Source organism: Staurois parvus, unplaced genomic scaffold (assembly GCF_062004578.1).
Source record: "Staurois parvus isolate SC_StPar_1 unplaced genomic scaffold, SC_StPar_1.0 ptg000748l, whole genome shotgun sequence".
Classification (NCBI taxonomy): Eukaryota; Metazoa; Chordata; class Amphibia; order Anura; family Ranidae; genus Staurois; species Staurois parvus.
Window position 1 is genome coordinate 873,869 of NW_028318544.1, and position 128,293 is coordinate 1,002,161.

General features: G+C 41.5%; 1 protein-coding gene across 2 annotated transcripts; it reads left to right on the top strand.

Moving 5' to 3' along the window:
* The first annotated feature begins 4,825 nt into the window (after positions 1-4,825).
* Positions 4,826-110,122, top strand: SGK3 (serum/glucocorticoid regulated kinase family member 3). Of its 2 annotated transcripts, XM_089654268.1 has the most exons (18): positions 4,829-4,971; positions 44,681-44,838; positions 53,118-53,323; positions 60,286-60,369; positions 60,979-61,051; positions 62,949-63,024; positions 77,296-77,383; positions 79,380-79,429; positions 80,681-80,738; positions 80,911-80,994; positions 82,275-82,406; positions 86,947-87,059; positions 87,158-87,194; positions 88,566-88,652; positions 91,779-91,874; positions 93,843-93,998; positions 101,190-101,279; positions 103,714-110,122. In XM_089654268.1, exons 3-18 carry the CDS (start codon positions 53,246-53,248, stop codon positions 103,882-103,884), a joined length of 1,473 nt encoding a protein of 490 aa, XP_089510394.1. In that variant the 5' UTR covers positions 4,829-4,971; positions 44,681-44,838; positions 53,118-53,245; the 3' UTR covers positions 103,885-110,122. The 2 variants fall into 2 exon arrangements, with proteins under 2 accessions (XP_089510395.1, XP_089510394.1); XM_089654269.1 differs by lacking the exon at positions 44,681-44,838 and having other exon boundaries at positions 4,826-4,971.
* Positions 110,123-128,293: the final 18,171 nt, after the last annotated feature.

Here is a 128,293-nt window from a genome sequence, read left to right on the forward strand (position 1 = left end):
AAACTGACAGGGGTTCTGATCTCTCTCCCCTCCATGGAAAACTAAAGCTGGCCATAGATGGATCAACATTTGATTGGTTCAGCAGGTGACTGGCCAATTTTCAATCCATGTGTGGCCACTTCCATTCGAAAGAAGTCGATCTACTGACTGACTTTTGTCAAAGAGGTGTGTTGGGAAATTTTTTCTGATCAGCTGCTGATCAGTGTATTCTGAGAGTCTCCACTGTCTGAATGCAATATCTCAGAGGGGAGGAACTATCCTATCGACCTTCCTTGTGTGGATGGAGGAGTTTGATAGTTTTTTGGTCTGATCAAAAACTGAGTAGTCTACAACCAGCTTAAAAGAAAAGTGTTACCTTTACTTATACTTTAATAAATTCATAACTGCATTGACTTGTTAGGCCTCGTACACACTGGAAATTTTATGACGTTGCTGTTATGTGTGTCTGGCTTTTTTTCTGCCTATAATCACCCCTTCAAATTAAGCTTAGTATACATGATCAGAAAATTGGAAGAAAAATGCCGCATTCTGATAAATCGTCTGATAATCTAACGGTTAGTACACAGCTTTTGAGAGCTAATCACAACAGTTCATGGGAAATTATCCAAAGGGTCAAATATGAAAATTTTTCTCATACGATACAAGAACAAAAGTTTTTAATTTAATCAATATTATATTTGTCCGTAAAAAATTGAATGACCAAGACCGCGTATGCTCGGAAATGATAGAATACATTTTAATACAATACATGACATCATCGCAGGAAGTTGTATTCTGTCTTACGAGAATTTTCGTAGCTCTAGTAACCTATTCATTTTTGATAATTCATCCAATATTTTTATCGTGTGTACCAGGCTTTAGCCTATGTCGCCATGCTCACATGTACTTTAGAGGAGTTTAGAGGCAAGAAAAAAAAACACTACCAGCGCAGAAGTAGTGGCATTTTGGCAGAAAAAAATGCTTGATGCATGTAAATGTGTCCAAACATGTGTTAAAGATAGACGCATTTAGTTTGAGTGTTAAAGTAGAACTATAAGCAAAACTTTTTTTCGGGATAGAACAAGCGAGGGTTATAACCCCTGCAAATAAACTAAAAAATCTGTGCTCTGCCAAATGTGTAAATAGCTAAGTTGGAAATACAGTTGTGTTCAAAATAATAGCAGTGTGTTGAAAAAAGTGAATAAAGCTCAAAATCCTTCTAATAGCTTTTATTTCCATACACACAAATGCATTGGGAACATTACACATTCTATTCCAAATCAAAACATGAAGAAAAATATATCAAATTTGTGTTGTTCCTCTAAAAAAATTGAAGAAAAGTGAGTATTAGACGGTTCAAAAAAATAAGTGTTTGTATTCTTCTTTACAAACTCAAACATTCACTATATAAACTGAAAAATGTTTGAAGATTTTGCTTTCCTTTGAATCCCTTAATTAATATTTAGTTGTATAAGCACTGTTTCTGAGAACTGCTGTACATCTGTGTTGCATGGAGTCAACCAACTTCTGGCACCTGTGAACAGGTATTCCAGCCCAGGATGATTGGACTACATTCCACAGTTCTTCTCTATTTCTTGGTTTTGCCTCAGAAACTGCATTTTTGATGTCACCCCACAAGTTTTCTATTGGATTAAGATCCGGGGATTTGGCTGGCCACTCCATAACGTCAATCTTGTTGGTCTGGAACCAAGATGTTGCACGTTTACTGGTGTGTTTGGGGTCGTTGTCTTGTTGGAACACCCATTTCAAGGGCATTTCCTCTTCAGCATAAGGCAGCATGACCTCTTCAAGTATTCTGATGTATTCAAACTGATCCATGATCCCCGGTATGCGATAAATAGGCCCAACACCGTAGTATGAGAAACATCCCCATATCATGATGCTTGCACAACCATGCTTCACTGTCTTCACAGTGTACTGTGGCTTGAATTCAGTGTTTGGGGGTCATCTGACAAACTGTCTCCAGCCACTAGACCCAAAAAGAACAATCTTACTTTCATCAGTCCACAAAATGTTGCGCCATTTCTCTTTAGGCCAGTCAATGTGCTCTTTGGCAAATTGTAACCTCTTCAGCACATGTCTTTTTTTCAACAGTGGGACTTTGCGGGGGCTTCTTGCAGATAGCTTGGCTTCACATAGGCATCTTCTAATTGTAACAGTACTCACAGGGAACTTTAGACCTTCTTTGATCTTCCTGGAGCTGATTGTTGGCTGAGTCCTTGCCATTTTGGCTATTCTTCTATCCATTCGAATGGTAGTTTTTCGCTTTCTTCCACATCTTTCAGGTTTTGGTTGCCATTTTAAAGCATTTGCGATCATTTTACCTGAGCAGCCTATCATTTTCTGCACTTCTTTATATGTTTTCCCCTCTCCAATCAACTTTTTAATTAAGGTACGCTGTTCTTCTGAACAATGTCTGGAACGACCCATTTTCCTCAGAATTTCAGAGAGAAATGCACTGTAACCAGCATGTACAACATTTGCTGCCTTCCTTCCTTAAATAAGGGCAATCATTGCCACCTGTTTGTCAAAGAATGAATGACCTCACTAATAGAACTCCACACTGTTATTATTTTGAACATGTCCCTTTCAATTAGTGATTCAATTACACAGAATCAGCAGCATGTCATGACTGTTGGGTCTGTTGGATTTCTATTACTCTACTACACCTGCTAGTAAATTATTTGCCATGAAGAAATATAATTTCTACCAAAAACAGTGATTGATCAGGTTAGTGATGTCTGACTGCTATTATTTTGAACACAACTGTATATATATATCCAGCTGCTGCAATTCCCTTTACTGGAACTAAGGGGCCAAGCCTAACACCTGAAAAACAACCCCACACCATAATCCCCCCACCACCAAATTTTACACTTGGTACAATGCAGTCAGGCAAGTACCGTACTCAGACAGGATTGCCAGACACAGAAGCGTGATTTCTCTCTCCAAACAACACGTATCCACTACTCTAGAGTCCAGTGGCAGCGTGCTTTACACCACTGTATCCGACGCTTTGCATTGCACTTGGTGATTTAAGGCTTTTATGCAGCTGCTCGGCCATGGAAATCCATTCCATGAAGCTCTCTTTGCACTGTTGTGGTACTAATCTGAAGGCCACACCAAGTTTGGAGGTCTTTAGCTATTAACGCTGCACACAGTTGGTGACTTCTGCGCACTGTGCGCTTCAGCATTCGCTGACCCCGCTCTGTCATTTTACGTGGCCTACCACTTCGTGGCTGAGTTGCTGCTGTTCCCAGTTGCATCCACTTTGTTATAATACCATTAAATGTTGATCGTGGAATATTTAGTAGAATGGAGCAGCTGCATCCAAGCCTTACATCACCAAGTGCAATGCAAACCGTTGGATGCAGTGGTGTAAAGCACGCCGCCACTGAACTCTAGAGCAGTGGAGACGTGTTCTCTGGAGTGACGAATCACGCTTTTCTGTCTGGCAATCCGATGGACATGTCTGGGTTTGGCGGTTGCCAGAAGAACGGTTCTTACCTGACTGCACTGTGCCAAGTATACGGTTTGATGGAGGGGGGATTATAGTGTGGAGTTTTTTTCAGGGGTTGGGCTTGGCCCCTTAGTTCCAGTGCTTGACTGCATTGTGCCAAGTGTATTGTTTGGTGGAGAGGAGATTATGGTGTGGGGTTGTTTTTCAGGGGTTGGTCTTGGTCCCTTAGTTACAGTGAAGGGAACTCCTAAGGCGTCAGCATACCAAGACATTTTGGACAATTTCATGCTCCCAACTTTGTGTGGACAGTTTGGGGATGGCCTCTTCCTGTTCCAGCATGACTGCGCATCAGTGCACAAAGCAAGGTCCATAAAAGACACGGATGAGTGAGTTTGGAGTGGAGGAACTTGAGAGTCCTGACTTCAACCCGATAGAACACCTTTGGAATGCATTAGAGCAGAGACTGGGAGCCAGGCCTTCTAGTCCGACATCCATGCTTGACCTCACAAATACGCTTCTGGAAGAATGGTCAAACATTCCCATAGACACCCTTCTAAACCTTGTGGACAGCCTTCCCAGAAGAGTTGAAGCTGTTATAGCTGCAAAGGGTGAGCCAACTCAATATTGAACCCTACGGACTAAGACTGGGATGCCATTAAAGTTCATGTGTGTGTAAAGGCAGGCCGACCAATACTTTTGGCAATATAGTGTATATGTGATTCTGTGCAGCTGGCCTGCACTGTAGCAGTAAAGCAACACTGTGTGGTCAGTAAGTGGTTAAGTGAATTTCTTGGGGTCCCCAGGTCACTAGAACTAGTGTCCCCATTGGAAGATTTCCCCTTTATTACTTTTCTGGGGACAACCCAAAATGTGTGATTTTCTTTTACTTTCACTTTCAATGATAATGGTAAACAGGACAAATAGAGAGAGTGAATCTCTGCTCAGACAGCAATAAAACCTGACAGGGGTTCTAATCCACCTCCACTCTATCCAAAACTATAAAAAAAAATTCCCTATAGTTATACTTTACACTTTAAATTATTATTCTCGCCAAGGAAATGAATGAACGCCCAAGCGCTAAAGGGACCTAAACGTGCAAGTGTTAAGTATTTTTTCTACCAAAGCGCTGCTGCCAGGAGGCGTCTAGGAGAGACAGGCCAGGCGTCCAGCGTCCATGAGGTCTGTAGTCCAGCTTTCCCCCCAATAGATGATTTTATTGGGATATGAACCCTTTCTATGCCTGGTTTTCTGTGGTGGGGTTTGCAGTATGGTGCATGTCAGCAGTGTGTGAGGAGAGGGGAATTCGGAGGGGTTTGTAGCTGTGAACTTCCTGGACAGAGCTGACAGGAAACGTGTAGTGAGCGGAGTGCAGAGTGTTCTCTCATGGCCGGGGCCGCACACAGGAGGAGCTGTGCTGACACGTCAGAATAGAGGAGACACTTGTAAACACAGAGAGGAGGAAGAGGAGCCCTCCAAGTTCACACAGGGCGGCTGCTGGAGCCCGGCTTCTGGTATGTATCCTGCCTTCTGCTATGTAGCCCCGGACATAGCCTGGGACAGGGCGCTCCAGAGAGAAGGGCAGGGAGAGGGTGGTCTGGGCTGGAGGGATTGGGAAAACTCTCAGGAAAGTGTTGGAGTGACTGACAGATGGATGTGAATGGAGGAGCCTGTCATATAGAGAGGACTCCCTGTTCTATAGAGAGGACTCCCTGTTCTATAGAGAGGACTCCCTGTTCTATAGAGAGGACTCCCTGTTCTATGACTTGTCTGCACCCTCTGATTCATGTCTTGTCTATTCTATTGTGTTCTACCATGACTTGATGGTGAAGTTTCTCTGGATTGGTTGAGCGGTAATCTTGGGGACACATTGGGGGAGATTTACTAAACCCAGAGAGTGCAAAATCTGGTGCTGCTCTGCATAGGAACCAATCAGCTTCTGGCTTTTATTTTCAAAGCCTAAGTCCCCGGTCACATGCGATTTGCAAATGCCAAGTCGCACCCTATTGTCCGCAATTAGAGCTGTCATATCATCGCGGATCCGACTCGCACTACTTTTGGTGTAATTTTCATAGATGTCTGTGTCAGATGTCTTGCAAATTACACCTGAAATCGGTAGGTCACCTGACTTCCAAATCGTGCGACTTCACTTTAAGTCGCACAATTTCAAAGTTGGGTTTGATGTGACCGGGGGTAGTCAAACAAGCTGAAGTTACAAGATGATTGGCTACCATGTACAGCTGCTCCGGGTTCTGAGCGCTCCAGTTTTGGTAACTCTCCCTGTAAAGCCTAGCACACACCATCAGATAATCGTACAACAAATACCGCTTTGGAAGCGATCGCACTATAATCTGATCGTTAGTACACAGCTTTCGTCTGAAATTATTTGAAGGGACAAGCATGAAAGATTTTCTTGTACTTTTTTTTATTAATTAAGTACACATTTCACCCGAAAATACAATATAAATACAATACAACACTTCCGAATCTTCTTCTTGTCATATGAGAATTTTTGTATCTTTAGTAACCTCTTCATTTTCATTCTGAGACTACAGGCAAAAGAAAAAACGGACGATCGTTCGTCCCGATATTCTCATCATGTGTACGGGGCATACGTTCCGTATGGGTCTGTATTAAGGACCTTCCCACTATCTCTGTGGATAAACGCAGGCTCATAGCAAGAAAGCAATTCATTTCTATGTGCCCCGTTCTCACCACAATGCTGTGTCATGCAAAGGCTCATTCACATATGCAGTGCTCCTTGAAGAACAATCCACATTCAGATCGCTCTTCAGAGAGCATTTGACAGGCGGCGACCTCTGGATCACCACACTAGTGCACCACAACCCTATTCACAGTGCAGCTCACCACACTGCCCACAGCGCAGCTCACCACGCTGCCCACAGCGCAGCTCACCACGCTGCCCACAGCGCAGCTCACCACGCTGCCCACAGCGCAGCTCACCACGCTGCCCACAGCGCAGCTCACCACGCTGCCCACAGTGCAGCTCACCACACTGCACACAGTGCAGCACATAGACAGGTATGAAGTGTCACTTTCAAAAAGGATTAAAAAACAGTAAACTGTGTAATGTGAAAACACTAGGGATGAGCTCAGGCATGTTCAGATCCTAGTCTGAACCAGGGGCGGACTGACCATTCGAGCACTCAAGCAGTGCCCGAGGGCCCGAGGTCAGTAGGGGGCCCCATGAAATGCCCCTGGTACCTTTTTTATAGGCTTTTTTTGGGTGTACTTTGAGTGTGGGCAAGGACACAGGGGCCCCATGATCCCCTATTGCCTGGGGGCCCCATGAGTTGTCAGTCCGCCCCTGGTCCGAAGTCATCACTGTACTGGGCCAATCAGAAGTGGCCAAGGCATTCTCACCCCGTATACATGTGGCTGCAGGGAGGGGAGTGCCTTGGTGACGTACAGTGTGCCTAGTACAGATGACAGATTCTTAAGCTGCCCATACATTAGACAATTTGCTTTTTCAGTTTCCTTTAGATTCACCTTTTAACTTTGTAGTGCCTGACTGCATACAAATCAAAGTGTTTAGGTGTGACCTCATATTGTATGGTATTGGTAAATCTAAAGGAAAATTGTATAATATATGGCCAGCCTTATGCAAATTCCAAATTAATTTTCTTTAGAAAATCGGAAATTTTATGCGTTTTGTAATCGGATAGTGCCACCGTTGATTTCAAAATTCAACCAACCAAGCCTTCAGTTTCACCTCATGTTGGTACAGAAAAAAATTTTTCATGGCCAAGAATTTTCTTTTCTTTCCAAGTCACAGCTCATGCTTGTTTCTTTTTCGTTTTTATTTCTTGAACGATTTTCCCATCATTGTTTAGAAATTTGTTTGTTTTTCAAAAAATTTCCAACATGCCTGATTGCTCAAATTCGATGGTCACACGAAAATCAGCCTTTCTGTGACCTACTAATGGTGTGAAATTCAAACAAAAAAATCTTAGAAAAGATTTTCGAAAGAAAATTCTTTTGGAGTTCGACGCATATATGGCTGGCTTTAGCTGGATCGTTCAGGAGGATTTGGATTAGGACCTGGACACACCTGAGCTCAGCACTAGTACTAACACATCACAGCACCCTACCCAACACACACGTTTCAGGGCCGGTTCACACCAGGAATTCACTGTGCGTTGCTGTGAGATTCATATGCATTGGAGTGCAGTGGGATCTGCCCATTCATTTTGATTGGGCTGAATCACAACGGATTGCACCAAAGGTAGTGCATGCACTACTTTAAAAAAACGCACTGTAACTGGATCACATGGTACTTCTGTACCATGCGATCCGGGGCAGGCAAATGCACTGCATTTCCAACCTGCATTTGGAATGTACTTAACATTGACACCCACTGCAGATCACGATTACAGTGCGTTTTGACCACGGTGTGGGAAAGGCGCACGGAATGCAGACTTCATGCACTTCGTTCTGGTGTGAATGGGCACTCACTTCACAGGTGGGTTCACACCAGCATCGGGCTTTATTGCACAGCCGCTGTTGTGCTGTGAGCAGGACGATGTGATGCGTTGTGTTCAGCACATTGCACTGTAAACCTTTTTATGTTTCAACTTTATTGAAATGACAGTCGATTCATCTTTATGCACAGCAGTATTTTGCAATGTAGTGTAATCGGGCAGACTGACAACTCATGGGGTCCCCGGGCAATAGGGGATCATGGGGCCCCTGTGTCCTTGCCTAAATTCAAAAAAACCTATGAAAAAGGTACCAGGGGCATCTCATGGGGCCCCCAACTGACCCCGGGCAGTGCCCAAGTTTCCAAATGGTCAGTCCGCCCCTGAGTATAATGCATCACAGCACACCACAGTGAAACAAAATAGTGCCTATCCTACTTCTTTTAGCATAGATCACTGCATCATGGTGTAAACTGCACCAATGCCACATAAGTGCCCGGTCACACCAGTGCAATCTGCGAATTGAAATTGCACCTGAAATTGCATCTGATGAATGTGAAAGTCAGTGCCTAACACCCCAGTCACATCAAGCCCGACTTTGAAATCGTGTGACTTACAGTGAAGTCGTATGGTTTCGAAGTCAGTGTGGCTCCGACCAAGTCGCACCAATATGGTCACTGTAATTGTGCACAGTAGGGTGTGACTTGGCATGCGATTTGCAAGTCGCATTGCATGCAAATTGCATGCCAAGTCGCACCTGATGTGACCGGGGACTCAACATGTGCGATTTGCTGCAGTGCGATTTCTAAAGTAGTTCTTGCATTACATTTTATGCAGTTTTTTTTTGCGATTTCTCATACATAATAATATAATGGAAATCGCACTGCAAATTTCAAGAAATCATTGAAAATCTTCACAAGTAGCAATAAAGTTTTCAGAAATCACACCTGAAATTATGCTGAAATTGCACACAAATTGCACGCTAAACTATAGAGTTTTTTGGGGGGGTTTTGTGGAAGAGTGCATGAGATCTACACAGGGTCAATCCGCACTGTCTAGACAGAGGGTCGGGTCCTGCAGCCTCATAGGACAATTAGGGGAGAATGAAAACTCCTCCTACAAGATTTAACCAGTGCTCTGCTGGACACTGATAGAAGTCACAAGACTGCTCTAACTGCTGATGAGAAAAGGTATTTAGCGGTTTATGTTTACTAAAATAATTGCTTTTCCGTGTTGTGTGTACTGTGGAATACCAGATATAGTGAATGCAGGGTCCTGGATTTAGTAACACTTTAAGATGTCATACACACTACATTCTGTTTGTACAATCTCCTGTAAGATGTCATACACACTACATTCTGTTTGTACAATCTCCTGTAAGATGTCATACACACTACATTCTGTTTGTACAATCTCCTGTAAGATGTCATACACACAACATTCTGTTTGTACAATCTCCTTTAGCGTTACCAAATAATATTTCTGTCCAGGGGCGGACTGACAACTCATGGGGCCCCCGGGCAATAGGGGATCATGAGACCCCTTTGTCCTTGCCTAAACTCAAAAAAGCCTATGAAAAAGGTACCAGGGGCATTTCATGGGGCCCCCTACTGACCCCGGGCCCTTGGGCAGTACCCGAGTTTCCAAATGGTCAGTCCGCCCCTGTGCCTGTCTGATTGAATGCAAATGGAATGGATATGCTTAGGAAGGTCCAGGTCTCATATAGTTTTAAAGGATAAGTTCACCTTTTGTAAAAAAAAATAAAACCATAAAAAAATAAATGCACATTATTTTGACGGTAAAGATTGTTCATTTATTTGTTATTTTTTTACACTGCAGCCTGTAAAGCTTTGCACTTACGATCAGCAGAAAGCGGGTGCAATTTCATACTCCTGCAGCTTCTCGGTATAGCAGTCTGCCCATACCTCTCATACAATTACTGAACTTCAGGAAGAATCCATAGATTACAAGAGCCAGCACCCTCACAGTTCACTGAGAACTACAAACTGTCTGCAGTGGTGGCAGATGGGACTTGTAGTTTGTTCATTCACAGATCTGTGTGAATGAATAATAGTGCTGCGTGGGCAGAGCCCCACACAGCTGTGCTGTTTTCACATTGTGTCAGTGGGTGCAGGGAGAGGATCCTCTGCCCACTTGAACAATAATGGATCGGGAGGGTGCAGGGCTGCTGCTTTAGTGACATTTTACCTGGTATACTCTGAATACGAGTACAATATATAACCTGTCACTAAAGGTTAACTTAAATCCTTTAAGTAAATGTAAACTTTGCTGTACAATCAGATTCGAATGTTTGTGACAAGTTATCAAACTGGACTTTGGAGATGTGGGCTATTCCTTGTCTTTTTGCACTATCTTCTGTGTTTTTCCTGTCGGTATGTCGCCATGAGCAGAATGTTGATGTAGTGAAGTCACCTGCCTCTGACCTGTTTACATAGCAATTTCGTCCTTTCCGCATTATCCTCCAACATGACACTAAAGGGTCTATTTATATATCACCAATTCTAAAAGGAAACCTATTTCAACCTTGGGTGAGTTGTGTGAATCCTGCGTGAAAACATTTAGGAATTAACCACTAGTGCCCCACAACGCACAGGTATGAACCGCTGTGCAAAGCATTGTGGTGCGCAGTTTTGATAAAAATGCTGCTAAAAGCTGCGTTGTGGTACCTTGGAAATAACTGCTTTAGGCTGCATTCACACTTTTGTGTAACGGGAACACGCATTCCGGATGGTGATTTGTTGAGCAATTTGCACACGATTTCACGTGTCGCACTTAGGGCAGCCCATTCACTGCATGGGCTGTACTATGCGTGTCTGTCACCCAAAAAGAAGCCCATGCACCCTTTTGGTTGGCAAGTTTAAAACTTGCATTTTGCCATAATCACCATGCAATCCAGGCATTGCGTTTGGGGTGCCATTAAAAAATAATGGCACGCAAAAGTACATTGCACGTTTTGCCGCAATTTGTGATTGCAGGCAGAATCGCAGCGATTCTGCCTGTGATCCCTAATCGCGATATATGAACAGGGCCTTATTGCAACAAAAGGTAATGCACCACAGAACAGTGAATTGACCCTAACTGCAAGAGAGCTAAGGAGGGCGCAGGGCCCAGGGATTGTATGCAGGACAGACCAGTGGCCTCCCAGAACTAAGGGAATACATGTCGCCTTATGAAGTCTGGCTTTAAAACCAATTTTCCTGTTTTGGGGCTTTGTATACACTGACATTCTGATGTTTACAAATATACCTAGTGTAAAATCTCAGCAGTTTTCCCTGCCTGGGGAGCCACAGGCAGTGTAAACAGCCAGCCATTACAGGATTTATATAGCGCCAACAGTTTACGCAGCGCTTTACAATATAAAGGGGGACAGTACAATTACAATACAGTTCAATACAGAAGTAGGAGTAGAAGTAAATGACTGTATGCAGCCGTACTTGGGTAAACTCTGATACTTTTATACATTGGCATAATCATGCATATATAATATGTTCTCCGCACACAAAAATTCTGCATTTGGGGGAACACAACAGTGCATGTGTTTATGCGGATGCATGAAAGTGTCAGAATTTAGCCACGTATGCTCACCTACATTCTCTCACTTCTGTGGCTGGCTGCGCACATTGCCTGCAGGTCGCTGGGTGGGTAAAAACACAGGGATTTTACACTAGGTATATTACTAAGCCTGAAAACATCACATAATAAAGGCTTACAACACAGAAAAGAAAGTGAAAGAGAAAGCAAGTCATATAGTTATTATATAATCATTCTGTGTTGCTTAATTGAAATACACAAACACATTGTATACCTGGTATCAAGAGTTACTGCCAACCTTTATCACTCAAGTTGGCTCCAGTTCAAGAGCCTGTTGTTGTCATGTTATTGGTATTATTAGGTGTTGTTATACCTTGACAATCAGTAGAGGCAGCAATACTTGCAGTGTAGGGGCCTCGGGCTTGGGTGGATTCACTCTTTATTTTTTTTTAAATCAGCACAGGGAATTGTACTTACATTTTAAAGCGATATTAAACCCAGAACCAAAAAAGTAATATATTGCAGCTTACCTCATTAGATGTTGTGCCTGCATCAGTTTTCATATTTTAGGCTTTTTCTTTCTGTTTTCATCTATCTGGCCAGTAACACATCTCCTGTATTAGCATGCCCCCACTCTGGATGAAGGAGCACAGAGACACTTTTGGACAGCAGCATTGTCAGTCTGGGGGGAGGGGAGTGTTATATTAGCTAGCAGATTTAAACTAGAACTAAATCAAAACTTTATATTTTAGCTTTTGAAAGAGTGGAGAGGGATTAGAACACCTGTCTAAGAATAAAAATTAAGAATAATCACCCTCTCTATTTGTCCTGTTTACCATTATCATTAAAAGTGAAGGTAAAATAAAATCCCAAATTTTGGGTTGTCCCCAGAAAAGTGGTAGAGGGGAAATCTTCCACTGGGGACACTAGTTCTGGTGACCTGGGGGTCCCTAGGGGATTCCCTTATATTGTAGGGATACAGATGGCGAAAAAAAAAAATCTGACGGGTTATAATCCTTCCTTGCTCTATCCATACGTGGATCAGAATTTGCTCAGCTGTCCAAATTTTGATCCATGTATGGACAGGCTGGTGGTATGCACGTCGATCTACTGGTCAACTTGCATACAACCAGCCCATCGAGTGTTTGCCGAACGATCAGTGCTGCTGGCTGTTGCTGTCAATATTGATCATTCTATTCTGACAGCAGGGAAGCTTCCTCACTGCCAGAAATACTGTAGCTCAGCAGGAAGGATTCCCCCCGTCGGCATCAAATGTGTGGATGGGGTAATCAGCTTTTTTTTTTTTTTTTTTCGTTCAACCTGTTGTTTGGTTGAATGAAAAAAATGAATCATGTATGGCCAGCTTTAGGTACACTGGCAAATTGAAGCCAAACGCCAGCTCACCCTACAGTTACACAAGCAATTACAGCATTTTTTTTGTCTCAACACTCTAACTGCTACATTTGTAGGAGAGCTTGTTCTGTTGAAAAAACAGAATTACTGGCAGGATCACCAGGTACAACTAAAAAAGAGAAAACCTCAAAAAAAAAAAAAATGAAGGCACCATTTTGGCAAAGCACAGTAGTGCACTACCCTGCATTGTGCTTTGCATTACACAAGGCAGCATGTACACCTTTTTCTGACCATTTTGGCTCATTATGTATCCCAATCACAGGAATGGGTTGCCTTAAAGTGGTTGTAAACCCTTACATACACCCATTGAATTGGTGAAACAAAGCATCCTACATAATTTGAAGCCTGACGTGCATGCTCAGTGCCACAATTTGAAATGGGAGCTTAATGCTTCTGATATCCAGACTATTTTTTTAATGGCAAGAAATGACCAAGGATTCAAGGGGTTCCACGGGGATGCATTTGAATACTAAAATGGTATTTGCCTGAACACCCGCGCTATTGTTGCCTTATTAACTTTTTTCTGATCATGTCAGGCTCACTTGAAAGCCCAACAACAGTTGATTTGTTGTCTAGGCAATCTGCTGACAGGTATACAGTGGGGGCAATTAGTGATGTCTGCTCATACCTGCAATGCGTGACCCAAACACTATTGTTGATGCCAGACATGTATACCATAGCCCGCTGGTGTTCTTGGATTTCAAGCACTACATACTCTAAAATTTACAAAAATGGTGCGGAAATATAAAAAGCATCCATTCAGTTCCAGTTCTTTCAGCAAAGATGTGTTCAAGCTGACAAGATGTCAACAACTGATGACAGATCCAAACATTACAGCAGTGGTGTGCACAAGGTCATCTCTGAATGGAGAACACATTGAACCATTGGACCTTGTTAAACCCCTGCTATTGGTGTGGAAATGTTTCCTTGGCACAGATTAAGTCCATAATAACAAATGAGCATCATTTAAATGCCACAATGCACCTAATGTTGTTTGTGAGCATGTACAGATCTTTATGCGTACAAACTGGTGCAGCTAATAAAACGGTGACTTAGTAGACACTGATCAGCTATGACATTATGATCAGCCACCATAATCCATCAAGGCATGGACTTCACTAGCTCTCTGAAGGTATGTTGTGATATCTGGCACCAAGTCCTCAGTAGCAGATCTTTTAAGCCCTGTAAATTGTAAGGTGGGGCCTCCATGGATCAGACTTGTTTTTCCAGCACATCCAACAGATGGCCAGCTTGATTAAGATCTGAAGAGTTTGGAGGGGAAGTCAACACCTCAAACTTATTGTGTTTCTCAATCTATTCTTGAATTATATCAGACCAGACCACCTTGGTCTCTGTGGTCCAATTCTGATGCTTACATGCTCATTCTAGGCACCTTTGACTGTGAACACAGGTCAGCATGGGCATCCTGACCGGTCTGTGGCTATACAGCTCCATACACAACAAAGTGCGACTTACTGTTTGTTCTGACACCTTTATATCAGAACCGACGTTAACTTTTTCATCAAATTGAGCTACAGTAGCTCTTCTATTGGATGAGGCTACACAGGCCAGCCTTCGCTCCCCATGTGCACCAGTGAGCCTTGGCTGCCTATGACCCTGTCATCGGTTCTCGTCCCTTGGACCACTTTTGGTCAATCCTGACCACTTCAGACTGGGAACATCCCACAAGATCTGCAGTTTTGGAGATGTTCTGACCTAGCCATTACAGTTTGGTCCTTGTCAAAGTTACTCAAATCTTTATGCTTCCCCTTTTTTTTTCTGCTTTCAACAAATCAGCTTCAGGGACAACATGTTCACTTGCTGCCTAATATATCCCACCCACTTTCAGATGCCATTGTAATGAGATAATCCGTGTTCTGCACTTTACCTGTCAGTGGTCATAATGTTATGGCTGAGTATACGCAATATTTTCCTACAGTATTTGCAAAATATACTGTATGTGAAGGCAGAACTGGTTCATGCATGATTGCCTTTAAGCTGAACGCAAGAAAGCAAAACTCTTCTGTGCACTGCAAGGGTAAATGCATAGGTCCAGCAGAACAAGGAAGACAGTTTTACTTAGCGCTCTTGTAGGCTCCCTCCAGGCTATAAGACCAGTCTCCACAGCCTCTTCTTCCTATACCGCCACGTTGCAGGTCTTCTGACAACATCAAGACCAATGCAGAGTTCATAGCTGAGGTATGTAAAACTGCTTTTCCTTTCTCCTAGACCTAAATGAGCATTTCAACCTTGCAGCATGGGGGCATCACCACCGCAGGGAGGATTTTTAGGCTGAGGAGAGATGCATTTGCTTTTGATGTCATTATTATACACTATATTGCCGAAAGTATTGGGACACCCCTCCAAATCATTGGATTCAGGTGTTCCAATCACCTCCATGGCCACAGGTGTATAAAATCAAGCATCTAAGCATGCAGACTGCTTCTACAAAGATTTATGAAAGAATGGGTCACTCTCAGGAGCTCAGTGAATTCAAGCATGGTACCATGATATGTTACCACCTGTGCAATAAGTCCATCTGTGAAATTTCTTTGCTACTAAATATTCCATATTCAACTGTTACTGGTATTATAACAAAGTGGAAGCAACTGGTAACAACAGCAACTCAGCCACAAAGTGATAGGCCCCGTACAATGACAGAGTGGGGTCAGCGCATGCTGAAGTGCACAGAAGTCGCCGACTGTCTGCAGAGTCAGTAGGTAAAGATCTCCAAAGTTTGTGTGGCCTTCTGATTAGCACAACAGTGTGTAGAGAGCTTGATGGAATGGGTTTCTATGGCCGAGCAGCTGCATCTAAGCCTTACATCACCAAGCGTCGGATGTAGTGGTGTAAAGCACACCACCACTAGACTCTAAAGTAGTGGAGACGTGTTCTCTGGAATCACGCTTCTTTGTCTATCAATCCGATGGACGTGTCTGGGTTTGGTGGTTGTCAGGAGAACTTGCCTGACTGCATTGTGCCAAGTGTAAAGTGTGATGAGGGGGAATTATGGTGTGGGGTTGTATTTCAGGGGTTGGGCTTCGCCCCTTGGTTCCCGTGAAGTCTTAAGACTTCAGCATACCAAGACATTTTGGGCAATTTCATGGACAATTTTCATGCTCCTAACTTTGTGGGAACAGTTTGGGGATGGCCCCTTTCTGTTCCAACATGACTGCACACCAGTGCACAAAGCAAGGTTCATAAAGACATGGATGAGCGAGTTTGAGGTAGAGGAACTTGACCCGATAGAACACCTTTGGGATGAATTAGAGCGGAGACTGCGAGCCAGGCCTTCTCGTCCGACATCAGTGCCTGACCTCACAAATGTGCTTCTGGCAGAATGGTCAAACATTCCCATAGACACACTCCTAAACCTTGTGGGAATCCTTCCCAGAAGAGTTGAAGCTGTTATAGCTGCAAAGGGTGGGCCAACTCAATATTGAATCCTACGGACAAGACTGAGATGCCATTAAAGTTCATGTGTCAAGTTCAGGCGTCCCAATACTTTTGGCAATATAGTGTATGGATAGCATGGAGAAGGTTCTAACCCCTCTCAGGTCTGTGTCCTGTTAGGCTTTTTATGTTGGGTTTTAAATGCTGTTTGTATCCCTGTGAATTCATCACTTGTCCTATTCTGATACCTGTAGTAGGAGGTAATTTTTGTTCCTAAAGAGGTTGCAACAATAAAATTTTCAAAACGTTTCTACACATTCTCTATTCTATTAGTTTATGCTTTATTGATGTCTGTGTCCCCATTTGGGAGATTGAGTTCTTTTGTACTTCCATATGGGTTTATGCCCCTCTTGATCTTTGTATGCAGTTCTCTCCTGTGAAGCATTGTAGTCTATACCTCTGTGTTCTTTTCAATTTAGGGTCCCCTACAGCCTGGGTTGTCATTTTAGCCCGTAGAAACAGAAACAACACCTCCTATGCCAGTGTTTCTCAACTCCAGTCCTCATGGACCCCCAACAGGTCATGTTTTCAGGATTTCCCTCAGATGAAACAGCTGTGCTAATTACTAAGGCAGTGAAACTGATCAAATCACCTGTGCAAAATAATGGAAATCCTGAAAACATGACCTGTTGGGGGTCCATGAGGACTGGAGTTGAGAAACACTGTCCTATGCTCAGGGACCCAGATCAAGGGTGGGTAGATGGATAGATCACTCAGGAAGCTCGTCCACCAATGGATAAAAGGTTGTGCAGCTCTTGGCATTTTAGCCCTCCAGGGGTATTTGTATTTAGGACCTCTTTCTTTGGTGGTACTCGGGTAGACGTTTCTTGAGCATCCCCTCTCTTTTCCATGGGGCGTTGTGAGCACTCTTTCCAGCTTTTCTTTTTACAATTGATGGTCAAAACCTTCTGAAGCTGCACAGTGGACATTAAGATGGAATGATCCATTATATATTGAACGGATTTTGAGCGATGTTATATTACAAATCTGCCTAGTCCTGAAAAAGTGGCTATGTTGCAAAATACTTTGACTTTTAAAGTGTTTTTTTTTTTTTTTCTTAAAGTATTGCCAGGTGACCATAACAATAGACTTCTTTGTTGGTTAAAAAAAAAAAGTACATACATTTATTTTTTTTTTCTAAGCAGCCTGCAGAGCATTGCACCTGCGATCAGCAAATCGATGGTGCAATGTCAGGCTGCTGCAGACTCAGGATAACTGCCTGCCTGTACCTCCACTTTTCTGGTGCCCATGTTTCTGAATACCGTTTCATTCACGCGTTCTCCCAGATATTACTGGTCAACACTTTGACCGCAAATCACTGTAACGTAGAGTAGTGGTCTCCAAACTGTGGCTCAGGGGACAGATGTGGCCCTTTGCTTTCCCTTATCTGACCCTTAAGGCACTATTCCTCCAGCTGACAAAAATGATGGGGCACTATTCCTTCCACTGACACCAGTGATGGGGCACTATTCCTTCCACTGACGCCAGTGATGGGGCACTATTCCTCCCACTGACACCAATGATGGGGCACTGTTCCTCCCACTGACACCAATGATGGGGCACTGTTCCTCCCACTGACACCAATGATGGGGCACTGTTCCTCCCACTGACACCAATGATGGGGCACTATTCCTCCCACTGACACCAATGATGGAACATTACAGTAGTGTTTCATCATTGGTGTCAGTGGGAGGAATAGTGACACCTATGATAGGGCACTATTCCTCCCTCTGACACCATCAACAGGACAGCATTTCTACAACTGACAATAATGATGGGGCACCATACACCCATTGACATCATCAATGGGACACTATTGCTCCCACTGATACCAACAATGGTGTCCTTTTATGAAACCGAGATCAGCAGCGATCCTGAGGATCGTTGCTGATCTCCGATCATTAGTGGTTTAGGAAACAGAGATGATCAGCGGAGAACATGTTCTCCACTGTTCATCTCAGCACACAGATGGCCAGTAAATGGTGTTTGACTGATCTCTTACTGTAATCTCACGAGATTATAGTAAAAGCAGCCGTTTTCCAGCGTTGAAAGTGTTTGTAGATCGCTTCTCCATTCGGAGAACTGATCTACACCGCTTCATAAAAAGGCATTCAGAGGAGAACTGTCTTCTCCGAGAATGCCGGAGAACCGAGCAACAGTCATTTACCGCTGCATGATAAAAGGACACCAATATGGCATTGTTTGCTTCCACTGACGCCAAGGCAATTTCTACTCCCACTAGTCAGTCTGGCCCTCCTAAAGCCTGAAGGACAGTAAACGGGCCCTTTGGAAAGTTTGGAGACCCCTGGACTCAGGAAATCGACACTCCTGGAAGTGTTTGTTTCCTAGTGGACTTTGTGGTATGGGGTCTCTAAAACTATGTAAATGAACCCGTTACATCCATAGTTGCTTTGTAATTGCCAGAACTGTTAGGCTATCCTGCAGCATGATCAGCACAAAACGCTTCTTGTCCTCACACCAAAGACTAGCTGTGCCCAGATGCCAGCATCAGAATCAGCTGGTTTGGATTTTGGTGCGTTAATAAAATGACTGCCTCTGTATTGACCTTCGCGGTGGGATCTCCCATGGCCTACTTGTGTTGAGGTGCCTGGCCTTTATGTTGTGAACATTACATGTAAGTTTTAAATCCGACAAGACATTTTGATGACTTTTTTTCAGGAAGTTTTGGGTTTACTAAAGTGGTCACCCCCGCAGTTTTCCTGCAGGTCACATGGTTGTAGCTGGAAGCACGAGTCTCGGGGGAAGTATTTCTCAATGATCAGGGGGCTGTTGCCTGTTGTACCATGACTCAGCAGCAGAACATGAAGCCCATTTGTACAGCTGTGTTTCTCTATGTCACAGGGTGGTTGCTAAAACAGAGTTGGTATGCATCGCATTAGCTAAGAGTATAGACTCGCTGTGTATGTTCAGAGAATTAGCGTATAACTTTGTTCTATTTTTAACACTTCGTATAATAATGCATGAGCGGTTAAGTATTTTCTGCCCTGCTCTCTGTTTGACGGAGTCACATGTTTTAGATTTGCTATTTCTCCAGTGTCTCAAAGCAAACACATGAAATCATTGGCAACGCAGCTAATGAAAGTGGAATCTTGGATAGAATGAGCAAAATTTAGTCCTTATACACACAGACGCTTATCAGCTGCTCTGTGCTGTGGTGTAAAATTCCCAGCGCTTTGCGGCGCCCACTAGCTACATGTGCTGCGTACAGCATGCAAGTGAATGGCTGTACTCGCCAAACATTAAAGTGGCACAGCTGCGTACAGCCATTCACTTGTTTTGGCGGCTGTATGTGGCTCCTCAGGCACCAGTTGTTCGAGCTGCTAAGCGTCCATGGGCACGAGGCCTTAAGGCTCGGTTCACACTAGCTTTGTCAGCAGGCATCAGACAAGTGTTTGGGAAGCGTTTTTAACTCCTCTCAAACGCCTATGAAAATTTTGCACATGGTAGCACACAGTGCTGTTCACATTGAAGCGTTGGCGTTGCGGCAAAACTGGCACCTCATTTCAAGTCAAGAGGAGTTGAAGCCTCCCATTCAAGTCTATGGTGCCGCTCCGCAAACGCCTGGCAGAAGGTTGCGAGGCGGTTGCAGAGTGTTACCATTTAACTTCATTATAGGCGTTTGTGGTGCGGTTTTAACGCTTGACAAACGCCTATCAACCGCCTCAAAACTGCCCATAGGGCATTTGGGGAGCGTTTGAGGAGCATTAAAAACACTTCCCTAACGCCTGTCAAATGCTATAGGGGCGTTTTGACAAGAGTTAGAAATAAAGTCAGGTGTGAACGAGCCCTAAAACTCTGTCATGCTTATACTGCCATTTTCCCTTTGGAGAGATTTCTTTTGATGACACAACAGGAAGAAAGAGGAAATCATCGTAGCAGGGACTCAGTGATAATAACCAACAGAGGTTCTACTATTATTCCCAAAAAAATTGTTCCACTTTAACGTATGACGTTACAGTGAGCTCCAAACCGTAAAGGAGTACCTTGAGCCAAGGATGTGTGATGAAGCACCCCAAAGTCCCAAAGGAACTTTACCCATAACAACTTGAGAAAAAATAATGTTCTTTAGCAAGGAACATAAATTCCACACTAATAATTATGCTACCAAAATGAGTGTGTGCTGTAAATTGACTCTAGCATTGCTCCTCTTTCTTCTTGCTGGAGGCTGCCATGTTTCTGAAGCCTGGAGCCCCTGAGCAGCAGTAAATCTTTAGGCTGAGCGCAGATTGGCCTCTACAAATTCGGCTCAGTGCTTAAAAATAGAGAGCAACTGAGCATGTGCAGAACAGGGTGAGATGGTGTATTACTGGATTTTAAACAGTATAGACACTTATTTTACATAGCTATGCCTGCAGAAGGGGCCAGCGTGAAGAGATCTAGCAGGGTATAATTTTGTTACTAAAGCTCCACTTTAAATTATGCTGCCCATTATTCAACTCTGATGACCTGCAAAGCTAAATGGTTGAAGAGGGGGACAACGCTGGAGCATGGAGAGGGTAAGTAGTGCCTGCCCGTTTTATTTTCAATACAAGAGGGGGGCTGCAATTAAAAACAAGAAAAAAAAACATGCAGACATTTTGTTTTATATCTACCAATGCAGTTTATGGGTTTTGTATCTAATAAATTCCTTCCATTGAAAAGTTTTGGTCTATGCTCTAGGATAAATTTAATTTATTTTTGCTTAGTTTCTTCAAGAAGGTTCTCAGGCTTATGAAATTAACAACAAAAGCAACATTGCCTTTGAGATTTTCTGTTAATGTTTTTCTACGGCTGTTCTCTATCCATATATTTGTTATTTAGTTGAGTCTGACTCTTTGTACCCACATGACCTTTAACATACTGGGTCCATCTGTCAGTAGCTGCCTCTCTTTGCAGGCTCATTGCCTATCTGACCCTCTATTTCTCCATTATTACCATTTCCTCCATGATAACCATTAGTTTGTGTTATATGGCCACAGTATCTGAGATTAACTTTCAGCATCAGTCCTTTCAGTAAGCAATCTGGTTATAGTTCCTAAGGCTAGCCATACATGTATAGATATCTCGTTTATCCCGTGAAAAAAAAAATCTAAGGATTCCTTCATCCATGCTAAACTGCCCTGCTGGCAGCCAACGGCTGCCTGAATACCCGAAAAGTGACTTCATATGATAGGATGAGGTCACTGTTCGGCTGACAATTTGCTACCCAGCTCTATCAGTTTTTCAGTCGAAGTAATAAAGCTGAGTGTCAACATGCCACCCATGGCTCAGTAGGAATAGGTAAAAAAATTGAGCCTTGGCTAGCATTAGTATCTACTGATTTGTTTCTTTATTCGATACAAGAAACTTTCAACAGTTTACTCCAACATCACTCTAAGCATCGATTTCAAGCTGGGAGAGCTTTATTTTAGTTTTTTCTGACATTGTGAAACCTCTGCCCTTCAAGGGGTTGTCTATATTAGCCACAACATCCCTGCCAGGAAACAAGCATCCTTTGTGGTTACAATCTATATCTACAAAGATCTATCAGACCAGGAAAATAAAGCCAGCCACCTCTTCTACTTCTTCCCATCCCTTTGGCAGGACTTAATAGTTTCAGCTGAAATAATCAAGGGGGCCTGCTTATAAAGAGTGGTGTATAGAAGTGTCTGCTAGTTTTACTTTTTGTCATCCTAAAAAACAAGTTCACCAGATTTACTATGCCTTGAAAAAGTATTCCTACCCCTTGAAATTTTCCATATTTTGTCATGTTACAACCAAAAGCGTAAATGTATTTTATTGGGCGTTTATGTGATAGACCAACACAAAGTGGCACATAATTTTGAAGAGGAAGGAAAATGATAAATGGTTTTCAAAAGTTTTGCTGAAACGAGTGGCATGCATTTGTATTCAGACCCCTTTACTCTGATACCCCTAAGTAAAATCTAGTGGAAGCAAGTGCCTTCAGAAGTCACCTAATTAGTAAATAGAGTCCACCTGTGTGTAATTTAATCTCAGTATAAATATAGCTGTTCTGTGAGGTTTGTTAGAGAACAATAGTGAACAAACGGCATCATGAAGGCCAAGGAACACACCAGACAGGTCAGGGATAAAGTTGTTGATAAGTTTAAAGCAGGCTTAGGTTGTAAAAAAAATATCCCAAGCTTTGAACATCTCACAGAGCACTATTCAATTCATCATCCGAAAATGGAAAGAGTATGGCACAACTGGAAACCTAACAAGACATGGCCATTCACCTAAACTGACAGACCTGGCAAGGAGAACATTAATCATAGAAGCAGCCAAGAGGCCCATGGTAACTCTGGAGGAGCTGCAGAGATCCACAGCTCAGGTGGGAGAATCTGTCCACAGGACAACTATTAGTTGAGCACTCCACAAATCCGGCCTTTATGGAGGAGTAGCAACAAGAAAGCCATTGTTGAATGAAAGCCGTAAGAAGTCCCGTTTGCTGTGTCCCCCACATGTCTTCTCGCAAACTGTAAAATGTGAAAGAAGGTGCTCTGGTCATATAAGACCAAAATTGAACTTATGGCCTATAAGCAAAACGCTATGTGTGGCAGGATACTAACACTGAACACACCATCCTCACTGTGAAACATGGTGGTGGCAGCATCATGTTGTGGGGATGCTTTTCTTCAGCAGGGACAGGGAAGTTGGTTAGAATTGATGGGAAGATGGAGTAAAATACAGGGCATTCTTAGAAGGAAACCTGTTTGAGTCTGCGAAAGACTTGAGACTTTCCCTTCCACTTCACAATTATGTGCCACATTGACGTTTTCATTGTGACATGACAAAATGCGGAAAACTTCAAAGGGTATGAATACTTTTTTACATACACACATACATACGTACATACATACATTTTTAATATTTTAAAGTTTATTTATCTTCATAAAGAAAAAAAAGGAAATTTACTCTCTCAATCAACATAAAGGCCTCATGCACACTGGACATTTTTACAGCTGGTGTTTTTACCCCAATAGTGGGGTTTTTTTTAGCTGTAAAAACCCTCTAACGCTAGTAAATATGGTAAAATGCTGCAAACCAGCGTTTATGAGCCAAAATAGTTTTTTTGCTAAAAAACACTGATGTGGAAAAATGTGGCTAAATGCTAATGCAAAACCGTTAAACAAAACGCGAAATAAGTTATACGGCTAATGCTACCAGCATTTTTAAAATTCCCTGTGTGCATGATGCCTATTTTTTTTTTTTTCTCCATAATATTTTATTGAAATATTTTAGGAGTTTTACAGTATTACAAATAATATAAGAAATACAATAATAAGTTGGCAAAATGTACAACTGGAAATAAGAAAAGAAAATAGAAATACATACCTCGGTTTACCAATTTAATTCGTTCTGTGGGACTTTTCGTATAGCGAAAAGTTCGTAAACCGAAATGTCGGTTCCCATAGGAATGCATTGGAAACCAATTAATCCGATCCGGAGGTCAGAAAAAATTAAACGCTACTAAAATACCGCAGGGGTTATTTTATCAAGTCATGCGGTATTTTAGTAGTGACAACCATATGTTAATGTTTCAGCTGTCGGTGGGCTTCCCCACTGACAGCTGAATGTAAAAGAATTGTAAAAGAATTTTTATTGCCGGCAATTAAAAAACGGCGTGGGGACCCTCCCTTCCCCCCCTCCCTTCCCCCCCTCCCATCGATACCAAGCCCTTCAGGTCTGGTATGGATTTTGAGGGGAACTCCCACACCAAAATTTAGAAAAAAAATGGCGGGGCCCCCCCCAAAGTCCATATCAGACCCTTATTCGAGCATGCAGCCCGGCAGGTCAGGAAAGGGGGGACGAGAGAGTACTCCCCCTCCTGAACCATACCAGGCCACATGCCCTCAACATAGGGGGGTGCTATGGGGCAGGGGGGCTCCCCCACAAAGCACCTTGTTCCCATGTTGATGGGGACAAGGGCCTCTTCCCCACAACCATGGCCGGTGGTTGTGGGGGTCTGCGGGCAGGGAGCTTATCGGAATCTGGAAGCCCCCTTTAACAAGGGGGCCTCCAGATCCCGCCCCCCCATGTGAGTGAGTATGGGGTACATGGTTGCGCTACTCATTCACAAAAAACAAAAAGTGTTGTGTGAAACAAGACAGGCCACGGTCTTTGACAAGTCCTTTATTAAAAGAAAAAAATAAAAGAATGTCCCCCGCAATAGATCCAACGTCAATCACGATGTCCGCCACTGCCCGAAAAAAAGAATAAAAAAAAAAGGCTTTGCTTCCGATGATGGCTCCCGCCGTCTGCCTGCTTTGGTGTTTTGACAGTTCTTACATATATAAGGGGCAGGGGCATTCGGGGACATCACCCAAGTGACATCATTGATGTCACAAGGGTAAGGTCACATGCGTGATGTCCCCGGGTGGCCTCGCCACCCGGATACAAACGGGTGGAACCATCGTCGGAAGCAGAGCCTTTTTTTTAATTATTCTTATTATTCTTTTCGGGAGGGGGACCCCACGCCATTTTTTTTTTTAATATGGTGCCGGTTTTTAAATGTAATTACCGCTTCTTATTTTTTTTTTTTTTTTTTCATTATAGCTCAGAGATTCAGCTATCACTTTTCCCCCAGCTAAAAGAATGAAAGTTTCCTTTTAGTTTATTTCCCGAGTTAAAAGAAACAATGTTTCCTTTTAGTTTCTTAAAAGAAACAGAGTTTCCTTTAACTCTGGGGAAAGTGACAGCTAATTCTGTGAGCTATAGTGAAAAAAAAAAAAGCCGGCAATTGCATTTAAAAATCGGCACCGACATACACTTCGTATTGCGAAATTTTTTTAAAAAAATTCATAAACCGAGGCATTATTTTCAATGGATTGTCATTTGTAAACCAAAGATTGTTAACCAAGGCATTCGTAAACCGAGGTACACTTGTAATAATAATAATTTTAAAAAAGGCCTAATTATTTTTATATTAAACTTTTTATTTTTTAAATTTCATCAGCTTCCTGTTTTTTGGCCTAGGCCAAAATAATGTTATACTTTCCAGGAGTCTTAATTTCATTTTTTTTCCCTTCATCTGGAGAAAGGGAGGAGGGGCATTCTTAGCTAAGCACACCCTCCGACCTGCATTCTTGAGCTAAGGGCAGATGGATTGCAGTACGTACATGCCTTTGCTTAAGATGGCTGCTGCTAGAAATGCTAGGGCGTGTCTCTTAAAATTATTTTCCAACAAAATAATACATGGAGACATGGATGTGTGAGTGTGCTTTGAATATTAATCACATTCCTGCTGCCCTATAGTAGAACTACTGCGATAGGGCGGCAAGGCTGCGCAAAATGACGTGTGTGTATGTATGTGTATATATATTTATTATACACACACACATTCAGAACTTTTTCCACCTTTAATGTAACCTATAAACTGTACAACTCAGTTGAACAACAAACTGAAATCTTTTACAAGGAGGGAAGTAAAAATAAACAAAACTAAAATAATATGGTTGCATAAGTGTGCACACCCTTAAACTAATACTTTGATGAAGCACCTTTTTGATTTGATTACAGCACTCAGTCTTTATGGGTATGAGTCTATCAGCATGGCACATCTTGACTTGGCAATATTTGCCCACTCTTCCTTGAAGAAACACTTCAAATCTGTCAGATTGCGAGGGCATCTCCTGTGCACAGCCCACTTCAGATCAGATTCAGATTTTTGATCGGGTTCAGGTCTGAGCTCTGGCTGGGCCATTCCAAAACTTTAATTTTCTTCTGGTGAAGCCATTCCTTTGTTGATTTGGATGTATGCTTTGGGTTCTTGTCATGCTGAAAGATGAAGTTCCCCTTCATGTCCAGCTTTCTAGCAGAAGTCTGAAGGTTTTGTGCCAATATTGACTGGTAATTGGAACTGTTCATAATTCCCTCTACCTTGACTAAGGCCCCAGTTCCAGCTGAAGAAAAACAGCCCCAAAGCATGATGCTGCCACCACCATGCTTCACTGTGGGTATGGTGTTCTTTTGGTGATGTGCAGTGTTGTTTTTGCGCAAAACATATCTTTTGGAATTATGGCCAAAAATTTCAACCTTGTTTTCATCAGACCATAACACATTTTCCCACATGCTTTTGGGAGACTTCAGATGTGTTTTTTTGCAAAATTTAGCTGGACTTGGATGTTTTTCTACGTAAGAAAACGCTTCCGTCTTGCCACTTTACCCCATAGCCCAGACATATGAAGAACATGGGAGATTGTTGTCACTTGTACCACACAGCCAGTACTTACCAGATATTCCTGCAGCTCCTTTAATGTTGCTGTAGGCCTCTTGGCAGCCTCCCAGATCAGTTTTCTTCTCGTCTTTTCATTAATTTTGGAGGTACGTCCAGTTCTCAGTAATGTCACTGTTGCAGCATATTTTCTGCACTTGATGATGACTGTCTTCACTGTGTTCCAAGATATATCTAATGCCTTGGAAATTCTTTTACCCTTCTCTTGACTGATACCTTTTAACAGTGAGATCCCTCTGATGATTTGGAAGCTCTCTGTGGACCATGGCTTTTGCTTTAGGATGCGACTACGAAAATGTCAGGAAAGACCTACTAGAACAGCTGAACTTTATTTTCGGTTAATCAGAGGCACTTTAAATGTCACGTGTGTACTGACTCCTATTTAACATGATTTTTTGTATGTGATTGATTAATTCTGAACACAGCTACATCCTTAGTTATAAGAGAGTGTGCACACTTTTGCAACCACATTATTTTAGTTTTTTTATGTTTACTCCCCCCCTAAAAGATTTCAGTTTGTTTTTCAATTGAGTTGCATAGTTTATAGGTTACATTAAAGGTGGAAAAAGTTCTGAAATGATTTATCTTTATCTAATTTTTTTACATCACAGAAACCTATCATTTTAACAGGGGTGTGTAAACTTTTTATACCGCGCTGGGGATGTCAATCACCGGGTCACGGCCGGGGATTCCCCGCCGGCACCCGATCATCAGGCAAAGCTGACAGGGGAGAGACCAGTTTGTAAACAACACAGGTCTCTCTCCTGCTAGCATGGACATGCTGCTAGTAAAACACATACAGCACATAAGGTAAAACAGCACACAGTTAACCCTTTGATCACCCCAGATGTTAACCCCTTCCTGCCCAGTGTCATTAGTACAGTGTCGGTGCTTTTTATTAGCACTGATCACTGTATTATTGTTATTGGGATGTCTGTGGCAGTTAGTTTCCACCTAGTGTCAGAATGCCCACCTCAGTCCCGCTATAAGTAAAAAAAAAAAAAACTCCAGTATATATACCACCATTTGTAAACGCTATAACTTTCACGTAAACCAATTAATTTACATGTATTGGGATTTTTTTTTTAGCAAAGACATGTAGCAGAATACATCTTGGCCTAAATTTATGAAAACGTAGGTTTTTTTTAAAATTTTTTTACAGGTTATGTTTTATAGCAAAAAGTCAAAAATATTGTTTGTTTGTTTGAGGCGATCAAATACCACCAAAAGAAAGCTCTATTTGTGGGGAAAAAAAGACATACATTTAATTTATGTACAGCGTTGCATGACCGCGCAATCGTCCGTTAAAGTAACGCAGCGCCGTATCGCAAACAATGGACTAGTCAGGAAGGGGTAAATCCTCTGGAGGACAAGTGGTTAATAATGAATTAAATAGCATTTTCAGTCTGTGGTGCTCAGATACAGTTAAGTTCCGCTTGAAGCTTCAAAATCAGACAGTTTCTTCTTCCCCTCCTCCATCACCTTGGTTACAGTTAAACAAACTTATGACTGTGGTTGCTCCCACCAGCCCGTGTCATTACAGGACACAGCTGACAACACTCTGCTGCACTGAAATCCCAAGCAGTGCTATGAGCCCTGCCCAGCTTTCCTCTTGGATTGCGGAGGAGATGTCAGTGCAGCAGAGGAACTGTGCTGTCAGTTCAGAAAGGAAATTAGTGACACACTGTGTTTCTGGCAGGATCAACATGTATTTTTCTGTATTCGCATCATTGTTCAAGAGCCAAAAAAACATGGGCATGCTGTATGTTAATGAATGGCAGAGATGCATGGGTACTATTATTAAAGTAAATCTGTTGCTTTTGCCTGCATGAGATTAACTTTAGGGGTTGGCCTACCTTACACTCGAAGTTAGTTGTTACTTTGTGGAACCTTACCTCGTAATCATAGTTTTCAAAGGCGTATCACAGTTTCTGCAAAAAATGTGTAACTAAACCAACACTGATTAAAAAAAAAACATTAAAGTGGTTCTAAAGTTTGAACTTTTTCTACCATCATGCATTCTATAAAACCTTCAAGTGTGCAGCTCCCCCACCCCAGCCCTTCTTTATACTCAATTGAACCTGAGCCCAATCCAGTAATGTGCATAAGAACAGAAGTTCTCCCTGGTCTCTGCCTCCTCATTGGCTGAGATACCATTGCCTCATTACCAATCGCAGTCAGTGGAGAAGGAGCGGGGAGCAGGGCCGTGCTGTGCTCTGTGTGTGTCTCATAGACACACAGAGGCAGTTCGGGAGCGAGCACGCATGACTGCCCCCATAGCAAGCCGCTTACCCTGCGGACACTCAGCAGGGGGGAGAGGACAAAAGCACAGAGGGACCTGAGAGGAAGAGGATTGGAGCTGCTCTGTACAAAACCTTTTAGTGGAGCCGGTAAGTATGACATGTTAAGAAAAAAAAAAAAGAATCTTTACAAACGCTTTAATCTTTTGCATCAAAATGGGTGCAGTGCACAAGCTCCTGCAGACTATAACCCCAGCCACAAATCAGTACTGAGTACAGACCTACCTTTACAAGACTGAAGGAAGTATCAATGGAATACAAGTACGGTGACGTCACCCCACACGTGCTCCATTGAGAACTACGAGTGCCTTTATGAATGGATCATGTGGCTTTGCTGGCAGAGCCACGTGCAGCTATGGTACCACCTGGCTAATTGGCCCCTTCTTTTTCCATTTCTCGGCCTTTCACATTCCACAGACCCAGTGGACAATGTGTGACACCCTGTGTGGGAATCCACGAAGGATAGTTTCACAGACCATGGCCCAACCTTAAAAACTGTCTGTATACATAATTGTTCTGTGCATCTATGTTTATGTTAATATTATTATGTGGACATTTCTGTTATGTCCCGATTGCATTGCCATGACTTGGTTACCTTTCTGAGGCTGCAGCTTTGGGTGAGATGTGCTGTACTTTGACCTTTTCTCCATCTATATATGTACTGAAAGGCCTTACAAAGAAAGAATTTATTTAGAAAACTGCACTTATTCTAATCTATGAGCACCCTAAAGTATTAAGTCCCGTGGTGTAAATTCCTAAACATAAATCCAAACACGGTGTTAAAGAAATTCCTGTTTGTCATTGATCAGGTTATCGGGTAAATCATCCCCCTAGATGACAAACTGTTCAAGTGACTTCTGAGCAAATGACAAAGTTCAGCCTCATAGATGCAATGTACCGGGTCTACTGAGCAAACACAAGTTCCCAGTTTTATTACCAGCAGTAGAAGATAGAGTAATATCAGTTTCTGAATTCCAGGGTCATGCTAGGTTTCTTTTTTTGTTTTGTGTCAATCTGTTTACCTGGTTGGACTGCCCTGCTGAACACTTGTGCAATGAAACCACATCCAAAACATGGCCCCATAGTATGGTACTGTGAATAGGCTGGTGTTAAAGCCCAACTCCAGCTGAGATATGACATGTAAACAATGTCTTCCCATCCTCTTGCTCTGACTGCTATACTCCAATCTCCACTGCTGTTCCCCGCAGACTCGCGAAACCAGCGGCCCAGCATTCTTCTGCCCATTTTTTGTGGACCCAGGGTGTCCAGACTCCACGCCCAGCCCTGGACAGGCGAATACTGCTGACCCCTTTGTGTCTGTTTCTTACATGATGAGCTGACTGTCTAAGATGAAAAGGGTCCTATGTATCCTGCCATTATTTTTCTGATGAAAAAAACTACTAAGTAGCTATGTACTCGGCACCCTCTATCCGACACACTGTATATTCAGTGTAGCTTTACCCATAGTAACATATGCAGCTGCTATAGGTCCTGATGTTAGGATGGTGACCCAGTTGGGAGGTTGATGGGGCAAATTAAACATAGAAAATCTATGTGCAAGTAAAAATACACAATTCCATGTGTTATTGGGGGTTGCAGTTTGATGTTGACCCCTTGTGGTGTCTCCAGCCGAGAAGACGCATAAGAGGAGTCTTCATGATCATTGCTAGTCACTGATCTTCCTCACTTTCTTCTGTGCAGCAAGGATTTGATTGGCTAATGTTAAGGGTTCTGGGTGTCTTGAGGTACAGGGGGTCTCCTTCTCCTGATTAATTACCCTCAGAGCTTCTGCTGCAGCCCACTCAACACTCTAAAACAAACTGGCCATTATTTTTATTATTCATAGTGAGTATTACATGTGTAGTGAGCTACATGATGGTTCCTATCTGTGCATTACAGTGCACTGAACTGCACGTGTCAAGGTGCTTTTCAGAGGGTGGTATATCAGTGGCTGGAAGGTATTCAGAAGGTAATCCTGATTACTCCTAAATATCTGGGGTTGTTTTTCAATCTAAAGGGGGATTTCAAATTAAAAAACAGCACCTCAACCGCTAACCAGTTGTGCCACTTATCAAACTTTGCAGGCTGTCACAAGAGGAGCTTCTAGTCCTCTGCTGCTGGTCACATGTTCAAAATGTTAAAAAAACAGCAAAATAGCATTTGGGATACAGAGTAAAAATACACAAGTAATAGCAATAAACTGTTTTAATCTGTCAAACAAATATATACTGTATTTGAAATTAAAAAAATCAAAACTGTATTATATTTTGGCATTTTACATGGTGTGGGCAGATTTCTGCCAGTTACAGGCTGTGTTATGCCCCTCCAGCCTGTGTCTTATGCCCCATACACACTATAAGAAAATCAGACAAACGTATTCGTCCGACAAGCAATCATGCAATTTACTGACGGCGTGTACCTCAATTTCAACAGCCGATTCTGATCTTATGAACGAAAATTAATGATGGAGCGAACATCAAAATTTTTGTAATTCGGGAACAAAACGAACGATTTTCGTTTTAATGTGTACTGTTTTCATACGAGACAATTAGATATGAAAGACCGCATATAATCGGAAGCTGCTTATGACCCGGAAGAACCTGAAGAAAATAAACACCACGGAATATTTGTAAGCATTACAGCCATTTACTGTCAGTAAACAGTTGTCTTCAACCCGTCCCCAAAAAACAAACATTACATATGCCACTGCTGCAGGATCACATATACATTGCATCACTTCCACAGCTACGCTACGACGTTTGTACGCAATGCCTTTATCGTACAATATTTTTCTCATGCATAAAAGCACATCGCTTTTGACCAGCTGTGTACAATCGATGATAATCGGACGATCGTTCGTCCGATTTTCTTATAGTGTGTGCATTAGAATAACATGGAGGTGAAGCTTCCATCAATCAAGATGTAATATTGTAAACTGTGTTTAACTGGTTAGTGGGCATTAAGTAGGAGGGAGGGAGTGTATACGCCCACATGTGTGACTCTATAGTCACATGGCCTGTTTATATGTGATAGGGAGGAAATGCTCAGCAGAAAATGTGCAGTAGCTGCCATCACTGCTCTGCAAAATCCCCAACTACAGTGGAGACATAGCCTGAAGGGGGAGATGGAGAACAGCAGGATCAACCAAGTTTTTTGCACAATACGGAAAATGAATCCCATAGTGTTGGAGTGAGTATAAACAGCATGTAATACAGCATGTACTGACAATTTTTAATATTGTGGGTTTAATGACACTCCTTAGCATGTGTCAAAAACATGTTTTGCATGTGTAATCAGTTTTGTGAGGACTTACATTTTATTAACATGTAAATATCATTATTTTGTTTACTTTTGTCTTGTGGGAGTCACACCAATTTAGAAGGTTTTTAGGTGAATGTTTTTCATCTGTAAAGCCACACATGAAGAAAATTAGATTTTCACATATAATATCCCTCCACATTCATCCATGAAATGAATAGTCTGTTTTTTTTTGTTACATGTGAATGTATAATATTCCTTCACGTTTAGGGAAATTAGAAAAACCTTTTGTTCTCAATGTGACAGCTATGTTATGCTTTGTTGCTCAAATGGCATTGGGCATGAATGAAAAACAGGCATTAATTTATTGGATAACAAAGACTCTCTTTACAACAGATTTTCTCCTATCATTGCCAAGAATCCTCAAATTATTCAACATTAATCTGAGAACAGAGATGTTCTTGTAGAGATACAAGCAGAGCGAAAAAAGTATTTTGTGTTTTAAGGAGCAAGAATTTATTTTATGCTCTCACCACATTCTTTTTCTTAAGGGTTGAACCAACAATTAGGAAATGGGAAATGGCAATTAGGCAAAAAAACTTTTTGTATCACTCACTAGCTAATAAAACTTTGAAATGACAGCCTGGTTGTTACATAACATTTTTCAAGGCCGCAGAAGGGGGCAGCAGTGAAATGAATAGCTGCAATGTTTCAAGTCTAAGTGTAGGCAGATAGAAAAGCCCCCTATTTAATCTAGTTAAGTATCTTATTTAAAATACTTCAATGTATTAATAGTATCACAGTCTGTCTTTGTAAATGGCTTCCTGTCATCCCCGACACATCGGCATTCATAGTGGGAGAGGGAGGGGCAGCTCTGTACACCAATCGGACTTTCCTGTATCGCACAATGAATGTAGCAAATAGAGTTTGACTATTGGAGAAGAGCGCACAGGGACGACCCATCGGTGAGCTAATTTCCCTTCACTATCCAATCATAGCTGTGAGCAATCTGCATTGCTTTGAGTGCAATTGAGAAAATCAAACAGTCAGGAACTTGCACAGTGTCTGTATCAGAAAGCTGGCTGAGCAGAATTACATATTTCTTTGGCAGACAATTAGTTACAAATAAACAATGGGCTAGATTTACTAAAACTGGTGCACACAGAATCTGGTGCAGCTGTACATAGTAACCAGTTGTCTTCTAACTTCAGCGTGTTCAGTTAACCTCTTCCTGCCGATCATACGCAAATATGCGACCTCTCAGTGGCTGGGCTTTGATGGCGAGCGGCTGCATAGTTGCGTACCATTTGTAAACAAACGTGCTGAGAGCGCATGCCTTGCACGCTTTCAGCACATGTGTCGGCGTCCCACGTAAAGGTCCCGATTTCTCTTTGCGATCGGGACCTATCCGATCATGTGACAGCCAATCACAGCGGTCACATAACCCTAAACCCCGCCCTGCCTCCCGTCATCAGAAACCCCTTAAAGGGCCAGGAGGCGCCAGCGTGAAGGGGTTAATCTTTGACAAAACCTGGAAGGTGATTGGCTACCATGCACAGCTGCACCAGATTCTGCGCGTACCTGTTTTAGTTAATCTCCCCCAATGCATCTGTTCACCTACACTTACACCACACGAGGACAAGTATACTGTTATATTATTGTAATGGGACCCAGCTAATGTCAGTTTAGAGTGGACTGTCATTTTTCACCTCGGAGACTAAAGAAAAAGCATTCTTTATATTTCTGTATATACTTTTCTCTTGCTATGGCGCTGCATTATTTAACTGACAATTGCGCTGTCATGCAACGCTGCACCCAAGTGAAATTGACATCCTTTTTTCCCATGAATAGAGCTTTCTTTCTGTGGTATTTGATCGCCTGTGCGGTTTTTATTTTTTATGCTATAAACAAAAAAAACCCGACAATTTAGAGAAAAAAAAAACAATATTTTGGACTTTTTGCTATTAAACATGTCCAGCAAAAAAATGTATTTTGCTACATGTCTTTGCTAAAAAATAAATAAATCCTAATATGATCAAAGGGTTAACTGTGTGTGGCTTCACAGTAAGCTGTCTGTGCTTTCAACTGCAAGTTGTTTACATACAGTTCTCTCCCCCTGTCGGTAATACTTGGCAATCACTGGCCGGGACTCGCTGATTGACAGCCAAGGCCACAAATAGCGGCACAGGTAGGCCTAGCGCTCCCCCTACCTGGGAATGCAAAATCGTGTATATATACGTGATTTTGCTCATCTGTGCCGCCCTGTAGCAGTATTTCTGCTATAGGGCGGCAGGAAACCAGTTAGGGCTCATGAACATGGACACTTACTATCCTGTGTGTGCTGAGGCATAAAATCTTGCATCCATTGGCTTCTGCATTGGTGTTTATGCAGGCATGTGCGTTTGATGTTTCTTCCCAGACACGCCATGTTCATGTTTGGGGAAACCGCACATGTGCACAGCCTTGTACAGCCACTTCTTTTGTTGGCTGTACGCAACATGTGGGCCCCCCCCCCCGGTGCCAGAATGTGCTGGGTATTTTATGCCTCGGCACACAGAAGTAAGTGCCTGTGTGCATGAGGCCCAAATGTGCAATTCAGGCACATGTGTATTCAAGCAGCACTAATTGTTCCTAATAGTGACTGATCACTAGGCTTAGAGAGGGTGGGTCTCTGTGCTGGCTGTATATCCCCCACAGGAACACCCATAATTGGGGCTTCAAAAGGGGGTGCAGCTACAGCAAACATATAGAAGCATTTGTAGGAGACAACAGCACCACTGATCAGAAAGGGACTGAGCACAAATGCATTTGGTTCCCTGGGGAGCAATAAACCAAAAAAATTAAAAAAATGATCATTCTTCTTCAAGTGTCCTCTGCTGTAGCAATATGAGTCTTCTAAACCACGATATCCGCTTTCCAAGTCTACCAGAAAATCATCACTGCCAGGAGCGTCGGTTCTTTAAACTTCCTGGTTGCCAGCAGCACTACACACCCCCTACCAGGGGCGGACTGACAACTCATGGGGCCCCCAGGCAATAGGGGATCATGGGGCCCCAGGCAGTGTGTCCTTGCCCAAACTCAAAAAAGCCTATGAAAAGGGTACCAGGGGCATCTCATGGGGCCCCCTACTGACCCCGGGCAGTGCTTGAGTTTCCCAATGGTCAGTCCACCCCTGCCCCCTACCCACCTCTCCTCCACCTTTTTGGCCCTGCAGTGTTTCTGATGCAGGTACAAAAATCCCCCAAGTTTGGCTCTGATTGCTGCTGTCATCATTTACAATGCAGAGCTGCCTGGAGCTAAGCTTCCTGGAATTGCAAGGATCAAGTATTGCTAGAAGTGTAGATTATCAAGATTGTGATGCTGTTACCTTTACTTCAGGGTCTAAGCATCAGACAACCACTCTGTAAGTACACCTACAGATTGCTAGCCTGTCTGTGTTTAGCTGTAGGAGTAACAAATGGTGACAGGGGTCTTCTTAAAATGACACAAAACAATATCCACTACTTATTGGCCCTGTAATCTATTTTTCATTAAATTGTTTCTTAGGCTCCATGCACACTGGACTTTTTAATAACGCTGGTAACGTTAGCTGTGTAAAGTCACCTTAAAAACATGAGTTTTTCAGCATTTTTGCATTAGCGTTTTGCCACTTTTTTTTTGTTTTGCGTTTTGCTGAGTTTTTTTTTTTATCAATAAAATTGAGGTTTTTTTGCTGAAAAAAAGGTCCAAAACACCATTTTGCAGCGTTTTTCAGCGTTAGAGTGTTTTTACAGCTAAACAACTCTAGAAACCCACTAGTCCTGTGTTTTCTTTCAGCCAAAAAACACTGATTACAGCCTATGTGTGCATGGACACATAGGATAACATGTTGGGGAGGTTACCGGCTGTAGAAAAAGATGTCAAAAGCCAAAAACAGCCGCTGTAAAAACGTCAAGTGTGCATGAGGGCTTGCTGTGTTTTTCCCTCTTCTTCTAATGTCCTTTGTGAGCTACTGAACCTCTCTTTCTCCCCCTCACGTACTGTTGTAGAGTAAGCAGTACACGTTAGTTGCAGTCATGTGCACTGCTCTGTCTGCACTACAAATCCTATAGTTCATAGTACATAGTCCCTGATCTATCTCAGGAGCAAGTGCAAGAGGGTGGTTATGTTCAGACATACAGTCCCCATGCACACTGGACACTGGACAATTTTACAGCTGCTGTTTTTGGCTTTTGATTTTTTTTTTCTACAGCCAGTAAACGCCCCAGCATGTTATCTTATGTGTCCATGCACACATAGACTGTAATCAGCGTTTTTCGGCTGGAAAACCCCCCCCCCAGAACTAGTGGGTTTCTAGAGGAGTTTTTTTAGCTGTAAAAACGCTCTAATGCTGAAAAATGTGGTAGAAGGCTGAGATCAATAAAATTTACTTTTCCTGAATTAGGAATACATATTTGCATATAATGTATGATTTTTTTTTTTCTTTTAATCCGAGTAAAACCGTAAAAGTGAAATTGGTGTTATCCAACTGGCTGTTCTCTGTGGCAGGAATGTGTAAACATCAGTACTAGATGGACAGAAATACAAATCCTTTAGCAGTTTAAAGCGGAGCTCCACCTAAAAGGGGAAGTTCTGCTTTAAAGACTGATCTCCCACTCCCCATTAAGGATTCGCACCTTTGGGGAGAAGGGGGGGGGAAGGTGCCTGAAATTGACAGGTATCCGCTCCCACTTCCGCTGTGATCGCCTAGGCGATTGGAAATGGAGGTTGTCCTCCTACCCTCCCTCCCCTTAGTCTTCTGGGACACGTGACAGGTCCCAGAAGATGACGGGGCCATTCAGGAAGAGCTACTCGCGCATGCGCTGTGGGCAACCGCAAGCTGTCACAGACGGGTGCCCACACTGAAGATGCCGGCGCCTGGAACACCAGATGGCTGGTTAAACGGGCTGTGGGGAGGACACCACGGGATTAAGGGACAGGTGAGTGGCCACCCTATAGTAGAACTACTGCGGCAGGGCTGCGCATAATCATGTATATACAGGTGAAACTCGAAAAATTAGAATATTGTCCAAAAGTTCATTTATTTCAGTAATGCAACTTAAAAGGTGAAACTAATATATGAGATAGACTCATTACATGCAAAGCAAGATAGTTCAAGCCGTGATTTGTTATAATTGTGATGATTATAGCTTACAGATCATAAAAACCCCAAATCCACAATCTCAGAAAATTTGAATATTGTGAAAAGGTGCATCATTCTAGGCTCAAAGTGTCCCACTCTAATCAGATAATTAAGCCATAACACCTGCAAAGAGTTCCTGAGCCTTTAAGTGGTCTCTCAGTTTGGTTCAGTAGGAATCACAATCATGGGAAAGACTGCTGACCTGACAGTTGTGCAAAAAACCATCATTGACACCCTCCATAAGGAGGGAAAGCCTCAGAAGGTAATTGCAAAAGAAGTTGGATGTTCCCAAAGTGCTGTATCAAAGCACATTAATAGAAAGTTATGTGGAAGGGAAAAGTGTGGAAGAAAAAGGTGCACAAGCAGCAGGGATGACCTCAGCCTGGAGAGGATTGTCAGGAAAAGGCCATTCAAAAGTGTTGAGGACTTTCACAAGGAGTGGACTGAGGCTGGAGTCAGTGCATCAAGAGCCACCACACACAGATGGATCCTGGACATGGGCTTCAAATGTCGTATTCCTCTTGTCAAGCCGCTCCTGAACAACAAACAACGTCAGAAGCGTCTTACCTGGGCTAAAGAAAAACAGACCTGGTCTTTTACTCAGTGGTCCAAAGTCCTCTTTTCTGATGAGAGCAACTTTTGCATCTCATTTGGAAACCAAGGACCCAGAGTATGGAGGAAGAATGGAGAGGCACACACTGCAAGATGCTTGAAGTCCAGTGTGAAGTTTCCACAGTCTGTGTTGATTTGGGGAGCCATGTCATCTGCTGGTGTTGGTCCACTGTGCTTCATTAAGTCCAGGGTCAACGCAGCCGTCTACCAGGAGATTTTGGAGCACTTCATGCTTCCTTCCACAGACAAGCTTTATGGGGATGCTGACTTCATTTTTCAGCAGGACTTGGCACCTGCCCACACTGCCAAAAGCACCAAAACCTGGTTCAATAACCATGGGATTACTGTGCTTGATTGGCCAGCAAACTCGCCTGACCTGAACCCCATAGAGAATATATGGAGCATTGCCAAGAGAAAGATGAGAGACACGAGACCGAACAATGCAGAAGAGCTGAAGGCCGCTATTGAAGCATCCTGGTCTTCCATAACACCTCAGCAGTGCCACAGGCTGATAGCTTCCATGCCACGTTGCATTGCGGCAGTAATTGCAGCAAAAGGGGCTCAAACCAAGTACTTAGTACATATGGATGCTTATACTTTTCAGAGGTCCGATATTGTTCTATGTACAATCCTTGTTTTATTGATTGCATGTAATATTCTAATTTTCTGAGATTGTGGATTTGGAGTTTTCATGAGCTGTTAGCCATAATCATCACAATTATGACAAATCATAGCTTGAACTATCTTGCTTTGCATGTAATGAGTCTATCTCATATATTAGTTTTCACCTGTTAAGTTGCATTACTGAAATAAATTAACTTTTGCACGATATTCTAATTTTTCGAGTTTCCCCTGTATACGTGATTTGCATTTCCACATAGGGAGCACACGCCGCCCTACCCATTCCACCATTTTCAGCTAGGTATGTCAATCACTGGGTGTGGGCCGGAGATTCTCTGCCGGCACCCGGCGATCGCTGAGTAAAACTGACAGAGGAGAGACCTGTGTGTAAACAACACAGGTCTCTCTCCTGCCAGCAAGCACATTCTGCTGTGTATTTCTCTGCACAGCAGAGAAGTACACAGCAGCATGTGTCCCTAGTAAAACATAAAAAAAATTAGATTTTAAAAAACATTTTTACTGGCTATGTTTTATAGCGAAAAGTCAAAAATATTGTTTTTTTTTTTTTTTTTCTCAAAATTGTCGCTCTATTTTTGTTTATAGTGCATAATATAAAAACTGCGGAGGTGATCAAATACCACCGAAAGAAAGCTCTATTTGTGGGGAAAAAAGGACATAAATTTAATTTATGTACAGCGTTGCATGTCCGCGCAAGCGTCAGTTAAAGTAACGCAGCACCGTATCGCAAAAAATGGCCTGGTCAGAAAGGGGGGTAAATCATCTGGAGGGCAAGTGGTTAAACAGCCCCCATACTGTATGTGTATTTAGTTGTTTGCCTGGAGTACAGCATTAGAGGTTTACCTGAATCCTAGTGTGCTTTGTGCAGGATCCAATGTGAAACCTTTCTCTCCGTGTAGGAGCTTGCTGTGTCAGGACCAATCTCTGCTACTCTCGCTCTTTGTGCAGGGTGACTGGTCTTTTATCTTCCCCATCTCTGGTTTTCTGCAAGCAGTTTGTGGTGAGTGGGCCTGTTGAACAGAATACTAATCGGATAGCACACACCCCCACCCCCTATACCCTAATAAAGTGACAAAACAAGTCAACCTATACACTCCTTTACCCTAAAGGAGGACTAACCAAATAATACAGCAGATTTGAATGAATATAGTAGTATCTAAAATCCCCAAAAATAGTCCAAACATTAGTCCATCAACATGTGAAAAGGTGACAACAATGCTCAGAGCAGATCCAAATAGCTTAGATTCCAAAAGGGTCGATGATGGATTCCAGATACTCCTCATAGACCTCAAATAAAACAAAACCTAAACATAGTGTATTATCTTAGGATAACATATGTGCCACTCGTGTTACATGCAAAAAATCAAGTGCCACAGCAATCGTGAACATAAACTAAATAAAATGAGCCCACTGCACACGGTAAGGTAAAAATGCATAATTACCCTAAGGTAAACATAACCAGCATTGAATCCATATATAGGATGGAGCTTCATCAAAATGCCATAAGCTTCTCTGGATACTTCTCCACAGACCTCATAGACAGACCAGGGGTCAGTATTAAGATCAAGTAAAACCACAATTTTATTGTATCAACTTACATAGAAAAAGGCTGAAATCGGCATCCATAATGGGAGAAATACAATCGGTGTCCACATAGAAAAAGGAGAGTCTCAGAGCCACCTCCAATGGTGGTAAATAGAAGTCCTTGGGGATAGGAACAGCCGCGTGTACCATAACCCAAAATGGCCGCTGAAGCACTTCCGGAAACGTCAGTGCGTCACTACGTCACGTGCCCCGGACGCGTTTCATCACATCCGGACTTTTTCAACAGGGATCCCTGGATGTGACGAAACACATCCGGAGCACGTGACGTAGTGACGCACTGATGTTTCCAGAAGTGCTTCAGCAGCCATTTTGGGTTCTGGTACACGCGGCTGTTCCTATTTGGACTATTTTTGGACTTTTTAGATACTATTATATTCATTCAAGTCTGCTGTATTATTTGAGTGGGCCTGTTGGTCTCTTTCACAGCTCCACTCTCTGCACAGGATATGTTTGACACAATTATGATGTTACTGCTACTTTTAAAAGTTAATAACTTGTTTTGAAAAGGCATCAGGTGCACACATACAGGTTTTTGATCCTTTGTGGTGATTGAGGAATATATTTACTTGGAAGTTTTTGTATCTTGATTGCATCTTTTACCAATACACCTAATCCTTGTGGACGGATTGTCTGACAGAAGTTAAAAAAACCCTCAACACTTTGTGATATCCTGTGTACTTGGCTTTCATTTGCAGGCTGAAAATCCAGAAGAACAGCAAACTTGCTACACATGTATTTAAGCAAACAAATAGGTGACAGGCTTTGTTCTGCTTGGTAAACCCCATTTCATGCTTCCTTTTTCTCTTTTGCTTTCACATCCACAAAGAGTTTATTCATGGCTAGATTCTCTGAAGTAGGATCTTGTGTACTTTCCAGTGCTCATTAACAGACCCACACACGACTCTCCATTTACTTTTTTCTTTTGTTAAAATCTAAAATAAACCGTATTAAGCAAGAACTTTGCTAAGAGTTATTTTATATTGTTATCTAAACTGTTTAGAGAACATCATTTTAGATGCAATTTCTGAAATGAATCAATTAGATCCAAACCTGTTCTGAAAGTATAGATGCGATTGGTGGCTTTAGGGAAATAACTCTAGTTGTTGGCACTGATGCATTGAGACATACACTATATTGCCAAAAGTATTGGGCCGCCTGCCTTTATACACACATGAACTTTAATGGCATCCCAGCCTTCGTCCATAGGGTTCAATATTGAGTTGGCCCACCCTTTGCAGCTATAACAGCTTCAACTCTTCTGGAAAGGCTGTCCACAAGGTTTAGGAGTGTGTCTATGGGAATGTTTGACCATTCTTCCAGAAGTGCAATTGTGAGGTCAGGCACTGATGTCGGAAGAGAAGGCCTGGCTCGCAGTCTCCGCTCTGTTTCATCCCAAAGGTGTTCTATCGGGTTGAGGTCAGGACTTTGTGCAGGCCAGTCAAATTCCTCCACCCCAAACTCACTCATCCATGTCTTTATGCTTTGTGCACTGGTGCACAGTCATGTTGGAACAGGAAGGGGTTATCTCCAAACTGTTCCCACAAAGTTGGGAGCATGAAATTCTCCAAAATGTTTTGGTATGCTGATGTCTTAGGAGTGAGGTCAGGCACTGATGTTGAACGAGGCCTGGCTTGCAGTCTCTGCTCTAATTCATCCCAAAGGTGTTTTATCGGGTCAAGCTCCTCCATCCCAAACTCGCTCATCCATGTCTTTATGGACCTTGCTTTGTACACAGGTGCGCAGTCATGTTGGAACAGGAAGGGGCCATCCCCAAATTGTTCCTACAAACTTGGGAGCATGAAATTGTCCAAAATGTCTTGGTATGCTGACATCTTAAGAGTTCCCTTTACTGGAACTAAGGAACCAAGCCCAACCCCTGAAAAACAACCCTGTCCCTACACCATAATCCCCCTCCACCAAACAATACACTTGGCACAATGCAGTCAAGCAAGTACCGTTCTCCTGGCAACCGTCAAACCCAGACATGTCCATTGGATTGCCAGACAGAGAAGCGTGATTCCTCACTCCTGAGAACACATCTCCACTGCTCTAGATTCCAGTGGCGGCATGCTTTAAACTACTGCATCCAATGCTTTGTATTTTTTGCTTTTTTGACTTTTTTTTTTTTTTAATTTTGTAACTTTGTAACGCTTTGCATCCAACACTTGGTAATATAAGGCTTGGATGCAGCTGCTCGGCCATGGAAACCCATTCTATTAACCTTTCTGTGCTGTTGTTATGCTAATCTGAAGGCCACACGCCAGTTGGAGGTCTTCAGCTATTGACTCTGCAGACAGTTGGCAACTTGTGCTTCAGCATGCACTGACCCCGCTCTGTCATTTTACGTGACATACCACTTTGTGGCTGAGTTGCTGTTGTTCCCAGTTGCTTGCACTTTGTTATAATACTACTAACAAGTGACCGTGGAATATTTAGTATCAAGGAAATTTCACAGATGGACTTCTTGCACAGGTGGCAACCTATCACGGTACCACTCTTGAATTCACTGAGCTCCTGAGAAAGACCCATTCTTTCATAAATGTTTGTAGAAGCAGTCTGCATGCCTAGGTGCTTGATTTTATACACCTGTGGCCATGGAAATTATTGGAACACCTAAATCCAATGAATTGGAGGGTGTCACAAAACGTTTGGCAATATAGTATGTATGTATATACAGTCAGGTCCATAAATATTGGGACATCGAGATAATTCTAACATTTTTGGCTCTATACACCACCACAATGGATTTGAAATGAAACAAACAAGATGTGCTTTAACTGCAGACTGTCAGCTTTAATTTGAGGGTATTTAAATGCAAATCGGGTGAACGGTGTAGGAATTACAACAGTTTGCATATGTGTCTCCCACTTGTTAAGAGACCAAACGTAATGGGACAATTGGCTTCTCAGCTGTTTCATGGCCAGGTGTGTGTTATTCCCTCATTATCCCAATTAATATGAGCAGATAAAAGGTCCAGAGTTCATTTCAATTGTGCTATTTCCATTTGGAATCTGTTGCTGTCAACTCTCAAGATGAGATCCAAAGAGCTGTCACTATCAGTGAAGCAAGCCATCCTAAGGCTGAAAAAACAAAACAAACCCATCAGAGAGATAGCAAAAACGTTAGGCGTGGCCAAAACAACTGTTTGGAACATTCTTAAAAAGAAGGAACGCACCGGTGAGCTCAGCAACACCAAAAGACTCAGAAGACCACGGAAAACAACTGCGGTGGATGACCGAAGAATTCTTTCCCTGGTGAAGAAAACACCCTTCACAACAGTTGGCCAGATCAAGAACACTCTCCAGGAGGTAGGTGTATGTGTGTCAAAGTCACCAATCAAGAGAAGACTTCACCAGAGTGAATACAGAGGGTTCACCACAAGATGTAAACCATTGGTGAGCCTCAAAACAGGAAGGCCAGATTAGAGTTTGCCAAACGACATCTAAAAAAGCCTTCACAGTTCTGGAACAACATCCTATGGACAGATGAGACCAAGATCAACTTGTACCAGAGTGATGGGAAGAGAAGAGTATGGAGAAGGAAAGGAACTGCTCATGATCCTAAGCATACCACCTCATCAGTGAAGCATGGTGGTGGTAGTGTCATGGCATGGGCATGTATGGCTGCCAATGGAACTGCTTCTCTTGTATTTATTGATGATGTGACTGCTGACAAAAGCAGCAGGATGAATTCTGAAGTGTTTCGGGCAATATTATCTGCTCATATTCAGCCAAATGCTTCACAACTCATTGGACGCCGCTTCGCAGTGCAAATGGACAGTGACCCAAAGCATACTGCAAAAGCAACCAAAGAGTTTTTTAAGGGAAAGAAGTGGAATGTTATGCAATGGCCAAGTCAATCACCTGACCTGAATCCGATTGAGCATGCATTTCACTAGCTGAAGACAAAACTGAAGCGAAAATGCCCCAAGAACAAGCAGGAATTGAAGACAGTTGCAGTAGAGGCCTGGCAGAGCATCACCAGGGATGAAACCCAGCGTCTGGTGATGTCTATGCGTTCCAGACTTCAGGCTGTAATTGACTGCAAAGGATTTGCAACCAAGTATTAAAAAGTGAAAGTTTGATTTATGATTATTATTCTGTCCCATTATTTTTGGTCCCTTAACAAATGGGAGGCACATATGCAAACTGTTGTAATTCCTACACCGTTCACCTGATTTGGATGTAAATACCCTCAAATTAAAGCTGACAGTCTGCAGTTAAAGCACATCTTGATAGTTTCATTTCAAATCCATTGTGGTGGTGTATAGAGCCAAAAAATGTTAGAATTGTGTCGATGTCCCAATATTTATGAACCTGACTGTAGTGCATTCATAAAGTATTCAGACCCCTTTCACTTTTTTCAATTTTGTTATGGTGCAGCCTGATACTACAGTTGTTCAGATTCATTTTTTTCCTATTAATCTACACTCCGTACCCCATAATGACAAAGTGAAAACAGATTTGATTGATTAACGTCAATAATGACATTACTGACATTAAGCAACACATTAATTTACACATGTCCTTAGTTACAGTACTGTATTTACTTATACAGATCTGGAAGAGGAACAGTGGTGGACAAAAACTGAACTGTGGAAATTCTAAAAGTGGAGTGACAACTGGAAATCTATACCTTAGATATTTTGCTCGGTAATACTGCATGTGATTCTTCCATTCTTCTTAGAAGTACAGCAAATGCTTTGTCATCATTGGGTGAGTAATTTTGCAGTCCAGCTCCATAAGTGAAAGAAAGATCAAAGATGGGTATCTATTGCCTAGGGGCCTGACTAGGGCCATCATTCTTTGGTACAGGTACTTTCCACGGTATAATAATTTAAACGTAAAAATGATTGTTTATTCAGTAGGGAAAAGCAAGGATAATATTTGGAGTTGGTGCAATAATGCATACCAATCATTTTACAGTTTACCATACTTGTATCAATGAAAGATAAATTCTCATTGGCTGATTTGAGGCAATGCACTTTGCATGCTACTTTTACTATTGGAGTGTTATCATCTCATGTATTGGTAGCCTGAAAGCAACTGATCAAATTATAACTGTCTGTTTATTTTAGTGCAGGTTTGAAGATAATAGAAATGGATTGGCTGGGTAATGCAGGCAGTTCCTATAAACATTACAATTACAGTTGTCAAGTATTACAGTCCTGTGTGCATGAGGACTTATACGTTGTACCCTAGAAGCCCCCCAAAACTAACATTGTTTATCTACTAATGTATAAGATGGGCAAAGAGGTGCTCAGGAAAAATAAATGGTCATATGCACCTAGATTTTATTTTGTTCAGAAATGGAATTTTACAAAGCAGTTTTCTAATGAATTTAAACTTATTGGATGTTGAGTAATCTACTAAGGAAGACATGTGGGTTGTGGATAAATATTATTCTACCATTACTGGAAATTTCACAAGAAGCCGATGTAGGAATTGCTGAACAGCAAATGTAACACTACTACAAATATAGCACAGGAATACCCAGCAGAACCTGGATACCATCCAAATCATTTGCAGTGCTTCTACAGAGTATCAGACAGTGCAGAATATGGAAAGCAGATGGAAAAGATGGTTGCAAATATAACCACTGCATTTTCTCCTGTCAACTAGCTAGTTTTTCTCAACTATTTATTGCTATAGTAGGAATTGGTGACATCACTGAGATTTGCTTCAGTAGGAATTGGTGACATCACTGAGATTTGCTTCAGTAGGAATTGGTGACATCATTGAGATTTGCTTCAGTAGGAATTGGTGACATCACTGAAATTTGCTTCAGTAGGAATTGGTGACATCACTGAAATTTGCTTCAGTAGGAATTGGTGACATCACTGAGATTTGCTTCAGTAGGAATTGGTGACATCACTGAGATTTGCTTCAGTAGGAATTGGTGACATCACTGAGATGAAGGCCAATAGTTCACAACTGTCACTGACACGTCGCACTTACTCTGTTAATAATAAAATGGTGAATTTAAAGCTCCTTATAGGTGACAGTAATAGGTTTTTATTCTGGTAGACTGTAATGCTGCCTGATAACATACTGTTTAACAAGGGCTGGTGATGGCAATAGACCGGTTTTACAGTTAGGTGACATTTGTAACTTTCTAAGTGTAGTGGCTAACTGGCCCTTTATTGTTGCTGCATATCATAAGAACAAGGGTCAATATTTTTCTTGATGCTCATCTTGTGCTTATATTGTTATCACTTTCCAGTACAATCTAAGGAACGTATGGGTTTGGCAAGGCCTGGTCCAAATAAATGTGATTCTGAAACTTATGACAAAATGGCATTTAAAGCTTGTCAATGTACCATTATTGCACACAAAGTTTTTCCAACATCATGACCAATTGGTCAATGTTCTCCATTGAGAATGAAATACATTTCTTGCTACATGTTCACTGGCTGTGTTCATTGGCTGAATTGGAAAGACATACATAGTTTCCTGGCTGTCCATGTCCAAGAATAGCCAGACCTGCCTATGCCTATCTTTATCTTTTATGTCTTGAGGACATGTAGCCACCAATTATATTTCATTGAAATGTTTTATTACCCTTAAAATACAGTACCAGATCCACAAGTATGCTGTAGAGTGTGAGGTCCACATTCATTTTCACATGCATTATAACTTAAAAGTAGTTCAAAGCATATCCATAGAAGTTCCCATAAAAAAAAGCTTTTACCAAGCCACATTAAAATATCAAAAGGGTTTTTTTTGGAATATAGCAATCAACAGTGGTAATAGTAGAGAAAATATGTTGCAAACTGGGTCAATTCAAACCCCCACCCCAACCTTTATTTGAAAATATGGGCGCACGGCAGCATGCAGTTTTGTGCATGAGCGTATTTTCTGATCCGTGAGGATACCATTAAGTATTAATGGCATGCCCGCTAACGATCAGCATTTACCACTCCTTACTGTATCTAAAACTAAAAAAAGAAGTTTTGGCCATACATACATGTTTTTTTACTGCTTACAAACGCGCTCCATGTTATCCTGTGTGTCCAGAAGCTTTTAGACGCAGTAACATTTACCAGCAGGAAAAATACCCAGGGCTAGTGCGTCCAGGAGCAGCAGTGTTTTGGCAGAAAAAACGCTTCTAAACACTAGGCATGTTTTAGTGCTTGAGCGTTAATTAATTTCAATGGCTAGAATAAATGATCATTCTGGCCAATGAAATGAATTAATGCCCAAGGGTTTGACGCTTGTAAACATGCCTAAATGTGTAAAAGCGTTAGATACTTTTACAAGCATCAGGCATTTTTGTCTGCAAAAACACTGCTGCCAGGAGGACAGCTTCTAGGAGTTTTTTTAAAGTCCTGTGTGCATGAGACCTAAAGAACATTTTGTCATAGAAAAAATGCGCTTTAATGCACAACCATGCAAAGTTCATTTGTTTGGTCTTTTTAATTTATCGTTAATATTCAAACACTTTCAAATGTAACTTTTCTCTGGTATCCTTTAAGGGACATGTTGGAATTTTGAAGACTTTTTATACCAAGTAAATGCTCTTGCCATTAACTGACAAAGTTGGTTTAGATGTGAATAGGCCCTGTCAGGTCTGTAAATGTTTTAAGGTATAACTAAAGGCAAAACGTTTTTTTACTTTTGGACAGAGTGGAGAGGGGTTAGAACACCTATTAGGTTTTTATTGCTGTTTGTGCCCCCCATTATGGAGATTCACCCTCTCTATTTGTCCTGTTTTCCATTTATCACAGCCTAGTTCCATATCATAAATAGTTCATCCCTAATGATTATTCTTAACATATTTTTTCTACAACCCACTAATCATTCTAGCTGTAACTGGTCTCAGAGATTTAAAAAAAACGATGATGGCACAGAATTTACTTAGGTTTGCCTATCTGAATGTACTTTTACTACTCCTTCCATCCTTAAAATGGCATATCCCACAAAGGAGCAGCTCATTTTTCATGTGGGTGGCCAACAAGGGACCACAAGTGTCCTGTCTCCAAAAAGACATAAAAAAAACTGTATTCTTACTGCTGATTGCATTTCTTTTATATTTTGGCTTTCTGGTTAACAGAAAAAAAGAGTTGTATTATTGCTAAAAATAAATGTCTTTATGTAGATAGGTGGTTTCCAAGAAATTATATATTATAGTACTTTTAACTCAAATTTCAGCACTTGCATGCAATATGTCTGGGTGTGTCTGAATTTTAAAAAACAGCTGTGCATTATGCAGTAAAGCCGCTTGCATCTCAATTCAGACATCTCAAATATTTAATTTGTGGGAGACAAAGCATGCTGATTGTGTATGCACAGCGCATATTTAGTAGACAAACATAAATGGATATATTGGTTTAGAAAGCAATCTCTTTGCTGATGTGATAGTGTCTTTCAGTTACTTTCCTGCAGCATACATGGCGACTTTATGAGAGTGTTTGTTTTGTTTCTTTTTTTTGTTTTGTTTTTTTTTTTAATTCTTTATTTTATTCAAGAGTACAGTAAAGCAGGCAGGTACAATAGGAAAAACAGCAACATGTCAAAATAAACTGACAATGATACAGATGCAAACCCTATATGTTAAATAAGACTGAAGTCAGGTAACCCAGAAGGTAATCAATGACACAGTCAATCAAGTATCAAAGGCTAACTGTGGTCACTGGGACAGTATTTACACAACTTTTCTACCATTTGCTTTAAGGTTTCAGAACTATTTAACCACTTGATGTGAAGGAAAAAGTCCAGATTGATAGGCAGTCATAAAACACCTTTTGCCAAGTGGGAGAGAAAACAATGATCACCTGGGTCAAGGACGGGTAAGGCGGTAAAGTGGGATGGCGAAAGTAGGGAGAAGAACAATCCCTGAACCAAGTAAATAAATCTGAAGAGCAGTAAAGGGAGAGGTACACTGCAAAAGCAAAAAGAGAGAGGGTAGTAGTGGGGAGATGAGCATAGGGGGATTGTGGGGGTGGGGGGGTCCAGAGGGGTATCCATGAATCCTGTGAGTATGTCAAGAGCATTATAGCAATGCCATTTGTAAGAGTAGATTAACCTAGAGCTAGCTCGTTGAGAAGTTATTCGTTCTAACTCAATGTAGAACACAACTCTTGAATTATAAGTGAAGCTATAGGAACGCTGGACAGCTGCAATCCAGTTAACACATTTTTTTAGAAAAAAAGGGAAAAAAACCTGTGCTACACCCCAGACAATTCAATATGTGAATAAATGTGTGAAAAAAATATTCTGAAACAATAAACAGTTAGTGAACTGCTGCTACTCTTTCCCTGAACACCAGAAAATACAAAATATATTTAAAAAAATGAGTACACTGTAAACTAAATAATCATAAACAATAGTCAAGTAAATGCTGCTACATACAAAATGTGCATAAATCAATTGAAATGATATAAGTCCACATTCATATATTAAATAATTAAAAGTTGCAAAATCCAATAACACAGTGCTGTGTGCTAAAGAAATCCTCCAATGGAAAGTGCATAGGTGTCCACAAATGCTTGACACAAAATAAAAAAATCAGCCTCTTACCAGACAAATGATCTCCAATCGAGAGATCAAACGAGCAGATGGTGTTCAGATCCCACACTGACACCCTAGTTAGTCGTATCAAAGAGATGAATAGGAGATGAATGGGCAACTGCAGGTTCACTTGAACGAATCCATCACATCAAACCGCTCTCCACATCATGCAAAACAGAAGAAGAAAACTTCATAGTGCGACCCGATAAACCAGCAAAGAATTTATTAAAGTATTGCACTTACATAGATAAAGTGCATAAAGGCAGTGTAAACATTTAAAATTCCCACGGTGTCATACCACCAGCCGTTACGAGGTTACGTCACAGAAAGCTCCGCAGAGTTATAGCCCTCCCCTAAATGAGCAAAAATGTCCTCAGTTCTACTTTGAAGTGTTTCTAAAGCCAAAACTTTTATTTGTTTTCTTGTAGAGTGGTGAGGGAGATAGAACCCCTGTCAGGTTATCACTGCTGGCGTCCCTGCTAGGGGACATATTCAGGTTGAGAATATTTTAATAATCCCAAGAGAATTTACTAGAACAGCAACAGAGAGGATAAAGTTCCAATACGGACATATGTTCTGGTGCCAACTGTATAAGGCGGCATTTCCCCAAAGTCTGGAAAAATTTGCTCTCACTAGACAGGACGTGAAGGGGAAATTTTCCCAGTGGGACACAGATGTGTTAAAGATACAGTATGTGTAAAAAAAAATATCCAAAACAAAAAAATTTAGGTATAATTTAACATCTTCAATGCATTTTTAACATGTTCATGCTAGTAGATAATTGTACGTTAGTTAACAAAAGGTATTCTTGCAAAAGTTGAGATCTGTTTCCCATTTAGCTAGTATAATGTATGGCCTTTTCTGCCACATCAGCAGTAAGAGATAGGTAGTGAGGCATTGGATCTCTTTAGAGTGACACTAAACAACAACCTTATTCTCCAAAATAATCCATACATATCCGCTTCTTAATGGCTCTGTAATCTATCTTTTTTTAAATTGTTTTTTACTGCGTTTTTCTGCCTCCTTTTATTGTCCTCCATGAGTTCCCGAACCTCTACTTTTCCTCCTTCATTTGTGTTTGGAATGAGCAGTGCACAATAATTATGGTCATTTGCATGGCTCTATGCACACTACAAATCCCATAGTCCGTATTCCCTAGTCCGTCTCGGAATAGAGCAAGCGAGGGTGGCTGCATTTCTACATATAGTGGGACCGTGGAGAAAAAACATAGCCATCCCCTTACAGGAAGTCAGATCATGGCAGCAAAAGAAAGGAATTTGGAGGATTCTAAGAGCAGCAGAATGTACTTTTTTGAGTTAAAGGTTCTTTTAAGATTCTTTTGGCCATACTTCTCCTGTGGGTCAGAGGAGTGTGCACTTAGTTATGCACTCTTGTGACCCAGATTCAGCCGGCAGTGGACTAACAGATGTCACAGAGCTGGTTCACACTCTGCAGGGATCCCGACTTTAATGTCGGGATCTGCCCATATGACTGACCGCAGCTTAATCAGCCTCTCAGCACACCAATGGGATCCCGATCCAGCCGCTTCTACCCGTCCACAGTTTGGCACTCCAGTGAGCGCTGGAGGGACAGAGCGGTGACTGACAGTCACTGCTTTTGCTCAGAGCTGACCTGAGAACTGAGCAATCAGCTGTCTTTGATTTCTGAGCTCTCAGTATAGAGCTGGTGGGGGGCAACTGCACCTCGGATTGGTACTGTAGCCATTTTTTTGTTTTTTTTAAGATCCTGCACTTCTCTTTTAAAATCAGTTGTGTATATTCCTTTACTATGGGAATTATTCTTCTCAGGCTGCTCTCCAAGGAGTGGCAACTGAAAATGGACTTTTTTTCTTGAGTAGAGACGTGGTGTGCAAGGAGACGGGGAGCAATCCTACTAATTACCTCTCTGGATCCCTCAAATTTTATCAGTCTAGCAAATACTTTGTTCAACAGTATCAAGATGAAGGGGGACCCTTTGAACCCTCAAAACACATTTGAAGGTATTCAGTGAAGCACTACCGACAGTTTTCTGGCACTAAGGCCCTTTAAAATGGCCTGTGCCAAACGTATTCATCTTTACCAACACATGCTGCAGATTCACATAGTTGTTATTAGTGCCACCTTTACCAAGTGGTGCTATTAAAGTGTTACTAAACCCAGGACCCCTCATTCACTATATCTGGTCTCACACAGTACACGCTACATGGAAATGCAATTATTGTAGTAAATATAAACTGCTAAATACATTTTCTCATCAGCAGTGACTTCTATCAGTGTCCAGCTAAGTACTGGTTAAACCTTGTAGGAGGAGTTTTTACTCTGCTCTGATTGTCCCATGAGGCTGCATAATCCCTGACCCTCTGTCTGGACAGCGCTGATTGGTCCTGTGCTGATCACATGCACTCTACCAAAGAAAAAAAAACTCTCTAGCAATACACACCAAACTGAGCACGTACAGAGTGTTTCTTAGAGCTCTGTACTATCAGCAGATGGATTGGGAACAGTAGAAGGGGAAGAGCAGAGAAGACAGGATCAAACAGCTTTTTTACACAATGCGGAGGATTAACCCCTTTAGGTTCCACAGTGAGTATAACAAGCATGCTTTACTGTATATACAGACTAATTTTACTATTGTGGGTTTAGTAACACCTTAATGCACCAAATTCAAAAATGATTACCGCCAGTTTATAGATAACAAAAACTGGAGGTAATTAAGACTTACTCTAACTTGATATATAGAGACAGGCAGGAATCTGATGCTCATACCTCAGTACTCTGTGCAATTACCCTTAAGCTTGATGTACAGAGCAAGCATTTTCAGATCACTTTCCATAGCATGTATACAACAAATTACCGAAAATCAGTATCTGATTGGACTGTAATTGCTTAGCAAAGCCTAGTGCTCATGATGAGAAAATTGGATGAAAAATTCCGCTTTCAAATCGATTGTCTGATAAGCTGATCGTTAGTACACAGCTTTCGAGAGCCAATCACAACAGTATTCGTCCGCAATCAAGTGACAAAGATTGCGCATGCTCGGAACAATCATTCTTTTGATATTCTCATTTTAAGGGTGCCCACACATAGGATGGTCATATCATGTGATGCAGTCAACAATGAAACCACTATCTGGCTGTTTATGAATAAACAACATTTGGTATTACTTCCAGTGCTTGTTATGACAAAGTAAAGTTTTTTACAAAATGTTGGACCAAGCAGTGAAGAAAAGGGGGCATTTCTGATTGAGTATGCCACTGCTATTCATTTGTAGATCGTAGCAGGTCTCTGTAATCCCATGGAAGGATGGAGTATAGGCATACATTGTCTATTGCTGTCTGTGAAATGTCTAAACATATGTGGCCAATCTAATCTTTTTCTCTTTCTACTGTCTCATTAAACAAGGCCATTATAGTCACACTGCAAAATGTAAAATAATAATTTGACAGCATGATGGTAACTCTATGTGTTTATTCTTTTCTTGTGCAGGTTAGATAATGGAATGAGCAAGTTGATCCCATAACATGGGCATTTTGTAGCTAACATCTCACATGCACATTGAATAAACCTTCCACTAGAAGGCCTCACAAAAGAGCCATATGAAGGAATTCTAAGCAATGGACCACAAGATCAACTGCCCCAATGTATGCATTCCTAGCTCTGATGAGCACCGAGAAAAGAAGAAGAGATATACTGTAAGTACATTTTTTTTCTTTTCCAATATTGTTTTTGTTGGTTATATTTCAAAAAAAGGTACAAATGTTTGCTAGATTGCTCAGTACAAGGACAAAGCTTTTTCAGTACTGTTAAGAACAACCAAAGAAACAGAGATTGGAAATTATATTTGTAATGTTTCCAAAGGTTCACAATAAAGTAATATCACTAAAAAGACTCCAGGGTATCCCCTGATTTACAGTAGACTGTTGTATTACCAGCATTAGCGTTGCCTGAGTAGTATACCCTCGTCTGGAAAAATAAGGAACACCAATTGTAAAGACACAGTCCTGCAAGGGACTTTTTTTTTTTTTTTTTAAGTAACCTGTTTTCTCATCACCTCAAAGTTCAACTTCAGGCTCATTGTTTCCCACACAAGTGACCCCCTCCCCCCCATCCTCCCGAGGGCCCCCAGTGTGTAGGCTATGCTTTCATTTTAATATACTTATCTTGTTTCGGTGTTTTCTGGTCAGGTGATATGCTGGGTCCTCCTCTTACCTCAAATTCATTTCCAATAATTTTTTATGGCAAAATTTAGACGATGCATACAAAACAATTACATATGGTTGAAAAAGCTTTATCAAGCATAATCAGCCAACAATACATTCAAAATAGTAAAAGACATATAAAGGGACATTGCTTTTAACCCCCCTTAATAGTAACATTTCCTCGACTTGTCATATCATTTCCTAAATAGCTAATCTGGGGGAACAAAACATCACATCCAAGAAGGATAGGAATTCTAAGGAAGGAAGAAAAAGTATGTAGAGTATTCTGTGCAATGGAAAAGCTTGATATCAAGGATCCAGGAATGCTTTCGGACTCTAGGTGTTCCCTGAAAAGTAATCCAGGGTTCCCAAATCTTTTCAAACTGGGGGGGGGTGATAGTTTCTCATTGTCTAGGAGAGTTTGGTCTTAATCATATCAAATGATATTGTGGGAGATTGCCATGACCTAGCTATCACAATGCGAGCTGCTAAGAACACAAAAGAAATAAGCCTTCTTACATGCCATTGAGCTTTTAAAATGGGTCGGCCTAATAGAGTCTGTCATGGACTTTTTTAAGATGTGTGTCTGTCAGAGAATATAGGAAATTAGTAGACACGGATCCAGAATCGGTGAATTTTTGGGCATTCCCACCTAATATGTTAGAACAAGTCTTTTTTGGGCGCAACCTCTAAAGCAGCATCTTGAGGCTCCTGGGACGACACAAGAGGCCAATCTCGTTGGGACCATGTACCAAGTAAAAGCATATCCCGATAGTTTATGCCAATCCTCCAGATCTAATTCCACATTTAGGTCATGTTCCCATTTTAACATATATTTTTGTTTAGAGGTTTGCATGGAATAAATTGTTGGTATGAAACCAGATCATGCGTTAAACAAAGGTAGTCTGACTAGAAATATCACCTTGACGTTGTAAGGACTTTATAAAATGAAGTAACTGTGTAGTGGTATACTTCTGTGTCTGGGAGATGGCGCTTCTCTTGCAATAACTGAAGCAAAAGAACCTGCCAACCCCCTATACAAAAATCAGCAATGCATTGAAATCCCTTATTCATCCACCATTTTAAGGATGCAGCGGTGAGACCGGGGGTGAATAAGGGCTTAGACAATATTGGAACAAGGGGGCTATGAGCTGGCTGGAGATGAAATGCATTAAACTGGTCCTATAAACTCAATGAAACAGATTCGGGCACAGGCAGGCAGTCTTTATTCGACGGTAGCCAAATCAGATGGCTGGGAGACCGGTGGATCATGGCCATGCATTCTATGGACATCCTAGGCATCAGTGTTTTGCAAGTATGAAAGCGAGCCAATTGGACAGCTTGAAAATATTACCGGAGGGACCCCCAAGCCGCCTCTTCATTTGGAAGTGAAATTTCCCTCAATTTGTTCAGTGGGTGTTGCTCAGAGATGCAAAAAGCAGCATAGATACATAAAGAATACAGGGCTTTGTGGTGGCACTCTTTCAGGGAATGGGACCATGACACCCTGCATTTACAATAATGTCCCCAGTCTTTCAGGTCCAGTGATGCTGGGTATCAATCAACCCCAAAGACTTGAGGACATCTTGTGACAGATCAAAAGAAAGGAATGAAGTGTATCCGGGTGCCAGATAACTTCCAAAAGTGGTGCCACGTCCTAATTATATTAGTCAAAAATTGGAGGGAAAGAAACGGCGAAAAGGTTGCAAATGGACTTTAAAGGCACAGAAATTCCAAACACATATTAGTAAAACTATTTGTACTTTATTATGACAATAAGTCATGAAAAAAACATCTTGCAGTTTAAAATATCATAGTTACACTATCCCCGCAGACAATGTCGCACAGCCCACTGTGTACAAGGAACACATTAATGATTAAGGATGTAAATACCACCAAATGGATCCTCTAAGGGGGGTTGAGAGGCATTAAGTCGCAGGAAAATTTTCCAACAGGTTTTGCGACAATGATCGCTTCTTCGGGGGCTTAGTAGTAAAATCTAATAGAAATATACATAAATTAGATATATCAAATTACAACATGTGAATACAAGAAAAAAAAAGCAAATTCATACATTAACATAATATGACTTACATATGATATCAATATGCACCATGTAGCAACAACACTCACCATGTATTTGGGAGTAGGCCTCCTCTGTATTTCCACAAGGCAAGGGGCCAATCAGAAAGCCAGATATGGGGGTGCAAAAAAATGGCTGTCAGTCCAAAACCCCAATGGCTTAAAATCCACCAGTAGAAAAAAGAGAGACACAAATAGTATATACTAGAATTCAACCCAAAGGAATCGCAATAGCACATGTCTATAGATATGGGAAGACTGAATATTATCCTAAATCAAGCCATCCCAATAGTGGTGCTTATTTGTTGAACATTACCTTAAACAGAAGTATTTGTGTCAAAGATCAAGTATTCTAACAGGAAAAGGATTTTCTCCTTGTTATAAGCAACAAATGTAATAGAGAGGGAGATACCCTCAAATATTTAAGAGCTCAAAAAAGTGAAATAAATCTCTGTTGGACAAACGAAAGCACCCCCTACAACATTACTATATCATTGACACATGGCAACTATCCAAGAAAGAAGGGGGGGGGGGGGGGGAAGTAAAATAAAATACATTCCTCCCCATAGTAGCCCATTGTATAATGACATCAGCCATAATGAAATACCGACTGTGAGAAATGGCTCTTAATTGCAATAGTGTGACAAGATAATACACTTGGGCCAGCCCAGCAAACACTTAAAGGGAACCAAAAAAGTAGGCCCAGACTTTCAATGGAAGGCAGGTCTAAAATTGTAAATATAAATAAAGACAGTTTAATATCTTATACGTCACTCAGAATAATTCATTCCAACAATTTCAAGAAAGTATCTTACCAATAATAGAGTAAAAAAAACCATGGAGAACCACCTGCGCTACCCTGGATACACTAAAGGCCTAGGGATGGGTTGCTGATAACACCTAGCTATACACCTGGATAGAATACTGATCAAAATAGAACAAATTGGTGCTGCGCTCCCACACTTATATAAAATATTAAATCAAAGTGAAGTTGATAATATTCCCCTTATGAATCCTCCTGTGTATAATGAGACAAAATCAATCCTTCATAATACTATACACTCATATACAATGATATATCTACTATAATAAATGAACAGAACCATAGAAAAAATAAAAGTGAAAAACACAATACATAAACCCACTTGTGTCCCTAAACAGGGTGAAATAAGAAATATCACTATACCACACGTGATAAAACACTTGACATGAAATGAATGCCCAAAAGGTGTAGTGAAGAAATAACTGAGAAATGGCACCATTGTGCCTATATGAACAAACAATGGGACGGTCAGGATAAATTAACCTGACTAAAAGACAATGCACAAGGACTATAAAAAAACCTTCCACATAAATGTGCGACTAACACTTGACAAGTGCCCACATAAAACGGTGTATATATAAGTTTATATACCATGCGCTAGTCCCCAAACTTGGGACTCTGCTATATAAATAGCTGAAAAATAAGTGAATGCACAAATAAAAATCAAGTGACATTCTAAAGTAAACACATAACTTGAATAAATATGCAAAAAAGTCCACAAAAAAAGTGCCTCCAATTGTAAATAAACAACAATCGTTCACGTGTGTAATCTTCAGTATAGCTGGATTTATAGAACACTCCAGCAATAAACACAAATATTGCAGGTGGAAAAAGGTGGGATCCTTCACCGGTAAGATTGCCCCCTCACCTTCATGAAGCGACCCCACGGGGTCAAAAAGCTTTCATGCTATTTGGCGCAGCCAACCGCTCAATCCTCCACGTCAGATTCGGTATCACAAATAGTGGTGGTATCCCCCTTCAAAACTTACAGGTATCACCGATCCTGATATCTGGGTGGTTTTCATATGATCTACTTACAACTCAGCTTCCTCATCCATGTTTATAAAACAAGAAGAAGAATCCTTCCATCGTGTGATATTATTTCATTTATTGATATATTAAAATACAATAAATGCTCACTCACATGTATGGAGTAAAAAACATGCTCACAAATCCTCATATGAACTCCTGGGTGTACTCCTATGGGTGTATCAAAATGGCGCTTACGCTGGAAGTGCCGTCACCATGTCTCTGTCTCTTGTCCAATGCGTTGCATCACGTACCACGTGACTTCAGAACCTGATGAAGTCACGTGGTACATGACGCAACGCGTCGGTCAAGAGACGGAGACGTGGTGACATCACTTCCGGCGCAAGCGCAATTTTGATACACCCGTAGGAGTATACCCAGGAGTTCCTATGAGGAATCTCCTAGATTGTAAGCTCCAAGGAGCAGGGCCCTCGAACCCCTCGTGTATCGCATTGTATTGTTACTGTACTGTCTCCTACTATAATGTACAGCGCTGAGCAGACTATTGGCACTATGTAAATACTGTATAATAATAATGAGGATTTGTGAGCATGTTTTTTTTCTTCTTGTTTTATAAACACCAATGAGGAAGCTGAGTTGTAATTAGATCATATGAAAACCACCCGGATATCAGGATCGGTGATACCTGTAAGTTCTGAAGGGGGATACCACCACTATTTGTGAGTCCCAAGTTTGGGGACTAGAGCACAGTATATAAACTTATATATACACCGTTTTATGTGGGCACTTGTCACGTGTTAGTCGCACATTTATGTGAAGGTTTTTTTATAGTCCTTGTGCATTGTCTTTTAGTCAGGTTAATTTATCCTGACCATCCCATTGTTTGTTCATATAGGTACAATAGTGCCATTTCTCAGTTATTTCTTCACTACACCTTTTGGGCATTCATTTCATGCCAAGTGTTTTATCCCGTGTGGTATAGTGATATTTCTTATTTCACCCTGTTTAGGGACACAAGTGGGTTTATGTATTGTGTTTTTTGTGTGTTTTTCACTTTTATTTTTTTCTATGGTTCTGTTCATTTAATATAGTAGATATATCATTGTATATGAGTGTATAGTATTATGAAGGATTGATTTTGTGTCATTATACACAAGAAGATTCATAAGGGGAATATTATCAACTTCACTTTGGTTTAATATTTTATATAACTGTGGGAGCGCAGCACCATTTTGTTTTTTATTTTTACCAATAATAGAGATATTTTTATTGGTGCTTGGTTGATGGAACCAACGTACTTGTCCAGCAAAGAAACGGCCACGACTCCAAGAACACGGACAAAAGTATTTCGCCACAAGGTTCATATATCGAATAACCTGCAGGGCTTAACAGCCCTGAAAGAATGGCACTGGGAGGCTGTGAACCGAGGCCTGATATAGCACCCCAGGGGCGGCACGTCCGCGTCATGACTCGTGACATTACAGCGTCCGGCCATCGGTGATGACGCCTGCGTACCGCTGCCACACATGCACCATATGGTGCAGTGGGCTCGGTCCACATAGGCACACAGGGAGGGACAAGAAGTCCCTACCAGGCCACGGTAGTCCAGCCCCTATCAAGGGGGTCACAAGGGACACCGCGGGCACCCAGCCGCACATCGGGCTCAAACAACCGGCCCGTCAACCCGGTAGAAAAGCAGGGGAGCAATAATAATAATAATCTTGTGACAGATGATTAAAATATCTGAAATCCAATGAATGAAAGGGGCAGGCCAGAGACAGGAAGGCCAGTGAAGAAAGAGCTAAATGATGCTGGATGCCCTCCAACCAGTACATGAGTTGGGCTCTGTCTGACTTTCTGCAGGTTCTAATGTATGCTAGGGCTCATGTATACTATTTGCTCTACTGCTCCTAAATGTGATTTTGGGAGCTTATGGCATTTTTTTTTTTTTTTTTGCCAAAGCCCCTGAAATAAACTCAATTAAAGCTCAATAAAAGCCTATGTGTCCATGTACACATAGTCTTTTACCAGAGTTTAGGAGCAGCAGAGTTTAGGGGCAATTAAATATTCCTCTTCTCAATGCAGAAGTATCACACTCAGGAGAGAAACTTTTTGGCCAAAAAATGCATGTAAAGGCTCCTAAAAGGTAGCCGCCTTTAGTGCTTGGGCATTTATTCATGTCAATGGAAAATACTCTAGCCAATCAAATGAACAAATACTAAAATGCTAAATGCAGTATCGCGTTTACATGCATTTATGCTGCGTTTAGCATTTTTCTGCTGGCAGGAGAGCTAAAAAGTCTAGGGGAGTTCATGTGTACATGTAGCCTAAGGCTGGAGTTCTGCTTTAAGCACGGATTGTATGTGTCTGGTCTCACCTATAAATGAGGCAATGTTTGCTCGTCAACTGATCACAAATGGCACAGCTATGTTGCTATCATTTACATACTAGAAGAATTGTTACAAAGTGGTGTCTGTCTTGACCTGTTCATAAACTGCTGTAGATATATAGCCACTGATGTTATTTGTGAATGGACTAAATGAATGTTTTGTCTTGACAGGTTTACAAAGTAATAGTTTCCATAGGTCGGAATGAATGGTTTGTGTTTAGGAGATATGCAGAATTTGATAAGCTATATAACACGGTAAGCTGATATTTCCTCCTTTGAGATTTACTTGTAGATATCATAATTTTGGGAATTACACCTATTAAATATGAGCATTGGTTTGGACTTTAGGTTCATACCTGTGTTCTGTGGTAACGTGGTAATGTTTTTTCCACTTGTTGTTGCATTAGGGCAGCCCATTTATTTGAAGGGGCAGCAAATTGCATCAAAATGCATATACTGTACCTCTTCTTCTTTTTTTTCTTTTTTTTTAACACAACAAACCATAACACATGCGTAATAAGTTACCATGCATTGCACGAGAGTTGGCAAGGTGCATTGGAATACCATTAAAAAATGCATTTTGATGACCTGCAGGAGGCTGCAGTGCAGAGATGTTAATAAACCTCAAATCTGTGTTGCTACCATATGCCCCAATTTAGGTATCCCAGACCCAGCCATTCATTATTCTGGAAATGGCTGAATTGGGTGAGGATCTCATGTATGTGGGTGCCACTGTTGAGGGAAAGCAGTCTATACTCTGCTTGTCTCTCTAGTACTTGCCCATTTCAAATGATTTCTGCACTGTAATTGTAAACATTTGCCTAAATCCTGTGACTGTTCTGATATTGTCTATTATTCCGTTAGCTTAGGAAACAGTTTCCAGCTATCAACCTGAAGATTCCTGCAAAGAGGATTTTCGGGGACAATTTTGATCCAGGTAAAGCAAATTATCTTTGGTATTCATTGTTGTCAGAGTGAAAGATTCACCCATTGCTTAAGCTGGCCATTAAGATTCTTTCCCTTAAACTACAGGCTGAATGGAAAAAAAATCAAGCAAATTCTTCCATCCAGGATGCACAGCAGAGATGGACAAATCTCCCGTTGTGGCTATAGTATGTTGACAGCTGACTGCACTGGCTGTGAAAATACTGGAACAATGCTGTCACTGGATGCAGCCAGTTCCGCTAGCAATTTTCTGCCCTATCAAAGAGTTTCAAGTAGAAGGCAGCTGACAGGGCCACCCTGTGAGCACATTTCAGCATCAGTTCATCAGAAAAATTCTAACAATGTATGGCCACATTAAAGAAGAATTCCAGGAATTTTTTCCCTTAGCCATGGGGCTCCGCCTACACTGCATGGGTTTTTGTCTAGGGGTGTGGAGAGTGGAGATATACATACCTAATCTGTCGATCCTCCCAGCACAAGATTGGTTCCTGCAAGATCATTCCCTGCCACTCCTGCACCCCTCCCGCAGTCTAGCGGTCTAGTGCGGTGGACTGTTCCTGGTGTAGTCAAGCCCATAGACCGGCTCTGGATGTGAGGACAGCAGGAACAGTTCACCACTGAACGTGGGGGGAGCATCTTTTTCTGGAGGATCTAAGGATGAGATGAGTATAGCCTTCTGCGAGTCTCCTCGGGACAAAACGAGCAGTTAACCCATGCAGTGGGGCTGTTTACTGGAGTTCGGTTTTAAGTCAGCATTCACACCTTTTTGGTTTGAAAAGAACTATCCTTTTAAAGGATAAGCTCACCTTTTGGACAAAAATAATAAACGCACATTTTTTTGCAGGTAAAAAAATGTTCATTTATTATTTTTGTCCAAAGGAGCCTGTAAAGCATTGCAGCAGCAATCAGTAGATCACTGATGCCATGCTGGTCTCCTGCAGACCTGTCAGAATATCTGCTGGCCGTACGGGATTTATGAGAAAGCAGATATACTGACAGGAAGCTTCAATAAACTACCACGACACTCCACAGCACTGTGGTAGTTGATTGAAAACTACAAGCCTACAGCCGCTAAGGCTGCCGGGACTAGTAGGCACTCATTCACAGAACACTGTGAATGAGTGATGCGGCCGTGTGGGCGGAGCCCCGCATGGCTGCGCTGTTTTCAAATCTGACAGATAGTACGGGAGAAGTTTCCCCATATTATCTGTCAGAGGGAGGAGGGGGGGGGTGGCAGGCGCGGCTTCGGCTATGGGAACATGTTACAACAGATGATAAGGAGGATGTCAGCTGAGGATTTCCCCTTGTGTTAGAGACATATGCTTTCACTTCCTATTGTGTCTTGAGGACAGGAAGTGAAGAGAATGAGTCAGATACAGATGGAAAAAAACAAAAAAAACTTAGCAAGGTTTTTAACCATTACCTATTCAGATGTAAAAAAAAATATATCTATATGTTAAATAAAATGGAGTATAGAATCTAATTTTAAATTTAGATAATATGCATATCAAAGACTCAGATAACACAACAGCAGACAGGATATAAAGGACAGAGATGGGCTTTTATTTCTTTACAGAGTATTATTGAAGCACCCATATTGCTCCTTTTAGTCAGATTGACTGTATAAAGAAATAATATGTCAATGCCATTGATATACAGAAATTGCTGGAAAGATAGCTGTCTGTGTTGCCCATCAACATCCTACATGTTTCTAAACTGCCCTATAATGACAGCTGAGTTCTCATTGGTTGTTGTCAGCAACACATACCTCCTTTCCACTAGATTTTAGTCCCTGTCCTGCTAGTGATGTAAAGTGAACCTGTCAATTTCTTGTGTAATCTGACCTGGATTGCTTTGGTTCTGCAGTGATTTTTTTCTCTCTATCCCAGAGTTTATTCAGCAGCGGAGAGCAGGTCTGAATGAATTTATTCAGAATTTACTCCGACATCAAGAATTATGCAGCCAGTAAGTACCGTATCTTTCATTTCCCTTCTTTTGTCACATTTAGTATTGAGTACATTATACGAAGCAGAAAGGTTTCTCCAGTGTTCTTGAGTTAGGCAGTTTAATGTATAATGTCAGGATAAGAAGCCGGTACACAGAAGAAGGCTGTAAGTTCTCTTGTAGTGTATGATTAGTACAGTGGAAAAATGTGAACTATGTACAAGAACCTGTAAGATCATGTACAACAAGCCAGCTTCAGTCCTGAGTAACCCTTGCACAGACAACTCATGACTATGTAAAGTGATACTGAACACACACTTTGATTTACATTGTCCCTCCTATTTCTGTATATGGATAATGGCACTGTAATTATTTTATTAATAAACAAATTTAAGTACATTTTCTCAATCAATATACAGCTGTCACATGACCCAGCTCTTTCCCAGCCTGTCTGCAGGGAAACATAAGCAGAAGGATTCTCTAGTCCTCTGCTGCTGGTCACATGTTCAAAATAATGCTGCGTAAAAATAAATATATTATGAATAAACTGTTTTAAATTGGCATAAAAATATGTTTGAAATAAAGTCTTTATTATTTTGTGGAAATAACATGGTGTAGGTGGATTTCTGCCAGTCAGAGGCAGTGTCACGCACCTCCAGTCTGTGTCTTCGAATAGGAGGGAGGTGAAGCCACCATTAAGCTTCATGTAATATCCCCCCCTCCCCCCATTGTGTTTAGCTGGATAGTGGGCATGGGGAAGGAGGGAGGGATTGGGCTGTCATTGTGTCACTGTGTATACGCCCACATGTGTGACTCTAGTGTCACATGGGCTGCTCAGATGTGATAGGGAGGAAATGCTCAGCATAGAAACTGACTGCAAACTGAGCATGTGAAGCAATGCCAGCACAGCTGCAAAATCCCTAGCCGAATTGGGGAAAATAATAAGAGGTGGAGATAGAGAGCAGCAGGATCAACTAGGTTTTTTGCAGAACAGTGATGTCACTTTGGGGGTGCGGACTGCACCTGGGTGACACCCGGCAGAGGGGTGACACCAAGGTCGGTGCTACCATAAGCACGTGCTTCCCGCCATTGGTGCCTCAGAGGAGGTAGGAGCCCTGGCACTTTTTATCCCTTATCTGAGGTACTGGTGGCGGAAGTGGCTGGTGCTGTATCTCTGCTCTGCCTCCCTCTGTATTTTCCAAGGGCAGATGCCTGAGACCATCACTAGGAGAACCAACTTACTCGGGAGTCGGGCTGTAAGTGCTCCTGTCGCTATTCTTCTCCCGGCCCCTCCCTCACTCCACTACCTGTCCAATCCCACATTCCACCTCCCATATGTGTCCGCCCACACTCCAACCCCCTGCATGCAATACCTGCAGAGTGCTGTGAAAGGGGTTCTGTGAGCAGCTGGGTGTGAGATATCAAACAATGGCTGCTATAGCTGCCTAAAGGGGAACAAGCCTGAGTGGGGGAAGGCATAATTGGTGAGCGAGCCTTTTGCACACAAAATAACTCCCCTCTCTTCTCCCACCACCTTGTGCTCTGCCCCTTCTACCCCCCTCCCTCCTAAAGTTTGCATCTGGATGTTGTTTACATGTTCTTCTGATATTTTTGATGGTTTCTCTGGGGAAGTCAATCAACTACAATAACCCAGCTATGATGTCAGGTTAATCATCTTCCAGGACAGATGACACTTGCTTGTATGTACATGTACCTAGATGACTATGAAGAATATGTTGGATCATTTCTTCCTTTGCAGCAGAGATTAAGGAGGAGCTTCAGTCATTTTTGTGTTTATTAAAAGTCATCAGCTACAAAAGCTATAGCTGCTGATTTTAAATAAACAGACACTCACATGTCCAAGGATCCAGCGATGTGCTCACCCGAGCCACTCCTTCCCTCGGTTCTCTGTTTCCGGTGCCGGCATCTCAACGTTGGGCACCTGCCTGTGACAGCTTGTGGCTTCACAGCCGGGTGCACACTACGCATGTGCAAGCTGTGCTGCTCATTGTGAATGGTTCCAGCAGTTCTGGGACCTGTGACTGCACGAAGGGAGGGAATGGCGAGGAAAACTTCCTTTCGGATCACCAGTATTCACTCCCCCCCACCACCCCCAAAAAAAAGTGCCATTTGGGTGGAGCTCTACTTAAATGTAAATGGTTGTTCTTTTCTGTAGTCCAGTGTTTCTCAACCTTATTTCAGTCAAGGTGTCCTTTACAATTATGGCAGTCCTAAGGCACCCTTTAAAATTATGGGCAGTCTTGAGGCATCTTATTCTAAAATAGGGTGCCTCAAGACTGTCCATACATTTAAAAGGGAACCCCATTCTTAAATTTGAAAAACTATTCTAATAGTTTTATATATAATGCAGCAACATCCACACATGTAGGACTCCCAAAATTAGAGGTCATTTATTCTTCCAAAGCAAATACACTTTTGCACACTGCTACTGACTAGTATTCCAGTGTTTCTCTTCTCCCTCTGTTTTTATCCATCACTGAGCTAATATGACCCCAGCACTGATGGAGAGGGGCAGGGGAGGGTCAAACTAGGATGCTGTGCAGGCAGCTGACATCCCCCTTATCAACTGATGATGTCATTGGTTGTCAGGACGCCGGTAGAAGGTCGTAGTGGTGCACAATGAATACCTGTGGCTTTGTGTAACTAAAATGTAGGCTTGTATCACCTGCTGGCTTGTATCATTTTGCCAAGGCACCCCTGAAGAAATCTCAAGGCACACCAGGATGCCCTGGCATCCTGGTAGAGAAAGGCTGCTGTAGGCCACTGCAGAACAGATTGGTTCAATATAATGATTAAAGTGGTAGTAAACCCAATAATTAAAAAAAAAACCTTTTGCCCTGCAAGGAAATGTCATACTGTGCTAGTATGCATCGCATACTAGCACATTATATAAGACTTGCCTTAAAACAAAGCCCTCCAGCAGCGTACTGTCACCGCTCACAGGGCTTCCATCTTCACCCAGTCCTTCGTCCAGGTTCGTGGGCTCTGGCGGCTTGAATGGATGTTTACAGTACCTACAGGTAAGCCTTATTATAGACTTACCTGTAGGTATATGTACAAAAACAGACTTTACTACCACTCTAAATAAAAAATCTAGATAAGTGTAGTATGAGGTCCAGACACAAATGTGTATCTCGATTATTGCTGCTTTATACAAAATGGAGTGTTGTGACAGGTACACGTCCAGTACATAACATACAGAAGGTATCCTGTTGCTCTTTCTACATTTCATTTTCTGATTATTTATAGGGAATAAACACAAGATAAATCTGATGTAAGGATTGCAGTAACTCATTACACATAACCTCCAATCCGAAATTGCCTATTTGCAGATCTATCTACAGTAATTTAAAGCTCACCACACACATTACAATGTAATTGTACAATTTCTCTTAGATCTACCAACAACTACTGTATGTAGTGCAAGGACCTGCTTGATTGGATACAGATTGACTGGATAATTTAGCTAGGTCCCCCGTATTACATTGATTTGGTAAATCTAAAGTTGTTTGTACAAAAATATAGTCAAATTATAATGTGTATAGTTGTGCTTAGATCTGGTGAACTGCTATAAGATAATGTACCTTCCACATTATTCCATGTAATTGTTCCTTTCACTGGATATATTAAATAGTTGTAGCAGTATCCTAATCCTGTGTGTGGGGAGCTGTGGAGGAGCAGTCTAAAATTCTTTTCATAAGACCTTAATCCTGACAGCCCTCTGCTAATCAGACACGCACGGACATGTGTTACGGTGAAGTCAGTTCTGCTTTCTTGAAATAGATGGTTTGGCATGACATCATTTCCAAAAAACAAGAGGTTATCCCATATTAAGGGCAGTGGGCAGAGACAGGCAAATAATTCCTTTATATCCTAGTGACCAGCTGCACATCTGGAACTGTGGATGCATATATTACAATCCGAAGTTCTAGCCCTTGTGCGGTCCAGAGGGAACTCCTCTGTTAGTTTATTCATCATCAGTGCCTTCTTAAAGCAGTATTAAACCCAAGAACAAACATTTATAATATTGCAGCTTACCAATTCTTAGATGCTATGGCTGCATTCGTTTTCTGCAGACCAGAACTGCGCTGGATTGCGTTTGGACTCGGGAAAGTGTTTTTAAGGGGGGGTGGGGGGAAGCAACTTTTGAAAGGTTATTTTCTAATACAGAGAATGTGTTAAAGTAAGAAAAACATTGTGCCTTTATATAATCTTTAAGTCTGCTAGTATATTGAAAGTGATTGTAAAAAGGAAAATTTATATATTTTATTTTGTAACAAACATAGTATACTTACCTGCTCTGTGCAATGGTTTTGCACAGAGCAGCACTAATCCTCTTCTCTGGTCCCCTGCCAGTGTCCCTGCCCCCCCCCCCCCCTCTGAGTGCACCCATATCAAGCCGCTCACTGCTGTTACCCTTGACCCAGTGAGCAGAGAGAAAAAGAGAGCTATGCCAGTCTCAGGCACAGCACTGGATCATCATCGGGCTCAAGGGAAGTATAAAGGAGGGAGCTGCACACAGAAGGTTGTTTTACTTTAATGCATAGAATGCATTAAGGTAAAAAAAGTGTGCTGTTAAAACCACTTTAACACTACCCCCCCCCCCTTTCCAGATTTACAATGCTGCTGTCTACTGTGCCCTGCTATTCCCCCTGTGCTCATTCATCCAGAGTGGGGGCACTCTAATACAGGAGGTGTGTTGCTGGCCAGAGCACCAGGTGAAAACAGAGCGGGAAAAGCCAAATAGAAGAAAACTGATGCAGCCACCACATTTGATGATTGATAAGCTGCAATATGTTACAGATTTGGTTTTGGGTTTAATACTGCTTTAAAGAACTATTTACCTGTCATCTTTTCCATAAGAAATTCAAAAAACAAAGTGTTCTTTCCCCATTTTCCTTGAAATGTTTTGACTTTTGGTCATTAGTGATTTCCAGCCATGTAGGGATCCAGAGAGTGTGAAAACAGCTTTAGACAAACATGTCATGTGATTTATCTCTTGTTTTTACAAGTGGTTCATTCATTCTTCCCGCTAGATATTCCTCCTGGGGCTTATGTGATCACTGATCATTTACAGTAGTCATTGGACAGCAGGTGAAAAAAATACAGTATTAGTCTTAAGTTTTTTTTTTTGTTTTGTTTTTTTTTTTTATTTAACCACTTTTCTAGCAAAGACATTTTTCAGATTTTGCGCACCTGTTAAAATGCACATTTTCAGCCTGAATATTAGTTATTGTGATTGTACAGGTAAAAGGTTATGTACCTTAATGCATTCTCTGCAATAAGGTAAAAAATCTTTCAGTGTTAGCTCCCCCCAGCCCACAGTTAAATACTTACCTGAGCCCAATCTCGATCCCACAGTGTGCCCATCTGCACCTTTTTCACAGGAGGCTCAGCAACAGCGGGAGCCATTGGCTCCTGCTACTATCAATCAGCAGCTGGGGGGGGTGGGGCTGAGCTGCACTGTGTGTGTCATTAGATGCATACAGTACGGCTCAAGATCAGGCACACATGAGTGCCCCCATAGCAAGCCACTCGGAAGAGAGGAGGAGTTAGGAGCGTGTCCAAGGGACCCCAGAAAAGTAGAACATATTCCTGTCTGCTATTCATTCAAAATCCTGTTCTGCCAGCCTCTGTATAATAAAGAGTATGTACAGAAAAGTTATTAAAGAGTATGTAAAGGAAACTTTTTTTTCAATTAGTACAGAGTAGGGAATAGTTGGACACTTTGTCAAGTTTTATTGCTATTTGTGTCCCTGCTGTGAAGATTACCCAACCTGAGACAGAAAGTAATGCAAACATTTTGAGTTGTCACCAAAGCTGATGAGGGAAAATTCTTCAATGGGGACAACTGTTCCTATGAATAATATCTAAAACGGGAATTCCATTCACTTTGGAAAGATTTCCTCTCAATTCCTGTTGTTTCTGCAGAATGAGAAGGAAGGGAAATCTGCTTAGTGGGACACATACAGCAAAAAGAAGCATGACAGAGGTTTTAACTCTTCCCTACTCTGTCCACACTTACATGCACATTAAAGTGGTTCTAAAGGCACAAGTTTTTTTTTACCTTTATGCATTCTATGCATGGAGGTAAAAAACCTTCTCTGTGCAGCAGCCCCCCCTAATACTCACCTAAGTCCCCTCTTGATCCAGAGATGTACACTGGAGTCTCGGCTATCACGGGACTCCCTCTTCTCATTGGCTGAGACAGAAACAGCAGCCATTGGCTCCCACTTGTGCCAATCACAGCCAGTGAGCCAATGAAAAGAGAGAGGGGGCAGGCTGACCCACTGCTCCTTGTGTGAATGGACACACGGAGTAGTGGGGGCCGCCATAGCAAGCTGCTTGAGCGCTGGCGGTGGACCCGAGAAGAGGAGGATCTGGGATGCTCTGTGCAATACCATTGCACACAGCAGGTAAGTATAGACATATTTGTTATTTTTTCTTTAAAAAAAAATAAGCCTTTAGAATCACTCTAAATATAAAGCTTTGTCATTTAAAATCAGCACCTAATACTCAGATTCTCTGAGACTTTTCACTTTGCAAGATAATTTTCCCCAGAACATTGTGAAATTTTACTGTGCAAAGAATACCCAGTCACATGCAAGGAAAATAATATTACTTTAAAAAAAAAGCATTTTTGCTTGCACATGATTGGATGTCGGAAGTCAACAGAGCTTAGCCTCATTCGCCCTGGGGAAAATTTGCTTGCAAAATGAGAGTTCGCTTGCAAAGTGAACGGTCTATTTGCCTTTAGTAAATCAACCCCGTGGTCAATCTAAGGCTGCTTTCACACTGACCTGTGTGTGACCATGTATTTCTATGGAACTCTTCACACTGATCTGTTGCGGCTCTTGTGTGTTTTTTAAAATCCTGCTTGCTGCAGGTTTGGTGCGATAATAAAAGTGCCAAAAACGTACTCCCCATTGAAATCAATGGAAGAACGCACCTTGTTGCATTTTTGGTGCTATTTTTGTGTCACATGTACTGTAACAAAAAGCACTGCAAATGCGGTAAAAACGCAGCAAAAACACTGAAAGCAGCATAGGCTGCATGTACATAGTGTGGGAAGATTGACTCAAGGTCGAGCTTCCAAGGCCTTGGCCACTTGCCAATTCTTCTTTTTAGAGTTCTCTTTCCCACTTTTATTTAAAAGTAAGTTTCACAAAACATCAAAGAGGAGGGTTACCCTTGCAGGAGTTTTTAGAATCTCTTTTCCATAGCAACACAAATGTTTAACTTCAGCCTTCTGGCTATCTCGCTTCACTTGGAACTTTCATCTGCTTCCACCCAGATTATCACACACCTCTAGTGTGTGCAGACTTACTGATTCCTTGCAGGCACAGGGACTCCTTGGGTAGGGAGGAGCCCTGGACTATTTCAAACACCCAACCAATAAGGGCTGATCATACCTGCCCAATTAGGGTGCTAGCTACCGTCAAAACATGGACCCAAGATTGGAAACCTCCTGGAGCCCCCTCAGCCTGAACGAATGAGAACCCTGAATGCCACTTGACCTTTCTCACACATCTTTGTCATACAGAGATGGGACCATATATAGATGTTCATTGTGCCATTCTACGATGTCGTGCATGAGCAATCAAACTGATTGAACTAGAACATGAAACAACATTAATATTTCTAGCCATTTGATAACTTAACAGATATCTATAGGCACAAAAGTCTGCAGTGGATTGTGCAGGGGTGATTTGTTGGCAGAAAAAGTCTAAAATTGCCCATAGACATATGAAGACAACTGTCCTGGCTAGTAGATCTCCAAAGAAAAAGCAAACTGGTAGTATGGAAATCTTTGTACAATTGCTGTTCTTTCTCCCAGGATAGATCAGCACTAGTCTGCAGAGGAAAAGCTGTGGTTGTCTTCATTACATCCTTGGCAAAAAAGCTCATAGTGGGCCAAAAAGCATCTTGTAGATCTGACTGGCCTTTGTTGTCTATGTTCAGCTTACAATTTTTTCATTGATATTGTCCTTGTTTGGGTACCACACAGGAATAGTTTGCATGACAAGGGTTAGCTTCTGTTTAACAAACTATAAAATAAACTGTTTAATAGTGTCGGAAATACAGTGCCTTAGATCTCACGCTGCAGATACACAGGTATAAGGCTATAAGAACAGGAGTACCTAGCCAGGCCAGTGCAAATATATTTGTCTACACAGGTGAAGGTGCATTTTGGTGCCCACACCTTCCTCCCGCCACCCACCTGATATGTGATGGGGTGCAGCGTGAAGGATGTAATGCTGCATTTAAGAATTTTAATCAAACTGCCACTGAACGACGTGTAATGAGGGGATGGATTTATTCACTCCACACATCCCCTCACTGTCTACAGCGATGTTGGTACCCCTTCAGGTTGTGATGGGGCGCAGGATGGAGGACATTACACAGCATTGAAAATCTGAGCAATGCTGAACTCCCACTAAACAGCAGTGTGTAATGAGGGGGTGGAGTTATGCATTCTCCGCTTCCCCACGCTATGGGCAGCTGGTAGGTGAGGCAAACTAAAACTTTCATGCTGCACCCGGTAGGAGAGAGGGCACAATGTTAGGGAACAGGAGACAGGTATTTTAAAAATCCAAATCCCTAGCAAGTGGCTGGGATTTTACCCCCCCCCCCCCATCATGGCACCCTAAGGCAGCTGCCTAAACAACCTTATGCTGGTGCCAACCCTGGTTCCTAGGCACCATCACATATCAGGTAGTGCGTCATAATTTTGTAGGATGAATTCCAGACACAAGGTACATTGTTGAGTTTACTGATTAGGCACTAGTACCATTTTTAGATGTTCCCTATAGCATAGTAAATCTTCACTTTTTGTGTTCAATTCCACTTTCATCCGGCCATAGATGGATCGAATCTCGGCCAGTTCAGCAGGGTCCGATCGAGATTCAAATCCATCTTTGGGTAGACAGATTGTACCCAAGTTGATCCATCGATCAACTTGGGTACAACCAGCAAGTCAGATTTTTAGCATGCTATAGCTGCTAGCAAAAATTATTGTGTTCTCCCAGGAAGGAAAATTCCTAGTGACAACCCCCACCGTGCCCCCGATGGATTCCCCCATCAGCACCGACTGTTGAAATTAGTGATTTTCTTTCCTGTTAAAGAAAATTGCAAAAATCTATGGTCTGCCTTAGAAGAAAAGCTGTAAGTGACTTTCATTGCAGGTTTTGAAGTTAAAAAAAGCAATGCATACGTATAGCACAAAGACATATTGTGAAGCATTGTAATCACATACCAGCATACTTGAGATATACATTCCTTTTCAGATATTTTTATTTGTTTATTGGTAGAATGTCTACAGATGAGACTTGAATTGTTGTTTCCTAATACTCGATTGGTTTAGCTTCGTACCACCTAAATTTTTTGTCCAGTATCAACAATGACTCAGGACAATGTGATATTTACACAATGTGCATAGTACCTCCAAGTTGTCTTAATTTAGCATGAACAAAGCTAGAAAGTGAACCAGTTTGGGAAGTCCTTCTGCCTATGTAATGTGTAAACCTAATCTGTTTTATCAGTGCTTCTCCCTCCCTTGAAGGATGGGGGATGTGTAGCTGGAGATCATAAAACTCAGGGTAGTGGGAGCGATTGTCTCATTCTGAACATCTTCAGTTACAGGCTTACCAAAGACAGTTGAAAGTTAGTCTGATTAGGAGATGTTTTTTTTCCTTCCATGCAGTATGACATGATCCCAGATGGATTGGGACTCCTATTTATAGTGAGTATCATTTATATTCTGTCTCGTTTACTTTTTTAGATATTGATCAAAGTTCCTAAAAGTCACTAGGCCTCAGTGAGTGTGGCACTTATCATTTGAAGTTTTAGTGTTTCCATACATTGTCCAATAGACTGATGGGCTAAATTAGGAGGTCAGTGCAAAGAACAATGATGTTGTGCATGGTGCCACATCCTATAACAATGATTTTATTTGAATTTCATTGAAGTCACATCAAAAAGGTGGGTTTGTCAGTTGCAGTGGTTAACTCTTTTTTGCTAATATTTCGCTCCATCTTTAATTAAGCCCTTTACTGGTAGAAAGATTGTTTACTTTACTTCCATAATGTCTTTTTCTGGTCATTCTGAGTTCCTATGTTCAGTAGTAGGGGTGGAGTAAATAGAAGAAAATAAAGGGCCTCATGGAGGTCTTGAGATACATTGGGAATTAGTCTGATTTTTCCTTTGTTTCCATAGTGCTGTGAAAGAATTTAGGGAGAACTTGTACAATTTACTGGAGTAACAAAAGTTGTTCATCTTTTAGAAAATGTTAGTTTCTTATTGGATAATAAGTAACAAGTATGATAAATGAACTCAAAGGAGAGATTTTCATTTAAATCCATATTATAATTTTCTAGTTTAGGTATTTTGTTGTATTTGTGATAGAAACTTTCCTGCATTCTGGGAGTTGCAATCTAATTGTAAAATCTACTTAAAGGCTGGCAAATAAGCACCAATATGGGTAGTCCGGTTATTCGCAAACATATGTAGGAAATCATCGAATAACATTGAAGTGATCTGTGATTTAGTAATGTGGTTTTATGCAGCCCAGGGTTATGGCTGTATCTGGTCAAGCAGGATCGTAACCTTAAGTCATACATTATTATAAAAGTGCATGCTTACCTGTGAAGGATTGTTTCACACCCTTATTTATCTACGTTGGTAGAATGAGGATAGAGATGATCTAGCAGTTCCTGCCTAAACACATGCTGATTGCACACACTGTTCAGCTCTGGTAAGTAACCATAAGATTATTAAGCACAGATCCTTGTAGCTGTTGGATTCTGTAATGTGATAATATTATGCACAATCAGGAGACAGTGGATGTTATCAGCATGAGTTCAGGGCATTGGCAGAGCAATGAGGAAGCATCAAGACTTTCATTAAAGCGGAGCTCCAGCTAAGGATTGGCATCTTTGGGGAGCGGGTACCCAAATTTTACAGGTACCAGCTCCCACTTCTGCTGCGATTGCCTAGGCGATCAGAAGCGGAAATTGTCCCCTCTCTACCCCCCCCCCCCTGTAGTCTTCTAGAACACATGACAGGTCCCAGAAGACTACTGGGCTATTCACAAAGCGCAGTGCTTTTTGCACCTGCGCAGTGAAGCCACAAGCTGTCACATACGGGTGCCCACACTGAAGATTCCGGCACCGGGGAGACAAGACGGCTGGTGAGGACACTGCTGGATCGAGGGACAGGTAAGTGTCTGTATTTTAAAAGTCAGCAGCTACAGTTTTTGTTGCTGCTGATCTTTTTTTTCAGCTGGAACGCCACTTTAAACACTCTATTATAAAGCTGACCATACACTGATAGATTTAAGCTGGCCATAGATGATGTGATTTTTTTGCAGGAAAGAAAATCACTCGATTCCCCCATCAACACAGTCAGCTATTGTGTTCTCCTCCGGGAAGGGGGGGGGGGGGTGTCCACACAGGGAGAATAGAATGATCACTGCTCATTTTATTAATTACATGCTTGAATAGAATATATTTTAAAAGGGGCACAAATTTATATTTTAATACTTAACATTCAGATTCTTGAATAAATCCAATAGTAGCCGGTTCTCTTGAAGACAGCCATTCAAGTATAATCAAATGCCAAGGCAGGATCCAATCTCCAAATATTTTACAAAGTACCTCTACTGCAGGCAAAAGCTGCATACATATAACAATCCAGTTACAATTTTATTTTCCATAGTTATTTTTTGTAAGGCTACAAGTCTTCTATCCCAACACTCAATAATTCTGTGGGGGAGTTAGTATTTCGAGGCTAATATTGCAGTTTAGGGCTGTGTTTTCTCTCACCATGACACAATATCTGTGTGTGTATCCAAGAGAGAAGGTCACTTCCTACATTTCATGTCATGTCATGTCATATGAGATAAAGTTACATCACATGGTGCTGCTTCCACTGCACACGGCAATGCTTAAACACACTACACGTTTTTTATTCATCCCTGTATTCATTAATTCCCTGGCTTCTTTGGCTTCTAGAATGTATCTATTATTTTTTTTAAATGGCCAATAACATTGCTGGCAAATTAGGAGTCCCAAGAGTTATTGCCCCACATTTATAACATTTTCATATGCGCTCGGGTAAACTGTAGAACTCTGGGAAATGAATCTAATTGTGTATATAGCTCACACCACCACTGACATGGAGTGTTTAAGAATTGTATATGCTACAGTTTTACTGCAAAAAATGCATACTTTAACACTCATAGCAGTATATAGTAATCACAAAAATATGTATCTTACATCTAAAGCATGGAAAGAAAAAAGACAAAAGGGAAAAAAAAGAAACAAAGGTTGTGTAAAATGTGGGTCAACACACAATAAAAATGTTAAACTAAACCTTACCTGGCCTAGACCTTTTTGGGTGGCGGTTTTGGCTGACCTTAATAGGTTCTGTGCTTTAACCCTTGGTTTGGACACCAAATAATCCTGTAGGGTATCTTGGACTGAATGGACTTGGGTAATCATATCCAGCTGTTTAGCTTGTTTATCTGCTACCTTTTATGCCCGCAGAGAGATTCATTTAAAGTGGAAGTCACCTCACCTCCCCAACTGTAGCATCATGGTGTGCCACCATCGATAACGCTTCACCGATGTATAAATTAGTCTCTACGCGAGTAGTAACTGCCCCAAGAAATTTAAAAAGATATGGTCCACCTGGATAGACTCCTGGGGTTCAGGTTAACCCACCTATCTGAACCAAGGGAATCCTACTGCCGAGAGGATTTTTACTTAAATAGTAACTATACTCGCCTTCGGTCCAGCGATGCAACATCCTGGGACTCCCCGCTAGTGGCTGACATCTTTTAGTAGCTTGCTTCTGGATATCGTTCACTGCCCACTTTCATTGACCACGCAGATATGCCGTCAGTGTACAGGGGTGGACAGGCGGGTAGCTTACAAGGAGACAAAGCATGTCTCTTCTGTATTAAAAATCTCTCCCAGTTTTATTTTTTACATCAAGTTTCAATTTAATGGATATCATGATATTTGATTTCTGTGCCTGCCTTCTCTCTTTTCCTCCCCTTTTATTGTGTGTCTTCTCTTTTTCTTTGACCCCTTTTTCACCCCTCAACCTTTTTCTTTTGTTTCCTGTTTACCTCCTCGCAGACCTGAGAATGTAAAGATATCAACCCACATTCTCCCATGCAAACTGCCTCTTTGGTGTTTGTTTAACATGGCTTCAGCTCTGTTTTCCTATAGTTTATACTCAATCAAGTTTGGAATGCATGTTGAACCTTTGGGTATAGTCCTCTCAAAAAGGGTTTTGTATAATGGTACAGATGGGGTATACTTTTATTGCCTCAATTATTATCATGTGACAATACGCTGCATTAGTTGTACTTGACTGATCTTATCTTCAATAAACATTTTCTACTTGTGAAAAAAAATTACTTTGCTTAAAACATTGCTAAGGTAGAAAGAGCACTGAAGTGCATACGGTGTCTGCAATTATTATTCCCAGGTCCCAGTAGAGTACCTTGGATCCTTGGCCCAGACTGTACACTGAGCCTCAACTTTTAGCTTCACCAACATCAGAATTAAGTCCTGCCCTTGATGGAGCTACACCCTGCCCACTTTCATTCAAATATCAAATGCCAGAGCCAATCTAAAGCAGAACTAAACTCAGGATACTCCCCTCCACCTTCCAGCAATGCAACAGTTAATTACATCCCTCTCCAGCCTCTGTCATTTTCTCCCCAGGCTACTTCTAGGTGCCGGGTTTTTGACCTCTTAATTGGCCAGTGGGGGATGATGTGATCCCATGCATGTGCACGGGAGTCAGTCATTCTGGCACAGCCACACACTGTATATTGTACATTTAATAGAAAACTGCAGGAAGGTAAGTTTGTCTTGTTACGGCAGAGACATAGCATTTTAAAGGCTGCCTTTAGTCACAGCTGTTGATATTTGAGTGACAGAGGTGGGGCTTAGCACTAAAAGGGGTGGGTTTTCATCTTGACTTGGTCAGAGGTCAAGGCTCCATGTTTAGTCTGGGCATAGAATCCAGGTGGATCCGCAGGGGCACAGGCATTGTGTTGAAGACCGCCATGGGTACTTGCATGAAATACCAACACTGTTGTAACCTTAGAAACATTTTAAGTCAGGCCTGGCCATAATACAAATGCACAAAGATTTTTGATAAGTGCACCGAATTTGTGTGCGGCTTAAAGCAAAGGCGTGTGAAAATACAGCAACTTGAGACTCTTAAGTCACAGTGTGCTTTTGTTGATTACAGCCCTGACGTCCAGGCATTCCTTAAGCTGGACTGCACCAGACACCAGTCCGATCCCTCAGAGGATGAAGATGAAAGGACAGATCAGAAGGTAAACAAAACTCTCCCACCTTTATGGCACCCACGTGACTTTGTCCATCTGCACACATTTTAGGTCTTTATTCACACAATTATTTTCCCTTTATTGTTCTGGCATTTTGGTTTTAATGGATGAATACACATTAAATTTCATACAAAACATTTGTTTCCTAAGGAGATGGTGTTGTAAAGTCAGAATCAAACTGTTCCTCCTTTTTGCATTCAATTTCAGTTGCATTCGCCTAGACTGATGTATCTGTTTTTATTTTTCCTATGTAAGAGTTTTTTCTTATTTCTGTTTTTGAGAGGTTATGGGGAGGAAGTTGTAACCACTGACCCTGAGCTTCAGGATATTGTGAGTTTCATTTCTGCCTAGGGGTAAATGTGTAAAGTCTGTAATTTCTATATATGAAGTGAGCTGCATATAAGTTTGTAATTTTTGCTCATAGGATAAATGGTGTTAAAGGGTATGCATAGTGGCTTTGTATGAAGTTTTCTATGAGGCTGTAAAAATAATTTTTAAAAAAGGTAATTTTTTAAATTTCATATAAATATATTGCTTTCTTCTCTTGAGCTTCAGGCGCAGGCTGCTTTTGACACTTTATTTTGTTGTAAAGATTGTTGTTTACATACCTCAATAGCACAAGCTGAGATTTACAATAGACGTTAAGGATTCATACATTGTGGAAGGGATCAGTTTTCTGTGCAAATATTCCAATTGTCCTAGTTCAGATTACAATGTATTTGTAATCAAAAACTTTTTTTTGGATAAATTATGAAAATAGTAGAACCACTGTTGGGTTTTTATTGCTCCCTGCGTCCCTGTAAGATATAATTATCCTCTATGTTTGTCCTGCTGACCATTGTCACTGAGATAGAAAATGATGGGAAATCTAAAATCTTAGAGTTGTTACCAGAACAAGCAGTGATGGGAAATCTTTCAATGGTTGACATCTGTTTCAAAGATAACTGTGTAAGAGGGGGATTCCCCACACGTTATATACATTTGCTCTGGCTTCCTGTTGTCCTTCCATAGTAGGAAGTAAAAGTAAATGTTCCAATGTGACACAGACAGCAAAAAGTAAACTGACGGGGTTTAATATTTCCCTATTCTATCCAAAAACTCACTTAAAGCCTTGCCTGTCTTGGTGTTACAATCTGCACACTGTCTTTCAAATTTTAAATGCAAGCACCTCTACTGACAACTAAAGTTTCAACAGTTGAATGACAGGCATAGACTTTGCCCCAAAAGAGGAATGGACCTTGATCTCGACTTAGGCAGAGGTTGAGGCTTTATGTCCAACTTGAGTACGTCATTATACATCTGTACAAAGATTTGTAGATGGTGAAAACAGATGTAAAGTGACTATTTACAAATCCAAAAATGTAAGAAGGAGGAAAATAAAATTGACCAAAAACCATTATAGTTTTATGTTAAAAATCTAGTTTTAGATAAAATATAGGTTGTGCGAACAACAATTTACAGATTTGTATGTTTGTTTCTAGTTGTTAGAAGGGATTCTGTTGTGTACTGTATTAAACCGGCCATATATGGATCAAAATTTGTCCTGTTCAGCAGGGACCGGACAAATTTTGATCTATGTATGGAAGGGCTAATTGTACACATTTATTGATCGACTTATGTCAATTTGACAGTGCTGGTGCTTGGAGATTTACCATTCAGGCACTCAGTGCTGTCACATGGTGGCAGGGACAGAGTCATCATCTCTGTGGGATGGGTAGTAGTTAAGTAAAAGTGTAGCTTTTTTTCTGAGTGGACCATTACTATACAAGGAAATTGCCCCTTATTGCCTCTTCAATATGTAGGCTCAAACTACAATACCTAATGGTAAATCTGTCCTTGAATGTAAATGGAGTTGATTTTCTGACTTAACACTATGTAACAAATATTGTAACATTGTGCTATTGGTTCATTGCCTGATTTCACTTGTTGTCTAGTCAATGTCAGAAAAATGAGGTATGTAATAGAGTACTTGTTTTTTTAACAGAATGGTTCACCTTCACAAAATGTCAACCTTGGGCCCTCTGGAAACCCTCAGTAAGTTTCTAATGTTTGTTTAGCATTTATTGAGAGGTTACACAAAACAATGCATTCAATGTTGTTATTTATTGCAATATTTACCAATTTTTGTAGAATAAATAGGCCAGTGACAGGGCAATATGGTAACAAAAAAATGATCATCTCTGCAGATGCACATGGCAGCAATAAGGCTGGCCAAAGATGGATCCATGCAAGCAAGGTAGATGGAGCATTACTCCCCGCTGAGATATTGTATTCTGGCAGATGGGGCTTTCTTTGCTGTCACGATACACTGATTAGTGGCTGCAGCTGCTGATCAAGAACAATTTTCCAACAAGCCTGTTCAACAGAAATTCACCCAGTCCCTGCTGAATTTGATCCATCTATGGCCAGCTTTGATACAGTATACAAGCTTTGCTACACAATGACTGTTTCTTACTGCCCCTTTTTATTTATGCAGCTGTATAATTTGGCCAGCAAATTGAAAACTATGCACTACCCATGTGGCTTATATCTAATCTCAAATGTTGTTAAGCAGCTAGGCTTAGTCATTGTAGAAGCTAATTACCCTTCCTGTAATGGCTCATCAACATGATCTATACACTCAATAGATAATAAAATAAAAATGGAAGAGGAAGGATGCAAACATGAAAGTAAAACCTCTATATATGATATATAAGATATATAAACATATCTTAAAGAGGAACTTTACAAAGTTTTAGAAAAACTAACTGTTATCCACTACAAATACTGCAGCTGCTGACTTGTAAAAGTCAGATACTTACCAGTCCATGAATTCCAATGCTGTTTTCATGCAACCTATTTCTCTGACCACTACAGGTCCCAGGTGCTACCATCTTGGATTTGGGAGAATACTGTGACTTCCTAATAAATCTGTGTCGGCTCTCCACTGCACATGCGCAAGATCGTGCAGCGCAAGGAGACTGGTCCTACAGCCTCTTGGGACGTGTAATGTGTCCCAGAAGGCTGTGAACAGAAAGGGGGTTAAGGCAAGGATTGTGATAGTGGGAGCAAGTACTGACAAAACAATGGTACTCTCTTCTCCCCCTAAAAAAAAAAAACCTGCAACTCGGTTACAGGCTGAGGTGAGGGAGCGAATGAGCAACCCTTCACTTTTGTGTGAAGTTACACTTTAAAGTAACACACTGCAATAAAAACTCAAAATATATTCATTAGATGTTATATGCCTTAGATATTTATGAGTGTGTGCAAAAGTTATTTACGTTTGTGCTTTTATGTTCTTTATAGTGCAAAACCTTCAGACTTTGAATATCTCAAACTGATTGGTAAAGGAAGCTTTGGAAAGGTGAGAATCGCTTATAAACATGTCAACGTACACTTCATCTAGAATTGTAGGTCCCACTATAACCTGTACGATCAAGCTGTGGTTTTACATATGTTGGGAGAGTCACAAATTAGCTGTTGGTTGTAGCAGAAATGCATTGGGTTCAAATCTTTAATTTTCATTAATATTGTAGGTTGTTCTTACAAGAGGGAAGCATGATGGCCGCTATTATGCAGTGAAGGTGTTACAGAAGAAAATTATTCTTAACAAGAAAGAGGTAGACATGTTTATATTTGTGTTGTATCTACTAAAGTTTCTGTGTGGTAACTGACTTAACCATTAAAAATAGCACCAAGGGGGTGTGCAGAAGGGAGATTAGTGATGAGCGAATGTAGCCAATTTCTTCTGTAATTTTCACATATAAGCCAGATCATGACTGATTTTTCAGTTGAAAAAACTTCACATTAAGATTTTAAAAATGGATGACATGTTAAAAGTTGCATTTGGGAAATCATGTATCATATGCATTTGTAATTAGGGCTTTCCTTGAATGCCATGAGAGTACTTGATATCATATTTTTCTTTGCCTCTTTCACCTATTTGTTCAGTGATCACAACTGACTTTTTCTAAGGGATCACCATTCACAACGACAACACTGTCAGTTGTGTGTCAAGAATTTCCCCACAGCAAATATTTCCAGTATGTCCTCATAACCTCATATCATAAGTTCCCTATATCTTTGTACGGTAGGAGATCTGCTTTCTAATGTTTTTTTATGTCCTTTTATGCATTGCTTGTGACTGTTGGGCTTCCAAGGAGTCAAAGAGAGGTTAGGAATGAGCCCATCTAACTCTAAGAATCATTACTACCAATAAACATGGATGTGTATTACCAAAGGTGCTGTTGGCTACTTTCCAGTGCTCTGATATAGCAGTAATGTACTCACAGCTGTTCATTATAATTGGCTATGGTATTCTCTCTCAATACGTATTGGAAGTTGGGCACAGCACATCTGCCTCCAACACCTTAAACCACAGTTTGCTGCCCTCCTTGTATTCCTTGCTGTGTGAGTTAATATACACATTTTTATAGACAGGTGTAGAGTCAGTGATCTGATCTATATTTATGAACATAAAGAATATAACTGGATTTTATTTCCAAATTGAAATTTTATTTAACCTACAAATCAGAATATAAAGTAATCTTGTCACAACCATGGCAAACTGAACATGCAAAATGCTTGAGAAGGAATTCAGTAGATAATGAGATGTAAGCTGCTGAAGTTATTTGCAAATCCCAGCTAAGCTTGGCCCTTCCAGCTCAAATTCCCCAAGACTTAATACTGGTCAGGGAGGCCTGCCCATCATAAAAGAACAATAGGGAAGCTCAAGGATTGGGTGGGGATGGTCAAACCCAGTTTATACAGCAACATCACTATTTCTGTAGCTGCCGTTATTGCTGGACCCACTGATAATTGTAAAATATGTGGTTTTCAGTGAAGGTATCCTAAGCCAGGAACTATTACTATTACTTATTATTTCTACATATTCTTTCAGCAAAAACACATCATGGCAGAGAGAAATGTTCTTCTGAAAAATGTAAAGCACCCATTCTTGGTTCATCTTCATTACTCGTTCCAGACATCAGACAAGCTGTTTTTTGTCTTGGATTTTATCAATGGAGGAGAGGTAGGACAATGTTATGCAACTATAGGGCAATTTTAATGCATATGACATGAAACTTTATCTTGGTAATATTGACTTTTTTCATTTAAATGGAGGAAAAGGTGTCTAGAGTTTAGCTTTAACCACATGCTCAGTGTATCTATGGTTAAGTTGGGATTTTGGAGACGAAAATTTTGCTAGACAAGGTAGCCACAGTACTGAAAGTTAGATACCTTGTGGTGCCTGCAAGTACTTGTGTTAGCAGTGTTTAGGCAAGGTCAAGTTCACTTTAACTTTCTGTCTAATAACTGCTCAAATGAGGCTTTGAGAAGCCTTAAATGGCTCATAATGTAACATATAGGTGGCTCTAAACATTGAAAATTTAATATGAAGTTAATCATCTGCTATTGTTTACTAATTTTTTTGTGTGGCTTAAAATAATTAAAGGCTATCCCCATCTTTAGTAACATGTTGTGAGTGTAACATGTTGCTAATCCTTTGAACCCTCACCCCCTGAGCCCCTCATTTGACAGCATGCAGAGGTTCCTCTCCCCCGCAACCGCTTTAATTTTTTAAATCAGCTCCACCTGCACAGCCATATTATTCCTTTACAGAGATCTGTGAGTGAATAAACTAAAAGGCCCATCCTCCTCCGCTGCAGATGGATTTGTAGTACATATCAGATCTGATCAGCGCTCTCAGTGCACTGACACTTCCTGCAGCTCAGCAACAGAAAGCACATTTAGAGGTACAGGTAGAGAGCTGGAAATGTCTGTAGGAGCCTGACCTTGCATCAGCGATCCAAATATTGAGGGTGCAATACATTGCAGGCTTCTGTGTAAAACAAATAATAAATGGACATTTTTTACCTCCAAAAACGTATGCATTTATTTAATTTTTTTTCTTAAAGGTGAACATTGCCTTTAAATGTTTTATTCTCAAGAAAACCAGCTCTCTAAACATTTTTAGCTTGGGAATGTTGGAATAAATTCCTTTAGAGTACAGTACATGCCAAAGCTCTCAAACCATAGTCATCTTATAAGCCAAACTTGTTTATTAAAATACAATTAAATTATGTTCTTATAATGTAGAAAATATTCAGAAAGTAAGGTCCTGGGCACTTGATTTTAGGCTACTTGGATCCACACCAAAAAAAAAAACAGAGCTCAGGTTAGAGACCACTGGTACATCCTGTACATAAATAAATTAAGGCCTGGAAACTTTTTCATGTGGATTTACATTGGGTAGCGGAAATTGTCAACAGGCTTATACAGTTCCTTTGTACAACAACCACCTCCCAAATAATTATTTACTTTATATATATATATATATATATATATATATAATTCCCCCACACTCCAATCAACATCTTCCCCTGAAGATGTATAAATCATATAATAGTGAATAAAGTGTTAAAAACCTAACATCCAAAATTTAATAAAAAAAAATCCCTCAAAGTCATTATCACCAAAAAGTAATTATCACCAAAAAAATAATCAATGTCCACTACAAACAAAATAATAGTCCACTTCAAAAAGATGAACAGCACTTCTTTCAACGCATCCAACTCAAAAAAAGAAAATTTATATAGTGCATTACCCTTTTTTTTATATACGTCAATACACTTTCTATAGATTATATACTGTATAAATCATATGGTGACTTAGTGAACCAAGTGAAAAATCAGTGAAAAAAAGTGAAAAATCGTGAATAATCAGTGAAAATAAATATATAACATTCCTTTGTGCCACAGCAAAATCCACACAACACCTCGAGACGGTGTACACTTCTATTTAAGTCAGGGTACCCTTACCAACCATCCACATAACATATGCCTATCTCACTCCAGGAACTGTACGGGCCAGATTTTCTGTGGATCAAAGGTATATCCTGATACCACGACACCCTCTAGAATCCTCAGGTACTCTGCTCTCAATGTCTCCAAGAAAGCAAATAGACCAACATAGTATAATACCGCCAGGCTAATTAACAATATAAACTTTATTCACAAACTGCTCACATTTATATAATAGTAAAATCGCTCTAAAGCAGTGGAAGGAACCTCACAGCCATCCAGAACAGCGTCCAGGAACTCCTACACGCTCTTTTCCCTTCTCAAAAATGGCCGCCGGTCGACTTCCGGTTCCGGTAAAACGTCTTGACGTCACTCTCCCTTGACACGTTTCGTCATTGACTTAATCATAAGGGGTGCACACGATCAGAATATCGGACGAATGATTGTCCGTTTTTTGTTTTTTTGCATGCTAGTCTCATATCGAATGTGAAGAGGTTAATAAAATTCAAATTCTTGTACTACAGAATAAAGATTTTAAAGTGATGTAATGTATTGTATTTGTATTGTATTTTCTTTTGAAAACTGTGCTGAATAAACGAAAATCGTATGATCTGCTATCATACAAGTAAAATTTTCATACTTGTCCCTTTGAATAATTTTAGATGAAAGCTGTGTACTAGCAATCAATATTATCGTACGATTGCCTTGAAAACAGTATTTTTCGTATGATTTTCTGATCGTGAGTACTAGGCTTAACTTGCAACATATGCATCCTGCAGCACACCACAATGAACATGCTATGCACTGAGGCGTGCTGCTTATACTTTTCCATTGCTGTGCATTGGCTTCTCCTTCTACATGAATAGGTTGCCTTTATGCAATGCACGTTAACACGTAAATACCTGACAGCTCACCATTTATGGCTCAGGGGTTGAATGAGAGAAAATCAATTGATTCTACCATCTTCACTGACTGCATGGATGAAGGAATCTCCACTGGAGGCTATTGTATTTAGACACATTGCACCCCTCATGGCTCACTTAATATTATGGTGCTGTTGAACAGTGATTGCATCTGTTAGGATACAGTCGCTTTTCAGTGAATATTTTTCCACCAACTGAATTGTTTTTTTTTTAAATAGACCTTTGTCAAGCTAAGTGGTGCTTGCAGAGGCACCCACTGCTCAAATTTCAGCCGACTCGGCAGTAATTGGCAGACATTCAAGCCATCTATGGGGGCCTTATTACTCTGTAACAGACTGTATAAGTATGATGGTCAGTGCTGACCAAGCAAAAGCTGTCTAGCCAGTACTGTCAGCCCTGCAAGGAGAAGAGAGAAAGCCACAGGGATTTGAAATCCCTATGGCTTTCTCTCCTACTCCTATACGGCAAATAGGAGGAAAAACAGTGCAAATTCGCAGACCGAAGTTTACAGCTGAGAATCCGGATCATTGCCACTAAATCTTCCTCCATCCTCTGCCTGATGGCCAACACCAACATATACATCCCCACACACCCTTCTCTCCCACTCTCCCCTGAACATGGTATCGGTTTCAGGGAGGTTTCCTGCAATGCTCTTGTGTGAACACAGGTTGTGACAAGCCTGGATTCACTAAGGACCAGTGGTGGAGCCACATGCAGTTCGGACAGGAATTGCATTCCTGTTCAAATCGCAAGCTTTTCTTTGCAGTACAATTTGCGTCCTTACAGTTTGTATTGACACAAATTGCATCGCAAAGTACCGGTACTCGGTTTCGGCAAGTACTTGACCAAAAGTCTCAGTACTCGTACTCGCCGATCAAAAAAGTTATCAATACATCCTTAATATACACCCTTAGCACTTTAATGAAGACACATGTTCATTCAAAAACACTGATGTGCTTTTTGTTACCAACAGTGTTTCCTCCTTAGCTGAAATATTGAACTTGCCTTGACAGGACAAAGAGGAAAATAAAATCCACCCTTTGACAGTTATTACTGGCACAGATACCCACTTTGGGTGATTTAGCTTTACTTCCTGTGCCAGTTGGAACTGGAAAACTTAAAGGATAAGTATAGCCAAAGTTTTTTGGGCTATGCTTCTCCTATGGATCAGAGGAGTGCAGTTCATTGTGCTCACTCCAGGCTTCCATGCTTAGGAAAGATGCCTGGACCCCAACTTTAAAGTCGGGATCCACCTAGATGCTTGGACCGGCAGCTGGCTGAGCTGCTCAGCCAGCCACTTCTCAGTGGTCAGCCAGCCACTTCTCACTGCTCCTGCCCCCTCCACAGCCTAGCGCTCCAGGGAGTGCTGGAGGGGCAGAGCAGAGAGCTAGTGACTGACAGTCACATGCTCACTGAAGACCAAGAATTGACCTCTCAGTTCTCAGTCCCAGTGGCGGCGGGGTGCAGCTGGGATCGGTGCTGAAGGTGATTATGAATGTTTTGGGTTTTTTTAAAGCCATATTTCTCTGTTAAGATTTTCCCTCTATTCCTTTCCCAGTGACTACAGTCATTAATAAAGGGAATGAGAGTGAATCTTTCCAGTTGGGGAACAGACAGTGAAAGCCTGACAGAGGTACTAAACTTTCCCCACTCTAGTGAAAACTAGAAAAAAAATTAGACTAAAGTGCTACGTTTTCAGTGAAGAGCAAGGGGAAAAGTACAATTCACAGTAATATTCAAAAATCTGATTATTATGGGTAAATACAATTTATTACATTTGTTTTCATTAACCCCTATTGCTACGTGGATTTATATTTAGACTAAACAATGTATACTTTGCTTTCAGCTGTTCTTTCACCTACAAAGAGAACGATATTTTGCTGAACAAAGAGCCCGTTTTTATGCTGCTGAAATTGCCTGTGCATTGGGTTATCTACACTCCATTCAGATCATATACAGGTAGAAATAAGTCATTTCTGCTGATTTACACTATTATTTCCTGCACCATGTTTATCAAATTCTGGATTTGTAGTTATACTTTTACATTTACTTTACAGAGACCTCAAGCCAGAAAACATTCTTCTAGACTCTGAGGTAATAATTTGTGCTTGTTGTGTGAGCTTTTTTCTGTACTAAGTAATTGGCAGACTTAAGTTACGAGACTGACTAGATATAAGAGGACTACAGAATAATATGTTAGCTTTCTTGTAAAGGAAATTAGAGTGCTTTTTTTTTACTCTATTTATTGTATTTATGGCTGACCTTTTCATAATTGAATTTTCAGTCAGCAGGTGGAGCTCCTAGCTTCATTCAGATGTTTTCCATGCCAATTTCAGGTGCTTTTCTTAAAAAAAAAAACAAAAAACAAAACGTATACAGAGCTCAGTAGTTTAGGTTCATTTTATCTTTTTTAAAGGCTAAACTGAATGAGTCAAATGAATGATTTACCAACCCTTCTTCGTACACTTAAATTGTTCAGGCTGGGCTATATGGGGAATCAATTAGAAAAGTCTGAATGAAAAATGTTACTGCTGTGGTTATCTTTAGAGAACTCACAATGCTCTTCAACATATGTCATAGGTGAACCCTGTAATAAATGTTTAGCTTAAAAACAATATATAAAACAGCCAACCCCCAGCCCTTAGCCTAACCCATAGGATGATCTAAACCTAACACTAACTTCATTCTTAACAAAACCCCTAACTCAAGTCCTATTTTAAATCCTAAAAAAACAGATATACCTAATTAGGTGGTGAATGTATCAGCACTAAATTCTAATAATCACATGAAGAATGTCCTAATAATCTTGGGCATTTTTCAGATGAATAATGAGCTTTAATATATTATATTTTATTTAAAGGCTAAGTTCACCTGCTGAACATGTTGCATGTTACACTCTTATTTAGGGTGTAACAAGTTCAGCACCCCCCACCTCACTTCACGATCCCCCTTCCTGTGACAGTGGGTGGGGTTTCTTCTCCAATGCACCCGCTGTTGAATTAAAAAAAAAAGAGCAGCTGTGTTGAGCTCCACTCACACAGCTGCCTCATTCATTCACAGGCGTCTGTGAGTGAATGAACTACAAGTCTCGTCTGCCACTGCAGCAAATAGCTTCTAGTTCTCAAAAAACTACGAGCACACTGATCACCGCTGTTGTAGTGCATTGACCCTTCCTGTAGCTTAGTAACCATCTTCCCATATGGAGGTATGGGAAGAAAGCTGTACTGAGTGCCTGCAGGAGCCTGACATTGCACCCGTGATCCATTGATCATACGGGCAATGCTTTGTGGGCTTCAATGTAAAAAAAATAATAAATGCACATTTTTCCTGCAAAATCATGTGCATTTATTATTTTAATAAAAACGTGCGAACTTAGCCATTCCAATAGTATCGTTTGCAGAAAATACACAGAATATACAGTATATGTATTTTATTGTCTAATCAAATGTCCATCTTTTGATTTAGGGTCATATTGTTTTAACTGATTTTGGACTTTGCAAAGAAGGAATTTCAAATTCTGACAAAACTCTCACCTTCTGTGGCACTCCAGAGGTATACTGTCATTTCTTTCAAATAATCATAAGATATTTAATGCTGCTGTAACATTGTATGAATTATGGTTTCACTAATTACATTTCTCCATTTATTGCCTTTAAAACCTTATTTTCTATTTAAAATATGATTTTTTTTTTTGCCTGAATTATGTACACAAGTCTCTCTGGGAGTAAATAACTTCTGATCACACCACATGCCTTAGAATTTATTTTTTGTAAATAAGAAATTTTTCATCCATGCCTTGATAGTATTATGTCAAAAATATTTCCACACACATACCATAGTAAGCAAAAGAAAAGTACAGTCGGAAGAAGATTGCAACATGTGGGATCAGTCTGTCAGTCATTAGTTAAATAATGCCATTTTCCACCACATCCAATCCATTCCCTTGAATCACTGTGGGACCTTACCTGATCACATTATGCCCTGTATGTCACCTAGTAGGTTCTGTTAAGAGTTTCTTACAATTGCATTAAAGAGAGCCTGTTGCAATAGAAACATGATAATGAGAATGAACTCTCCTTGCCTGGCTGTAATGCTGTTCCTTGCAGGTCAGTATCATGATTCACGAGCCTGGAAGGAACACGCAGCAAGTGAAGTCAGGCCTGAGCTGCATAATTTTTCTGGGTCAGCAATTCTGAAAGTACTGATTTCAGGGGACCAGGCCAGTCAACCTGCATTTTCAGAAATCAGCAATAGCAGCCCATTTTGTTTTTCTCCTCACAGGTTTCTTTTAAGGAGAATTGTACAGTCAGAGGTCCACTTAAAACTGGTCCACTGCTACATCTGGCCAGTAAAGGAAGATTAATAAAATTGAATTAATAGATAATGTTTTATTGTTTCAGACAAATTCACTATGGCAACTACTCTGCATTGTGTAAGGGTATGGATCATTCTTGAATGAAGTGTATGTCAAGCAAAATAAAACAAAACATATGTAGTATATCCCTGCAGTGCATTCACCTTTCCCAGTGGTTTATTCTTTTAACCACTTATGGACCACCCTATATCAGTTTTACTGCTACAGGGCAGTCCTCCTGTACAAAATCATATATATAATTTTGCACTTCCACCTCACGGGGGCGCGCATGCCCCTGACGGATAACTTCTGCTGTAAACTGATGCTGCAGGAGCCAATCTACGAGTCATGGCGAATGCATGGCACCCATCAGGCAAGGAGGAACTACTATTTTGACAGAGGAAAGTGATCGATCATGTGTCTCTGCAGAGCTGGGAACACGGTCCATCACTTCCCCTTGTACCAACACCACCTAGTGTACATCAAGCACATAGCTAGGCACACACTTAACCTTTTGATCACCCTAAATGTTACACCTTCACAACCAGTGTCATTAGTACAGTAATCAGTGTATATTTTTAGCACTGTATTAGTGTCACTGGTTCCCACAAAGTGCCAGTTAGTGTAAAAATGTCCGCCGCAATATTGCAGTACCGTTATAAATCGCTGAACGCCGCCATTACTAGTATAAAAACTAAAAAAATTCCAGTATATGTCCCATAGTGTGTAGATGCTATATATTTTGTGCAAACTAATCAATGTACACTTACTGGGATTTTTTCATCAAAAATATGTAGCAAAATACATTTTGTCCTTTTTTTAAAATTTTAAATTTTTAGTATTGGATATGTTTTTAGTAGAAAATACAAAATATTGTGTTTTTTCAAAATTGTCAGTCGTTCTTTGTTTATAACGCAAAAAGTAAAAACCGCAGATCTCAGTAAGGATTAAAAATTGGCAGATAGGGAAATTGCACTGAAAAAAAATAAAAAATGTAGTGCACTGAAAACAGTTCTACAACTTATCTCCATTAAAAATAATTACACCTGTAGTCATATTGGAGGTACCTTCATTGCCGTATCTTTTAGATTTCCTGCACGTTTACTGCTCCAACACCTTCCACAACCCCCAAATGCTGAAAGTAGAACCCTGTACTTCAAGTATGCAGCATTTGGTGGGTCACCAAGTCACCCAGGGAGATCCCTGTGGGTGAGAACATGCCTAATTCCAGGCAAAGGGTGACTTTTAGGCTACATTAAGACGGCTGAACGTGTGCGGCCAGGAAAAGCCGCTAGCAAGAATCAGTAGATTCTTTCTGCGACAATAAATGTTGTTGTCACACTGTGTGCAACTAGCAGCAGCTGTTGGCAGTGGCTGTCGGTTTTGTATTCTGTACCAATTGATAGCCGGGGGTCACTGCTGTTCGCATGTAACTGCTCATCCAAGCGTTTACATGCAAATAGCAACCCTGGACACAGCCAGTGTGCATTCAGGGTTGGCATTTCTGCAGAGTTTTGACCACTCACAAACTGGCCACAGGTAATTAGCTAGTTTTTATCTGCCCATATAGTGTTGCTGCACCTGGATACTGATCTGAACTAGGCAGACTGCCCGCTCTTATTCATCTGTCTGAGGGTAGCTGTTGAGAGTTGTTAAAGTGGTTGTAAAGGCAGGAGGTTTTTTAACCTTCATGCATTCTCTGCATGAAATAAAAAACTTTTTGTATGCTGCTTCCCACACAGCCCCCCTAATACTTACCTGAGGTTGATCACGATCCAGAGCTGTGCACTGGTTCTCCGGGGTCTCTCTTTCTCCTCATTGGTTCCTGCTGCTGTTAATCACAGCCAGTGCAGAGCAAACGGGGTGGCAGTGTGTGTGTATAATGCTCTGTGTGTATTATAGACACAGAGCGGGCTTGAGAGCGAGCACACACGAGTGGCTACAGAGCAATCAGCTTGCTCTGGAGGCACTCAGCAGGGAGGAGGGGCCAGGTGCCCCGTTGAGGGACCTGAGAAGAGCAGGATGAGGGCTGCTCTGTGCAAAACTATTGCACACAGCAGGTAAGTGTGACATGTTTGTTGTCTAAAAACCTGAGCCTTTAATATCACTTTAAATACATAAAATCTGTTAAATACATAAGAGCTATAGCGATGGATCAGAGGTCCAGCAGGAAATATAAATGTGAGCTACAGCACCTGAGGGTGCTCACTGTGAGGGTATAGACTTTGCTTTTGATGCGCGTATCACAGACCTATTCTAAAAATTGGGAAAAAATCGGTTTTGTCAGAATATATCAGCTCACTTATTTCCCTTTTTTTCACCAGTATTTAGCACCAGAGGTAATAAAGAAGCAGCCATATGACAACACAGTAGATTGGTGGTGTCTTGGTTCTGTCCTCTACGAAATGCTACATGGCTTGGTAAGATAGATTTTTATGTTAGAGTAATATTTGTAGTACTATTTTAATCAGACCTAACAAAACTGGCTTTTCTGATTTCTCAGCACCCAGAGGATGTCCATGATGGCCATATAAATGGAGTTACAATAAAAGTATATTTTATTGTTCAGGAGGTTAAAACAAAAAGAATCAGTTGTTTGGCTCAATTTAACATGGTGCTTTAGGTATACTTGTCTAGAGACCACAAACATGGTTACATTATTTCAGGTTCACCTAACTGCTGTGTACAGCAAGATTTTCAGTCCCACTACAGCCATACAACCCCTTTACTCCTCCGACAGCGGGTGCAGGCTTTCAGTGGTCGCTGGCTGCCTCATAAAGTCTACTTCCAAGCAAAAGAAGAAGGGACGCCACTCTCTTTTAAAAGCCTTGTATGTATTTATTGAAGTATTCCATGTACAAGCAGATACACCTCTCCCACAAGCTTTAATGTGCTTCACCCTATCCAGAGCTTATTCATAGAGTCCACCTAAATGTTATTGCATTTGACATTCAATCATTTGCTGTCACAATATTGTAGCATTCTGTAATTCAGGTTTGATGCAATTTTTACTTCAGAGTTTTTTTGCAGCTTTCTAACAAATCTGAGAAAGTATGGCAGAATGGGAAAATAATCTGCTTAGAAAGTCGTCTTTACTAAATCTGTTGCTACCTTATGCTAACAAGTATTTCACCATGTTGCCCACCATCCTGTATGTGTTCTAGCTTGCTTGTTGCTATAGGGAGTAGTGCATATGGTGTACTACTGTGTATAGCTGTGCAGCTCGGTCTACATTTTCAATGCACGATCTGTAAGTATTGTCCCTTGGACACAGTGGACACTTAACAAGCTTGCACTAGAGCATTAGAACAAGAAAATCATTAAAGCGGAACTAAAGGGTTACAACTCCCCTTTCCAATGGTCCCTCACCGGTGCCTTCATTTTCTCCTGTGTGCCGGTCTTTGGACATCTTCATTGGCTGGCGCGACATGACGTCACTCCTGCACATGCTCAGGAGCTAGTTATTCCAGCACACAGCAATCGGCAGGCCTCTGTAAGCTGAGCTGCATGTGCGCAGCTCAGTTTACAGTCCAGTGAGCAGACAGGTAGGTGTAGTTTACTGCAGGAGAGACATTGCATGTCTCTTCTGTAATAAAAAGATTGCCTGCCTACAGTATGTAACAGCAGAACTTTAGTAGATATAAATAGCTGATGTTTTCTTTGGTGAAATTCATTGTATTACTTTTACTAGAAACCTGTGATTATGCAAGTAGAGATAACATATTCTTAAAGGCTAGGTTCACCTTTTTGGAAAAATAATAAATACACATATTTTTGCAGAAAAAAAACTGTGCTTTTATTATTTTTTCCTCCAGGAGCCTGCAAAACTTTGCACCCATGATCAGTGGATCACAGGTGCAATGTCAAGCTGCTGCAGCCAAGCCCTTCAGCTGTCAGCTCATACCTATGTATGGGTTGTCAGTTTGAAAGCTGGAGGACTTGTGAATGAACTTTAAACAAGCTCATCAGCACCCTCACAGTTCATTCAGAACTACAAGCTGTCTACTGTGGTAGCAGACAGGACTTGTAGTTCTCTCATTTAAGGATTTCTGGGAATGATTAATGCAGCTGTGTAGGCAGAGCCACGCACAGCCATGCTTTTTTTAAAATGTGACAGCGGGTGCAGGGAGAGGATCCCCTACCCACTGCCACAGGTTGGAGGATGACGTGCAGAAGGATGTTACACGTTACATCCTAAATAAGGGTGTAACATGCTTCAAAAGGTGAACTTAACCTTTAATTCTTTCACTTCCTTGTATTTCTGTTTTCTATTTTATTATATTAATATCAAGATATTCATCTATCATATTATTTCTTTTCTGTTTGTAAGTACTGTATATACTAGTAACTGTATCTGAGACTAATGGTTCTTATTTTTTTTGTTTCAGCCCCCGTTTTACAACCGTGACATAGCAACCATGTATGAAAATATACTCCACAAACCCCTGGTCACGAGACCAGACATAAGTCTGACAGCGTCTGGCATTTTAGAAGAGTTACTTGAAAAAGATCCAAAACAAAGGCTTGGATCCAATAATGACTTTGTATGTGGCTCTTGTCTACCTAATGCAGCTTTAAAATGGAATGTTAATAATTGTTTACTTACTACAGGATTAAAGTGGTTGTAAACCTTTACATATATCCAGTGAAGTGACTAGCCTCGGAATGATACACAAATATGCAACAAATCCCCCTACATAGGGTATACCTGTTTATCTGCAGCCCTCTGTTCTCCAGAGCGTTTAACCTATACAGTTTACATAGCACTTCTGATCTTTCGGAGGCAAGGGGCATGGATATGATATCACATGCTGCACAGCATAGGAGGAGGAGAGATCTGAATGTAATCTGAGACTTGAGTTGGGGAAACGGACAACTCCACCAATGCAGTCTCATAGGGAAACATGCACAGCTGAGGCTGTCAATCACAGACTGTGTGCAGGAGCCCCCCTAGGCTTAGCCTGTTTGAAGTGACTCACGCAGATAGCAGAGGAAGGCGAGAGTTGACACGCTAAGTGCTCTGGATAGAGGCAAGTACACACTATAAAAGAATATGCATAGTTCAGGTTTCATTTCAGAGGTTTACAACCACTTTAGGGTGCCATAAACCTAAAATGATTGTTGTGATTCAGGTCTAGTACCATATATATAGGTATAGCTATACAGTCTGTACAGATTCTCTTCCCCGTATAGATAGACCTTGGTAAAACAGTTAATTAGCTAGCTTATGTTTTTCTGCAGGGGGAAATGTTTGCACAGGGCACAACATGCATGCTTGGCTGTTACATGAATCATTTAAAAAACAGTTCAGTGATCATTGTTCATTTTTCAGTCAGTGATTTAAAGTGTTACTTAACCCACAACAGTAAAACCAGTCTGTATATGCAGTAAAGCATGCTTGTTATACTCACTGTGGAACCTGAGGGCTTAATCCTCTGCATTGTGTAAAAACGCTGTTTGATCCTGACTTCTCTGATCCTCCCCTTCTTCCAGTGCCCCCCTCTTATCTCCTGATAAGACATATCATGTGGAGTCACATGCTCAGTTTGGTGTGTATTGCTAGAGAGGTTTTTTTGTCTTGGGAGAATGCATGTGATCAGCACAGGGCCAATCAGCACTGTCCAGACAGAGGGTCAGGGGTTCTGCATCCTCCTAGTGCAGGAAAAAAAACTCCTCCTGCAAGCTATACCATGTGCTGCTCTGGACACTGATAGAAGTCACAAGACTGCTGATGAGAAAAGGTATTAAGCAGTTTATAAATACACACTCCTGCGCCACAGAATAATCTTCAAACAAAGGTATGAGATGCTGCTGTACACTAGTGCAAAACGCCAAATAATATAAACCAAAATAAACAGCGCAAAATACCCAAACCAAATTAATTACATAATAATAAATTATAAAATAAAAATTATAAATTATTAGAAATAAAATTGATAGTGTCCAAAAAAAATTCTTTAAGATAAACAAAGTCCTTTATCCCAAATTCCAGGGTGCTTCAACAAAAAATTATTATAACTTGCCTCCTAGGATATGTGCTTCCACCTACACCCCCTCTACAGCCACCAGACCTCAATTCCACCATACAGGGCTAGGATGATCCTTCCACTCACTTCCTGATAAAGACTTCCAAACTTGCTCCACAGTTGTACCAAAGGAAAAAAGTGTATATAGTGTAATATTGCTAATGACCATATAACATATAGTTAATAATACCAGGCCACTCACATTTCACAAGATCCATAAAAGCATTATTTATTAGCCTCCACCGGCCAGACAGAATAAACATGACATCCAGGGACAGCTCCAGAAACCTCACAGCTCGAATTTCAGAGGATGACAGTATGTATATCATCCAGATCACAAAATGGCCGCTTGGAACGCACCACTCAGCGTGCGTTCGACTCACTGGAAGTTGCGCAAGACGTTCAGACTGCAGACCGGAAGTGCGTTGACGCGCTTCACCCCTACCACTGGGCGTTCTCAAGAGACACACCTCCAGTCTCCAACCTCTTAAATAGCAGTACAAGGACCCTCCCCTCTTCTTCCATAGGTCAATTTCTTCTGTTAAGTATAAAGCCACACTGTCATCCTATGATCTCGTGCCATGGGATTCCTTCACACAAGTTATACTAAACATGTAATGCATCACACCTGTTCATTAATCTTCATACAATATGAGCCACAAACAACACAAAATATATACTTATATGCTCCTGAAGCCACTTCCAATATATTTAGACTGATGAAAGCCATATAAATAAAACCTCCAAATAATCTTTATTATAATCTCTATATTAATTCAACCCCTAATCAAAAAGAAAAAATAAAATAAATATGAAAATAAAAATAAACAAAAAAATTTAAATAATATAAAAAAAACAAAAAATAAGAAAAAATATATATAATAAGAAAATAATGAAATGAAAAAATGGAAAATAAATAAAAAATAAAAATAAACATAGAAATAAAAATATAGAATAAATAATTGAAAAATAAATACAAATAAGAGAGAACTATTAAAAGATATTAAAAATATTAAACCTTTGTATATTATTATATAGCTTTTACAGTTAAGTTCGCACTCAGACTAGCTACCAATTAGATAGAAAACAGTTAATGTCAATATCTGCATTTAACCCTTTAGGGTTCAATGTCCCCATTTGATATATCCATTTGGTCTCATTTTGCGAAATATGTTTGACCATATCACCCCCTCCATGGAGCATCAATTCTGTCTATCCCACAAAATTTGAGACATGTTGGATCCTTATTATGACATAATCTGAAATGATGTGAAAGGCTATGATACTTATATCCCTTCTTTATGTTTCTGATATGTTCCCCCAATCGTACAGAAAGTTTCCTAGTTGTTCTACCTATGTATTGGAAGTGACAAGAACATTCCAACAGATAGGTAACATAGGAACTATCGCATGATATAAATTTCTTGATTTTATAAGATGAACCATTAGAGCAAGATAGAAAGCTGTCATAATTTCTCTTATCACCTTTCATATTTTTACATGCTATACACCTTCTGCATTTAAAAAAAACAACCCTATCAAGGAAGGTGACCACCTTCTTTGGTGCATCAGGAACATTCTTTACCAGTCTAGTTCTTAATGTTGGTGGTTTCCTATAAATGAACGTGGGTCTCTTGGGCAATACTTTATCAAGGACCTCATCCCTTTTCAAAATCAGCCAATGCTTCCTAATGATGTTTTCAACCAATTTATATTGACTTGTAATGAAAGCCAAGTCACCTATCTTATTCTTCCTCTCCTTCTTTATTAACAGATCTTCTCTCTTAATATTCTTAACCTGATCCACTGAGCAGGCTAGAACATCCTCTTTATACCCTTTTTCTCTAAATCTTTGTAGTAACATATCTGCTTGATTTAGAAAAATATTCTCCTCATCACAATTTGTTTCAGTCTGATAAGCTGGCTTTTGGGAATAGATTTTAAGCAATTTCTATGGTGGCAACTATGACTTGGAATAAAACCATTCCTATCTATCTCTTTGAAATGTGTTTTAGTGAAAAATTGGTTCCCCTGTTTATAAATCGTAAGATCTAGAAAATCTATAGCTTCCACGCTGATATGATTAGTAAATTATATGTTCTAGTTTTTATATAATCTTTATTTTATAATTAAGCAGTTTATATTTACTAAAATAATTGCATTTCCATGTTCTGTGCACTGTGGGAGGTCAGATATAGTGAATGCAGGGTCCTGGGTTTAGTAATACTTTAAGTTTCCACTCTCCACCCCATGTCTGTGACTACCTGAATACCATCTATGATGGAAGTACAAATGCCAGCATCCTGTGACTAAAAATATTTTTTTTTAGTTAGAAAGTCTCTATTAACCTATTCTGCTAAATAGTTTTACATTACAGTTTTTAAGGCAGATTTAATATTATAGAGCCACAGAAAACAATGTAAATGTTTTTTATTTTACAGCATTCTGTTCTTTGTGTAAGGAAAACAAATCTTTTGTTAACCTCAGATAGGTAATTACCCCAGAAGACAAAATGTTTCAGCATATATTATTTTTACTTTAACTTTAATTTTTATTTCCAATATTAAGAGCTTCGAAGCACCAAGTGCATGTCAGCATGAAGCTCTGCTTAACAGCCCTACATGCATTGTTTTGTGCACAGGAATTGAGCTCTATGCATAAAGTAGATGTGAATAGTAACTAAATGCAAAATCACTGCATGTCATAAACCTCTTCTTCTAATAAAAGACTTGTTTCCACTTTTTTTTTTTTTTTTAAATCTTTGTTGGATTTTCTGATTAATACAATAGTTGATCGTGTCGGCATAATATGTGTTGAAATGGCTATTTGTAGTCTCCATTGAAAGCCCAAGTTACTATGCAGAATCACAAAGTACACAGGTGAAACTCAAAAATTAGAATATTGTGCAAAAGTTCATTTATTTCAGTAATGCAACTTAAAAGGTGAAACTAATATATTACATGCAAAGCAAGATAGTTCAAGCTGTGATTTGTCACAATTGTGATGATTATGGCTTACAGCTCATGAAAACCCCAAATCCACAATCTCAGAAAATTAGAATATTGTGAAAAGGTGCAATATTCTAGGCTCAAAGTGTCCCACTCTAATCAGCTAATTAAGCCATAACACCTGCAAAGGGTTCCTGAGCCTTTAAATAGTCTCTCAGTCTGGTTCAGTAGGAATCACAACCATGGGAAAGACTGCTGACCTGACAGTTGTGCAGAAAACCATCATTGACACCCTCCATAAGGAGGGAAAGCCTCAAAAGGTAATTGCAAAAGAAGTTCGATGTTCCCAAAGTGCTGTATCAAAGCACATTAATAGAAAGTTATGTGGAAGGGAAACGTGTGGAAGAAAAAGGTGCACAAGCAGCAGGGATGGCCGCAGCCTGGAGAGGATTGCCAGGAAAAAGCCATTCAAAAGTATTGAGGACTTTCACAAGGAGTGGACTAAGGCTGGAGTCAGTGCATCAAGAGCCACCACACACAGACGGATCCTGGACATGGGCTTCAAATGTCGTATTCCTCTTGTCAAGCCACTCCTGAACAACAAACAACATCAGAAGCGTCTTACCTGGGCTAAAGTAAAACAGACCTGGTCTGTTGCTCAGTGGTCCAAAGTCCTTTTTTCTGATGAGAGCAACTTTTGCATCTCATTTGGAAACCAAGGACCCAGAGTATGGAGGAAGAATGGAGAGGCACACACTGCAAGATGTTTGAAGTCCAGTGTGAAGTTTCCACAGTCTGTGTTGATTTGGGGAGCCATGTCATCTGCTGGTGTTGGTCCACTGTGCTTCATTAAGTCCAGGGTCAACGTAGCCGTCTACCAGGAGATTTTGGAGCACTTCATGCTTCCTTCTGCAGACAAGCTTTATAGGGATGCTGACTTCATTTTCCAGCAGGACTTGGCACCTGCCCACACTGCCAAAAGCAACAAAACCTGGTTCAATGACCGTGGGATTACTGTGCTTGATTGGCCAGCAAACTCGCCTGACCTGAACCCCATAGAGAATCTATGGGGCATTGCCAAGAGAAAGATGAGAGACATGAGACCGAACAATGCAGAAGAGCTGAAGGCCGCTATTGAAGCATCCTGGTCTTCCATAACACCTCAGCAGTGCCACAGGCTGATAGCTTCCATGCCACACCGCATTGAGGCAGTAATTGCTGCAAAAGGGGCCCAAACCAAGTACTGAGTACATATGCATGCTTATACTTTTCAGAGGTCCGATATTGTTCTATGTACAATCCTTGTTTTATTGATTGCATGTAATATTCTAATTTTCTGAGATTGTGGATTTGGGGTTTTCATGATCTGTAAGCCATAATCATCACAATTATGACAAATCACGGCTTGAACTATCTTGCTTTGCATGTAATGAGTCTATCTCATATATTACTTTCACCTTTTAAGTTGCATTACTGAAATAAATGAACTTTTGCACGATATTCTAATTTTTAGAGTTTCACCTGAATTGTTATTGAAAGCTACAGATTTAGAAATATTCAAAATTACTATTGAATTTACAATAACTTGCTAAATCTTATATGAGATTTTAATAATTGGGGTTTTATATACTTTAAATGGCTGTTGATGCATGTAGATAAGGTATGTCCTATCACCTACATTTAACTGCAGAAGTGTACATGGAAAAACCATGTATCCTCAATGTCAATGCAGCTCCATTTAAAAGAGAAGTGCAAGAAATGAAAATAGCAAACAACCATACTCACCTAGCTGACTGCAACATTCATCCAATATTGCAACTGTCCTCTGCCTTTACACCAAGATCTAAGCAATCAAAGACTGCTGATCACTCAGTCCTTGGCTCCGCTCTGATTAAGTCACCGCTCTGTGTTCTGCCCCTCCATCACTCACTGGAGCGCTGAGTTGCAGAGGGAGGGGGAGTGGCTCAGCCTCTTAGTGATGCATTGAGAGGCTGAGCCAGCTGCCTTTCAGCTTCTGTGAAGTCAGCTGACAGCAGGATTTAACCCATTGTTGGCTGTATCGGGGTCACAGCAGTGCAGAACTAAATGCACATCTGTGAATCATAGGAGAAATATGACCAAAAGAGCTTCTTGATTGTTCCTGCTTTCATACGCCTATTTTGAGCATGCCCATAAAGTGATAGTAAACTTTTTTTACTTTTACCTATAGGTGAGCTTATAACAAAGCTTACCTGTAGGTAAAATGAATATCTCCTGAACGTGCACCGTTTAGGAGATCTTTGCTCTCTTTTGAGAGCCGGCGCATGCGCTCTGAAGGAACGGCATACCTGTACCATTCCTTCAGAGCACAGCGCCATGGCCCGGGACTCCCGCATAGCTCGGCCAGTCAGATGGCCAGAGTGAGCAAACCTGGAATGAAGACTGGGTGAAGATGGAAGCCTCTGCAGCGGTGACAATGCGTCGCTGGAGGGCTTTGTTTCAAAGTAAGTCCTTCATAACGTGCTAGTATGCGATGCATACTAACACATTATGACATTACCTTGCAGGGGATTTTTTTTTTTTTTGTAGGTGCGGTTTACTACCACTTTAATTCCAAATCCTCCCATAAAATATTCCAATATACTGAATATTACTTGAAAAATCTCTCTGTTTTCACATTTGTAACTTTTGTGCATCGTCCTGTGTTTACCATGTAATAACTGTATTGATTGATAGATTCAGTAATTGCTCTTTTAAATTGTCTTTTTAATTTGTTTTGCAGGAAGATATCAAACATCATCCGTTCTTTACATGTATAAATTGGACTGAGCTTGTTGAAAAGAAGATCCCTCCACCATATGACCCTCATGTGGTAAGAAGAAGTGTTACAGAGTTAGGCTAAGTTCACACTAGCTTTGTTAACAGGCGTTAGGGAAGTGTTTTTAATGCTACTCAAACACTTATGAAAATTCTACACATGGCAGCACACTGTGCTGTTCACACTGAAGCATTAGCGTCGTGGTAAAATTGACGCCTTATGTTGAGTCTGGAGGCATTGAAGCCTCCCATTCAAGTCTATGGTGACGCTCCTCAAACGCCTGGCAGGCATTTCCGGGAAGTTTGCGAGGCATTTGCGGAGTGTTAATGCCATTAAACTTCATTAAAGGCGTGTGGTGCAATTTGAAAGCTTGGCAAACACCTATCAAATGCTTATAAAACGCATAGGGCTTTGGGTAGCATTTGAGGAGCGTTAAAAATGCTTCCGAAACGCCTGTCAAACACTATAGGAGTGTTTCGCAAGAGTTAGAAATTAGTCAAGTGTGAACGAGCCCTTAGTATGGCTGAAAAACAACAAAAGTCCATCTAGTTCAACCATAAAAAAAGTTATAATCCTATATCCACAGTTGATCCAGAGGAAGGCAAAAAAAAAACAGCAAAGCATGATCCAATATGCTCCTGCAGGGGAAATAAATTCCTTCCTGATCGTTATCTCTGTGGGTATTAGCAACAGAAGAATTGGTTTGGTAAACTTTATGAATGCAAATGGAATACACAGCAGAACCAGTATAATGGAATACTGCAACACATCCAGGCCTAGTCTGTATGCCTATAGAAAGAGAAATGATAATAAACAATGTTCACTAATCCTATGCAACCATTCAAAAATCCTGTTTCTGTGATATGACCATAATTGCTGTGGATTATTGTAGTTTGCACACCATCGTTACTTTTTAAATTGCCTTGTGGAATAATCACAATTTCTAAAATGTACCAAAAGCAAATCTAAGAGAATTATAGTTCATTGTATGAATTGCGTAAAAACTAACAGAACAAAAATTCTGGCAAGAATAAATGAGAAGGCAGAAAACTGTTAACAACCAGTAATAGCACATGATCAGTAAGGTGTAAATAATCTTGTTAAAATGTTCCTAGATATTGTTCCAGGTGTATGTGAAACAACCACAGTGTGTTGTTGGCAGCACCTGGCCTTAGTGGTTCACATTTACACCTCGCAGTAATGGGGTCCTTGGTTTGAATCTTATCCAGGACACTATCTGCATGGAATTTGAATGTTCTTCCTGTGCTTCTGTGGGTTTCCTCCAAGTACTCCAGTTTCCTCCCACACTCCAAAGACATGCTATTAGGTTAATTGATTCATCTAAATTGTCCATAGTATGTGTGTGCAAAATGGCTATGCAAATGTTCTCTCATTCTGCATCCCAGTCCCAAGCCAAGCAATTGGGCAGGGTTTAGGAAAGGTCCTGCACGCTCCCTAACTTGTAAAAAACTCCTCCCAAAAAAATTTGTAGGAAAAAAGCTCTCGCTGAGAGACTAATTCGACTGACTGTATATATACATACACGTAGGTTGCAGGCACTGCTTAGTATTGCTGCACAATTATTATACCTCCATCAGTGCAAGTCTGTAGGTCTTAGTAATGTGAGATGTTGACCTAAATTCCCTTATATAGATAGCCACTGAAGGGAAAATCTGGAGGCATGCAATCAACATGGATCACAAACTCATATCAATAGCAATCGGTTAGTTTATAATAAACATATTAAAAGTATACATGTTTTTGCACTTTATGATCCAGTCATACGAACCATGATGACCACAACACTGGCTCACTCATGACACCTGCACAACCTCTTCCGCTGATATGTAGGCTACTGCCCCAACTATTTTTCCTAGATCTGCTTTTGCCTGCTTAAGCTGTTGTTACACAACAATCAGAATTTTGGCTGGGTTCAGCAGGGACTGGCCAAATTTTGATCTGCGTGTGGCCTTCCCTGTTTGATAGAAGTCGATCGGTAGATCACCTTCTGTCGAACGGGACTGTTGGAAAACTTTCAGCTGCAGTGCTGATCAGTGTATTCTGACAGTGGGGGAGTCCCCAGTAGCACAGCAAGGAAGGATTCCTTCATCCACCTCACTTGTGTGGATGAAGGAATCCATTCGTTTTTTTCTGTTCAGCTCACCAGCTGAACAGAAAAAAAGAGTGCAGAAGGCAGGGATTTCTAAGTTACTAACAGCATATTTCTCCCATCCTGACAAATTAGATTGTGTCTGGATTGTTCCTTTAGGGCAGACATATCAAACTTGTGTTTTTGTGGGCTGTATACAAACCCTGCACTTCTCCATTGCACTCCTCATGTAATTTATAATTACAGAGCTGCAGTAATTAATATTTTTATCTGGCCAGAGTTCAGCTTTAACTGATGTCGCTAACTGCAGCTTTTCATAAATTTAAAGCACAAAGTGATAAAAAACTTGAAACTAATTATACTATTTTTTCTTAATAGGATGGCCCTGATGATATATCAAACTTTGACACAGAATTTACAAATGCTATGGTTCCTGATTCTGTCTGTATTTCTTCTGACTACTCCATTGTTAATGCCAGTGTTGAAGAAGCAGATGATGCCTTTGTTGGATTCTCCTATGCTCCACCCTCTGATGACTTTTTCTTTTAGGGACTGGATGTGTTAGTCATTTAATGTGAGCACATACAGTTGTGTCCAAAATTATTCAACCCCCAATGCTGTAAAGGGGTTTAGGGACTATAGTGTACATTTGGAATTGTATTCAGAATCAAATCCTACAAGGACGTTGTAACTACCCAAATGCAACTAAAATGACATCAATTGTTTATGTAATACAGTAGTAAATGGTTCTTATGTGGTTTCTTCATTGCCACAATTATTCAACCCCTTAAAGACTACCACTCTGAAGAACAGAGGTTCATACAGGTGCTTTCCATCAGGTATTGAAAACACCTGTGGATGTCACCGAGCAGCAATCAAGCATAATAAGCACCAATTAGGCAGCTTTAAAATGACTGTGATACTCAGCTCCTTCTAGACATTTACTGGTGTGGTTACAAACATGGTGAAGGCAAGAGAATGGTCCAGGAAGACAAGAGAAGAGGTGATTTCTCTTCACAGGAAGGGCAATGGCTATAAGAAGATTGCAAAGATGTTAAACATACCAAGAGACACCTTAGGAAGCATCATTCGCAAATTCAAGGCAAAGGGCACTGTTGAAACGCTACCTGGTCGTGGCAGAAAGAAGATGCTGACTTCGACTGCTGTGCGCTACCTGAAGCGTAGAGTGGAGAGAAGTCCCCGTGTGACTGCTGAGGAACTGAGAAAAGATTTGTCAGATGTGGGTACAGAAGTTTCAGCCCAGACAATAAGACGCACACTGCGTAATGAAGGCCTCCGTGCCAGAACTCCCAGGCGTACCCCCTTGCTGTCTCCAAAGAATAAGAAGAGTCGACTGCAGTATGCCAAAAGCCATGTGGACAAACCACAAAAGTTGTGGGATAGTGTTCTGTGGACTGATGAAACAAAATTAGAACTGTTTGGGCCCATGGATCAACGCTATGTTTGGAGGAGGAAGAACAAGGCCTATGATGAAAAGAACACCTTGCCTACTGTGAAGCATGGTGGAGGGTCAATCATGCTTTGGGGCTGTTTTGCTTCTGCAGGTACAGGGAAGCTTCAGCGTGTGCAAGGTACCATGAATTCTCTTCAGTACCAGGAGATATTGGATGGAAACGTGATGCAGTCCGTCACACACCTGAGGCTTGGGAGACGTTGGACCTTTCAACAGGACAATGATCCCAAGCATACCTCCAAGTCCACTAGAGCATGGTTGCAGAGGAAAGGCTGGAACATTTTGGAGTGGCCATCGCAGTCACCAGACTTAAATCCGATTGAGAACCTCTGGTGGGACTTAAAGAAAGCAGTTGCAGTGCGCAAGCCTAAGAATGTGACTGAACTGGAGGCCTTTGCCCATGAAGAATGGGCGAAGATACCCGTAGATCGCTGCAAGACACTTGTGTCAAGCTATGCTTCACGTTTAAAAGCTGTTATAACTGTAAAAGGATGCTGTACTAAGTACTAAGATTGAATGTCACTTGGGGGTTGAATAAAACTGATAATGCTGTGAGCACAGAAAAGACATTTGTGGTTATTTCATTATAACTGTTATGTTATATTTGTCTGACCTACAAGTGCCTCTTTAATGTAAATGTAAGCAAGATGACTGAATGATCAAAAGCAATGTCAAACTGGCCAAAACACTCAATTTCAGTGGGGGTTGAATAATTTTGGACACAACTGTAGAAGCGGCAATCTTACAGGGTATTTAATCAGCATAAAAGTCTACCTGTTGCTTATCCTCATGAGCCATTTTCTGAACTGAAGCAATAGCTCCACAGCATACAGATTATCCATTCACAGGATACTGCATAGTGACATATATGAGATAACAACAACATATCAAAACTTAAAAATGACTAGATTGTTCAAGGTGGCTAAATGAGTTCTCAGTGTGTGGATAAACTGAATTTGAAGCTGGTCTATATTCATGATCTTCCGTACTAACCATCAGCGCCTCTGCTAGATACTTTTCAACTTAACCAGCTATACTTGAGGACAAACTGAAACGTATTCATTGCCATTTCACACCACATGCAGTCCAGTGCATTTTTTTTTTGCATCAAAAATACATAGTAGATTACATGGTTTCCAATGGCATAGTTCACACCAGTGTGATCAGTTCCAGTGCATTCCAGAAAAAATAGTAGAACCTGCTGCATTTTTTCTGTACTGAACTGTACTGGAACGCAGTAAAACATACCGGAACTCATATGTCCTTATTAAGTTGAAGGAAAAGGAGAAAAAGTTAACCGAAACACATCAGAAACGCACCGCAACGTGTCAAAAATGCTGCTAAAATGTGCATTCAGCATCTGGACTGCTTTTCTATGGTGTGAACTGGCCCTAAAAAAGAAAATCTGTACTGAAAGAGGAATGTGGGCTGCCATTCCTGACCCTCCTTTTAAACATGCTGTTTTCCTGCCTGAACTACTGATCTATTGGCTTTAATGTTTTTGAGTCTTTGAGAACAAGTATGCACATCAGATTTTCTGACTTTACTTGCTACATGCGTGTTGAGTAGAGATTCAGAATTGAACCGATTGAAGCTAGAGACAGCCAGGCAACTAACATTTTATTGAACAAAGTCAGCAGGATCCACATTATTCTCTCAGTACAGGTTTTGTAAAGCTTAGTGCATCGGGCTGGCAGTAGGTTCAGTGTGGCTAACAGAATTTTGGTGTCCAAAGTATTTAGACACTGGGAATATTGCAGTGGTGTAGCCAGCCAATTCACTTACTTTAAGTGCAAATGTTAAATAACTACTTTTTCTGCACACATTTTGACATACTTTATTACCTCTTTGTGGAGAATTTCATGCTAATAGCTTTTTAGATTTTTTACACTTGAAGAAATTCGATCTAGCTAATTTGTGGTGAAGGGTGTTTTGTTGGAATTGCTACACTTTTCCCCTGTACTGATGTAGTTCATGCATTCCCAGAAGGATACTCCTTTTATAAGTAGTATTAATATGGCTGCTGTGCAAGCCACTGGGAATTCTGAATGTCACCAAAGCACTGTTCTGGTTGTCCCTGCCACATAGTTTTTGTGAGTGATACTTTTTAATTTCCTGCATGTAGAAATAATGAACTAGCTGTCTTGAGACCTTTTTTCTACCTTTTTTCAGACAAAAATGATGATGGCCCCAAAAAATGCAAGGGTTTTTTAGGTGTAAAGGGAATGACAAAGGATATACGTAATCTGTGAAATCAAATTGTTTTTGATGATTGGAGCATAATAACTCTAATTTATAATTTAGTTTTCTGACTGATTGGCCCCTGTTATAGACTACTCCTGAGTAGAAACACAAGGGGGTTTATTTACTAAAGCTGGAGAGTCCAAAAGCAGACTCCCTTCTGCATAGAAACCAATCAGCTTCTAACCTCAGCTTGTTCAATGAAGCTTTGGCAATGAAACCTGGAAGCTGATTGGTTTCTATGCAGAAGGGAGTCTGATTTTGGACTCTCCAGCTTTAGTAAATAAACCCCAAGGTGTCACATTGTTTCTAAAGGCTATCAGTAGACATCCTTTAATTCTCCAACATGAAAACATCTTTATTAAGGATGTTGCTTCTGTAAACACACAGCATTGTGTCAGCCGTACATGCAGTTTTATACAGGTCTATGAGTAGTCAGCCCTGACACCAGGAAAAATAGTATTGATAATATGGGAACATTTATTCTCAATATTTTTCCCCCTGAACTTAACTGCTTGATATAGAGCTGTTAGAAGCAGGATCAGGTGATGCTTATGATATATTAGTGGAGAACCTAATGAGTGCCATACATTATACAATTTTCTTGACAATTTTTCTTTAGATTTACAAAAAAACATATAATATGAGGTCAAACCTAAACAACACTTTCCAATTAGGCAGGCCCTTGCACAACATAGTTGAAGGTAAATCTAAAGACAATTGTAAGAAAATTGAATAGTGTATGGCCAGCCTTAGTCCTCTCTTGTCATAGACGTACAATTCAAAGGCCATAGACTTGTCAGCTATGCTAGGTTATGCCTGCAGTATTACTGCTGATGATATCTATATAGCCAAAGATTCCAATGAAGAGGGATCAGAGAATTACTGTCTTGCTGCACAGAAGAGTTTATATCAGGGTCTCTTTCTGCATAACAAAGTAAATCCTTTTTCAAAATGACAGTAACTAATTGACTATTGACATTTAACACTGCTTCCTGGCTAATTAAATCTATATGTGTTGATTTGTGGCAATGGATACAGTGGGTATAGAAAATAATTACATTTTGTTGCCTTTCAGCCTGAAATGAAGACACACAATTTTTGTTTTATCCAGCTGTTTTTACTCCAATTGAAAGATATAACACCAACATATCAGATAAACATTTAAAAAATTCAAAAACAGAATCACTGAGTTGGAAGAAGGATCACCCCTTGTGTCAGTATTTTGTTTAACCACCTTTTGCTTTAATTCCAGCCTTTAGTCTGTTGGGATATGTCTCTACTTACTTTGCACATCTAGACTTTGCAATATTTTCCCACTCTTCCTTACTGGACTGCTCAAGCTCAGTTAAATTTGATGGTGACTGTTTGTGAACTGCAGTCTTCAAGTCATTCCACAGATTTTTAAAGGAGTTTAAGACTGGGCTCTGACTAGGCCATGCAAGGACATTCACCTTTTTCTCCTTCAACCACTGTGTGCTCATTTTTCCTGTGTGCTTTGGGTCATTGTCATGGTGGAAGGTAAACCTTCTTCCCATTGACCACTTTCTGACAGAGAGCAGCAGAATTTCCTGAAGAATATGACGGTATTTTGCCCCATCCATTTTTCCTTCTATCCTGACAAGTGCTCCAGGATAATACCACCTCCATGGTTTACTGTAGGAATGGTGTTATTTGGATAGTGAGCTGTATTGGATTTCCACCAGACATATCGTTAGTGTTGAGGCCAGATCATTCAGTTATAGTCTCATCTGACCACAACACTTTTTTCCTTGTGGCCTCAGAATCTTAAAGCTGTGTTTTGACAAAGCTCAGTTGTGACTGCATCTGGCCTTTCTTGAGGATTGGCTTTTTTTCTTGCAACCCTCCCATACAAGCCACATTTGTGGGAAATTTGTGATATTGTTGTCACATGAACAAAATGACCACTCATTGTCATGCATTCCTGCAACTGCTTCAGAGTTGCTGTAGGCCTCTTGGTTGCCTCACTGACCAGTTTCCTCCTGGCTCTTTCATCCAGTTTGGAGCGATGTTCTGATCCAGGGAGGGTCTGTGTTGTACCAAGTACCTTCCACTTATTAATAATAGATAAAGCCTTTGACATTTTTTTGGAGCCATCTCCTGACTTGTGCTTGTCCATAACTTTATCCCAGAGATCTTTTGACAGTGCCTTGCCACCCATAGTTGATTGCTTCAGTTACACAACCAGAGACTGAAATGCTCCAGGAAAGGTCTTTTCATGCTAAGCTAATCAAAATGACTACAGCTGATTACAGATGAAAGTCAAATGGCTTTGTGTGCCATCGAGAAGGTGATTAGCAATACCTGATTGAGTTTACAAGTCATTTTTAGGAGGGGAGTGATCCTTTTTCCAACTCAATGATTGAGTTGATTTTTTTTTCTCTGACATGTTGGTGTTATATCTTTCACTTGGATGTTGGAGTAAAGACAGCTGGATCAAACAAAAACTGTATCCGTCTTCATGTGTAGCTGCAAAGCAACAAAATGTGATCATTTTAAAGGGGGATGATTCTTTTCTATACCCACTGTAAAAGGCATTTTTGGTAGCTACTCTGTTAATGTTTCTGTGCCTTTGTTTTTAATTATGTGCCTTACTACATTATTTTCAGATAATTTTCAAACATATTCATGCCCTTCAACATTTGGCAGCCAACAAATGTACAATTTAGTATAAAAAACACCTGGCCTAAAACAGGTGACAGTATGACAGTATACTGGTATAAAAAGAAAAAAAAAATAGGTTGTGAGCCAGTTTAATTCTAACCGGCAATGAACAGTAACTGGAATAAGAATTCTAATCATTGTAGTTGATTGTTGAAGTTGATCCTCTTTACTGGAAGGATATGTTTGCTACATTATGGTTCAAAAACTGGAAACTAAGCTAGAATTGATTGCTGCCTTAAATGCTGCCTTAATCTTAAACGTTGTGTCCTTTTTTTGTACTATGCAAAATCTATTTTGTAACAGAGCTATAAATCATAGTGTTCTTTATAAAATGTAATTTTTTTTGTACTGCGAACAGCACTAGTAAATAACAAAGATAGAATACAATTTATTATTTTACTGTGTGTGGTTTTTTTGGTTTTTTTTTTTAGTATTCTTTGTGTATTAATGTCTAGTTCTGCTGTCAATAATGACATGAGCTGCCTCCATATAGTCGTGGGTGGGAAAAAAAATTATTGCTTTTGGATAGTGCTTTGGAGTGATTTTATGAATTCCTTCTAAAGCTAGTTATACACTGATGGTCTCCTTCTTTTTTTTTTTTTTTTTTGCTGAGCCTGCAGCTAACTAAGCTAATCAATTCCTCCATCCATGCTATACAGCACAGATGAACTGCGGCACCTACTGCATTTTAACTGCTGGCGATCATAATACCCATACAATTTTCTGATTGCATTCAGCCACTGTTTAGCCAAAAATTCTTCAGCAGGCTTCTTCATCAGATGATAATCATTCAATTGACTTTTGTCTAACGAAGTGGGGCTGGTTTTGCAAAGTGCATGGCCAGGTTTACTATATAATCTGAAAACGTGAAAACCTTCATTTTATGTTTGTGATGTAAAAAGCCTGCTTTCTCCCCCTTTTTATAAATTCCTCTTACACAGTGCCTCCTACATAGTGCCAATCAAAAAGTGGTTGAGTGTTTAATACATTTTCTGAATGTGTAAGCGAAGTACGCCAAACAATTCCTGTTTGCACACTGCTCACATCCATATAAACTGGCCTCCAGTGTCTGAAGTTTGAATGAATTCATGGAGTTTAAGAATGAGGCAGTTCATTACAGATAATGCAGCCCATATTATGGAACTGGCAGTGGTGACTGAAGCTCTGGCATGCATTTATAAAAAGATGATTGGGATATTTTTTCCAAAGAGGTCATGCTTGTGATCCTAATGCAAAACACTGCTGAAGACACCAGAGAAGGTCCCAATGCTGCACATGAACAAGGTGATCTGTTTTAGGACTGCTGCCTCCACTGTTGCTTTCAAGTACCTGTTTAAACAGTAATGACATTTAAAAACAAGATCTTTCTGCTCCAACCTCTGACTATGGCACATTCTAACTCTTGCCTGGTTTGGGTTAGTGCTATGCTTTCAAGATGACAATGTTACCGATCCTGTATCTGACTCAGGCGCTGGCCATTTACAATACCACAGCCCTTTTTTGGCTCTCTCCATCCCATGCCATTGAAGTTCATAAGGGGAGAAAAGGCACCCTAGATCAGACTCTCTCTCCTTACTCTTCCTAAAAGAAGTAAGGGTATCAGTCTCCCTGCCTAGACAATACTACAAAGCCTTCCATTTGTTGATAGTGGTGACGTGGTGTGCAGCGCCTAGATCCAAACCATGGGTGCAAATTGAACAAAGCTTTTCTCTGTGCCCCTGACTGTTGTTCACTGGGTTCTGATTAAATTTTATAGATAAGTGAAGAGACATCCTACCATAGGCACTATGATTGATGGTATTAATGAAATCTTCACTCTGAGGACCTCTCTCCCCAACTCTGCCCCTTAACGCCTGTTCTGAACAATTTTCAATTCACCCCAGGTACTGATATTAAAAATCTTTCATTGTCTTGCCAAACTGGGCCGATCATGTTGTCTACATTTTTAGACTCATGAGGGCTGGATGACACTACAAGACATATGTGCTCCAAATTCCTTGGTGGCATACCAACTACAACACTTTTTGACTTCTCCCTCTGGTCCGGGCCCCTACTCCAGACTCCTATCCCCCTTTGACTATTTAACTAAGGCAAATACATACCTTATCTGCTCTATTTCATGTATGAATGCTGAACTCTTTTGCAGATTATGTCCCTCTGTACATCCAAAAATTGGAATCTGATTTGCAGGTTTCCCTCTCAACGGCACAAGTAAATAGGGCCATTAAGTTAGCCCATAGCTTCTATATCACCAATCTCTTCCAGGAACAGGGATACAAATTTCTATTTAGATGTTACAGAGTCCCTGTGTGATTGAACAAATTTTACCCTCATTTCTCCAAAATGTGCTAGCAGTGCCAGAGAGAACCCAGTACACTATTACATATTTTTTGACAATGTCCCTTCCTACAACAGTTCTGGATTGGAATGAAGAATGTTGTCTTTCAATTACCATCTGTGGATCTTGGCACTGACCCTTTGTGCTACCTACTACATCTTAATCAAGTACCTCTGAAGAATTATAAGCACTCATTGACTGCTCACATGCTAAACACAGCTCATGCATGTATTTCATGATTTATGGAGACAAACTCTCCACCAATTTTGGGACATTGGTTCCAAATATTGCATGAAATTAGAAAATTGGAATGTTTAAAAGATAGGTTCACCTTTGGGAACATGTTACATGTTCCACCCATTTTTAGGGTGTAACATGTTCCCATAGCTGCAGCCACGTCTGCCGCCCCCCCCCCCCCTCCCTCTGGCAGATAGTACGAGGAGAAGTTTTCCCGTACTATCTGTCAGATTTGAAAACAGCACGGCCTTGCTGGGCTCCGCCCACACGGCCATATCATTGATTCACGGACTTCCGTCATGGAATTGAACTGCAAGTCCCTACAGGGTTAGTGGCTGTGGGCTTGTAGTTTTCAATTAACTACCACGGAGCTGTGGAGCACTGTGGTAGTTCATTGAAGCTTCCTGTCAGAATATCTACTTACTGTACAGGGATGTATGGTCAAGCAGATATTCTGCAAGGAAGATTCAATGAATCTCCACAGCAATCTTCCACAGACTCCACATGCCTCTCAGTAAATAGCTTAAGATGTCTTCTTTCTGAAAAGGGGTCATTTGGGGGGGGGGGGGGTTGTACATTTCTGTACGGCAAGCCGATATTCTGACAGGTCTGCAGGAGACTTGCATGGCATCAGCTATCTACTGATCACTGGTGCAATGCTTTCCAGGAAAGCATTAGAAAAAAATGTGCATTTATTATTTTTGTCCAAAGGGTGAACTTATCCTTTAACAGTTAGAACGGCTTATAACAGGAAGGGTAAATTTAAAAATATCTGCCTTTCTTGGTCTGCCTACAACTACTCCTCTCAATATACTGAACTGGTTTCTCAGGACTGTAATTGATAGGACAAGCCTATCGATCGTGAACTGATTCGTGTTTCCATTAGTTTTCTAGAGGATCTCTATTCCTCTATCCTCATCCCTCCCATCCTTCCTAACCTCTTTTCTCTCCCCCTCTCTCATATCCTTTTTTGGCCAGTTTTCTTGATTTAGGGGATGTTTTAATTCCCCATCATATTTGGGTTCTGTGTTTTTGTTTTTTTTTCTACAGACATGGTGCTATTTCATAAATAAACCTAGATCCAAATCAATACTACATTTTAACCACTTGTCCTCGAGAAGGTTTTACCCCCTTCCTGTCCAGGCCATTTTTTGCTATTTGGCATTGTTGTCCAATAAACTCAAATTTCATCATAAATTTAGGCCAAAATGTATTCTGCTACATGTCTTTGGTTAAAAAAAAAATTCCAATAAGTGTATATTGATTGGTTTGTGTGGAAGTTATATCACGTACAAACTATGGCATAGATACTGGAATGTATAGATACTGACTATATGAGGTGCTAAAATGCCAGGGCAGTACAATCGCTGTGCAAATACTGAGACAAAAAAATTGCAACATCCACCATTTTAGTCTCTAGTGCCCTCCGATTTAAAAAAAAATATATGTTTGGGGGTTCAAGGTAATTTTGTAGCACAAAATACTGATTTATTTTTTTTTTTCTTTTTTTTCATTTGAACAAAAGGTGTCCGTAATGGCTTGGTCTTCAAGTGGTTAGAAGAGTGTGTGGAAGATTTTAGAAGCTAACAGATTTCCCCAATCACATTGATCAATGTGGATAAAAAAAATATGAAGTATAGCAACGATCCACCCACTGACCACACCAGGCCCCCATGCTGGAGCATATACTTTCTTTTTTTTTCTTTTTAACTGCAGATGAGAAATCTCCAGCAGCGCTGCATTCACTGACATATTTTGAAAGCAACACCCTGTTGCCAGAATAAACAGGTTGGTGCTGCAGCAGAATGGCGTTCCTGCAAAGGTTAACAATAAAGAGGACAGGAGGGACAAAAAAAGTCTTAATTCCGTTTCTGCTAAAGACACTTCTTTTTTTAGGGTGTCTTTTGGGCTGGAGTACCAGGAATGGTATCAGGAAAATGCCTCTCATGCAGCCAGCTCACTACATTTGGGTTGGGGGTTTGGGGCATAGCACCTTCTGAACACAAAAGGGCTGTGATGATCTCTTCCTGAAATGTTAGGAAGGATCCACTTTGTCCACTTGCTTTGTAAAGCACAAAAGCATTGTGCAGAGCCATTTGAAGTAAAAATACAGACACTTCTTTTGTACCAGCATCTGGCTTTTCAGGAAACTAAGTATGGTTTCATCATGTGGTCCTTGAAGTCCACCCCTCCTATGTTAAGGTTCTAGTCCTGGACACAGAGGGACTTCTCAGCAATACCAGTTATCGTGCAAATTTGGACTGTCCAGTCTGGGTGAATGGAAGACAGGACAAAAACATCCCTTTTGTCCTTCCACTTCACTGCAAGCAACTCAGTGTGGTTGATTTACTAAAGGTAAATATACTGTGCACTGCAAGTGCAGTTGCTTTAGATCCGAGAGGAAACTCTAAAATGAGGCAAAGCTCTGCTAATTTCTTTCACCCAATCATGTACAAGCAAAAATGCTGTTTTTTTTATTGTCCTTGCATGTTCCCCTCAGATCTAGAGCAACTGCACTTTTAGTGCACTTCCAAGTACACAGCCTATTTGCCTTTACTAAATCAACCCTCCTGTTTCTCAAGCAGGCCCCCCACTTTCTAAATCAGGTATTTTTTTGCACATAAAGAATTGTGTATTTATTATTTTGTCTGTAGGAGCCCGTACTCAATTGCACCAGCGATCAGCAGATCACTGGTGCCATGCAGGTCTCCTGCAGATCTGTCAGTATATCTGCTTGCTTGTATGGTATCTATGAGCAAGCAGATCTACTAACAGGAAGAATGAATGAACTACCACCGCGCTTCACATTGCCGCGGTAGTTCATTGAGGACTACAAGCTGACAGACTGTTGGGATTTGTAGTCTCTCATTCACAGATGACTGTAAATGAGTGATGTGGCTGGGTGGGCATGGTTAAACATGGTGTTGAATAATGGCGGGCAATCTGACACTATCTGGGAGAGATGCTAACTGACGCTAACACTTTCTGAAGTCCCTCGTGACACTAATACAGTGATCAGTAAAAAAAAAAAAATCTGTATACTGTACTAATGACACTAGTGACCGGGCAGTGAAAGGCTTAACTGGGGGGATCAGGGGGTTACAATGTGTTTATATTGGTGCTTTAGTGTAAAATGTGCTGCTTTTACTCATGTGACTCTGCTGTCTTCTCTGGAACTGAAAAGGGCTCCAGCACAGATGATTGCATCATTTCCTGTGCATGTGTTCTATAAACAGGGGCACAGGATGATCTGTGATTCAGTAGAACTGATCAGCAGGTCCAGGGCAAAAATCATTGGCCTGGATCTGATGACTGATTGGTGCTGTACCGAATCACAGCACTCTGGGCTGGGAACATGGCGGAAGCGCAGATTTTGTTTGTGTAAATACCACACAATATTACCAAACATTATGGGACACCCCTCCAAATCATTGGATTCAGGTGTTCCAATCACCTCCATTCCACAGGTGTATAATATCAAACACCTAGGCATGCAGACTGCTTCTGCAAACATTTATGAAAGAATTAGTTGCTGTCAGGAGCTCAGAGAATTCAAGTGTGGTACCATTATAGGTATGTGAAATTTTCTTGCTGCTAAATATTCCACAGTCAACTGTTAGTGGTATTATAACCAAGTGGCAGCAACTGGGAACAACAGCAACTCAGCCACCAAGTGGTAGGCCACGTAAAATGACAGAGCGGTGTCAGCGCATGCTGATGCGCATTGAGCAGAAGTCGCCAAATGTCTGCAGAGTCAGCTAAAGCCCTGCAAGCTTCATGTGGCCTTCAGATTAGCCCAACAGTGTGTAGAGAGCTTTATGGGATGGGTTTCCATGGCCGAGCAGCTACATCTAAGCCTTACATCAGCGAGTGCAATGCAAAGCATCGGATGGAGTGGTGTAAAGCACGCTGCCACTGGACTCTAGAGCAGCAGCAATCCGATGGACATGTCTGGGTTTGGCGGTTGCCAGGAGAACGTCACTTGCCTGACTGCATTGTGCCAAGTGTAAAGTTTGGTGTGGGGATTATGGTGTGGGGTTGTTGTTCAGGGGTTGGGCTTGACCCCTTAGTTCCAGTGAAGGGACTCTTAAGGTGTCAGCATACCAAGACATTATGGTCAATTTCATACTCCCAACTTAGTGGGAACAATTTGGGGATGGCCCTTTCCTGTTCCAACATGACTGCGTACCTGTGCACAAAGCAAGGTCCATAAAGACATGGATGAGCAAGTTTGGGATGGAGGAACTTGACTGGCCTGCACAGAGCTCTGACCTCAACCTGATAGAACACCTTTTGAATACATTATAGCGGAGACTGCAAGCCAGGTCTTCTCATCCAACATCAGTGCCTGACCTCACAAATGCGCTTCTGGAAGAATGGTCAAAAATTCCCATAGACACACTCCTAAACCCTGTAGACAGCCTTCCCAGAAGAGTTGAAGTTGTTATAACTGCAAAGGGTGAGCCAACTCAATATTGAACCCTATGGACTAAGACTGCGATGCCATTAAAGTGCACGTGCGTGTAAAGGCAGGCCGACCAATACTTTTGGATATATAGTGTATGTGTTTCTGTCTATATATACACACACACACGATTTTGCACAGGGTGGCTTCTTTGTAGCAGTAAAGCTTTAAACACGAGAGTAACAGCCGAATGATAATAAATGATTTCATGCAGCAGTAGGGATGAAGATCCCAGACAATTGTGCTGGTAGGGGGCCTTACACTTTGAGGCTGGGATACAGTGCAAGTACAGTTGTAGTGCCCCTAGATGCAATTCTAATACGAGTTAGCTACTGCTGTGATTTTTGCTCTGGGGAAGAAAATATGCTGGAATTGTATGACAATGGAACAGTGATCTGAAAGAATTTCCATTGAAGTCTATTAACCACATAATCGCCCAAAAGAAGCAAAGGACTCTTTCCCAAAGTTGGATCGCCAGCTACACTATATTGATGTGAATAGGCTCAGTAGGAACCAATGGTTTCTCTTGTAATTCAGTATGATCCAATTTTCATCTGAAATCCATAGTGTGAACCAGGAAAGATTGTTTGGAATATCCATTGAAGTCTATTGACCACATAATCGCACCAAAGAAGCAAAGGACCCTTTCCCAAAGTTGGATCGCCAGCTGCGTTGTATTGATGTGAACAGGCTCCATAGCAATGTTTTCTCTTGTAATTCAGTATGATCTGATTTTCATCTGAAATCATAGTGTGAACCAGGAATGATTGTTTGGGCTAAGAGGTTACCTGAAGGCTGACAGTGGCTTCCCTGTCAACTACCTGACTTCACACACCATATTCCAACTCTTACCAGATTAAAAGGATCATGAAACAGCCCTATAGTTAAAAGGAATGTAGATGCTATTTGACACTAATATGCACTCTCAAAAAAGTTGGGAGACAATGCTGGAAGTCAGGCATGTGTTGCGACGTTTCAGGTGATGTCTGATCCAACATTCTAGGTGAAGTAAAATCTCAATAAGGGGACACAAACAATTTTTAGTAGTACATATGTAAGATCAATTCTACTAGAAGCAAAACCCTATGGAGTCCAAAACAGTGATTTGTCAATCAGTGTATATTTTCTTCAGACTATCATTGCAACAGCCCAAGTAGGTGTTACAAACCGCAAACACACACACACATATATACCTTTTGTTTAAATTTTTTTCATAAGTCAACAGAATTTAATCTTCTTTTCTGTTTGGCAGAACTTCAAGGTCATCTCCCAGAGTTTCCTGCTATGTACTGTCATTTGTCAGCGCCTTAACCCCTCCATACAAAGCAGCAAAAGGAAGCACCTTTTTTTGCCCAGCCTGGCACCACTTGCCGAAATGCCCTTTTGTCCATTCCTTTGTGGTTCAGGAAGTGAAATCATAGAGTTCATGGCAGCAGCCGGGAACTCATAGGAAAAAATCGACATATGTACTTATTATGTATCATTCATTTAAAAATACATTTTAGACACCCCCATCCAGTAATCAGTTGAGAATGTCTTCCTATGTGACAGTAAAAAATTCACAAATTGTCTATTTCTGATTTCAAACAATTTGGCAATAGAAAATGCAAGCAGGAAAGAAAACCCTCTTTGAAGATATATTTCACAACCTCTCATGTTGGATGGAGAACATCTTTTCTCAAACAGTATAAACATTATGTAAACATTGACAATACCCCTAACCCAATAATAATGCCTGACCTTGCAGATAAAAATAAAGCAGCGTGACAAAATGTGAGCATGAATAGGAGTATAAAAAACCTAGGGCAACTTGAGTGTGCTAATGCAAGCAGTAAGTGTGTGAATGGAAGCAGTAAGCATTGAAACTGATCAAAATATTCTTTATTATTTTGCCACAAGGGAGAGTCTTACAGATACACATAAACCTCAAGACAAAATAAAAAAAATCATTTAGAAAATTAAACCTTTCCATTACTGTATAAATGCTTTTCTTCACACAAAAATGTATTACTTTGTCTGAGCCTACCTGAAGTGGAACTTTAGTCAGAAAAATAAGTCCTGTTAGATTACTTCAGGTTGGCCCCTTTTGCAGGTATAGCTAAGTAAAACATTAAAAATAAGTGCCTATACTGTTTAAAATCCAGTAATACATTGGCTCAACCTACTCTGCACATGCTCAGTTGTTCTCTGTTTTTCAGCACTGTGAAAAATGTAGAGGCTGATCTGCTGGCAGCCTAAAGATTTACTGCTGCTCAGGGGCTCTGGACGGCAGCAAAATGGCAGCCTCCAGAAGAATCAGGAGCAATTCTGGAGGCAATTGACAGCACACACTAATTTGGTAGCATAATTATTAATGTGGAATGTATGTTCCTTGCCAAAGAGCATTACTTTTTAATAAATTGTTATGGGTAGAGTTCTACTTTAAAGAACAACTTCATTAAAACCAGCAACTATTGAGACAAGTAACACTTTGGTCAGGTCTATGTAACATACAACAGTGTTTATAACACGGGTTAGTTCTTTATTCACTCATAAATTAAAACCAAAACAGATTTTCACTTTTCAATAGCTCTATTTATTTACCTTCTAATCTTCTCCAAGGGTTTAGACTCGGGAGAAAAAAACCTACAAAAGGTGAGGCACAATTTCGGAAAACATTAAGATAGTATCTGGAAATGACATTTTGAAATGGTGCAAATCACAATTAATCATAAAAAGTAAATTAGCATTTTAGGTATTCCAATATAATTTCCACGTAAATGAAAAATCAATATGGATGGAGATGGTCATATCTGTGATAACCTTGAAAGAAAAAATAAAGGTTAGTCCATTGCAATCCCTGGACACCTTTCCAAAAAAACTACAAAATTGGTCAGAAGGTAAAGATAAGTTTTCAGTGTAACAAAGCTGTGAAGCCTGTTTACAAACCCAGTGAATGTAAGAGTGTCCGATAATCCATACATAAAGATGTGTGCAGAATGAAGAATAACAAGATAAGTTAGGACGAATATAAAAAACCTTTGAGAGTCCCATCTTCCCAATTTCATGATAATGGCATAGTCTAAACCCAATCTAGCTGCCTCAATGGCGGCACCTATGCGAAATGAATGTGGCGTAATCCTAAACTTATAGATACCTAAATGAACAAGACAACGTTGAAGCACAGAGAAAAATTGAAAATTAGGCAAAGGAGAAAATAATTACTGGAACAATTAGGCCTAACAGCTAAGTATTTGACCACTATCAACCCATCCCTGCATGCCAGGGTGCTAGGGGTAACCCTGGATTCTGAACTATCCTTTCAGAACCACATCCAATCTCTGTCCAAATCATGCCGCCTCAACCTCTGCAACATCTACAGAATACGCACCTTTTTAACCAATGATACCACAAAGCTCTTAATTCACTCCCTGGTTATCTATTGCCTCGACTACTGCAACTCCCTCCTTGTTGGCTTACCTTTACATAGGCTATCTCCCCTCCAGTCCATCATGAATATTGCTGCCAGGCTTATCCACCTCACCAACAGTGTCTGCTACCCCTCTCGGCCATTTCCTCCACTGGCTTCCACTTGCCCAACGAATAAAATTCAAAATACTAACTTACAAAGCCACTGTCAGGAATGGACTGGCCAGCAATGGTGGGACTCACCTGCCTTTTGATCTGCAGTACCAGGGCTGGCCAGTGGATGCTCCCAGCAATCAGAGACTCAACTTTGCAGCCAGCTAACACCTGGAACTGATTATGCTGGGGTATTTAAGGGATGGCCAGACCCACAGACTCTGCCTTGGTGTTGTGTTTGTCCTGGGCCCTGTATCCTGTTTCTGTCCTGCATCCTGTTTCTGAACCGCTGCTGACTTCTCCTGCTCTGATCCCGGCTCGCTCCTGACCATCCCTCTGCCTGACCCTCTGTACCACGCTGCTTGCTACCTGTTCTGATCCCTGGCTTGTGACCCTGACCATCCCTCTGCCTGACCCTCTGTACTACGCTGCTTGCTACCTGCTGAACCTGGCCTGTGACCCCGACCAATCTCCGCTTGCTCCCCCTGTACCTACCTGCCCAATTGATATTGACCCGGCCTGCCTGACGACGCTTGCTTGTATGTACTGTTATCTGTGGGTGGTTGGTTTGGTTTGGTTTGGTTGCACTGTATTATGTTTTAGTATTGCACTGCGTTTATGTTTGTATTGTTAGTGTTAATAAATTATATTGTTTATAACATATCTGAGGTCTGCGTTTCCCTGCGTCAGCCACACACCTCTGGTCACACCTGGGAGCCCTGACATTACACCAAGGCCAATCCTGACCAGAAGTGGCTGCACAGGGAAGCCATCTTGGCTTGTTGCTGGGAAGGATGGATCTGGATGAGGTTGTGTATTTATATCTGCTAGTGTTTGATGACAGGGAGTATGCTTATCAAACTCTGAAGGAGTATCCCAGGGATCAACTACTAGAATGTATACGGCTCGCTCATGTTCTAGTAGATCAGGGCACAGAGTTCTCTGAGGTGCAGCCTTTGATTGAGGTTTGTGCTGAGTTGGTTTCATCTGGTTCCCCCGAATGCAGGGATGAATTTTTGCCACCATTTAGTGCAGACCAGGTAGAGTCCCTGGTGTGGTTATTAGAGCATGATGTGGGTTACTTTCTGGAGCGTTATTCCACATGTTCACCACAGACACTAAGAGATTGTATAAACGCAGTGCAGTCATTGACCAGACAGGCTTTGTGTAAGCTCAGCTTTGTTCAACCCCTACTGCAGACATGGACAGACTTGTTGCACCCAGCCTCAGTCAGCTTACAAAAACCCAGTCCTGCTTCTAACTCTACTCCTGTATTCCCACCAGCTCCTCCAGTTACAGCCCAGTATACTTGGCTATCTACCGCATGTCAGTACCCTGTTCCCACTCGCTGCACCTATCCTGCCTTTAACCCTGTAAAAAAGCCCTCTGTAGCAACTGCTCCCTCTCCTGTTCCATCCTCCAGTTTTTCTCTGTCTCCAGCTGCTCCATTCGTTTGCAGACCTGCGTTTGCTTGCAGTGCTCCAGTGGTTAAAACCAGAAAAAAGCGAAAGTTCTTTCCAACCAATACCATCCTGCCAGTATCCAAATCGGTGAACCTGCCTTCCGTGACTCAGCCTGAAGCCTCTACTCAGCCTGAAGCCTCTACTCAGCCTGAAGCCTCTACTCAGCCGGATGCCTCTCTTCAGCCGGATGCCTCTCTTCAGCCGGATGCCTCTCTTCAGCCGGATGCCTCTCTTCAGCCTGAAGCCTCTACTCAGCCTGAAGCCTCTACTCAGCCTGATGCCTGCATTCAGCCTGATGCCGCTACTCAGCATGATGAACTGATCCAGCCCGACGATCCTATTAGGCCAGTTGACTCGATGCCCGCTGTTGATCCAGATGATCCGGTACCTGATCCAGTGCCCGCTGTCGTGCCAATTGACTCAGAGCCCGCTGTCATACCTGGTGACCCGGTGCCCACTGTCGTGCCTGTTGACTCGGAGCCCACTGTCTTGCCAGACGACTCTGTGCCCGCTGTTCCGCCAGACGACTCGGTGCCCGCAGTCTTGCCAGACGACTCAAAGCCTGCTGTTCCGCCAGACGGCTCGGTGCCCGCAGTCTTGCCAGACGACTCGGTGCCCGCTGTTCCGCCAGTCGACTCGGTGCCCGCAGTCTTGCCAGACGACTCGGTGCCCGCAGTCTTGCCAGACGACTCGGTGCCCGCAGTCTTGCCAGACGACTCGATGCCCGCTGTTCCGCCAGTTGACTCGATGCCCGCAGTCTTGCCAGACGACTCGGTGCCCGCAGTCTTGCCAGACGACTCGGTGCCCGCAGTCTTGCCAGACGACTCGGTGCCCGCAGTCTTGCCAGACGACTCGGTGCCCGCAGTCTTGCCAGACGACTCGGTGCCCGCTGTTCCGCCAGTTGACTCGGTGCCCGCAGTCTTGCCAGACGACTCGGTGCCCACTGTCGTGCCTGGTGACTCGGTGACCGCCGCTTCGTCTGGGGGCCCGAGACCTGTTGCTCCGCCTGAGGGCCCGAGACCTGTCGCTCCATCTGGGGGTCCGGCGCCCGCCGCTCCGCCTGAGGGCCCGAGACCTGTCGCTCCATCTGGGGGTCCGGCGCCCGCCGCTCCGCCTGAGGGCCCGAGACCTGTCGCTCCATCTGGGGGTCCGGCGCCCGCCGCTCCGCCTGAGGGCCCGAGACCTGTCGCTCCATCTGGGGGTCCGGCGCCCGCCGCTCCGCCTGAGGGCCCGAGACCTGTAGTTCCGCCTGGGGGTCCGGCGCCCGCCGCTTCGCCTGGGGGCCCGAGGCCTGTCGCCCCGCCCGGGGGCCCGAGGCCCGTCGCCCCGCCCGGGGGCCCGAGGCCCGTCGCCCCGCCCGGGGGCCCGAGGCCCGTCGCCCCGCCCGGGGGCCCGAGGCCCGTCGCCCCGCCCGGGGGCCCGAGGCCCGTCGCCCCGCCCGGGGGCCCGAGGCCCGTCGCCCCGCCCGGGGGCCCGAGGCCCGTCGCCCCGCCCGGGGGCCCGGTGCCCGTCGCCCCGCCCGGGGGCCCGGTGCCCGCCTCCCCGCCCGGGGGCCCGGTGCCTGCTGCTCCGCCTGGTGGCCCGCTGCCTGCTGCTTCGCCTGGTAGCCCGATGTGCCTCTGCCCGGAGTCCTGCCCGATGTGCCTCTGCCCGGAGTCCTGCCCGATGTGCCTCTGCCCGGAGTCCTGCCCGATGTGCCTCTGCCCGGAGTCCTGCCCGATGTGCCTCTGCCCGGAGTCCAGCCCGATGTGCCTCTGCCCGATGTGCCTCTGCCCGGTGTGCCTCTGCCCGGAGTCCAGCCCGATGTGCCTCTGCCCGGTGTACCGCTGCCCGGAGTCCTGCCCGGTGTGCCAGTCTTTGATATCCCGCCAGTTACCAGACCCGGGCGGTGGAACATTTTTCCCAGCTAGGACTGTTTGGAGCGTCCTGAGGCCGCTCCTTGAGGGGGGGGTACTGTCAGGAATGGACTGGCCAGCAATGGTGGGACTCACCTGCCTTTTGATCTGCAGTACCAGGGCTGGCCAGCGGATGCTCCCAGCAATCAGAGACTCAACTTTGCAGCCAGCTAACACCTGGAACTGATTATGCTGGGGTATTTAAGGGATGGCCAGACCCACAGACTCTGCCTTGGTGTTGTGTTTGTCCTGGGCCCTGTATCCTGTTTCTGTCCTGCATCCTGTTTCTGAACCGCTGCTGACTTCTCCTGCTCTGATCCCGGCTCGCTCCTGACCATCCCTCTGCCTGACCCTCTGTACCACGCTGCTTGCTACCTGTTCTGATCCCTGGCTTGTGACCCTGACCATCCCTCTGCCTGACCCTCTGTACTACGCTGCTTGCTACCTGCTGAACCTGGCCTGTGACCCCGACCAATCTCCGCTTGCTCCCCCTGTACCTACCTGCCCAATTGATATTGACCCGGCCTGCCTGACGACGCTTGCTTGTATGTACTGTTATCTGTGGGTGGTTGGTTTGGTTTGGTTGCACTGTATTATGTTTTAGTATTGCACTGCGTTTATGTTTGTATTGTTAGTGTTAATAAATTATATTGTTTATAACATATCTGAGGTCTGCGTTTCCCTGCGTCAGCCACACACCTCTGGTCACACCTGGGAGCCCTGACAGCCACCCACAACTCTGCCCTCAACTACATCACCAACCTGGTTTCAAAATATCAACCAAACCGCTCTCTTCAATCCTCCCAAAATCCTCCCAAAATGATCCCTGGAAACCTGTCTATTTAAAGAAGCCTATCCTGCTTCTAACTAGTAAACTGACATTTATTTCCTCCATCAGCTCATCCCCCATAACTATTACCTTTTGTATCACTCAACCCTTCCTCCTAGATTGTAAACTCTAATAAGCAAGGCCCTCTGTTTCCTCGTGTACCAAATTGTATTGTAACTGTAATGTCTACCTTCATTTTGTAAAGCGCTGCGCAAACTGTTGTCGCTATATAAATCCTGTATAATAATAATAATATAATAATTTGGAGACAAGAGTATGAGGACAAATAATTGAATCGCCACAGGTAGCTAGAGGGAGCCAACGACCCTTACAGAACAGATCTGTTTTAGATTTTTTTATGAAAATGTTAAGACCCAATGAACTAAGAACAACCTCATGGAACAGGAGACCAGATTGTATGCTCTTGCTATCTGAAACTAATTCACAAATACAAGTGCCACAAAGATAATAATACAAAATCTGTAGAGAAAAGTAGTGCCTCATAATCCGAATAACAAACAACAGAAGCAGTCAAACAAAACCTCTTCAAGATATCAAAAGACGGGTATCTGGCTTGAAAGTAGTTTTTCTGTACCCTTAAAGGACCTGCCTAATGGAGAAAAAACTGGTACAGCACGGGAGATAGTTACATTTCAGAAAGAAAGAAACCCCAGCCAAAATTGTATTCATGTGACTATGAGAAAGTTGTAATTGTATTAATGAACATAGAATTGCTAAAACAGATTGTTCGGATGGTGACCAAAAAGAAAGACCAAAATCTTTATTGGATAATATCCATCTTTGTTATGCAACTATTCAGTCCATGTATTGGGAGAAATTTAATTTTTAACTGCAAGAAGGACTGGGATTAAATTAAGTCCCAGAGAAAATACAGGCAAGAAAATCCCACTGGATCAGCAGTTGGCAGAAGCTGTCGGAAATGGGCAATCTGGAAATGAGACAATGTGTCAACAATAGAATACGTATGATCGGGAATATATTTGGCTTTAAAGAAGAACTCCGGATAGGCAAAAGAAAATCACCCATTAGTAAACCCCTCTACACAAAACACTAAACAGTTCATACATTTGTGAAATTCCTTACCATTGAAGAAAAAAGTCTAACTGAATTTTCAGGAAGTCTTCATTGTAATTCAAGGAGGAGGTGTAACAGCAGGGATTACATGATATCCTGTCCTCTCTCTCTGCAGTAAAATAAAACTACAGTTCCCATCAGCCTCTAGGAATTGCAGTGAGTGTGGGCAGGTACACTAAGTCTGTACAGGTTGAAAGTGTACTCCCCACTTTAACATAAATTACACCCCCTCATTCTCCAGCCACACTGCTCAGCACCACACAGCAGGAAAGATAGGTGACAATGTTTTTATGGTTGTTCCTATGCCAGGGTCAGGAACTGAGGGGAATACTTGCTCCAGTGGGGTCACAGAAACTGGAATTCTCCCTCCAGTGGTGTCACAGGGACAGGAAGTGAGGGGAAGTCTCCCTTCAGTGATGTCACAAGGACAGTGTAGTGGAAGTTTCCTTCCAGTGGGGTCACAGGGATAGGAAGTGAGGGGAAGGAAGGTGGGCAGTGTGACAGATGGGGGGACAGTGTGATAGGAGAGGGGCAGTGTGACAGTAAAACACCTGGACACACCATATACTCACTCAGGTGCCAGGCACTGCAGTGGCAGAGAATATATTTTCTAGGCTTCCATTAGGGAGCAGCCTGGAACCAAGAAGTGGGAGTCAGGGGTGGAGCTAAGAGGCATAGCCAGCAGTCAAGCAACAGATGGCTGCCAGAAACACCTAGCAGACTAGATGAAAGGGGCAGAGGGGCAGCATACAGAGCAGCAGATGCTCTGCATTCTCCTCCCTGCAGCAGCTGAATACCTGCTTTTCCTCCTCTCCATCCCACAGGCATTCAATGGCTGCAGGGAGGAGAATGCAACGCATCAGTTGCTCTTTATGTCACCCCGCTGCCCCTCTGATCCTAGTAGGCAGGGCCAGAGCAGCTGTCAAATGACAGCAAATGATTGGGCTGCTTAAGAAAGGGGCTAAGCCCCAGAAATGTGGTGGCCCGCCCAGTGCCCATCCCATTGGCTGGCATTAGACAGCTACTCCAGTCCCGCCCACCCCCAACATCACTGCTCAGTTTTGACAGCTGGCTTTCTCCCTACAAGCACACACCAGTTTTGCACTCTCAGCGGCTCTTGCAAGCCTCAGCATCTGCTACATGTGGTTCCTCCTCCTGAGTCCCAGCTGTATCCTCCTCCTCCCCTTAGGTGTTTCCTCCAGCCAGTGCAGCCTTTCAGAGCAGCTCGGGGGGGGGTTGTCATTTTTAGAACCCCACCTCCACAGGCAGTACAGACCGGCAGTCTCTGAGTCCTGTTCTGCCTACTACAGCAAGCAGGGATGGAAATACATCCCTGCTTTCTGAAGAACAGAACTACAAATGGGATGTGCCAAAACTGCTGGCTGGGGGAATAGGAGGCAAAGCAGCCACCGGTCTTACAAACAGGAAACCCCTGGAAATTAACGGTTTGATTTGAAAATCATCAGGCTATTTCAGAGCAACTACTTAGTTAACAGGAAGATGGATGACATAATCTGTGAAGGTAGGAGATCAGCAACAAGGACATGTAAAAAGGTTTTTGCCTGGAGTTCTGCTTTAACCCAAATATTTCATTTTAAACATAGAAGAACAAACTAACGAAGCAATTTAATAAAGAAAATAGATTTAGAAGACAGACAGTTAATAGTAAAAATAACCCCTTTATTGTCAGAATGAACAATAATGCGTTCCAAAAACAAAAGTTCCAAAAGAGCTATATTCTTGGTAGCTTTCTACTCAACCCAAAAACAAGGCCATGAGCCCTTGCAGCCAGCAGCAGCCATAAAAAAGTTCTAAGTCAGCAAAAAAAGTCACTTTGAAAGAAAGAGCGACCATTATACTCCTGTAAAAATTGAGACCAAACCACAAGATCATTTTTAAGATTAGTCATCAAATGTATGTGCAAAAAGGGGGATTTAAAACTAGACATAGCAAGAGACAAACTTCTTGAAACAATTTTGCCAGCTGGCATTATATGAGATGCAAATGCAAGCAAGCCTAGTAAAGACTGAAGTTCTCACAATAAAACGTTTTTCCTACGCAAGAAAAAAGAAATCAAAGATTAAAGTCTAACAAGTTTAACCTCCCTAGCGGTCTTATTATGTCAATATTTCTGTGCTCAAAGCGGTACATTTTTTTGCATGGAAATAAGTAGTTTTTTTTATTGTAGGCCTGTAATTTTTAGGAATAACTCACTGAAATCTGTCCAAACAAGAGTCTAGTAAACATCCCGGGTATGATAAAATTTGAAACACGAAATCATAAATTATAATATAATAAATAATCATAAAAAAATAATAATATTACATTTAATTAAATAATATAATCAAACCAAAAACACTGAAATTTGAAATATAGCGCCAAGTTTGCACATCACTGAGCAAAGTTGCAAAATTGTTTTCAGTGTCTGATGACGAATTTCCCCACGAATGGAACCCGGAAGACGGATGCCGGCATCGGCCGGAGTAGATGGCCGGGGACGCTGCAGGGGGGACATCGCGGGAGCGCAGGACAAGGTAAGTGCAAGAGGGATCCCTGAGCAATGCTGCATGGTAATCCCGAGTGTAGCTCGGGGTTACTGCTTTTGGTACTGAAAGTTAACCCCGAGCTACACTCGGGAATACCGCCAGGGAGGTTAAGGACTGGCATCTTGAATT

Excerpts from the sequence above, each read along its gene's own strand:
- SGK3 (XM_089654269.1), top strand. The coding sequence starts at position 53,246 with ATGGACCACAAGATCAACTGCCCCAATGTATGCATTCCTAGCTCTGAT. Across the intron at positions 63,025-77,295 it reads CATCAAGAATTATGCAGCCA|CCCTGACGTCCAGGCATTCC; the intron begins GTAAGTACCGTA and ends TGTTGATTACAG. Across the intron at positions 93,999-101,189 it reads TTGGATCCAATAATGACTTT|GAAGATATCAAACATCATCC; the intron begins GTATGTGGCTCT and ends TTTGTTTTGCAG.